Source organism: Haliotis cracherodii, unplaced genomic scaffold, assembly GCF_022045235.1.
Source record: "Haliotis cracherodii isolate W230 unplaced genomic scaffold, xgHalCrac1.p SCAF_8, whole genome shotgun sequence".
NCBI lineage: Eukaryota > Metazoa > Mollusca > Gastropoda > Lepetellida > Haliotidae > Haliotis > Haliotis cracherodii.
Window position 1 is genome coordinate 15777227 of NW_027266341.1, and position 144179 is coordinate 15921405.

The 144179-nt window shown below is 40.5% G+C and overlaps 4 protein-coding genes across 6 annotated transcripts; 2 read left to right on the top strand and 2 right to left on the bottom strand.

Annotated features, from left to right (window-relative positions):
- Nucleotides 1-5412: 5412 nt before the first annotated feature.
- LOC139449436 (leucine-rich repeat-containing protein 59-like) lies at nucleotides 5413-26251 on the bottom strand. Its single transcript, XM_071230829.1, has 7 exons — nucleotides 26085-26251; nucleotides 23430-23489; nucleotides 22527-22790; nucleotides 21175-21247; nucleotides 13438-13590; nucleotides 12635-12694; nucleotides 5413-10430 (listed from the first exon to the last, which is right to left on the bottom strand). Exons 1-7 carry the CDS (start codon nucleotides 26172-26174, stop codon nucleotides 10183-10185), a joined length of 948 nt encoding a protein of 315 aa, XP_071086930.1. The 5' UTR covers nucleotides 26175-26251; the 3' UTR covers nucleotides 5413-10182.
- A 277-nt stretch (nucleotides 26252-26528) lies between these two features.
- LOC139449874 (mitochondrial import inner membrane translocase subunit Tim16-like) lies at nucleotides 26529-31937 on the top strand. 2 transcript variants are annotated; one of them, XM_071231443.1, is made up of 4 exons: nucleotides 26529-26600; nucleotides 27329-27502; nucleotides 29431-29553; nucleotides 30804-31937. In XM_071231443.1, exons 1-4 carry the CDS (start codon nucleotides 26598-26600, stop codon nucleotides 30876-30878), a joined length of 375 nt encoding a protein of 124 aa, XP_071087544.1. In that variant the 5' UTR covers nucleotides 26529-26597; the 3' UTR covers nucleotides 30879-31937. The 2 variants fall into 2 exon arrangements, with proteins under 2 accessions (XP_071087544.1, XP_071087543.1); XM_071231442.1 differs by lacking the exon at nucleotides 26529-26600 and adding an exon at nucleotides 26612-26678.
- A 6270-nt stretch (nucleotides 31938-38207) lies between these two features.
- On the bottom strand, nucleotides 38208-90365 carry LOC139449691 (zinc finger protein GLIS2-like). Of its 2 annotated transcripts, XM_071231192.1 has the most exons (7): nucleotides 90292-90365; nucleotides 63949-64032; nucleotides 46785-46953; nucleotides 44728-45038; nucleotides 43666-43871; nucleotides 41981-42099; nucleotides 38208-40628 (listed from the first exon to the last, which is right to left on the bottom strand). In XM_071231192.1, exons 2-7 carry the CDS (start codon nucleotides 63952-63954, stop codon nucleotides 40003-40005), a joined length of 1437 nt encoding a protein of 478 aa, XP_071087293.1. In that variant the 5' UTR covers nucleotides 63955-64032; nucleotides 90292-90365; the 3' UTR covers nucleotides 38208-40002. The 2 variants fall into 2 exon arrangements, with proteins under 2 accessions (XP_071087293.1, XP_071087294.1); XM_071231193.1 differs by lacking the exons at nucleotides 63949-64032; nucleotides 90292-90365 and adding an exon at nucleotides 63457-63481.
- A 7327-nt stretch (nucleotides 90366-97692) lies between these two features.
- On the top strand, nucleotides 97693-109861 carry LOC139450045 (transcription factor AP-4-like). Its single transcript, XM_071231679.1, has 5 exons — nucleotides 97693-98069; nucleotides 100017-100176; nucleotides 105342-105510; nucleotides 106573-106811; nucleotides 107109-109861. Exons 1-5 carry the CDS (start codon nucleotides 97981-97983, stop codon nucleotides 107520-107522), a joined length of 1071 nt encoding a protein of 356 aa, XP_071087780.1. The 5' UTR covers nucleotides 97693-97980; the 3' UTR covers nucleotides 107523-109861.
- The last annotated feature ends 34318 nt before the right edge of the window (nucleotides 109862-144179 follow it).

Genomic DNA, 144179 nt, shown 5'->3' on the forward strand with positions numbered 1-144179 from the left:
CCTCATGGGTAGTGTGTCTCCTTGTTGTTGAACACAGTGAGACCATGTTTCCTATATATCTGTATGTACAAGACAAGTACACAGTGTCCTCATGGGTGGTGTGTCTCCTTGCTGTTGAACACAGTGAGACCATGTTTCCTATATATCTGTATGTACAAGACAAGTACACACGGTGTCCTCATGGGTAGCATGTCTCCTTGCTGTTGAACACAGTGAGACCATGTTTCCTATATATCTGTATGTACAAGACAGGTACACGATGTCCTCATGGGTAGCGTGTCCCCTTGCTGTTGAACACAGTGAGACCATGTTTCCTATATATCTGTATGTACAAGACAAGTACACAGTGTCCTCATGGGTAGCGTGTCTCTTGCTGTTGAACACAGTGAGACCATGTTTCCTATATATCTGTATGTACAAGACAGGTACACGATGTCCTCATGGGTAGCATGTCTCCTTGCTGTTGAACACAGTGAGACCATGTTTCCTATATATCTGTATGTACAAGACAGGTACACGATGTCCTCATGGGTAGTGTGTCTCCTTGCTGTTGAAAACAGTGAGACCATGTTTCCTATATATCTGTATGTACAAGACAGGTACACGATGTCCTCATGGGTAGCGTGTCTCCTTGCTGTTGAACACAGTGAGACCATGTTTCCTATATATCTGTATGTACAAGACAGGTACACGATGTCCTCATGGGTAGCGTGTCTCCTTGCTGTTGAACACAGTGAGACCATGTTTCCTATATATCTGTATGTACAAGACAAGTACACACGTTGTCCTCATGGGTAGCGTGTCTCCTTGCTGTTGAACACAGTGAGACCATGTTTCCTATATATCTGTATGTACATGACAGGTACACATGGTGTCCTCATGGGAAGCATGTCTCCTTGCTGTTGAACACAGTGAGACCATGTTTCCTATATATCTGTATGTACAAGACAAGTACACACGGTGTCCTCATGGGTAGCGTGTCTCCTTGCTGTTGAACACAGTGAGACCATGTTTCCTATATATCTGTATGTACAAGACAGGTACACGATGTCCTCATGGGTAGCGTGTCTCCTTGCTGTTGAACACAGTGAGACCATGTTTCCTATATATCTGTATGTACAAGACAAGTACACACGGTGTCCTCATGGGTAGCATGTCTCCTTGCTGTTGAACACAGTGAGACCATGTTTCCTATATATCTGTATGTACATGACAGGTACACACGGTGTCCTCATGGGTAGTGTGTCTCCTTGTTGTTGAACACAGTGAGACAATGTTTCCTATATATCTGTGTGTACAAGACAAGTAAACGGTGTCCTCATGGGTAGCATGTCTCCTTGCTGTTGAACACAGTGAGACCATGTTTCCTATATATCTGTATGTACAAGACAAGTACACGGTGTCCTCATGGGTAGCATGTCTCCTCGCTGTTGAACACAGTGAGACCATGTTTCCTATATATCTGTATGTACAAGACAAGTACACAGTGTCCTCATGGGTAGCATGTCTCCTTGCTGTTGAACACAGTGAGACCATGTTTCCTATATATCTGTATGTACAAGACAAGTACACGGTGTCCTCATGGGTAGCATGTCTCCTTGCTGTTGAACACACTGAGACCATGTTTCCTATATATCTGTATGTACAAGACAAGTACACGGTGTCCTCATGGGTAGCATGTCTCCTTGCTGTTGAACACAGTGAGACAATGTTTCCTATATATCTGTATGTACAAGACAAGTACACAGTGTCCTCATGGGTAGCATGTCTCTTTGCTGTTGAACACAGTGAGACCATGTTTCCTATATATCTGTATGTACAAGACAAGTACACAGTGTCCTCATGGGTAGCATGTCTCCTTGCTGTTGAACACAGTGAGACCATGTTTCCTATATATCTGTATGTACATGACAGGTACACATGGTGTCCTCATGGGAAGCGTGTCTCCTTGCTGTTGAACACAGTGAGACCATGTTTCCTATATATCTGTATGTACAAGACAAGTACAAACGGTGTCCTCATGGGAAGCGTGTCTCCTTGTTGTTGAACACATTGAGACCATGTTTCCTATATATCTGTATGTACATGACAGGTACACACGGTGTCCTCATGGGTAGTGTGTCTCCTTGCTGTTGAACACAGTGAGACCATGTTTCCTATATATCTGTATGTACAAGACAAGTACACACGGTGTCCTCATGGGTAGCGTGTCTCCTTGCTGTTGAACACAGTGAGACCATGTTTCCTATATATCTGTATGTACAAGACAAGTACACACAGTGTCCTCATGGGTAGCTGTCTCCTTGCTGTTGAACACAGTGAGACCATGTTTCCTATATATCTGTATGTACAAGACAAGTACACAGTGTCCTCATGGGTAGCGTGTCTCCTTGCTGTTGAACACAGTGAGACCATGTTTCCTATATATCTGTATGTACAAGACAGGTACACACGGTGTCCTCATGGGTAGCGTGTCTCCTTGCTGTTGAACACAGTGAGACCATGTTTCCTATATATCTGTATGTACAAGACAAGTACACGGTGTCCTCATGGGTAGCATGTCTCCTTGCTGTTGAACACAGTGAGACCATGTTTCCTATATATCTGTATGTACAAGACAAGTACACACGGTGTCCTCATGGGTAGCGTGTCTCCTTGCTGTTGAACACAGTGAGACCATGTTTCCTATATATCTGTATGTACAAGACAAGTACACAGTGTCCTCATGGGTAGCTTGTCTCCTTGCTGTTGAACACAGTGAGACCATGTTTCCTATATATCTGTATGTACAAGACAAGTACACAGTGTCCTCATGGGTAGCATGTCTCCTTGCTGTTGAACACAGTGAGACCATGTTTCCTATATATCTGTATGTACAAGACAAGTACACAGTGTCCTCATGGATGGTGTGTCTCCTTGCTGTTGAACACAGTGAGACCATGTTTCCTATATATCTGTATGTACAAGACAAGTACACAGTGTCCTCATGGGTAGCATGTCTCCTTGCTGTTGAACACAGTGAGACCATGTTTCCTATATATCTGTATGTACAAGACAAGTACACAGTGTCCTCATGGGTAGCATGTCTCCTTGCTGTTGAACACAGGGAGACCATGTTTCCTATATATCTGTATGTACAAGACAAGTACACACGATGTCCTCATGGGTAGCGTGTCTCCTTGCTGTTGAACACAGTGAGACCATGTTTCCTATATATCTGTATGTACAAGACAAGTACACAGTGTCCTCACGGGTAGCATGTCTCCTTGCTGTTGAACACAGTGAGACCATGTTTCCTATATATCTGTATGTACAAGACAAGTACACAGTGTCCTCATGGGTGGTGTGTCTCCTTGCTGTTGAACACAGTGAGACCATGTTTCCTATATATCTGTATGTACAAGACAAGTACACACGATGTCCTCATGGGTAGCGTGTCTCCTTGCTGTTGAACACAGTGAGACCATGTTTCCTATATATCTGTATGTACAAGACAAGTACACAGTGTCCTCATGGGTAGCATGTCTCCTTGCTGTTTGGCCTCAACATGCATGATGACAATTTAATTTTTTGAGAACTTTCATATTTACAGGAATAGCCACAGGTAGTAGTCTGTGGAATACTTGACTTGACATTTAGTCATGAAAGCCAGTTTCAGAGAGTCGTCTTTCTAACAGTCGCTTGCAAAACTGAGGGAGTAGGGAGGGGGATATTATGGTTTTGTTGCTACGTTACAATCTACAAATGATTCTGAAATACCATGGGGACTATTTGGGTCATCATACACTCTAGGAATGTAATTGAAAACAATTTCTGAAGAGTACTCGAAAAGAAAACTTGTGGCTAGCTAATTTAAGGACAAGTCATGTGAAACAAGAAATTGATTTTAAGTAGCCTGATATATAGAACATTGTTTTTCAATTAATTAAGCCAAGAGGACAGGTAAGAATATAATGGGGTCATCTTTTTGCCTTACCCTTGTCCATTGTCTGTCAGAGCCATGGGTGGTTCAGTCCACAGAGGCAAAGAGTTGAAGGTCTCAATCTAATGATAGTGGATTTGAATCCCAGATTCACCCTGAATATGATCATTGGTTTGTCAGCACCACACCTCACTAATCTCATGTCAAACAGGGGGCACGGGTGACCCAGTCGTCTTAGGCGACGCAATTCGCTGTGCAGAGTTGCGTCCCATAGGCACCCCAGAAACCTATGAGTGTGGGTTTGAATCCCGGTTTGCCCTGATTATGTTTCTAGGTTTGTTAGCACCATACACGTGCTCGTGGGTTTCACCGAAGTGGTAAACGTCCGAGACCTGCATCACTTTGGGCTTTCCTACCACATTAAGTTGACATGCCGTGTTATAACTGGAATAATGTTAAAAGCGGCGTTAAACCCAACTCACTCACTCACTTCCTCCCACAATAAGGTGATACTGTAAGTAAGAGAATCACTTGCTAGGTACTCGACAGTATCCTCCTGGTAAGCTCTGTGCCACACTCTTTCAACTGTAACATAGTCAATATAACTGTGCGCTGCCTGCTGTATTTGGTTATTATGTTATCTGATTGACTATCCTCATAATAAAGTTGTGTTAATCTGTGTTCAGTTTGTCAACTGTATAGGTGTAGTCTTACACTGCTGCAATCAGATATATTCCAGTTACATGATAATGCATGTGTCGTCTACAATGCGATGAATGAATAAGGGCTATTGGCAAGCTTTAAACTGGTCGAACTCAGCGAGAGGCTTTGTTTGTTTGTTGTGTAACGTCACACTCAGCAATATTCCAGCTATATGACGGCGGTTTGTAAATAATCAAGTCTGGACCAGACAATCCAGAGACTGACATCATGGGCATCGATGTAGCAATTGGGATTTAATGACATGCATGAACCCAGTCAGCGAGCCTGACCACCCGATCCCATTAGTCGCCTCTTATGACAAGCATAGTCGTCTGTTACGACCTATTCTACCCCCGGATGTTCAATGTGTCTCAAAATGCAGACATGAAATGTCCTTTTTCAACAACACATGTTCAGGATCAATTAATCTGGAACCTGGAACGCAGCGTTAACCCCCATTTCTCATGGCAACTGTCTGGGGACCTATATGGGGACCTGCACATACTGAGGTGCATCTTTCTTAACGTAACTAGGGGCGGTCGGGTAGCCTAGTGGTTAAAGCGTTCGCTCGTCACGCCGAAGACCCAGGTTCGATTCCCGACATGGGTACAATGTGTGAAGCCCATTTCTGGTGTTACCCGCCATGATATTTCTGGAATATTGCTAAAATCGGCGTAAAACCGTACTCACTCACTCTTTACGTAACTGTCTAATCAACTGAACGACAAATTCCAGCACAGTCTGACGTTTCCATTCAAAATATCACAAATTTCAAACGTTTCATCTTTATTTTCACATAATTCTTAATTTACGTATACATTGTACTTCTATACAAGTTAACAAATACATAACTGTAACATTCTCACCCTGTAACAAGCTCTGGTGAAATATGTATTGTTAGTTAAGCATGTGTGGCACTAATTACAAGAGGGAACATTTTGGGATACCATATAGGATAATATTATTCCAGATTTATTTCAAGGTAACAAAACATGATATGTGATAAGAATACTGTTGTCAGGACCACTGCTGCAGTATAACACCAGTTCCATGTACACATACCCTGACAACAAATCTGCTATTATATACCACTAAAAAATGTTAAAGAACATACAATTCTCTCAAATTACTTTTGTTAATTCATCACACCATGCCATGCCACTGGCAACTTGAAATCATTTGCTCAACATACACAGACAGTCTTCCATGATGCTAAACAGAGATCTTACCTCATGGGCATTAGAACCACAAACACAGGCAGGACCTTCTCCATGGCAATACTTTCCTATTATGTGTTAATCGGTCATGCCATGTAATACAAAACAATCATGTGTTTTTAAACCTCTTGTGAGCTGTACATTGTTATATGAATGATAACTACGTACACCGACTAGTTTAAATATGAAACCTTGGGATCCACACAAAGTTATCATAGCGCTATGTTTCCATGGCTACAGTATGGGAGTCATAAGCAGGCTCATGATTATTCGTAGATAAAATTAAACCAAGTGGTTTTGAGCTAAATTCAGACAGTAGCAATCAATGCCTAAAATGTAGTTAATTTTGGTGCCCAAAAATAAATACCAGCTTTAATCTATCTTCCATTGGTCCTCTGAAACTCATGATTGGTGAGGACATATTTACTTAATCCTCTACAGAAAAATACATTTTGGACATCAATAGTGAGTGAGTGAGTAGTTTTACGCCGCTTTTAGCAATATTTCAGCAATATCACGGCAGGGGACACCAGAAATGGGCTTCACACATTGTACCCATGTCGGGAATCGAACCCGGGTCTTCGGCGTGACGAGCGAACGCTTTAACCACTAGGCTACCCGACCGCCCCTGGACATCAAAAGAAACACCTTGTTCCAGGGATATGCATTTTCTTAAGCGAGTTGGCTTTAACATAACTTTGAACAGTATTTCAGTTATATCCTGGTATATCAGTGATGCAGTTCTTAGATGCTTACCACTTTGGTGAAACCCAAGAGCAGGGGTTTAATGCTGACAAACCAAGAAACATAACTGGCAAAATTTTACACCCACATTTATAGGTTTCCATTGCGTATAATAGTCACAACACTGCACTGTGCTGTGCTTCAGATACAAGGGGCACAAATGGCCCCCAACACTGAAGAAAAGAGTGTGAGCGAGTATGGTGTTACGCCGCTTTTAGCAATATTCCAGCAATATCACGGCAGGGACACCAGAAATGGGCTTCACACATTGTACCCATGTCGGGAATCGAACCGGGTCTTCAGCTTGACAAGCTTTTAACCACTAGACTACCCGACCACCCCCTGAAAAGAAAAGAGAACAAGAATATGTTTCAAGTCCATGGCAGCAGGCCTAAGTGGAACACATTTTGCTGTCAGGAGAGACGTGTTCTTTAGCATCTCCCTGATTCAAGTGTTTATGAAACAAAGCTTATAACTATAATAATGTACAACCACCTCCACCATCAGCTTGAGAACACCACATCTACATACATTACATACAATACATAAAGGTCTGGGAATGTTCAGGAGGATAACTGCTTGACACATGAACTGACTCTAATATTTTTTCACATTCATGGAAGTATAAACAGGGTGAACGTTGCGAAAATCAGAAGACAGGATTTATAAGTGTGCACCATATTCTACATCATTTGTACATTAATACCTCCATAAACACAAAATAAAATTGCAATCAATTCTTAAACATAAATAAGTTAACGATAATAACTTCACAGACTGCATATTTAATCATTAACACAAAAAATATAGACATTACTAAATCGGTGCCATCAGTGCAATAATGCACCACAGTACTAGGCTTGGCGAGTCAATTATTTGCAAATTGTTTATTTATATACATATCGACATATCTGCAATCGGTGGTCAACCATGTCAAAAATAACCATCAAAGATTAGCAACTATCAAATTACTTTCACCATAAGGCTTGCAATGTTGTCCATACAATAAGTAGTAAACACCGCCATCAAGAGGGTTTCATGTACTGCAGCTGCATGGTAACCATCAACCTTATACCCTCAAATAAATTTCCTTTTCAAAACTTGGTTTTCAGATTTATCAAAGGACCAGGACGTTGACCGTCGGAAGCATTGTTTGCAAAAAAATTCTGACATCCCCAAAGCTTATGCGGCTCTGCTCGCCTTATTCCGCAACAGAAGTTTCAGCTCCAGTGACCACACCACGGGAGTAAGCTTATTAGCAATTCAGGAACACTTCTTCCGTGAAATATCCATGTCATATTTGGCTTCAAACGACCACGGCACTGATATTGTAGTCTAGGTTTTGATTAACATTGGCTTCTAATTCAATCAAGCTGGCAATCAGTATATTGTAACTCATCCTCAAGAAAGACACTAGCTTTCTCATAAATTTCCTACAATTAGAATATTTCCAAAAATAGTTTACTCTGGAAATAATAGTTTACTCTATGCAGGGCTTGGGTTGTCGGCTTCACTGTGTGGAGTTCTATTGTTTTGGTTTGAGAACTGAATCATGCATGTGACATCTGACTCAGAAACTGTTTTAGGCATGATTTAAAAACACCCAGAACCATCGACGTCCTGGCCCTTCAATAGATGCTGGTTGGAATGAAATACACAACAATGCAGTAGAAAGATAGCATGATGTGATGTCTTACAAGTAGGGTTGGCTGGGTAGGTGAGGTGAGGTGAAATGGAGTTTAACGTTGCGTTCAAGATTATTGCACTTACATAGCGACGTGCATGCGTGTCTGTGTGTGTGTGTGTGGCTGCTTGTACTAGTGCTGGACTGATGCCGATTTATAGTGCTAGCCCACTGAGATACCATGTCGCAGTTTAACATGAATGCCCCACTCGGACACATTATACTGACTCCGAGCTGACCAGTCCTTGTTTTTGCCCCTTAATGCCGAGCACAAGACAACGTAACAAGAAGTACCATCTTTTAACGTCTTTTGGTATGACGCGGCCAGGGATCGAACCACCAACCTTCTGCTCTCCGGGCGGACGCTCTACCACTTGACCACGGAGGCGGTCGTTGGTTGGATAGAAGTTATAAATGTAAATACTAAAGTAAATTCTAACTCTTTTGTTGCACTACTTTCTACTTCATAATTCCATTCTAGTTCACTGAAAATGTGGGTAGGCAGATTTGAAAACAGAAATAAACAAAAACACTTATCAACATTGCATAGTAGGAGATTAGAAGACATGACAGCCATAGATGCTCCAGTATATAGCATCGGCACGATTCACTCATACACCATGATACACCAACATCCCAAAGGACTATCACTTCGTAGAACCTGTCAAGATCCGGTTAGAATTGACAACCCATGCTTGTTTTAAGAGGCGACTATGCTTGTTGTAAGAGGCGACTGTGCTTGTTTTAAGAGGCAACTATGCTTGTTTTAAGAGGACCCTTGATCCCCTGTATCCCGAGACTTGTAGGTCAAGGTCAAACACTGGGTACTTGATTGACTAGTAACTCCTATAAATAACATGCTTCGTCAACCTTTGAACCAATTGGTCCTCTACCACTGGATATCCAACAACAAATTAAACTTGTGAGTGGTTTTATAAAGCCCCACCCCAAATCAACATTCTGAGCGCTCTGGGCACTTATTACTGCCTCGCGACAAGCATGCTGCCTCAGTTTATTGGCCCCTAGTACCTGCCCTGATTGTGTCCCCTATTTCCCTACTGTGAATGTACACAGGTGTCATGTATTCTTTCTTTAAAACAAAATTAAACACAACAATATAATGTCTCCCACCTCATATTTTATGAAATTTGGATGAATATCTAATAACATATTGTAACTTTAAAAATAAATTTTTAAGACAATGAAAAGCCAAATGAGATTATTTATAACTGATTGCAAAGATCATGAGAATGAATAAGCTTTAAGCCATAGACACCTTGCAGCTGTCCGACATGGTTAACAAGACCTGGAGCCATCAAACCAATGTTTGACAACACTACACACAGATCCAAACTAGCAATGTCCATCACAGCTCCACCTCCATACAGTCATTGTGACCAGCCAATCCACAATCCGGTTGGCTCTAAGGCTAAAAAAAAATAATAGTCTTGGTTCTCAGGCACCCCCGCATCATCCTAATGTGTACCGCATGTTTTGTTGGTATCCAAAACAGCTCACAGTTACTTCAATCTTATTCACACTGCTTTACTGCACATCTCGTGTTATGGCCACGGCGGCTATAAGAGTTTGTATGCTTGTTTTTGTAGGGAGGCCCTTTCCTAGGTTGATGGTACACAACTGTTTATATAGTTACATACTAGTTTGAACGAGCAGGAAGAAAAAAAACACCGCCCCATTATATTTTAAGAAGTCATTGCCTGAGAACCAATTCTTTTATTTTTTTATGCTAATATGATGGAACATAACAAAACATTAAAAAGTGATGCACATTGTCAACATAATCTCAAGACTTACAATCAGAGCAAACAGATCATATACAATGTGATTATCATTTCATAAATGTGGCACATTTGGTGTAAGAATGCTTTGAATGAATTCTGATGGAATTGCCCTTACATGGACCTGGTCATGAAATCTGTTACAGTGTTGTTACCAAACTGGTTTTCTATAAGTTTTATAACAAAGTCTCTTGAGCATCTATAGTGCTGTTGTGTAAAATTCTTTGCTGGTGTGTAATATGTCTTGCAATACGCCTGAGCCTCATTCTGACGACAAAAGAAGTGTACTCCGACCATGACAGCAAACAACACAACCAGCACAGAGAACAACACCAAACAACATCGTCCTAGACAGCCTCCTTCTGAAACAAAAAGAAACAACAGAAATTATGTAACAGCCTCAATGATGAAGAAGGGTGAGGTGAAATGGGGTTTAACGTCCCGTCCAAGATTATTGCACTTACATAGCGACGTGCATGCGTGTCTGTGTGTGTGTGTGTGGCTGCTTGTACTAGTCCGGACTGATGCCGATTTAAAGTGCTAGCTCACTGAGATACCATGCCGCTGTTTAACATGAATACCCCACTCAGACACAGTATACTGACTCCGAGCCGGCAAGTCCTTGTTTTAGCCCCTTAATGCCGAGCGCCAGACAGGGTAACAACAAGTACCATCTTTTAACGTCTTTCGGATCGAACCCCGGACCTTCCGCTCTCCGGGCGGATGCTCTACCACTAGATTACGGAGGCGGTCTCAGTGATGAAGAAAGAAGACTGATTTTATTGTATTAAATTAAAAGTTGAAAATAATAAATCAAAATCATAAATTGTAAGCAAAAGAATTTATGGATGTCAACTTCTTTATTATGAGGGACACAATGTTTTGGAGTATATACTGACTCCTCCATTCATAATAAAGAAGTTGACATCAATAAATTCTCTTTCTTCTGAGTATCACTTCTAAATGCCTTTCAAAAACGTGTAAGCTGTATATTACACATAACCGACATTTCTATTCTATTGAGAAATACACTCAGAGTTTCGAGTGTCAGTGATTGATTTTGGAATCTAACATATCTATATCTGACATTGAAATCCAGGATATTCTTGGCGAAAAGCTTTGGAGCATGTGAGATCACATGACATCAGTGGACTTATTGTAAATCAGGTGAAGCCAGCCACATGTTGCCAGCCTGTGGCCCATATGCTCATGCCATGGACCTTTCAAGGTTTGTCAGCACCATACCCCTGCTCGTGGGTTTCACCGAAGAGGTAAACGTCTGAGACCTGCATCACTTCGGGCTTTCCTCCCACATAAAGCTGACATGCCGCGATATAAATGGAATACTGTTAAAAGCAGCGTTAAACCCAACTCACTCACTCACTCTCACCATTTCGACGATTGGACATAAAGGGTCTGAGTGGTCTCACACATTCACCAGGGGTATCAAATACAGCAGCAAGTATAGGTCAGTCCATGTTAGCACCGAGGGATTTCATCATTTAGACAGTTGGACATCAAAGGTCTGAGTGTTCTGACTCTTCACCAGGGGTATCAAATAAAGCAGAAAGTATAGGTCTGTCCATGTTAGCACCGAGGGATTTCATCATTTCGACAATTGGACATCAAGGGTCTGAGTGTTCTCACTCCTTCACCAGGGATATCAAATACAGTAACAAGTATAGGTCAGTCCATGTTAGCACCGAGGGATTTCATCATTTCGACAATTGGACATCAAGGGTCTGAGTGTTCTGACTCCTTCACCAGGGGTATCAAATACAGTAACAAGTATAGGTCAGTCCATGTTAGCACCGAGGGATTTCATCATTTCGACAATTGGACATCAAGGGTCTAAGTGGTCTCACTCCTTCACCAGGGGTATCAAATACAGTAGCAAGTATAGGTCAGTCCATGTTAGCACCGAGGGATTTCATCATTTCGACAATTGGACATTAAGGGTCTGAGTGGTCTCACACATTCACCAGGGGTATCAAATACAGCAGCAAGTATAGGTCAGTCCATGTTAGCACCGAGGAATTTCATCATTTTGACAATTGGACATCAAGGGTCTAAGTGGTCTCACTCTTTCACCAGGGGTATCAAATACAGTAGCAAGTATAGGTCAGTCCATGACTGGACACCAGGTGTCTGAGCATTGTGACTGCTCTAACCGATTAAAACCATTACTAAAATTGCAACAATCTAGCCACCCACCTAAATGTTTAAACAATTTTGTATTGCTGAACACAGTCAACATAATCAGGAACTGTGTGCCAAACATAATCTAAGTCGCCAAAAAGCAAGGTGCACATGCAATAGAGAACACATTTCACGCTCTCCACCACCATGAGTTATGAAATGCATGTACATAATTCACATAGGACCAACTGAAGCATGTTTATCAATCACTTAAATATTACTTGCCCACCCCTTATGAACAAACAGCCCTGTTCAAGAAAAGACTACTTTTTTCTTTTCTTCAAACTACAAGCTGTCATATCAAAACTTACTGTTGATGATCATTTCAGATGAAAAAAAGTTTCTATAAATCAGATTGAGTATCTACCTTTTGTTTTCTGCTTCTTGCTTTTCTGGATGCCATTTTCACGGACTTCTGCTTTCACTTCTGAAAGAAAAGATGGAAACACATGACATCATGCCCAGGAAGTGATGCAGACAGCCGACACAAACAATATGGTTGGGTCAAGATGTTTCCTGATACCATGGGTAAGATACGATTTGAATCCTGATGCACTTTACTTATCTCAAAATTTTATATTTGTTTTTTTTTAGCAGGTGAGTCACAACCCTGAATAATTTGTTTTTGTCTTCCAAAGATCAAAGATGGGATATTGGAGGGCAGAAACCTAATCCGGACCAAGGGACGCAACACTGCACAGGGACATTCAGCACATCAGACAACTTGGCCACCTAGCGACCCCCTCCCTCACCTCCCAATACAATATCGATATATTGTCACAGCTCTAGTAGACAGAGTTGTTTATATAGGATTAAAATAAATCCAGTAAGTGCTCTTTATGGGGAAACTGGAGAATAAAAGATATTTTGATAAATATTAAGAAATGAGACGGTTTATCTTAACAAACGTAGGTATGATTCCATTAATACATACCCTGGTGAGTTAATGAGTCATACACTTTCCTGTTTAACACCACACTCAGCAATATTCCAGCCATATGACAGCAGCCTGTACTTAATCAAGCCTGGGCCACATAAACCAGTGATTGACATAATGAACAAGATACCACTGTCAGGGTACAAGGACACGTAATCAACAAAGTCACCAAGCCTGACCACCCAATCCAATCCGCTGCTATGTGTCACCTGTCGCCAGAGAGTTCTACTCACCACACTTCTCTCCTTCCTCTTCCTTCTTCTCTCTCTTCTCCTGGGCTTTCCGTGCCTGCTGCTCTTTCCTCTTTCGTTCCTTTTCCGCCTGTTTTTCCGCTTTCTTCTTCTTCTGTTCTTCCTCTTCCTTCAGCTTCTCTGCAGCTTCCCTTTCTGAATAATTGAGAATTTGTGGAACATGTACAATCTACACCATGAAATATGACAGTCTGCGTTCATCCGAGTCGCTGAAAGGGAAGGGTCCTCAGGCATGTCAGAGCCAATCAGTGATGAAAAAAGTGTCATTTTCAGTGAGTTCATTTTACGCAGGTTTTAGCAACATTCCACCTCACACGGTGGGGGACACCAGAAATGGGCTTCACACATTATACCCTTTGGGGAATCAAATCCAGACCTTTGGAGTGATGAGTGAACGCTTTAACCATGAGGCTACCCCACCACCCCAGTGTCATTTTCATAAAGGGTAGGTCAATTTCAAAAGGCCAGGGAAACAACACCACGTTCTTTTACAGTCAGTCCAAGATGCAGTAATGACAATATAGAGTGTGGGATTCATCATGGGAAAGTTTCATCAAATTCTTTGGTATTTTTGTCAAAGTTTGTCAAAGATTTCCCCATGTTAAACTGTTCAAATACTCAAAAAATGCTTTCTTGAAACACTTTCTTGACAATTTAAGCCTCACCATACATTTTGCATTATTAAAAGCCCATACATGCAATTATAAAATGAACAGTATTTCTCATTTCTATGAACATATCTGATACCTTTCAAATAAAGTTCAAAAGTGTTTGCTCATTGTGGACTTCTCACGTCTTGCTTCAAATTATACAACTATGGTGGCCAAACAACACATGATATCTTGGTGAGTGAATCCCGCTGCTTTCAACACGGTTTCAGGTACATCACACCATGGCTGCCTCATTTGGGAGTGTAACTATTCAGATGTTCAAATGTTCTAGACATCAGTGACCATGGATATCGTACTGACAGTTTTATTTAGTGGTCAAATGTAACAAATGTTTGTTTACTGAGAAAGTGTTATCCCAAATATAACATTTGTTACATTTGACCTCTTTCTAAATGGCATTGTGTGTTCATAGCTTTCGGCCATGGGAGCTGTGCCAATATACTATTGTCAGAGGGGTACACAAAGTATGTGATCTACACTACCAGTTGTCAGACTTTCATTTTTGTGGAAGCCTCGGTGGCTGAGAGGGTTAGATCGCTGACTTTCTGTGCTGGCAATTAGGTGCCTCACTCTGGCAGTGTGGGTTCAAATCATGGACGGACTCAACCCCAAAAAAGTATGACAATCTGTACTTTACTGAGAAAGTGTTCTCCTAAATTTAGTAAAATCTAAATATTTTTTACATTTGTATACTTATCCTGCATTACTCCGTATTGCATTTACTGCTGTCTTTGACAGAGTGACGAACTGTGTGAGATCCAGCTGCTGAAGAAAGTTGTCCCAACCAGCTCAGGAGGCAGCGCCCTCTCACAGTCGGCACGTGACCCGGAAGTCATGACGTCACACAAAAACACATAACTGCTTTAAACATAACATCTGAAACTTCGTGGGGAGGTAGCGTAGCGAAAGGGAGGGCACTTAGACTTCGTAATGCAGGATAAGTATACAAATGTAAAAAATATTTAGATTTTACTAAATTTTTTAACTTATCCTGCATAACTCCGTATTGCATCTTTATCAGACGGCATGGCCGGTGGGCATACCTGCAGATGTGAACCATATTAAACCCTCGTCAAGGTCCGATGAATCCGCACCGCATACAAGTGATGACCGGAACATCTACGACCATTCCTGTCTTCAGGAAACAAGAGTCGATGCAAAAACGAAACGCCCGAATAGGTAACCGAAATACAATGAGGCGTGTTGCCAAAATATATAACTTACCGAAGAGCGAAAGCGAAACGCAGTAGAGCCCTCTAATCTGAGGCGATAAACACCAGAGAGTTCGACGGGCCCCGCTCGGGGAATCGAAGAATCAGCGGCGTCGGCGGCAAAATCTACGACCAATCCCAAGAGCGAATGCGAAACGCAGGAGAGCTCTCTAGGCTGGAGGCAAGGAACACCGGTGAGGTCGACGGGCACCGCTCAGGTATCAGAGAAGCAGCGGCGTTGGCGTCGGCGCCGGTGTCCACATCTACTACCATTCCTGTCGTCAGGAAACGAGAGTTGATGCAAAAAGTAAAACCCGGATAGGTGACAGCAATAGAATGAGTCGGGTAACCCAAAACTAAAACTGACCTAAGAGCGAATGCGGAACGCAAGAGATCCGTCTCGTCTGGGGTGATAAACACCAGAGAGGTCGACGGGCCCCGCTCAAGGTATCGGAGAATCAGTGGCGTCGGAGATAGATGACCTGTTGGGCTACAACCAGGGACCAAAACTGTGAACGCCGGCGACAACTTTCAAGGCTACATCACGGAAGTAGTGGTTGGTGAAGGCGGTGTCCGATCGCCACGAACAGGCTTCCCTGAACGACTGGATGGAACAGTATACCGTGAAGAACCAGTGTAAATACGATCGCCCTGATCTCATTTTATTTCAGGTGATAGCCTTTGGGGGGAGGGTCCAATCCGGCGGCTCATAAGCTTTAAGGATGACCGTCCGGAGCCACAGGGAAACGTATTCCGGCTGACCAACGACTGCGACGTAGGGGAGACCGGCAGAAAAAGGTGTTTCCTAGACTTGCGGCAGTCTTTAGATCGTAGAATAACCTTCAGTGCCCTTACTGGGCATAATGACGCTCATCCTCATCCTCGGCACCCACACTGGACGAGGGGGGAGGGGACAAGGAATGATCTATCAGGCTGTCCTGGGAGTTGAGTCTTTACGCTGACGTCCCAGTACGGTCCATGATGAACGGCGCCCTGGGTACCGCATTCGAACCGGGCACGGGAGACGTCGAGGGCGTGCTGTACATGGACTCGAGCGGCAGTAGTCAAAACCAGTAGAAACACCCGTCTTCTACTTAAGGTCGTAGAAGGAAGACGAGGGGAGTGGTTCGAAGGGCGTTGAAGACCACATTCAGATCCAACGCAGGCGGTCCGAACTTGGCCTTCAGGTCTTCAAGACTGAACGAGCGCAGCCAGGCCCGTAGGTCGGGAATTTTCGTCTTTCTCCGATCGTCCGGGATGGCCAGAACGGAGTAGATGGCGACCAGGTGTGTGGGGGTGGTAAGCCCTTCAACCGACGGGTGCTACGCAAGTACAGAAGGAACTGATCCAGGATCTGCGGTGACGCTGTCATCGGATCCTGGTGTTTGTCAGAACAAAATGCCTGGAACAAGCATCATTTATCGGCATACAGTCCCCCTGTAGATGGACGGTGGGCTGAAGCAATAGCCTTGGTCGCTCAAGCCGAATAGCCCTTGGCTTTCTGCAGGTGTGTCAGGCGTGCAGACGATAACATGCGGGTATGAGGGTGTGGCAACAGACCGTGTGGATGGAGCAGAAGGTTGGACCACACCGGAAGTTCCAGGGGTTGTCTCTGGGTATGTTTCGGAGGTCGATAACCCAACTTCTGGCTGACCAATAAGGCGAGACCAAAGTCAATGGCAGGGGTCGAGTGGCCTGGATCTCTGGAGAACCATGGGAGGGAGAACCGGAGTCGGAAAAGCGTACACGCGTAATCCTTCTCAGGAACGATGGAAGGCTTCGACTGCCACAGCGGTCGTATCCGGCACAGGTGGAATGGAAGACGACAGCTGGCCACATTCAGATATGAGGCAAACAGATCTAGGGTTGGGGTGTCGACCGTTTGACATATTCTGGCCCGAGGCGCCGGAGAGCGTGAGGCGTCGGAGAGCTTGAGGCGCCTGGAACGCCGAAGATGGTGATTCTCGGGGGCGCCGGTCGAGTTTGTAGCGCCGGGAGAGGGGCGAGTACTCTGGGTCCGCAAACACCACACTACGGTGACGTCGTCAGTGGACACGATCAACAGGGCGTGACCGAGAAAGCACTGTCAGCAAGCGACGTCCTGGATAAGCCTTTATCTCGAGGCTGTTGCTGTGCCAATGGTGTTGATCTCTGGATCACAGGTGGTCACAATGTGGGCTGGTGTGGGCCACTAGCCACTGACAAGGTGGCAGGGGTGGTAGTCAGCAACAGGGGTCTGCGATTGCGTACCGTCGGTACGATTCGGAAAAAGGTGTGATCGCCTGCGAGCCAACCTCAAGTAGACGAAGTAAACCAGCTTCACAATCGACCGCCGGGGCATCGACGTAACCGGGTAGTAGGAAGTCGAGGCAATATGGCCATTGCACGAAGTAATGAGATCGTTTTCATCCCTAAAGCGGCGTATAAGTACTCCTGTTCTTATATCGAGGTGACGATGGAGGACGACAACACGATACGAGGCAGGTATGCAACAGGGGTCAGTGGGACGGCCGAGGGACTTTAAGTATCAAATCGACACTGTGTCCGGTAGTCAAGGCGGAAGATAGGAAGGTGTCGTAGTCGAAAAGATCAAACCAGACGAAGGAAGGCGATCTTTTCCATCCCTTGAACGCCTATAGGCGCTATCGTTCTTACAGCGAAGGGTTGATGAAACAAGGTTCCTCGTGACAGCCGTGTTGGTAGAGGAGGTCTATTGTTTCCAACATCCGTGCATGGATGGACTGCGACAGGCGCCTGGTTGAGTGGTAGCACCAAGCGTACAGGTAGACATGGAAACCAATCTGTAGAAATACATGGCACCCCTTGCCATGGTAAGTTGACCTAATTCCGGTCGGAGTTGTTGACAGTCCGAGTACTTGACACGTGACATGTAAATCACACTGCGCAGTAGCCGAGAAAACCGCCTTGGAGTCGGAACTGAGGTGCAAACTCCACACACAGACAATCCTCAATGAACTGCGTGAGAGACGATCAAGTGGTGTACCCGAGTTTTGCGATAAAACACGGAACCCCATGGGCGTCGTGGAAAACCCGGTGAGCGCCGAGGAAGAGTCTCTTTCAGGAACGCTGGCGCTAGGGTAGGGTAGAACAGCGTTGGTGTCGGCGATGTTGACGAAGTAAACTCTTTGTAAGTGGATGTCGTCGTCGAATCTGATACAGACGCTGTTCACATGACGCTCTGTTTCGATGGAAACCCGCAGGTCATCTCTCCGGAATCATAGCGCTTTAAACGACGGGATTATGGATAACGTCTCAGTGGGCAAGTTGAATCAGACCAACTGTCTATTGGTTGAAAAGATTCCACCCAGGAAGTAGAACGATAGTCACGATCCCGAAGACCGACGGGAGAGTAGCGACAGGAGCGGCGACAGTTGTTTCACCATGCTTCTCCGTGTGACGAGTTATGAGACGGCAGCAAGAGAAGAGGGCAGCAAGAGAAGAGGGCAGTGGCGCCGGGGAGGCGATTGCCGATGGTGCCCCTTAAGCCGCAGTAGAAGATCGGATAGTCGGCTCGTTGATCTGAGCTTGATAAAGCTTGTTGATCTGGGCGCCGGAGGTCATCTTAGGCGCCGAATATATCATAGGCGCTTCTTCCGTAACTCTTGAGGCGCCGGAGTAGTCAGAGGCGCCAGAGACATTAGAGGCGTCGAAGATCATGAGATCAAAGACCTTAGAGGCGCCGGGAGCGCCGAAGACATCAGAGGATGCGGAGGCGCCAGATCGCGGAGACATCAGAGGCGCCTGGAATGCACGAGGCGCCGAGACATCAGAGGCGCCGGGAATGCACAAGGCGCCGAGACATCAGAGGCGCCGGGAGCTCTGAGAGCGCCAGAGGCGCCGGGAGCGCCGGAGGCGCCGAGACATCAGAGGCGCCGGAGGCGCCGGGAGCGCACGAGGCGAATGCGCCGGGACATCAGAGGCGCCGGGAGCGCCGGGAGCGCCGGGACATCAGAGGCGCCGAGACATCGGAGGCGCCGGGAGCGCACGAGGCGCCGAGACATCAGAGGCGTCGAGACATCGGAGGCGCCGGGAGCGCACGAGGCGCCGAGAGCGCCGGAGGCGCCGAGACATCAGAGGCGCCGGAGGTGCCGGGAGCGCACGAGGCGCCGAGACATCAGAGGCGCCGGAGGCGCCGGGAGCGCCGGGACATCGGAGGCGCCGGAGGGAGCGCCGGGAGCGCACGAGGCGCCGGGACATCGGAGGCGCCGGGAGCGCCGGGAGCGCCGGGAGCGCAGGGACATCAGAGGCGCCGGAGGCGCCGGGGGCGCCGGAGACATCAGCGTTGATGTGGTGGTGTTGGAGACCGTGAACGGTCGTATTTCGTGCCAGGGGAGGCAGACTCTACGTTGGGAGCGCTGGAGCCGCCGGTGGAGTAGGAGACCGTGAACGGTCGTATGTCGTGCCATGGGAGGCAGACTCTACGTTGGGAGCCGCCGTTGGTGCTGGGAGCACTTGCAAAGCTCCGCTGAGCGCTGCTGCCGTCAACGTAGGTGGGGGTCGACGAGCACGTTGAGCGAGGTGTGTCCTGGATACTCGCATGAGCTGAAGGATCACAGCGACGAATGACTGCAACATCGGCACTGCCTTGTGAAAGTACAGGGCGTCGTACAATCACGGCAGAAAGGGGCGGCCCCGACCAGATTTGTTCCCGCGGCAACAAGTGCAGCGAGGCAGAAAATCTGGAATTTAAGCAAAACATAACTATGTGGCAAAGCCACAAAGTGCGGGAAGCATAATGTGATTCAGAAACTTTGTATTTCAATGAAGTTTATGAGATCAAACAATGACGCTAAAAGGTAGCGAAAAAGCATAGCTTTAAGCAAACACATAACCATGTGGCCAATCACAAAGTATGGGAAGCATGATGTGATTCAGAAACTTTGTATTTCAATGAAGTTTATGAGATCAAACAATGACGCTAAAAGGTAGCGAAAAAGCATAGCTTTAAGCAAACACATAACCATGTGGCCAATCACAAAGTATGGGAAGCATAATGTGATTCAGAAACTTTGTATTTCAATGAAGTTTATGAGATAAAACAATGACGCTAAAAGGTAGCGAAAAAGCATAGCTTTAAGCAAACACATAACCATGTGCAAACACGTAACCATGTGGCAAAACCACAGAGTACGGGAGACATAATGTAACTCAAAAACTTCGTATTATATTGAAGTTTATGAGAAGAAACAATTACGCTGAGAGGTAGTGAAAAGGCAAGGCTTTAAGCACACCAAAACAACATACATAAATGTAATGTATTACCCAAGCCAAAGAGAGAATTCAAAACGCAGAACACGACATTACGTGGCCACGTGGTGAATGGCCAAAATGGCGGGAAAGAAAACAAAATGGCGGGAACAACATTGCGCCCGTAAATTACTGTGACGTGAGCCACAGACGAGCGATAAACGTTACAATTTACGAATGGGAAGACCCTAAGGTCACGGCCCATAACAGGTAACAATGTAGCTGCATATAATGAATGTAGAAACACGCAAAATATAAAAAACAAATAATAAGCTTTAATTTCCACAAGGGATACACAGTACGTCCGTCCGTGGAGGTGACAAAGCAGTTATGTGTTTTTGTGTGACGTCATGACTTCCGGGTCACGTGCCGACTGTGAGAGGGCGCTGCCTCCTGAGCTGGTTGGGACAACTTTCTTCAGCAGCTGGATCTCACACAGTTCGTCACTCTGTCAAAGACAGCAGTAAATGCAATACGGAGTAATGCAGGATAAGTTAAAAAATATAACATTTGTTACAGTGATGTTTTCATTGTCCTAATTTCCTGACAATGTCAAGTAAAATGCTCACCTCTTGCTTCCTTCAACAGTTTTTGTTTCCGCCTCTCGGCCTCCGAGTTGGCTTGTTTTATGTACACCAGAACCTGGAAGGAACATGCGCCATCATACACAAGTTGGAAATGTTTGTCAGACGTGTGAAAGTGACTTCCAGTTGATTGGCTGTCATGAAGTTCCTTCACCATTTACTTATTCCACATGAAGACACAAACTGACATAGCATGAACAGTTCCTAACCAATAAACTTCAAGAAGAACAATTATCATGATGATCAGTATCAGTATCAAGTGGAAATGAGACCCCACCCCCACCCCCTCCCCCACAATTCCATTTTGAATCAACTTAAAACCTTAAACATAACAGAGAAAAGGTGCTCACAATATCATTCAATTTCCATCAAAATATTTAATACTTTCTGGATAAATAAACACTGATTATAAGATTATCATGCTATAATCAACTGATTCACGTGAACCCTAGTGGTCGATGGAATAAGGTTACTCTGTATATAATCAAATTTTCAACAGTCAGAAACATACTTAAAACCACTCAAGTTTGGATAAGGATATTCTCAGTGTATTTGATAGTTTTGGAATGTTATACAAATCAGTATTCACAAATAAAGTTGATACATGAGTCCTGAGGTTTGCTCCTGTAGTGCTTGAATCCAGTGACAAGCTAAATATTTGACCTTTAACATAGTGCTATGGCAAGGAGCCATTAACTTTCATGCTTAATTTCGAACCCTGAAATCATATTCGATATTGACATAAACAGGATAAAACTGACAATTAGCTTCCAAAAATTAACGTAAGAAAACATTTCCACAAGGTCTCTGAGTTACATAGAATGATATCTCTGTATTCCTACCAAAAGATGAGAAGTCACATGAGTGAGTGGGTATGGTTTTACGCCGCTTTTAGCAATATTCCAGCAATATCACGGCGGGGGCACACCAGAAATGGGCTTCACACATTGTACCCATATCGGGAATCGAACCGGGTCTTCAGCTTGACAAGCTTTTAACCACTAGACTACCCGACCACCCCCTGAAAAGAAAAGAGAACAAGAATATGTTTCAAGTCCATGGCAGCAGGCCTAAATGGAACACATTTTGCTGTCAGGAGAGACGCGTTCTTTAGCATCTCCTTGATTCAAGTGTTTATGAAACCCGGGTCTTCGGCATGACGAGCGAACGCTTTAACCACTAAGCTATCCGACCGCCCCAGAAGTGACCTGATGACTACATGATTGAGTTAGTTTGGTTCTACACCGCTTGTAGCAATATTCCAGCAAAATCACGGTGAGGGACACCAGAAATGGGCTTCACACATTGTACCCATGTGGAGAATCAAGACCACCTACATTTTTAGCACACTTGCGACACTGTGTTTCATCCAGACAGTCCCCTGCTACTTGCTTCAAGCCAGGCTCTAAGGGGTTGTCCTTCAGGTCCAGCCACTTGAGCTTCTGGAGGTTGAAGAAGCTGAGTGGAAGGATGGTCAGCTGGTTGCCCAGCAGGTCCAGGTGTTGTAGGTGGGTCAGATTGCCAAATCGCATCGGCAGAGAGGACAGGGTGTTCTTGCTCAGGTCAATCTTGACCAGATGGGTCAGATTGCAGAAGGGATCCTATAATACACACAAACATGATGGAAAAATATAAATATTATAAATAGCCTAGGTATGATAAGTGTTGGAAATTCATGTAATTTTTAGCTTTTTAATCGAACACTGACTGCTTGAGGAAATTTAGAGAATATTTTCTCTGTATGGACATACTGGAATATACTGTTATGCCTGTTATATCACTCACCCCAATATTTTACTCTGCAACATGTTCAGCTCAAAACACCTATACATATTACATTACTTGTAAAATAAATACTGTATTCGACATAATAAGCGCCCAGGGCACTCTCAAAATTAGAAATAAGGGGTTCTTATTAGAATATTATTTTGGTGAAAGAAAACAGAGTTGAAAGATAAATTTCGTGGTTTATGCTGACAGTGACAGCCTGAAATGTTTATGTATGACAGATATAATTTTCGAAAAATTTAACTGCCCATAATTAAGGGCGCATATAAGACACGAGTGCATATTATACGCGAATAAATAAGTCTTGTGTACTTTGAATAATCGGAAGGGGTGCTAATTGGGATTGTTCACTAGCCAATATATTAGCAAATATCCCTTATTAGAGCGGGGCGCGTATTACGTTGAATACGGTAAGCTAACTGGAACAAGTTGACGTGAAGTGTGTTACTCACAGGTAATGATGTCAGAACATTGCAGGATAAATCCAGATGTGTGGCTTTTGGTATGGCACTCTACAATGAAACAATGTCAACTGAGATGAATCACATATACACATAATCACTGTTACATTTAACATCAACAAGTAACGTCGGATAGGAAGCAAGTACACCAGGGGTTAATGCATCTTCCCGAGGCTAGAGAGTCAACTGACTTGAAAAGTCCAGTTTCCAGCCTTGCCGGACTAGGCTGGAATTCTTGGGCTCGATCGTAGCGCCACCAGTGGTTATTACAAGTTATGTCTATTCTAAACCTCTCCTATGGACCAATCAGATTCCTCATCTCATATCACTTGCTTTGTTTCAAACAAAATGTCAGCGCCCAGTCAAGATGATCTGATCGATAATCAAGATCAAGATCAATATTTTGATAAAATGGGTCTTACATCGGGAGTGCATCAAATCACATCAGCACTTTGATTAAAAACATGAAAAGATTTGGAAAATATATGTTGACGCCAAGTTGGCAGTGCACATGCTTTGCAAATCCTGCAATCGACATTGCACGACATTTTACAAACCGGAATTCGATTTCGTTGCGCGTTTTTGATTGGACTATGCATAGACTTGTTAGTCCAGACAAAATGTAACTCCATAATACCAGCCTAGTTTGGCAAGGGTGGAAACTGGACTTAAATTGTCAGTTAACTCTCGTCTAGGGAAGATGGGGTTAATGGTGTGAACAGTATCCCGTGGCATTGGATTATTTATCCAATGTTGAGAAGTACTGCACTTGATCAGGCACATTTTTCCTAACTTCATTTAGCACAATGTGAGTAGAGGATCAAACTCGTGTTACCAGCTTGAAACTTGGTAGTCTAGTAAGTAAAGTAGCCAACACCTTACCATGGAACCAAGGGTAAATAATTAGTGCTTGTTTACCGGGTGACGGAACCCAAGTGTTTATACTTATGTGTATGCATGGTGGCCACTTTTCTTAAGATTCTTCATGAATATTGTGTGGATTAACTTTGGATGAAAATATAACAGTTAAATAAGGTGAGATACCTAACTCTAACTCACAACTAATCAACCCGTGAAGTTGCGGTCTTCAGCAACCCATGCTTGGCATAACGGGGCAACTAATGGATTGGGTGGTCAGACTCGCTGTCTTGGTTGATGCATGTCATCGTATCCCAATTGCGAAGGTCGATGCTCATGATGTCAATCACTGGATTGTCTGGTCCAGACTAGATTATGTATACCTTGAATATTGCTGAGTGCAGCGTTAAACAACAATCAACAACATCATCTGCCTTAGGATAGGAAAGGGGAATCTAATCCCGAGGATCGAGTGTACATGTATATGAATGTGCGTCCATGTATCTGCTGGTACTAGTCAAGACCAATGCCAGTTTTATAGTGCTAGCTCACTGAGATACCACATGGGTACCCAGTTCAGACACAATATACTGACTCTGTCGACTCTCAAAACCCTCTGTCGACTAATGCAAATTTAAGAACAATATTTCAATGCTTGATTGAATACAGGACTCATTTAGTATGTGATGATTACTGATAAGAAAACACATTAACGTTTTTTCTCCATTCAAAATTGGTTAGAAAAGAACCCATTTGTTTGGATGATGATGACCCAACAGATTATGAAATGATTTATAACAGGAAGTGATATATAGCACATATTCAACACGTATCACACCGCACAATAGCAATATCCTGATAATATAGAGTTGCCCACCATTGAGTCACTAGTGGCAGATACTTTGAAAACATATTAAATCTTGCTAAAGAAATTCATCAACGATCAATCCTAATTGATGTGTGATAAAGATTGAACAAATAACAGGAAACATTTTGCATACAACATATTTAAGAGGTTAGTAAGCGTACGCCATTATGTTCCATTATAAATTAACTACCATGATGATTTAGCATTACTGCATACTATACTACAGTACATGCAGTAAACTACAGTAAACTGTTTTGGGGTCCCGTCCATTTGCTGTTTACATGCTCACAATGCTGTATATATGCATATAACGAACTACGGCGACTGTACGGTTATAACAAATTTAATTAGTGGTTCCTTAGAATTTGTTATAACCATAGTTTACTATACACAAATCGGTCCTATCATTAATAAAAAAATGAGGTGCCGTTTTCACTCTGCGTTTTCACATCCCCGGATTGAAGGGGTATGTGAGAACAGTGAACATTTTGAAAGGAAAGCCATACTGAAAATAAGCAGCACTCAGTTAACTGCAGTCTTGCCTAGTTTCTTATGGCTTCATTTGTTGGCACAGCATGTGTAGCACATACACTCTCAATCAGTTATATCATCAAACTGCAAACTTTTAACTGCCAATCACTGATCATATAACTGAATTAATGCTGACTGTTGAGTAATAAGCAAAATGCACCACGTTCACCCTCAATATAAATGAGTTATTTGAGAACTAACCTAAATCATCTGCAACATGGAAATGTACATACAAAGACAGAATAAGTCATAGAAGAGAATGGTACCCGGTTATTGATCAAATGTCAATACTTATGATCAGTGTGATCAAGCTGGTTGAAAATGAACACAGCTTAATTCCAATTAGTGGTTTCACTTTAAACGATCAGAGAAGTGTCAGTATTACCTACCAATTCTTTTACTGGGACCACCGACAGATTATTCAGACTAAGGTCCAGTTCATTTCCATCCAGATTTTCTCTTATATTGTCTTTCGGCATGGTGAATATTTGGTGCGGCCTTGGATTTCACCAGCAGTGTGTCAGACTTTTTGCCGTGTTGATAACGTGACACGCAAAACCGGAAGTTCACACGCCAATAAAGCGCCGGTGTAAATTTTGGAAAGTTGTTGAAAGAAGTAATACCGGTATGTTATCAGGTAATGTATCTAATATGTAATTCGGGCTTAATTATTATACCACCGAGGAATGAATATATATTTATCCCATGTTTATCCAATATTTTAAACTCATCATGGTGCCGATGAGCAAACTCGTTCGAAACTTCACACAAGCGACTCCTCTTTTCAGGAGGACTTTCAGTGTAAGGACTTTACCGTAATGTAGTGCGGGGGTGAGGGAATATCTGTATTTCCGGTGTCAATAGAGGACATGTGCAAGGTCTGGCAGTATTGCAGCAGATAAATGGTTAGTATATCCGGGAATCCAACGGTTAGGGAATAAGTTTTGGGTCAGCGTGTCGGAGATATGAGCACAACAGTTGCAGTGAGTAAAACTGCTCATGAGTTCAATGTCGAGTTCAAACCCAGCAGTGTTCCAGAAACATACAATCGGCATTAAAACAGACGTTGTCGCAGCTTGAAATTTTCCGGAAAATCAATACATATCATGTTTTCGGTAACACTGCAGTATCCCGGGCGCAGCCAGATAGTACTACCGGTAATGGCTCTCGGTTCTCTGATCTTCGATCCTCGAGATCAGTTGGGTAACGGTAGGTTGTCCGGGGTGTAAGTGCATTCGTAACCAAACAAATTCGTAGGCAGGGAGCGTTCGTAGGAACTCCCAACTCGTAGAGAAAACAAATACAATAGAGAAATAGATCTGAATAATGATTTATTACATAAAAATGTTACGTGAAAAATGTATTTCAAGTCTCAAATTTTAAATGAAAATAAATAGGGTTGGGAATTGGACCCAAAAGTGTATTTCGATATATTGCAATATTTCAAAAACATATTGACATGTATCAACCAAGTCAGCGTGCCTGCCCACCTAATCCTGTTAGTCGCCTCTTACGGCAAACATAGTCACCTTTTACAGCAAGCATGGGTTGCTGAAGACCTATTCTACCCCAGATATTCACGAGCCTGTTCTACATGTACTAACACTGCTCACTCATGCTTCTGTTGTTCAAGGCCAAGTATCTAGCACAGATCCTGGTCGCTGGGACACAGGTTGTCGGTCGAGCATTTGCACGGGCATTGAGGCAGGAATATGCAGCAAGCCAACAGGCAGCCCAGAAGGCAGGGGGTGGGAAACAGGGAGCACGGAGAGCTGCTGCAGACACAGCCACGGGAATGTCATTACAGGTATAATGTCGTTACAGGTGTGATGTTATGACAGGTATAATGTCGTTACAGGTGTGATGTTATTACAGGTATAACGTTGTTACAAGTGTGATGTCACAGATGTAATGTTATTGCAGGTGTAATGTCATAACAGGTGTAATGTTGTTGCAGGTGTGATGTTGTTGCAGGTGTGATGTCGTTGCAGGTATAATGTCACAACAGGTTTAATGTTGTTGCATGTGTGATGTCGTTAGAGGTGTAATTATGTTGCTGGTGTGATGTCGTAATGTTGTTGCAGGTGTGATGTCGTTGCAGGTGTAATGTCATAACAGGTGTAATGTTGTTGCAGGTTTGATGTCATGCAGGTGTAATGTCATAACAGATGTAATGTTGTTGTAGGTGTAATGTCATAACAGGTGTAATGTTGTTGCAGGTGTAATGTCATAACAGGTGTAATGTTGTTGCAGGTGTGATGTCATTACAGATGTATTGTTGTTGCAGGTGTAATGTCATAACAGATGTAATGTTGTTGCAGGTGTAATGTCATAACAGGTGTAATGTTGTTGCAGGTGTGATGTCATTACAGATGTAATGTTGTTGTAGGTGTAATGTCATAACAGATGTAATGTTGTTGCAGGTGTAATGTCATAACAGGTGTAATGTTGCAGGTGTAATGTCATAACAGGTGTAATGTTGTTGCAGGTGTAATGTCATTACAGATGTATTGTTGTTGCAGGTGTAATGTCATAACAGGTGTAATGTTGTTGCAGGTGTGAGGTCATGCAGGTGGAATCATGTTGCCATGATACACTTTAATGATGCTGCAACAACACCTATCCCTAATCTACACGACTTTCATTATTAACCTGATTTAGGTCACATCAGTTCTCATCTTGTTTGTGAATGTACCCACAGTGCTATGCAAATATAGTAGTCTACTTCTTATAATGCCAAAGATGTTTCTGCTTCAAATGACCTCGGTATCACAGAATCACCGAGCACAAATTGTGTTAGTGATGTACAGATTGTGTCGCATGGCACACCTGAGAGTGACTATTAGGGCTGAAACGATATCCCGGGACACCGATGCATCGCAATTCACTCCACATAATACGGTCCACAATTTGTGAGGTGCTGTATCTTGATTTTTCACAATACGTTTTCTTAATAAACTTTAATCACAGATACGTAGGGACTATATAATTTTTGCTACACACATTTACATCTTCGAAAATACAGCAGCTTTGCTAGCTTTGTATGTCAATAGCAGTTCAAGCTTTCTGATTGGCTGAGCGGTCACTAACTCAAACATGTCGGAAAAAGCAGATGCTCGTCCTTTGCTAGAGAAACCACCAGGGACAAACATTTATGCATGTCATACGTAATTTAAATGTTACGCAAAGCCTTCTTGGTAAATAGATATGGCGAGTTTTATTATGGGGTGTCGTTATGCTATTCGCCTGTCAAATGGGTTCGACATCAGATGCACTTGAATGGACACCTCTGTCGAATGGGTTCGACGTTAGCGTGCAGAGCTTTAAACCCAGCCAACTCTTTCACTCATGTTAAACCTACCTTACTCGTTCATTCACTCATATTAAACCTAGAGGGCACAGATGGCCCAGTCGTCTATGGTACAGCGATTTGCTGTGCAGAGTTGCATCCCTTGGGCACGCCAGAAACCTATGATTGTGGGTTCGAATCCCGGTTCATCCTGATTATGTTTCTAGGTTTGTCTGCCCCATACCCGTGCTCGTGGTGGTAAACTGAGACCTGCATCACTTCAGGTTTTCACTTTTCACTTTCATCCCACATTAAGCTGACACGCCATGATATAACTGGAATACTGTTAAAAGCGGCATTAAACCAAACTCACTCAATCACTCACTCACTCACTCATGTTAACCCTACCTTACACATTCACTCACACACTCACTTGAATATTGCAGGAGGCGAAGCAAATACTGCACGTGTCGGAAATCACAGACCCCAAGTTGATACAGAGTAAATACGACCACTTGTTTGCGGTTAACGAAAAGGCCAAGGGCGGCTCATTCTACCTACAGTCTAAGGTATTGTGTTCAGAATCCAACAACAGACTGTAGTCAATAGTTTAAAGTACCTGCACAGAAGCTTGCAGCAGGATAGATTCTCCTGAGAAGCATATTAAATGTGTAGTTCATTAATTACATGCTTGTTTCCCTAGGTGGTCAGATTCAGTGACTTGGTGATTGTATGTCATCATACCCTGAAGTCATGTTTCCTCATAATATCGTGAATATCCGGGGTAGAATTGGTCTTCAGCAACCCAAGCTTGCCATAAAAGGCGACTATGCTAGTCGTAAGAGGCGACTAACAGGATCAGGTGGTCAGGTTCGCCGACTTGGTTGATGCATGTCATCGATCCCGAATGCGTGGATTGATGCTCATGATATTAATCACTGGATTTTCTGGTCCAGACTCGATTATTTACAGACCGTCGTGATATAGCTGGAATATTGCTGAGTGTGGTGTAAAACAACAAACCAATCAAAACAATCATAATATCGATCACTGGATTGTCTGGTCCAGAATTGATTTTTTTTCTTTCACCAACCACCTATATGTAGCTTGAATATTGCTGAATGCGGTGTTAAAAAACAAATGAGTAAAACATGCATGGCTCGGATGAGATGGCCTGTGTGGCATTATGCCCTGATCGTTGTTCGTGTTTTCACAAACAGGTGCTATTCTCCCCCTGGATTTTTTATAGAAAACATTTTTCCTTGTGAAAGTTAACTTGAATAAAAAATGAATACCGTATTCGACTTAATAAGCGCCCAGGGCGCTCTCAAAATTAGAAATAGGGGGCTCTTATTAGAATATTATTTTGGTGAAAAAAAAACAGAGTTAAAAGATAAATTTCGTGGTTTATGCTGACAGCCTGATATGTTTATATACGACAGATATATTTTTCCAGAATGTATTTGCCCATAATTAAGGGTGCATATAACACATGAGTGCGTATTATACGCGAATAAATAAGTCTTGTGTACATTGATCAATCGGAAGGGGTGCTAATTGGGTTTGTTCATTAGCCAATATATTAGCAAATATCGCCGTGGGCGCTTATTAGAGTGGGGCGCTTATTACGTCGAATACGGTAATCTTATTTCCTCCCCCCTGTCCAAAAAAGTTACCTATGGCCTTGCACTCACCCACTCACTCCCCTAATTATTTATTGTTGACAGTATTGCTGGAATATTAAAAACTGCAAGCATAGCACAGTTAAACAATATTCACTGATCCACTCGCCAGTGTAACAAGCTTGTGTCACCTTCAGGTCGTGCGAGCAAAGGAGAGAATTGACATGGAGATCAGCAAGCCTGAACCTAAGAACAAGAAGGAAGAGACATGACATCACAGTCCTCTAGACAGTGTGTGTGTTGTGTGGATGATCAGGATACACCATCAGCGCCAAATCTATACCAGCTGCGGACCAACCAACCATCTCTGGTTACCATGACGACAGTGTTTCCTAGATTTGTTCAATATGTTTGATTTGGAAATTTTGGAGATGGCATCAAGATAACGTTATCATTAGGACGAATTGTAATGTCTTGCACAGTTACCGTGGTTACTTGATGAACAAGAAATCCTTCTATTGTTCATCCTTCTTGTGATACCCTCAGAGTCACAGATTCAAGAAGCTGAAGTCCTCTCAGAGAGATCATTTAGGTGTCATGGTCCAAATTTGTGCAACCACTTTCGAGGTTAATTTCACTGTCAGTGAAGTTCCAGTCTGGTGTGCTTAGTGTTTATTTGATTACGTGCCTGGCATTTGTTACTAACGAAAGACAGAATTTCTATATGCATCCCTAAGATGCCCTGTACACAAAGCTTGGCACCATGGATGACCTTACAAGGAAAGAGTGAAGATGGTAAAGAGTTTATCCCATGCAACCTCCACAGGAAAGAGCTGCAGGACAAACATCTGGGTTGTAAACTTTGTTAGAGTAGCTAGAAATAGTTCAACAGTCACTACCAGAGAACCAAATATGTACTCACCACAAAAGAACTGTGAACCATAGAAACATACAGAGGAGTTCCCACAGCATACCTGTATGTTAGTTAGTGTCTAATCAATCTCTTGAATACGAGTAATTCTTCATGTATTAACATACGTGTAGGGTATTCACATTTCTTTTGTCGATAAGTATATTTTTAGCCCACTTATAATACTGCTCCTGGTTGTTATTTATAATATATTTTCAAGAATGATCAATATTGAAAGATGAATACCAGAAGCTTTATTATTTTAAAATGAGAAGCAATGTCGATCCCACCTGTCTTTTCCTGAATCCAGTTCACAGTGTTCCTTGTCTTCGGTGTGTGTGTAAATATGTACAGGTTGTGAGTATGTTGAGTGTTCATGTTGATTGTAATGGACAGACATCTCTCGTCAGAGGAATAAACAGTCAATGATGTCATCAATGATTTGTCATGGCTGCTGACTGTATAAAAGTATGAAGACTTTGTCCCAGGCAGCACCACTCACGAAGTGAGTGAGTGAGTTGGGTTTAACGCCGCTTTTAACATTATTCCAGTTATATCACGGCGTGTCAGCTTAATGTGGGAGTAAAGCCCGAAGTGATGCAGGTCTCAGACGTTTACCACTTTGGTGAAACCCACGAGCACAGGTATGGTGCATAACATAATTGGGGCGAACCGGGATTCCAATTTACAATCATAGGTTTCTGGCGTGCCCAAGGGACGCAACTCTGCACAGCAAATCAAGGCGCCTTAGACGACAGGGCCACCCATCCCACCCACCACTCAGGAAAACGGATGCAGGACAGATATCTGGTTTTTATTTTTGTCTGTGTCAGGATTCTCATTTTTAGTTAACCATTGTATCATATTCTCATTTTATTATGACAAATACCATGTACCCTTTTGTCAGCATAGCTTCGTTTTGAAAGTGGCATATCCACCTCCATCATGAATTTATTACGTAGCTTGAAATCAACAACCAATCAAAATGCCTCTTCTGAGAAGTTTGTGTTAAATCTACTTTCAAGATTTTGGCCTCTTAAATGCAAGTCCTCAATATATTTAATTGATGTAGAAAATTGTAATAAATGCATAGCTGGAAAAGAAGTTTTCCCTGAGGCTTAAAAAAAATAATAGAATTGACATTTGAAAATATAGTCCGGTCGGTGTTTTTTTTGTGCTTGTTCAAAATAGTTTGTAACCAAACAAACAAAGTTGTGTACCATCAACCTGGGAAAGGGCCTCCCTACATAAACAAGCATACAAACTCCTATTGCCACCATTACTATAACACAAGATGCACAGTAAAGCATTGCACAAGTCGGGGATAGTAATTGTGTGCTACACTGTATGGCATTGTTTTAAGTGCAGGTATTAGGATTTTTTTTTTTTTTTTTTTTTTAAAATGAAAGTAAAAATGAAACATGTGGCAGACCTTATGATGATGCGGGCAGTGCCTGAGAAACAAGACTATTATTGTTTTGACCAAACAAAAAGCGAGTGTTTCTATTTCGCCACCTTTAGTAATATTCCAGCAATGTCACGGCACACCACAAAGAGAGTCAGATGACAACTGACTTATTGAGTTTGACATCGCCTTTAGTTTTCATCACGAAAAAACAATATAATTTGATTGGAATGCTACTTGGAAGTCACATTATTCGAACCAGACGATAAGTGAAGCCATGGTCCAGGGTATGTTATTGAGTGAGTGAGTTGGGTTTAACAACCGCTTTTAACAGTATTCCAGTTATATCACGGTGTGTCAGCTTAATGTGGGAGGAAAGCCCAAAGTGATGCAGGTTTCAGATGTTTACCACTTCGGTGAAACCCACGAGCACGGGTATGGTGCTGACAAACCTAGACGAACCCACAATCATAGGTTTCCGGCGTGCCCAAGGGACGCAACTCTGCACAGCGAATCACAGTCCTTAGCGGACTGGGCCACCTGTGCAACCCCAGGGTATGTAATATGCAATAAGGAGACAACACCCTGGATAATGGAGGATGATTCTGGGAATGAAGTAACAACCAACACGACTGAGATCAACAAATATTTATTTTCAACAACATTCATTCAACAACCAACACTCTCCATCACAACAACTCCCGATGTATCAGTGCACTTCATACAACATATTTCATCACCCATATATATAAACAAATATATTCTGACACATGATTATATATGAATATTATCAACACTCTGATTTGATACAAAGGAAACAATGCCATTTTGTAATCTATTCCGTGTAAATTGTCTAGAAACAGATGCAAGACTATTAACTATATGATCTCGAAACACTTTATCAAGAACACTTGGTCATATCAATGACATACACTCCAACTAGGAGTTCACAACTGTCATCTGATGGTGGACCACCTTATTTTGCCTTACCCTCACTACAAACTATCACATTAAGATGGCGATACTGCATACAGTGATACCCTGATAATCTGGAATCCTCTCTTTCCAGGCAATTCCTGTTGGGAACTACAACTGAGGTCAAATTAATTTTAGTTTGTCATTTGATGTTGCACTCCACAGTACTGCAGCTATATGACGCAACCTGTAAATAATCGTGTCTAGACCAGAAAATCCAGTGATTGTATATTATCAGCAATGTCCCCGAAGTCATCAAGTCTGACCACCTGATCCAGTACATCACCTTGTACGTACAAGACACAGAGGTTGGTGGGGACCTACTCTACCCTAGACTCTCCATGGGGAGAAATTACATATTCATGCATGGTTCGTTACTCCAGGAGACACAGAGATTGACAGTGTCCAGACTGAAAGGGCCAGACAAGTATTTGGTATTTGACAAGAATGTGAGAATCTTGTTGATTCTGGCGGGGACCTAATCTACCCTTGACTCCCCATGAGGAGAAATCATTACATATTCATGCATAGTTCGTTACTCCAGGGGTCACAGAGATTGGCGGGGACCTACTCTACCCTTGACTCCCCATGGGGAGAAATCATTACATATCCATGCATGTTTCGTTACTCCAGGAGACACAGAGATTGACAGTGTCCAGACTGAAAGGGCCAGACAAGTATTTGGTATTTGACAAGAATGTGAGAATCTTGTTGAATATGCCCACATATCAACGCCTATCTGGAATGGTAAGAACATCTTAAAAGAAGCAGTCACTCATTTTTCTGTTAATAATAATGTACCTGGTAAGTTTATGTGATGTTTGATAAACAGCAAATCTTGATGAAACATCTTAATGCATCATGAGTGAGTGAGTGAGTATGGTTTTACGCCGCTTTTAGCAATATTCCAGCAATATCACGGCCGGGGGACACCAGAAATGGGCTTCACACATTGTACCCATGTCGGGAATTGAACCCGGGTCTTTGGCGTGACAAGCGAACACTTTAACCACTAGGCTACCCGACCACCCCAAATGCATCATGAATAAGATGATATTGTTCAATTTCTTTTGTTCAACATATATTGTTTATACCCGAATTTCCAAATTTCCCATGGTATGATCTTATTCTTATATTCTTGTAATAATTGTTTATACACACAAAACAAACAACTGGCCATAGCACTTAAATGCAATGTCATATTCATATTTCATAAACCTAAATTAAATTCTGATTTGGCATGAGTTATATGGTAGGCATAATAATCCATTCCTATTGATAATATTAAATGTGCAGAAAACAACCCTAAAATGTAAACAAATGAGTACAAAGTTGTCATAGTTGATACCCCTTGTGATACACTGCATTACTGCATGGAAACGTTTGATGTAGGGGTTCAGGAGAAAACGAAAGAAACAATTGCATCATCGTATCAACATTGAATAGTTTGACCCAAGATTGGAGCAATACTTCAGTTAGGTAGAAATTTTTGTACCTTGGATGAATATTCTTATGCTCAACCTTTTTCCATCCTTAAAAAAGAGAAGATACCCATTTTTTTCATTTACTATACATGTAGTTATCGTGAATAACAATAAGTCAAAAGAAAAAATCTGATGTTCTATATCTTCTTTTGAATTGTATATTTCAACAAGCTCTCATTCTTAGGAAATGATTTTTGAAACATTGGTGCAAACAGACCAACTTTAATTCCTCTATCAAACAATGTTCTGTGGCAGAAAGTTCATATAGTGTCAGGGAGCAGCAATGTATTCTTGCAGGAGAGGTCTCTTCGAGTGGATGTGTCCGAGAACTAAACCATTTTTTAACCAACCTTCACAATATTCATTTGACATGATACTGATCAATGCAATTCTTTTTAATGAAAGATCATCGAAAAATCCGATGAATCTGCGCCAAAAAATATTTACTTGCTGTTGATCTGATTTATATGCCCATGTTCATTTTGGAAATCCTTAATATACTACTAAAAATAAGTGAGGGATCCTCTGATTCTTTCAAATTACTATACAGTCAAGTCTCGTTAATCCAACACTTGTTAATCCGACAATCGGCTTTATCTGACACAAATGATGGGAACCGTTTTAATCAGTGCTATTTAAACCCGTTAATCTGACCGTCTCGCACTCCGACTCTGACACACCTAATTTGCAACGAATTGCTGAAATCACTCATTAATCAGTCCATGGTCATCTGCCCGCGAGTACACAGCCCCATGTTTTGATGCGAGACGAGTCCGCGAGTAGCTGCATATTTCAATGGCTGCAGAGATAAACTTGCTTAACACAGTGGTAGTTTTGTGTTAAACTTTAGTGGTTGCATGATTAGAAAACATATTCCGCTGACAATGAAACACAACAATATGAACATTTCATTTTTCATTTTCCTACGTGTTCGTATCATTATCTATCGTGTAGTTGTCCAATTTTCGATCATGAGCGTTTATACTACCTTATTTCGTTTGTCCAACATTCTCGTTAATCCGACATAATCATGTGCAACCAACAATGTCGGATTAACGGGACTTGACTATATTTACTATTGTCATGCGAAAGTGTGATGTGGTCCCCCACTTGTTTTAGTAGTATAGTTATGGGTCACCTTGGGTATTTCATATTTTGAAGTGATGCGGGCTCAGCATCCATATAGCCATATAGTGTCATAGTCAGCAAATTTACCCTTTCAGTACAAACCAAAAGTCAAAAGGAACTGGGTGCCATTGTACAAAAAGATCTTAACGCTAAGGTGATCATAACTCCCATACCCCAACATAGACTTATGACAGTCGTAGTGCTAAGATCATTTATGTACAACAGCACCCTGGTTTGAAGGTGTGGTGCTGACAAACCTAGCAACACAATGGGGGCAATACAAGATTCAAGCCCATGAGCATAGGTTTCTGGCACGCCCAAGGGACGCAACTCTGGACAGCGAATTGCAGCACCTTAGAAGACTGGGTCGTGCATGTTTAATTCTACTGAGACATCCACGAAATGATATGAGTGATTGACCTCAAGTACTTTCGTTCCTTCACTGCTGAAGATCAAACAGAATGACAGCCTACATGAGCTAAAAAATTATGCTTGATGGTTGAGGTAAACTTATAACGGTTATCCTAAAACAAGATCAGTTTCAAAACCTACAGACACTAATCTAATTCCCTGAGAAAGTCATCAATCCAATATTTGTTAGTATGAAAGAAAAGGTAAATAACTTTATTATATACAACTTGTAACTGAAGAATTCTAAACACAAGACTTGCCCAATTCACATGAACAGACGGAATTTCGGTAAATGTGCAAAATCAAACTTCCAAATACATTCGCAGGTCCCGCAAGGGAAGGGCGGATTGCAGGGGTGCGAAACCCGCAAACTTTTGACAACTTACCAATCATGTGCACGTACATCACAAAATCAATGAATCAATGGGAGACATGTTTTCAACAAAAACAATTTTACTTGGCTTACAAACAGAAATAATTACTGTCTCCCAAATGAATTATTTGCATTCTTCTTGTATGTATTATAGGAAGACAAATGACACCAGGCAAAGACAGTCAGCAACCAGTCTACAATACATGGCCATATATATGTCCATACAAACCGGGATAATTTGTAACATGCATCACATTCTTTGCCGTCGTGAATTAATTTTAAAAAGGTTATTGTCAGTAGACAAAATAATTTCACAATCACAATATGCAAAAACACAATTTAGAAAACAATGCAAATCTCAGCATGAACATTTAATTTAGATCCTTCTCTGGCTTGAGTAATTACATGTCTAGCATCACCTTGACTCTAAGTTCCAGCCACCTGTACAGGTGAGTAGATCAAGGGGACCAGTCACTTACTGCACATGGGAGTAGATCCCATCCCACCCCACCCATGTAAGAAATGACTGGTCCCAAATGTGTAATTTCTTTGATGAGACTGGGGTTGCATACCTCTGTAGCACAACCAATTTGTTTTCAGGGAAATATTGGCAATATTAGATGATAAAGTTCATAATAAAAGGTATATGCAAACATTAAAAAATGATTTAAGTAGAAAAGGCAAAGCTTGGGGCCAAAAAATTATAAATTGAACAGTTAAAGAGCTTTAGAATTACATGAGCTTCTTGTGAGAACGTTTTCAGAACATATGCACACATGAAATTTCAACTACAAAATCTTCCATAATAGCTACAGTGGTAGTGCACACCAATATAGCAACCTTACATCACCCCCGACCCGCCCCCGACGCCCACCCACCCACCCACCCAATATATATATTCTTAATTCAAGCAGGATGTTTTTCACAAAACAACAAAATAAGAACACAAGATCGTAATAAAACAATATTAAATGTTAACATATCAGTTGCCTATGCAAACAGCTAACAGAGTGCCAGTCATTGAAGTAAACTGAACATGTACCTCCATCAAATGCTGTAAGCTTTGATATTGACATCCAATCTTTTCTCTGGTAAATCTCACAAATGACTTGATTAAAATCTGCATGTCACTATTTGTGGGAATTAATGTTGTTAACTCCTTTACATATATGAAGCATTTCAGTTTCACTGCTTAATGAGTGATATCTTGAGTTGTTTAACTTAACTACAAACATATTCAGTTCAAACTCTCCTCCAATCTCATTAAAATCAGATCTTTGTTCTCGCTACACTAAACAAAGATCTGAGGACATCCCATTACGGGTCACGTCAGACCGACCTTGCGCGAACTTTGACCGACCAATGGAATGACCAATCAGAAGGCAGCTTTCTCGTGCTTTATGGCACTAATTTCAAATTGGCAACTACGCTTCGAAACATATTTTGACAAATTCTCGATTACAAATTTGAAACCTGAACAAAAGAACATTCTGGAATGGCTAATAGATGGTCTAGATTTATGGATACAGTCGTTAAACCCGTAACTATTGTTCAGAGTTAAAGTTTTCGAGGCTGCATGATCAGAAATCACATTCCGACTGTCACTTTCATAATCTGGTAAGCGATGTTCTGATTGGTCGGATGAAAGGTCGTTCTGACGTGACCCGTAATGGGATGTCCTCAGATCTTTGTTTAGCGGTAGCGAGAACTGAGGTCTGATTTTAATGAGATTGAACTCTCCTCACAAAGATATATGTATCAGATATAACAAATAAAACAGAGCACTAATCTTCACAACCATCCTTACACTGATGGGTTATTCCAGTTTCAATGCTTAATGAGCATTGATCTTGAGTTGTGTAACTTAAGTATACATATATTCAGTTCAAACAATCCTCACAAAGATCAATGAGAGTCAGGTACAATAAATTAAACATAGCACTGTCTCACAACAACGAATGATTGTTCCCATACACAGTATCTCTTCTGTTAGGAATATGTAGCAGTACCACAGCAAATGTTATATCAGGTCGCCATGTAGAGACACCAGAACATTACTGTCTCAGCTCCGATGGGTGCCTTCCAAGTAAATAATTGAGCAATTTCACTTTTAAACAACAAATGCTTTGTTTGCTTGACTAATTCAACCTGGGAATTGTTCAAGGTTAATTTGAACATTTTTTCTATAATACTGGATTTTCTGCTGCATTTGGTGATCACGTGACAAAGACATGCTAAAGGACAAAATGGCTACTGTCAAACTCTTCATCGAGAATATCAATGACATCTTGATATGAAGTCTACATCCCTTCAATTACTCAATTGTGTGTCTCCAGGATGGCCTTTCTGTGCTTCCTTGGAAGTGTGACAAAAACTGACAGATGAAAAAACTAAAGTGATTAAAAAAAGAGATAAAGGCATGTAGCAACTTTTAAAAAAGAAAACAAATTGCACTGGAAACTAAAATTTGTATAAAAAATCTCTCAGGTGTCTTGCTGATACACTCAGGACCTGAGACTGTTCCTACTTCTTAGAATAATATTGAATTTTGCGCTCTATTTTTATTTTTACATGAAAAAAACACACAAGGTGATACAAATGTACTCCTTCATACTTGCTTAAATATCAACATGTGACACAACTGAATATTCTGGGTAAAAATAAATATTTTATATCATACTGAATCAGGGCCAAGCATTGCCCTTGTATGTCAGTCAACCTGGACATAGTCCGTGAAGTGCGCTGTTTCATCTTCTTTGGCTGGATGAGGTAATGGACTTCGTGACAGGTCCAGGGGACCATCTTGGCATCTTGGAGAAGGTAAGGTAGTCTTTATGTCAATGGGACTATCAGTTTTTTCAGAACGGATGGATCGTGAGTCTGATATAATTATTCCTGAATGATTTGCAGGTAAGCTGATGCTGGGGGATATGTGAGAAGAGGTTACGACGGGCGGTGAGAAAAGTGAATGAAGCGATGACACGGGGAAAATGTTGGATGACAGAGGAAGGAAGTGTGAGGGAAGATTTCCTAGCAATTCATTGGAAGGCGTAAGATTGATGAGATTGTTGACTGTAATCGGAGGAGTAGGCACTGGGGAAGGGGGAGAACTGTGTCGTAACTTTGGCGTCACCGATCCATGGCCACGGAAATAGTGTCCAATTGTCCGCACGTGTTTCCTCAAGGAGCTTGGATCAGTGTAGCGCTTGTGACATCCTGGCATCTTACACATGTATGGCTTCTCCTCCTGGTGCGTGCGCACATGCTTGAAGCGGTCGCTGGAGTTGGAGTATGCTTTGTGACAGCCCTGGACCGGACACACATATGGCTTCTCTCCTGAAAACAGAAATCAAAGCTTTTGTTTGTTGTTTAACACCACACACAGAAATATTCAGGTGCCTGTAAATAATCTGTCTGAGCCAGAGCAACGATGACACAGTGTCAACCAAGTCACCAAGCCTGACCACCTTATCTATCAAGTTGCCTAATACGACCAGCCAAGGTAAAGACCCAATTGCGTGGACTGATGCTCATGATATTAATCTTTGGATTGTCTGTTCCAGAGTTGATTACTTACAGACCGCTGTCATATAGCTGGAACATTGCTGAGTGCGTTGTTAAACAACAAACCAACCAACTATTCTAACCTGAATTCAATCTTCTTGATACAGCATTATACATTTAGAATCTAGCTATCTTAGTGACCAGTCGGCCAGCCGCTCTGCGCAGACATAATAACGTCATAATTCATAATGTTACACCACTTAATTCATTTACTTGTGAATAGGGCTGACCCTCAGAGTGAACTGAGGATTTCAAATTGAACATCACAGCTTGGCTAAGGGAGGCAACTCTGCCCACACAAGTCCAGTTCTTCTGACCTGAGTTTAACCTTGAATTTATTGCATGATATTGCCATGAATGTTTTCTAGCGATTGTCAAGGGAAATACCTCGCCCAGCAAGTAATCCAAGCTCCATCCCATGGAGTGACACCTTCGTTTCGTCCATTACAAGAATCTTCAAAACCTTACCTCAAATGCCAAATGTAGTGACATTTATTTTTTTGTGAATGCCGTTCTGATTAATTAACGGTTGACGACTGAATTACTATTTCCAAGATAAGTAATGTCATTCTATTCCAACAGGACTAGTGAAAATAATATAAAATAGGTCTGTGCATTGGCAAAAACTTTGCAACGCAATATATAGCGTCATATTGAGAATTTAAGTATTTGACAGTGATTGACAGTGATTATACATGCAGATTCTATTTTCTACATACTGAAGTAATTATAACTCTGTATGGTCAGTTGCCACCATTTTGAAGTCATGGATACAGGGGAGATAACAATGTGTGAGGAAAATCACTTCCGCATTTTTGCCATTTTGTCAATCAATTTCAGACGGAAACATCATTTATGAATGAATTTATGAAGACTGTAGGTTAAACTATACAAATATAAGGATATAAGGAGACTTGTTATATTTGTTTTACCCAAAATAGTAGAAAACTATTTTCAAAGAAAAATTATCGCAATATATATCTTTTGAAAAGCGTATAAGAAGTACACAAACTACAAACTATCTTACTGTTTTAGGTCCTTGAAGTTGATTGTCTATAATCATAAGATATGAGGAGAAATTAGTTGTCCTCAACTTGATGTGGCTTGAATGAGGCGTACATTACCTGTGTGAGATCTGTTGTGAATCTTGAGGTTTTCCAGCCGTGAGAAGCACTTGCCACACAGACCACATCGGTGAGGCTTCTCGTTGGTGTGTGTCCGTATGTGGATCAGCATCTTGTATCTATCAACAGAACCACATCTCATGTATAACGCATCTCATGTATAACGCATCTCATGTATAACGCATCTCATATATAACGCATCTCATGTATAACGCATCACATGTATAACGCATCTCATGTATAACGCATCTCATGTATAACGCATCTCATGTACAAAGGCATTTATGTTTTGGTAAATTCAACCCAGCCATATCAAGATAGTTGGTAGGGCAAGTTTTCATATGGACACAAATTATGAGATGGCTTTTTTTTGGTGTGTGTGTGTTTGTTTGTTTGTTTGTTTGTTTGTTGTTCAACACCACAGTCAGCAATATTCCAGACAGCAGTCTTTAAATAATTGAGTCTGGACCAGACAATCCATCAATCTACGAAATTGGGATATGATGACATGCAGAAAGCCTGACCAACCAATCCCCTTAGTCGCCTCTTACGATAAGCATGGGTTGCTGAAGAGCAATTCTAACCCGGATCTTCACGGGTGTATAACATGGCAAAATAATTTTTGTCAGACCTTTGGGGTTGGATGCCCCAAAATAAGGGCTTTCATTAGTGTTGCCTCAACTTCAAACTTGAGCCTGTCAACTTTAAGCACCTTTCGTAGCTTGCGACTTACATAATTGAATTACTTGGTTCTGTCTGCTTCAACACCAGGTGCACTGTCACATCTGGTGTCAAGCATTACTAGGACCTAGACTGTCTACCAACTGAGCTAGTGCCCGGTTACATTTCATAAAGTGACCACAAAATTAATGTGTACTTAAATTCCTTTACTCAATGCACTGATTAAGCACTACATATATTACCATATTCATTTTGTTTGTTGTTTAATGCGACACTCAGCGTTATTCAAGTTTTGTGACAGCGGTCTGTAAATAATCGAGTCTGGACCAGATGATCCAGTGGTTGATATCATGCAATTGGGATACTATGACATGCATCATTTGTTTGTTTGTTGTTTATGCCGTATTCAGCAATATTTAAGACATATGATGGCAGTCTGTAAATCATCTAGTCTGGACCAGACAATCCAGTGATTGACATCATCAGCATCGATCTACACAATAGGGATACGATGACAACAAAGTCAGCGAGCCTGACCACCTGATCCTGTTAGTCGCCACTTACGACAAGCATAGTCGCCTTTTACAGCAAGCATTGGTTGCTATGGACCTATTCTACACCGGATCTTCACGGGTCGACATGCATCAACCAAGTCAGCGAGCCTGACCACCCGATCTGGTTGCCTCTTACAACAAGCAGAGTCATCTTTAAAGGTAAGCATGGGTTGCTGAAGACCTACTCTACCTTGGACCTTCACAGGTCTACCCTTATCAACAGATGTGTAGGCAGTCAGCAATATACTAGCTTTATCAGTAAATCATCAAGTCAGAGCCAGGCCAAACAGAGGTTAATATCAAGGTTTACTAAGTCTATCTGTTACTAAGTCTATATGACGGTCACAACCCATCCGGAAAACATCCAGTGACCTCCCAACCCCCATTTTGGTCCCCTCTCTTACAGCAAGCATCAGATCCCCACAGGGACAGTGCTGCTGATAGACCCACCTTGCGTTGAAGCCCTTCCCCTGCCTGGGACATCCCGTCCATTTACACTGGTAGTCAATGTCGGGCCGCTCCACCTTCACATGTTGGTCATTGACATGATTGACCAGGTCATCCAGAGCGGAGAACCGGCGCTCACACTGCATCCATCTACACTCCCACTCAGCTCCATCTGGTGGCGACGTCGGCTCCTTGTCAAGGGGAGATAACTGCAATTGAAGTAACACAATGTCTTATCAAACTGTTGAGTGTTCATGATACTAGGTTTACTAACTGTAATACCATATAGTTATCTCATGCTTCTGACATTTAAACAACAAATAAATCAAATTACAAGTATCTATGATTAAAAACAGGATCCCAAACATTTCAAAATAATCTTTAATATTGGAGCCATTGTGATCAACCAATAATCCACAATGGCAGCAATTGTGACCACATATCCCCTTCGATGGTCAATTCACCTACTCAAGACTCAGGTTTAGAATTGGTCTTCAGCAACCCTTGCTTGTCTTAAGAGGCAACTAACGGGATCAGGTGGTCAGGCTCGCTGACTTGGTTGATGCATAACATTGTATCCCAATAGCAGTTCAATGCTCCTGATGTCAAGGACTGAATTGTCTGGTCCAGACTCGATTATTAACAGACGACTGTCATACATCTGGCATATTGCTGAATGCGGCGTTAAACAACAAAAAACTTCATTCCCAGAATCGTGCATCCTCGATTATCCATGGTGTTGTCTCCTTGCATTCATTTATTGTTTGGTTCATATGACTTGGCTTCCAAATAGCATTCCAATCAAGTTATATTGTTTTTTTATGATGAAAACTAACTGCATCATCTGGTCCAGACTCGATTTATTTACAGACCTCCGTCATACAGCTGGAATATTGTCCAGACTCGATTTATTTAAAGACCACCGTCATACAACTGGAATATTGTCCAGACTCGATTTATTTACAGACCACCGTCATACAGCTGGAATATTGCCAAGTATGGTGTTAAAAAATCAAAGAAATTTACAAACAAACCAAGCCAAACCAAAACAAACAATTCACCTACCTTCATTGACTTGACAGTCGGGAGGTCAGCCAGGGGTGGGAGGGGGACACTTGGATGACCCATCACAGATGTCATCATGACTGGCTCATTAATATTCATAGGTGGCATGGCCATTGGCATGGCGCAGGATGTGATGATTCCAGGCTGCAGTGCATCCTGGGAGATGATGACACTGTGTTGTGTGCATGCCCCGCAGTAGACAGGAAGTGAGGGTGGAAGATCTTTGGTTGTGAGACAGAGCGGCAGGTGCGGGGAAGACAGGTGGTGGAAGTGCCCAGGAGGTGGAGCCACTCCAGCCTGACCAATTATGTCTGAAAATGTAACATGTAAGGCAAAATCTTTTTTGACATAGTTTGTATCAAACATACACTACAAAAAGAAGTTAAAGAACATCCGATCCTTTCATATTTCAAAAGATTAACTGCGGTAAAATGAGTGGGTGAGTATGGTTTTACGCCGCTTTTAGCAATATTCCAGCATTGTCACGGTTGGGAACAACAGAAATGGGCTTCACACATTGTATCCATGTCGGGAATCGAACCCGGGTATTTGGCATGACGAGCTAACGCTTTAACCACTAGGCTACCGACCACCCCTTACAGTAAAATAAAAGAATCAGGTGTTCTGTCACTTTTGAGTAAAATAGTACACTGAAAACTTGTTAAATTGAAGTCCTGGGGACCATCATCCTTGTTATTCCAGGGTCTAGCATCTCCATAACTACCCTGGTTTATTCTGAGATCGATTTGGAAAACAATGCTAACAGTAGCTGAAAAATATAACTGTAAGCAAGAAATTCTGTGCCTTGTTTTGATAAGAAATAGAGATGGAGCTGAAGCCAAGATGGTGAATGATGCAAGGGTACTTCAATCATAATCAGTCTCATTAAAATGAGATCTTTCTCTCTGATACAAATATCTCTCTGATACACACATCTCTCTGTATGAAGCATGGGCGGATACAGAAGGGGGGGGGGGGGGGGCGTGGGGGTGCGCATCCCCCCTTTTTATTTCGAAAAAAATCTTTATTTCTGTATAAATTACCACCAAAGACAATAAATAGATCTTAATGGTACCACCCCACCCCCCCCTTTTCAAAAAAGCTGTATCCACCCATGTGAAGATATGACACCTCCATTCCATAAGGAATCGCCCAGGCAAATTCAAGGCTTTTAAGTTCTAGGTACGAATGAGCAAAGCATTCAATCAAGCATCTCTAAACAAAAACTACACTCACTTTGGTCTTAACAAAGCTTATAAACCTCAATTGATGTCATGCTATTGTTCTCCAGGGATATATTCCCGGGATTTTATATAATATACCCAGGATTTTATATGATATTCCAGGCATATTTGCTATATAATTTGTTATAATATCCCTGGTATTTTATATAATATAACCAAATTTTATCAATACAACTTCCGTTCAGAATGTAACATATGAATGTTTGTTGCTACCAATTTGTTTTGCATTTGAACACAACGTAATGAAATGTAAAATCAAATGACAAAATGTTTTCTTTATATTCTTATAGTACCACTAGGCTACAGAGGTGCTGTCAATCACAATGCTTTTAAGAATGTCTTTTTCAAGTACCTCACACCTGCAACCGATATTTTATGCCCGTTTCCTAAGGTTCATGGAGAGTATGTTTGAAACACAAAAATGTTGACATACATCCTTTCTTTTTTCAGTTTATGTATTGGAGAAAACACGCTCACGAGGTTTTGGTAGACAGAGCATGCCCTGGGGAGAGGGAAAAACCAAGGGGGCGAAGCCCGTGCGGTTTTTCCAGACCCCCTGGGCATGCTCTGTCTACCAAAACTGAGGGAAACTGTTTTTCCATGCTTATAACCAAAAAAAGAAACTTAAAACAACATTTATCAATATTTTTATGTTTCGAACATACTTTCCATGAACCTTAGGAAACGCGCATAAAATATCTGTGGGCGTTCCTCCCACATTAAGCTGACACGCCGAGATATAACTGGAAAACTCTTAAAAGCGGCGTTAAACCAAACTCACTCACTCCTTTCTAGTTCTCCTTGCGAACTTACTTGATTTGTTGCCCAAGGAGTGGTCCTCCCCCTCTGCCACCTCTCCCCGAGCTCGTCCTCCTCCATTCCTGACTGGATGCGGACTGTGAGTGGAGTAGCCTGGATTATCTCCCTCCATTGAGGCCTCATCCTTCACAAGCACCGAATGTCCAGACACACTCAGCTGAATCTGCAGCAAGCAAGAAGGGTTGATTGGAGACTAAGTCACATGTTCACACTAAGCTTGACTAGACCCTGATAGACCAAACCCCTGCTTGATCAGACCCTGATAGATCAAACCCCTGCTTGATCAGACCCTGATAGATCAAACCCCTGCTTGATCAGACCCTGATAGACCAAACCCCTGCTTGATCAGACCCTGATATATCAAACCCCTGCTTGATCAGACCCTGATAGACCAAACCCCTGCTTGATCAGACCCTGATATATCAAACCCCTGCTTGATCAGACCCTGATAGACCAAACCCCTGCTTGATCAGACCCTGATATATCAAACCCCTGCTTGATCAGACCAAGATAGACCAAACCCCTGCTTGTCGAGACGATGATTGACCAAACCTCTACTTGATCAGACCCTGATAGACCAAACCCCTGCTTGATCAGACCCTGATAGATCAAACCCCTGCTTGATCAGACCCTGATAGATCAAACCCCTGCTTGATCAGACCCTGATAGATCAAACCCCTGCTTGATCAGACCCTGATAGATCAAACCCCTGCTTGATCAGACCCTGATAGACCAAATCCCTGCTTGACCAGACCCTGATAGATCAAACCCCTGTTTGATCAGACCCTGATAGATTAAACCCCTGCTGGATCAGACCCTGATAGACCAAACCTCTACTTGATCAGACCCTTATAGACCAAACCCCTGCTTGATCAGACCCTGATAGACCAAACCCCTGCTGGATCAGACCCTGATAGAAATCCTTAATCATATTGTTGACCATGGTTTCAGTCACGGGTCTATCTGGTCCTGATTATTTACAGACTGCTCTGATGTGGCTGGATGAGTGAGTGAGAGTATGGTTTTACATCGCTTTTAGCAATATTCCAGCAATATCACAGCGGGGGACACCAGAAATGGGCTTCACACATTGTACCCATGTCGGGAATCAAAACCGGGTCTTCGGCGTGACGAGCAAACGCTATAACCACTAGGCTACCCGACCACCCCCTGTGGCTGGATGACATGGAAGTTTAGATGTAGTTTGTTTGATTCTTGTTTAATGCCGCACTCAGCAATTTTCCAGCTATATGACGGCGGTCTGTAAATAATCGAGTCTGGACCAGACAATCCAGTGATTGACAACATTAGCATCGATCCACGCCATTGGGATACGATGACATGCATCAACCAAGTCAGCGAGTCTGACCACCCAATCTCGTTGGTTACGATAAGCATGGCTGGCTGCAGACCTATTCTAAGCTGGATGTTGAGGTGTGAAATGAGAAATGAGATTGTGTAAATAATGTGACTTAAATACAAATATTAGCAGGACAGTCTAAGAAGAAATACTTTAAATCACTCTGCATTTATGTACTGTACTGTCTTTATCGCACAATATCTGTACTCTCAAAAAATATTTCAATGTACATATATCATTAGAAGTACTATATAAAATTGTACAATACAGTCAATCACAATGATATCATGCTTCAGTATAGTGCACACTTTTTTTTCCAAAAAACACAGCTGTGTAGAAGGGGGTGCGCATTATACACAAATTAATGAGTTTTGATGTTTTTTCCCCCATGGAAAGACATTACAGTGAGCACGTAACACCGGAAATACCATGTCAACAAATCCATACTGAAGTTCGCAAATTATTCATGTTATTACACTGTCTGACTATAAAAAGTGTTCTTTGTATATCTGGATTTATGTTTGTAACTTATTTCATTAATTTTATTCAAAATTCCTTTTAATGTTCTTTTAATTAATTTCGGTGAAATCGTGTGTGAAGCTATCAGAAGATCGCACAACTCACCGTTATTAACAGCAACCACAGTCAGATTACCGCTAATGACGCCTTGAAACAAACTTTAGTTGACAGAGAATGGATACATATATCATAAATGCCCTACTTTGATTTGTTAAAAGTCATATTTGTTTTTGTTGGACGATTCTATGTCAACACGTAATTCTCGCGATCATGTGCATGGGAGCCTTGAAGGTGACTGGTCAGACTGGTTCCATGTAAAAAATAATACCCGGGAATAGCGATCAGCTGCTTCGCTTAGGGTTATTATTATTTTAAATATGTTTAGTAAAAGCTGCATCTAAATTAACAAGATATTGGAATATATTATTCCCGATAAAATAATAGTTTCAGATACAACTTTTGTCGATCCTTGCATTAAAATCCTGTAAAGTTATATCATTGGGTGTGTCTTGACCGAATCACTTGTAGATTCCAAGAAAACGTGTGTACAGCTGATTGCTGTGTCCGGCTTAGTTTACGAGAAAATACACAAGGTAATCTTAATCCCTGGATATAAAACAATGCCTAGCTGAACAAAAAATACAATTTAAACGGTAAATAAACATGTCTGGTCATTTTTTATCTCAAATTTCGAATTTGTACTGACGAAATTTCTCATCACTCGTTCGTTTGCCGGACTTCGCTGAAAGGGTACGGAGTAAATTTTTTCTGCGCATAACATTCAAACTTCTTTTTTTCCAAAATATTGAACCCGCTGGAGGGGGGTTCGGTTTATACATGGGTGCGCATTATACATGGGTGCGCAAGAAAATACAGTAATACTACTATATATAGGATAGAAACAAGTCTATAGTTACTTCCCTTCTGTTATAGAAACAGATCAGTCGTTATTCTCTATAATTTAAAAAAATGGTTGTTTTAAAGTTTTATGATAAAATATTCATATTCAGAGCGAAATTAAAGGACTTGATTTTTCAACATGTTAGCTTTTAAAAAAAAGTTCAGCCATACAGTTCAGAGATACATTGAGTGACTGGGTGACTGGGTGAGTGAGTGAGTGAGTCAACGAGTGACTGGGTGGGTGGGTGGGTGTTACTAAGTAACCATCTACAGAAAACTCTGTAAAGACACTACTCTTAACCTGTGTCAAATAGTCAACAAAATGCATCAAGATGTAGGCAATCTGAGTCTCTATTCTCAATAATGTATGAACCTGATCATGTACATATGGTGGTATTGTCCTATTCCATGGTATGGTGTTATATCAAGTATCTCATAGGCTGTATGTGGCCTGATGGTATAGTATCAACATATTTACCTGTCCATAGGCTGTGCATGGTACAATATAGACACTTCTCCCTATAGAACTGCATGGTTGATTAGTGACCCTGTGGTGGTCGGGGTCAGTTTACACACTGGCTGGCCCAATCAGGGAATCTCACTGTTGTAGTCAGTCCCAACACACGACTTACTGCACTGAGTTGCCTCCAAGCAGGTGACAGGTCACTCTACCATGTAGACAAGGCACTTCAGTCAGTTCTAACTGGCAAATCACTGCTAAGGTCTCGTCATGTGCTGTCGACCCATGAAGATCTTGGGTAGAATATGTCTTCGGCAACCCATTCTTGCCGTAAAAGGCGATTATGCTTGTCCTAAGAGGCGACTAACGTGATCGGGTTTGCCAGACCTACCCCACCCTAGCCAGATCTACCCCACCCTAGCCAGACCTTCCCCACCTTTGCTAGACCTACCCCAGCTTCGCCAGACCCTCACCTTCACCAGACTTAACCAAACCCTAGCCAGACCTTTACCACCTTTGCCAGACCTGCCCCACCCTAGCTAGACCTTCACCGTCCTCGCCAGACCTTCCCTACCCTAGCTGGACCTTCCCCTACTGACCCTAGCCAGACCTTACTCACTGGTTTGATGTATATACTTACACCCTTCTCAAGCTGGAATCTAGTATGGTACACATATATGATATGTTGTGACAAGCAGCAGATTAACATGAACAACAATAGCACACAGATAATTGGTAACATATAGCACACACATAATTCGACAAAGCCAGACGTACAGTAAGGATTAAGGAGTTGTCCCAAGCTTGATTGGGAATTAAATAACAGTGTCTATTGGTTGATAAGATCTTCATAGGCAGAGGGGATGTAATACCCTTGATCTCTGTTGATCAAAGGTATGTGGTAGCAAATTTCCATGACTTCGGAGAGTATTCTCTAAGTGAGGTCCTGATGTTTGGATTTGAGAATGTGGACTTTGTCAAACTGAAGGGCTGTGAGAGGACTGATTTGTGTTTGCTTTGGATGTTGAAGTTTTATATTCGTTGATGAGGATATCTACTGGGTAGGAGGTTTCACCATTATATGGTCACCACAGTCACAATTAGTCTTATAGATCACTCCTTTTGGGTGCTGCCTGTTGGAAGGTGGTTATGGCCATATGCTAGGAAGATGGTTCTAAGGGATGAGTGAGTGAGTGAGTCTGGTTTAACGCCGCTTTTAACAGTATTCCAGTCATATCACAGCATGTCAGCTTAATGTGGGAGGAAAGCCCGAAGTGATGCAGGTCTCAGACGTTTACCACTTCGGAGAAACCCACGAGCACGGGTGTGGTGCTGACAAACCTAGAAACATAATCGGGGCGAACCAGGATTCGAACCCACAATCATAGGTTTCTGGCGTGCCTAAGGGACGCAACTCTGCACAGCCAATCGTGGCGCCTTAGACGACTGGGCCACCCGTGCCAACCTCTAAGGGATGAGGAAAAGTTATAGCCTGCTTGGTACTGAAGTAGTTTGCTGATTTGAAGTGTAGTCTTCCATCTGTTTAACCAATTTAGAGAAATAAACGATTCAGGAGCAGGGGACCCCTGGCAGCATTTTGCCAATAGACTGAAGGTGACATCTGCATATCACCCAGTAGGTCACCCGAGGTGGTCCTATCTCTTCACAGTTTGATGGAAGCAGGTGAAGAATGCCAAACGGTGCTGTATTTTGAAACTAGGTCAGGAGATGACATTCATGACGTCTTTCACACACTTATATGTCTCCACACTCTTCACACCTTTCTGAGGCTAAAACTATACCACACTGACAGCGGTAGAAACTAACACCTAGTGAGTAAGAGAGTAAGTTGGGTTCAACGCCCCTTTGAACAGTCTTCTAGTCATATCACGGCTTGTTAGCTTAATGTGTGAGGACAACCCGAAATGATGCAGGTCTCTGAAATTTACCACTTTGGTGAAATCCACGAGCATGGGTATGGTACTGACACACCTAGAAACAATCGAGTCAAACCAGGATTCGAATTGTCCGTAGGTTTCTAACGTGCCCAAGGGACGCAACTCCGCACAGCATATTGAGGCGCCATAGACCACTGGGCCAACCGTGCCCATATAAAGAAATTTACTGAATAAACATTCTTCAACAAAGTCATCCATTAACATTTCATGCGATAAACATAAAGTCTGTAAATCGTCAAAGGTTTTATTGTGAGAAATGGAAATAGTGAACTGATTTTGGACAAATTAACCGTATCAAGAAACAATTTACTCCTAAATATGATTTTTTGTCAGCATGCTCCTCACAACAAGTTGCGGTGGGCGTTGAGAAGAGTGTTGAGGAAACATCCCAATGGCCATGTTTGGTGTGGTTCTTCCCCAACCCTAGCCACACCTTCCCCACCAAAGAGACTTTCACTACCTTCGCCAGGCCTTCCCCACCATAGCCAGACCTTGCCCATCTGAGAGACTTTCACTACCCTCGCCAGGCCTTCCCCACCCTAGCCAGACCTTCCCCACCCTAGCTTGACCTTTCCCACCCCAGCCTGACCTTCCCCACTTTTGCCAGACCTGCCCCACCCTCGCCAGAACTTCCCCACCCTCGCCAGACCTTCCCCACCTTCGCCAGACCTTCCCCGACCTTCACTAGACCTACCCCGTCCTCACGAGATCTTCCCCACCCTAGCTAGACCTTCCCCACCATAGCTAGACCTTCCCCTACTGACCCTAGCCAGACCTTACTCACTGGTTTGATGTATATACTTACACCCTTCTCAAGCTGGAATCAAGTATGGTACACATATATGATATGTTGTGACAAGCAGCAGATTAACATGAACAACAATAGCACACAGATAATTGGTAACATTGCACACACATAATTCGACAAAGCCAGATGTACAGTAAGGATTAAGGAGTTGTCCCAAGCTTGATTGGGAATTAAATAACAGAGTCTATTGGTTGATAAGATCTTCATAGGCAGAGGGGATGTAATATATATTTTTATATATGTATTTTTATATTCAGTGATGAGGATATCTACTGGGTGGGAGGTAGGTGAGGTGGTCCTTTCTCTTCACAGTTTGATGGCTACTCAGCAGGAGAAGAATGCCAAACGGTGCTGTATTTTGAAACTAGGTCACGAGATGCCATTCATGACGTCTTTCACACACTTAAATGTATAGACACTCTTCACACCTTTCTGAGGCTAAAACTTTACTACACTGACAGCGGTAGAAACTAACACTTTTAGTCAACTAGTCCTCATAATGATAACATAGAGCAAAACCTTTTGAAATGGCATTTAATTCCTACTAGTCCTTATGATACCTTAACTATTTGGCAGTTTGGCAAGGACTACAGGACTAGAGCCAATTACTAAAGCTGCATTGAAGCACTGTTCTCAGCTATAGGAATCCTGTTTCTGTCAACTTAAAGCACATTACATACTGTTTTTGTCAATTATTCAACAATGACAATTGGAACTTCCAATTCTATTCAAATTGCTAAACATCAAACAATAGTTCTCATCGTTTATAAATCTAAGAATCCTACCTCTATAATATCAGAGCAATAATTTTCATTTCGGCTAAACTCACCCAATAAAAAATCTTTACATTATTCAACAGATGTCTCCTTCACTGTTAGTAAACTAATGAACAGTTGCATGGGAAGCAATATCAAAACTGCATAGGTGCAAGACAGGAATACATCACTTTTTACCAATTATTCAGCAACTAAATGACTTATATATGGGGAGGTGGAAAGGATTAGTGGGACGGAGGTAGTATTCTTGGAATTATACACAATGATAACTATTGTCATATGTGACCAACTCTTGTTACTCCATGACTCGTGCCCCTCTCAAGGCCATTTTTGCGGCTGGGTTCTGTCTAAGTGCAAATGGGCATAGCTAAAATAGAATACTAAACAAGCTTGTGTGCAATACCAATTTTATGAAATGAGTTAATATTTCTAGTATCTGACTCGTTTGTCTGATACCAGTGTGAGTGAGTGAGTATGGTTTTACGCCGCTTTTAGCAATATTCCAGCAATATCACGGCGGGGGACACCAGAAATGGGCTTCACACTTTGTACCCATGTCGGGAATCGAACCCGGGTCTTCGGCGTGACGAGCGAACGCTTTAACCACTAGGCTACCTGACCGCCCCTCTGACACCAGAACTATTGACGAGTTTCATAAAATTGGTAATACACAGGATTGCGTTTAATATTTTATTTATTACTTGCTATTGAAAACTTTTAAATTTTGTTACTGTTGTGTGTGATTAGGCAGACATCTATGCAATCCACAGCATAATTCAATGGAATTTAACAGAATAGTTTAAACACTTCAAAAGCTGACAGAAATTAATTTTATACCACACACCTTTAGAATTCAGGGATCCATTCAACAAAGCTCTTGTAGTACTAAGGTTATTGTAACTCTGATCGCCTTGTCGAATGGGGGCCCAGCACCATAAACTGTACAATCACGTCACAATACCCAATGACGGCCTTTGTGGAATTTTGATGCAAGAACCACCAGCTTAACATTGTTATGTGACATCAGTCTAACAACAGGGTTGCTGGGGTTATCAAGCATACTTAGATCCTCTCAGTGATCTATCATCTCTACATGCAATGTCGTTGATTAAGCCCAGGGATGTTGGGAGTTTTCAATACTTGTTAGTGAAACTTGTTCCTACATTACGTAAGCTTGCGCTTTGAGCAACGTGTAATTTTCATTTAACATGTGACGTCTTCACGGGCGAGTTAATAAAATGAAATGTCCCCTCGTGGGACTACTTCCAACATGGCTGCCAATGTAACATCCATCAAAACAAATAGTACATATATATTGCAGATGCTATTATTAAAACACATCATGACGTTTTTCTCACTTTAAATTGAGATTTTTGACCCAAGTACTTGAACATGCATTATGATTGGTATTTCACACAAAACTTTCATCGATAGAGGGACAAGTCTTCTTGCAGGTTATGGAAAGGGGCGAGTGGTGACGAGTGAACTACTGTTGGATAAGTCCTTTGAACACCCTACCTCTACTTCCTAGCCGGAATACACCCGAGGGAATGGTGTTGGTATCGTAGACAGTAAGGAGGCTGTCAGACACGTACATGTTTCGGTTCTACGTCACTTCCTAGGCATAGGCTCTGACACCAATCTTGGAGACTGTCCAGACACGTATAACAGAAGATCACTCACAGATCTTAATACAGGGATTCCATTGAGTTACCGTAACATTGTCAGTTGACAAAGATCCAAAAACTAACTTTTCTCTCAAGGTCGTGTGTCTAAGGCCCGAATCTCATGAACTCTGCAATGATCAAGTGTAGGTGTGGATAATTGTGAATGCTGATAAGTGTATTAAAGAGTGGTTCCTTCTACTGTCGTCCTGGTTATTTCCTTGAAAAAGTCTTTTGAGTACATAGTGAGTTGGGTTTGATGCAGTATTCCACTTACATCATGACGTGTCGGGTTGATATAGGGGGAAGGGTCTATAAGGTGCAGGCCTTAGACATAAATTTACCACTTCAGTCAAACCAATTAACACAGGTAATGGACACATGGGGATGAAGGTTAAAATATTTGCTAAGCAGGCCAAAAAATTGTATTTAATTTTTATATGAGGACAAGGTGAAAAGTCATTTGGTGGTGTCATCACCAATATTGCTGAACACATTCAGTCATGATCACAGAATCTAAATTACGATCAGATCAATTATAAAGAATTATGTTGAACAAATTGGCAGAAACATTTGGTGCATGAATCAATCCATTGCACAAAGCACAGGTCTCACTGAGGCAGATTCCTCAGAGTAGGTCAATAAAGGAAACAATGCAACCATGCTCTCCTGACTGGGTAAATCTGGGATACAAACTCAAAACCAGTGCATACAATCTGACAGCCAAGGGAGGTAACTCTGCAACAGTCAACATCAGCACCATGGCCTAAAGATTACACACTGTAAAATAGTGTAAACTTTCCTGGACATGTAGTTTGGACTTACAAAGCCATACTGCCATAAACCACTGACAGCTGAATCTCAAGATGAATATTAGTAACATAAATCTTACTTCAAAAAATTAAAAATAGAAGAAAATATGTCAACACCTACCATTGTGTTGTCCATGTGGAAAAGGTAATGTAGAACCTTCTCCAGCCACTCAGCAATGATGCACCTGAAGCTCAGTGTGGTTATTATATACACTGTGACACGTCATAAGAAACAGTGAATTGTGATCAACAACCACTGCTTGAGGTACAACATGGCATCATGTGTTTATCACAGTGTTTTTCAGTAATCTGTTATTGTTTCGAAGATTCTTGAAAAAAACAACTCCCATTCTATTCAGCAGACGAAAACATGAGGATAACTGGAGAGAATGAGTGAGTGAGTTTAGCTAAGGCTGCTTGGAACAGTATTCCAGTTCTATCAAAGCGTGGCAGCCTTATGCTGGAGGAAAGCCTAAATTGATGCATGTCTTTTACCACTTCAGTAAAACCCAAGAGCATGTGTATGGTGCCGACAGACCTAGAAACATAATCAGGGGGACCCAGTGGAATACTTACAACCAGGTAGAAAAAGGCTCCAGTACTACTAAGTAGAATAGGGCTCCAGTACTACCGGGTAAAACAGGACTCCAGTACTACCAGGTAGAATAGGACTCCAGTACCACCAGGTAGAATAGGACTCCAGTACAACCAGGTAGAATAGGACTCCAGTACTACCAGGTAGAATAGGACTCCACTACCACCAGGTAGAATAGGACGCCACTACCACCAGGTAGAATAGGACTCCAGTACTACTGAGTAGAATAGGACTCCAGTACTACCAGGTAGAATAGGACTCCAGTACTACCAGGTAGAATAGGACTCCAGTACTACCAGGTAGAATAGGACTCCAGTACTACCAGGTAGAATAGGACTCCAGTACTACCAGGTAGAATAGGACTCCAGTACTACCAGGTGGAATAGGACTCCAGTATTACCAGGCAGAATAGGACGCCACGACCACCAGGTAGAATATCACTCATTACTTACTGCTTTTACTGTATTTACCTTATTCAAAGTAATAAGCGCCCAGGGCGCTCTCAAAAATAGAAATAGGGGGCTCTTATTAGAATATTATTTTGAGTTGAAAGATCGTAAATTTCGTAGTTTTTGCTAACAGCCTGAAGTGTTTACATACGACAGATATATTTTTCAAGAATTTAATTGCCCATAATTAAGGGTAATATAACCCACGAGTGCGTATTACACACGAATAAATAAGTCTTGTGTACATTGATCAATCGGAAGGGGTGCTGATTGGGATTGTTCACTAGCCAATATATTAGCAAATATCACCGTGGGCGCTTATTAGAGCGGGGCGCTTAATACGTCGAATACAGTATTTAAAAAAGGAGTCATCAGAAGATGACAAATCCTGCAGGTCCCCACAAATTTGAAAGAACAAATCATCTGACTGTTTATATAGCAACAGAGAGTCAAAAGTCAAATGTGTTGCCATGGAAACGGAAAAAAAATATAAATTCTCAAAATCCCTAAATAGCAAAAGGCACCAGTTGGCAACCTGGTCTTTGTTTGTGCAAAGGTTCATGAAAGAATACCTATTAGTTTTAGACAAAAACATATTACAGATGGACAGAGAGATGAATGGATAGGCTGATGGACAAGCTGATGACCATATCTCCCCGTATTACATACTGGAGGGATAGGTGTCAACACCCAGTTGTTCTTGAGTTTAGATGGAGGGGAATGAGATGGACTAAACATTGTATCTGTTTTCATTCACATGTTAATATTATCAAGAATAATCATGAACAATAATTTGAAATACCCCCTTCTTTCTGTATAATGTACATTTTCTTGGAAAAGACGAGGATGAATGAAATAGCACTGATAATTCTTTATAAGCGTCCATACTTTTTGATTTCATACATAACCACTCACTAAAAGCTGTTTCTATTGTCAAATACTAATTATCCATTTTGAAAATGAACATTTGAATTCCTTCTACATTATTTTAAGTCTTAAACATTCATACTAAACATGACTTTATTATAAAAAAATGACATCAAATGTCATCAAACATTTCTACGAGGAAGAAAACAGGTTAACCCTGCTGAAATAAGACATGACCTCCAAAATTCCACTACCTACCTGCCCTCGCATGCTGGTCCCTACACCAAACTTAAGATGTGGAGACAGTACTCAAACTGTCGTCAACCAAAGTTGGGCTCAAATGTCTCCTTCAACAAGTGCTTTCTTTACCCCCTGTCAATCACCTAACACCCCTTTAAAGAGGATAATAACACCTTCCACACTACCATAACAAACAGAACCGGCCATTTCATTTACTACAACAGGGGTCAAAAGATTACAATTTATCCGTGCGATCAGTTCGTCTTTTACTTAGATGTTTAACCCCCCTCAAAAGCATAATTGTTCACGCAATAAGACAATCCACACCACTGTGCCAATTTGTACACAGCAAATTGATACTCGTCATGCGACATATCGTAGTACACTTCGCTTGTGTTGCTCTCCGAGCCACTTCATCATAGTGCCGTGATAATCCGCGTGTTGGACATATTAAATCCTTTGTTAACCAACAATATACCATGAGATAAGATCTTGTACCGCTTATCCTCAATCAGCGACCAGAATCGTTGGGCCACTATTGATACGCGATCACAGGGGTGCGATATGTTCTGAGGGGGCCTCCGTGCAGGACTGCCCGCACAGCGGTGCCAACAGGCCCCCTACTAGGGACCTCAAAGGAAACCCCATGCAAGTTTCTAACACATATTGTACAAACATTATCAGTCATAAGACACATGACATCTGGGATATTTATAGGAATTAAAACCTCACGTGAAAACACATTTTGGCATTTACAGGTTTAATCCTATCTCATACAATGACACATATCTATCTTACAGAGCTCGGTTCACAGTTTAATCTTTTGAAATGAGTTTGTCGTATTGTTTGTTGGCTGTATATTACGTTTTGTAATCTCTTTCATGGGTGAGTGCCCATTCCTGGTAATCGTGTAACAGCAAACTGTTCAGACTCATTGTTCATGTCATAGGCCCACTACGACAGCTCATTTGGTATCTCTTTGGATACTAGCTTTCTTTAAAGCAATGGAACTCCTGACAAACATAACAAACATATCTGGATGAGGAATCTGACTCAGGGGGATCAACTGTGAACTATCAATATGAGATAAAATCTTTCATAAAATATATTAAAAACAAGTATTTTGAAAAAAAGATTTCTAAACGCAATATTTGCGACAAAAAACGTTGAAACCCTACACGTAACCTGGAAACTACCAAGAGTTAATGAGCAGAGTTGTTATCACATGACGTGACGTCGTAGTCGAGAGTTGACCTGCAGAAAATCACTGTTTCTGTATAGTTTGGAAGAGTGCTTGCGCTTGCCTACTCATCTTGTAAAATAAAATCTATCATTATAACATGGGCTACCATATAGTAGAGAGAAATGCAAACGACGAATGAAAGAAATTTATTTAACAAGAAGTAAATGAACTAAACTTCACAATAACACGCTCAAAATACCTCAATCATCATAATTTTTCTCAAATCACACCAACTTCACACTTATCTAACCTAAAATTGTTCCTTGTCAAACAATAACATATCCCAGACTTAGACAGAAATTGACTGAAATAATCATCAGTGGTGGATCTAGAGGCGAGATTCAGGGGGTTAAACCACCCCAACCCCTCCTCCTTTTGAAATCCACAACCTGCTTCCCTTCCCAAAGAGGGTAGAAAAAGGTTGTTTGAGAAAAACTGGATCCTCCTGTTTATCATTAATCGATAATAAACTTATGTCAAATATATGACACATATACTTTTTTCACATTGACATTTATTGTAAATCCATTACCGACATAAATATGTGTACTTGATGACAAATGAAGGAATCGAAAAAGGATACCTGTGATCAACTGCTTGCCTATGATCACATTTAGTACTAGTGATTTAAAGTTTTTATTGCAGGTATATCATCTTATGTTCACAATTAGGGCTTCAATGGGTCCAAATATATGGACTCGAGTACCTGAGGGGTAAGACTCGGCTCGTGCTCGAGTACCCTAGGGGTAAGACTCGGATCGTGCTCGAGTACCCGAGGGGTAAGACTCGGCTCGTGCTCAAGTACCCGAGGGGTAAGATTCAGCTCGTGCTTGAGTACCCGCAATTATACATATATTCAATAAAACTGGCAATTATCCTATGGTATACAAAATGAAAGAGTCACAATGACATCATAGATCACAAAGAAAACCAATGTTATCGTGTATCAAATAAAATACCTTTGAAATTTGTATACTGATTCGCTTGCTTGTGCTTGCGACAGTTTAACAGTTTCGTAAAACATCCCTTTTAAACAAGAAATAAAGTACTTTTTTAAACCAGGAAATATCCATATGAAATGGTTGTATATAAGTGTATTGTTTCAAAAAGAAAAGCTATTGACACTTATATTTGATTTAATTGATTTCTCATGAAAGAGAAAGTTACATAAAGACACGTTTCTATTAACTATTGAAAGTCGACCAAATTAGAGTTATCTCCCTTGGCGGAGTAGTCCAGTACTTGAAACTGGACTCAAGTGCCATTAAACTCATCTCGTCCGAGTACTCGGGTACTCTTCGAAGCCCTATTCACAATTTCACCTACTTCTGTTGTGTCGTTGCACGTGTTTGCGAAAGTTACATAATCATCTCGTTGTGATGTCATCACTGCTTCCTCAATTACGTCACTGTCTCCGCTCATCACTTTCATACAGCGCTCCCATTTAAACCTGCAGCTTTGGTCGTTTAGCGACATTTCTGTCATTTGGGCCTCAGCATTAATTATCTATTATCAAATATGTTGGGTGACCCAAGTCTCAACATAGCTAAATTCGATGCTCATGATATTAATCACTGGATTGTCTGGTCCAGACTTGATTATTTACAGACCGCCGTCATATAGCTGGAATATTGCTGAGTGCGGCGTAAAACAACAAACCAACCAACATAGCTAAATTTGGCCTGGCATGGTCATGCCATTTAGGCCTTTAATAGTATTTATTCCATTTCTAAATTGCTGAAGCCCTTTTGAACCTCCACACCCTCAGCCATTACATCCACTGGTGCATCTTTGTCATTCATCCAACATAGCCGTAATATCATGCAATAACAGGTTATATTAATTTATCTTAATGTGGTTTGTTGTTTAAAGCCGCACTCAGCAATATTCCAGATATATGACGGCGGTCTGTAAATAATCGAGTCTGGACCAGACAATCCAGTGATTGGCATCATGAGCATCGATCCACGCACCTGGGATACGATGACATGCATCAACCAAGTCAGAAAGCCTGACCACCTGATCCCGTAAGCCCCCTCTTACGACAAGCATAGTCACCTTTTACGGCAAGCATGGGTTGCTGAAGACCTATTCTATCCCGGATCTTCACGGGTCTGTATGAATGTAACAATGATGATAATGGGGACCAAAGTGAATAGAAAGAAAAAACATCAGAAAATGGGTATTTTCATGTCCTGTTGTTACAATGTTTCCGAAAGTTTCCAAATAAGACACCTGAAAACAGAATGCTTCATTAGTGCAGTGATATTTTTCACGATTCCATGTGTGTGGGCAGCTACGGACCTGTCAACACCATCAGGTGGTGTGTGACAGACAATGTGTATCGCAACCCTTGTTTGCCATAGCAACAAGGGGAGATAACCTCAAACAGTTTCTGTATGCTTGATTTGCTTGCTTTTTTCAGGAGTTTTTTATTTTCTTGTGAACATGATATAGGAGGAGGTGGGATAATGGGCTTTTTTGACTCATCTGATAACTTCCATAATGATTTGTAAAGGTTTCGTTCAGATTCAAATCAAAAGGACAAATCACAATCTCCTCAGACAATGTTTACACATCTAAGTTCAGGTTGTATTTGTCATCCACTGTTTTGACTGTGTGAGCAAGTATGTGTGAAATAACACTTACTGCAGGTGATGTTCACGGAAACAACTTCTGCACAAGCTGTTACGTTCCGGCATGCAGACCTTGTCAGTTTGTCAAAGTGTTTCATCAAAACAAATTGTGTACCAGTATATCCCATGATGAAGTAAACAAGATACGGCTGCCATCAATATCACGTTTTGTTTTGTTGTTTAACACCACACTCAGCAGTATTCCAGCTATATGACGGCGGTCAGTAAGTAACCGAGTCTGGACAGAAGGGGTGGGCGCTTATTGGGGCCAATTCAGAGTCAAATTGGCGTAAATTTATCAGTAAGCCTTACCGTATTTTCTTGAGAATAGTGCGCACTTTTTTTCTCCCAAAAACACAGCTGTGTAGAAGGGGGTGCGCATTATACATGAATTAATGAGTTTTGATGTTTTTTCCCCCATGGAAAACTGTGAGCACGTAACACCGGAAATACCACAGGGCCACGGATAGCCATACTATACTGACTGTACTGATTACATTAAAAAAATTAATTTTTATGTAATCAGTACAGTCAGTATAGTATGGCTATCCGTGGCCCTGTGGGAAATACCATGTTAACAAATCCATACTGAAGTTCGCAAATTATTCATGTAATTACACTGTCTGGCTATAAAAAGTGTTCTTTGTATATCTGGACTTTTGTTTGTAACTTATTTCATTAATTTTATTCAAAATTCCTTTTAATATTGTTTTAATTAATTTCGGAAGATCGCACAACTCACCATTATTAACAGATTACCGCTATTGACGCCTTGAAACGAACTTAAGTTGACAGAGAATGGATACATATATCATAAATGCCATACTTTGATTCGTTAAAAGTCGTTTTTGTTTTTGTTGGATGATTCTATGTCAACACGTAGTTCTCGCGATCACGCGATCACGTGCACAGGAGCATCAACGGTTACTGGTCAGACTGGTTCCATGTAAAAAATAGTACCCGGCAATAGCGCTCAGCTGCTTCGCTTAGGGTTATTATTATTTTAAATATGTTTAGTAAAAGCTGCATCTAAATTAACAAGATATTAAAATATATTATTCCTGATAAAAAAATAGTTTCAGATACAACTTTTGCCGATCCTTGCATTTGAAATCCTGTAAAGTTATATCATTGGGTGTGTCTTGACCGAATCACTGGTAGATTCCAAGAAAACGTGTGTACAGCTGATTGCTTTGTCTGGCTTAGTTTACGAGAAAATACACAAGGTAATCTTAATCCCTGGATATAAAACAATGCCTAGCTGAACAAAAAATACAATTTAAACGGTAAATCAACATGTCTGGTCATTTTTTTATCTCAAATTTCGAATTTGTACTGACGAAGTTTCTCGGCTAATCTACGGCCATGCTAGTACTTACGATCATGACAAGGCCCAGAGAGCAGCCATGCTAGTACATACGATCATGACAAGGCCCAGAGAGCGGCCATGCTAGTACTTACAATCATGACAAGGCCCAGAGAGCGCCCATGCTAGTACATACAATCATGACAAGGCCCAGAAAGCGGCCATGCTAGTACTTACGATCATGACAAGGCCCAGGGAGCGGCCATGCTAGTACATACAATCATGACAAGGCCCAGAGTGCGGCCATGCTAGTACTTACGATCATGACAAGGCCCAGAGAACGACCATGCTAGTACTTACGATCATGACAAGTCCCAGAGAGCGGCCATGCTAGTACTTACGATCGTGACAAGGCCCAGAGAGCGACCATGCTAGTACTTACGATCATGACAAGGCCCAGAGAGCGGCCATGCTAGTACATACGATCATGACAAGGCCCAGAGAGCGGCCATGCTAGTACATACGATCATGACAAGGCCCAGAGAGCGACCATGCTAGTACTTACGATCATGACAAGGCCCAGAGAGCAGCCATGCAGGCATCGGGCTGCTGATGATATTCCATGTTGCTACATGCTTAGTTGACAGAGCTGAAACAAACCAATCTGGTGTGAGATTTCATGACCACCAACATATTCACCTTCTGCTAGTCAGCATTAAAGAACAAGAGTCATCAGAAGATGACAAATCCCCCCGGCCCCCACAAATTTGAAAGAACAAATTATCCAACTGTTACTTTAAGTCCCACTTGATGAGAGAATTTCTACCTAATCTGTATGTCCATATACAAGAGTAGTTATTGAGCTATCAAAACAATACTATGGAATCGGAATTCAGAACTTTGTATTTCTATGTCAGGTACACACCACTATGAACAGAGTCAAAGTCAAACTTGATGCCACAGAAACGAAGAAAACATAAATTCCAACATACCTCAGTAGCAAATGGCACCATTTGGCAACCTGGCCTTTGTGTGTGCTCAGTTTCAAGAAAGAGTACCTAATAGTTTTAGAGATATGGTCCAGACAAATACACTACCATGAACAGAATCAAAGTCAAACTTATTGCCATGGAAACAGGAAAAATTAAGATTTTTTAAATTTCTAAATACCAGACGACACTTCAGGTGTTGATTAATAAATGTACCAATTTGGGATGACAAATAATGGAATAGTGCTCCAGAGACGACACCTACCCACACCCTTTTGTTACCACAGAAATCAACAAAAATACAAACGCCTAAAATCAGCAAATGGCAAAGGGCACCCCTTCAGGATCTGTTTGATATATCTGCCAAGTTTTGTTGCAAGATATTGAACAGATTATGAGTTGTCCTCCTGGAACAAAATCCCTCCAAACCTTAGAGACTATAAAGTTCAAACTATTTCCATGGAAATCAAGAAAAACACCCCAAATCTGTAAATAGCAAAAGGCACCACTTCACAGTCTGTTTGATATATCTGGCAAGTTTTGTTGAGAAATATTGAACGGTTTTCAAGTCACGCTCCAGAAACAAAATGATTATGGGCAGGCAGACGGGCAGATGGGCAGACAGGCAGATGGGCAGACGGGCAGACGGGCAGATGGGCGGACGGTCGGGCGGACGGACAGACAGGTGAGGTGTCAACTAGGGGGTTATAAAAGTTGGTATATTTATACTGACTGACATTCTCATGATGAGTTTGAAACGAAAACGCCATGCTTACGATGCCAAATTCAAACTGTGAGTGTTCGCTCTAGCCGATATATTTTCTCACGGGTTCATAATTCTATATACACCGATTCACAAAATGGCACTTCGTTGTTGATGGCAACATATAACGATGATTATGAGACAAAAAAAACCTAGAGAAACAGCTTCCCACATTATGAAAGTGGATGACTGGTTTGTTAAATCTTTATTAGAAATAACAATGACTTTTTCAAAATAATTACAACGTTTTTCATCTCTTGTCTTGCAGTGCGAATTTGCAGTGATTTTGGCCTTTCACTTCCTGTTTCGGCTTATATGCGGGTCATATAATTTTCTTTCTTATTTCAATGGTCAAGTTAACACCTCGGCTTATCTACAGGGTTGGCTTATCCGCGGTCATATACGGTATATCCCTCCGCATTATATTCCAGGGAGGTAAAAAAGAAGTTCCATTATGAACACTACGGCTCTGTTATCTTGGATGGAAATGGTTCAAGGCTAAAACTGGCTGCATTTGTTGTTGTAATGTATCTAATAATAACTACAGCTTAGTCACTCTTTGTTTCTGACAGCATTTCTTTCCTGAACAAAGTATCAGATTCGTTAACATTAAAGTATTATGACTCTGGAAATCATGTACAGTCAACTACGGTTATAACGAACTCGCTTATAATGAACTGACGGATATAACGAACTTACTTTTTGGTCCCAACTATTTGCTGTAGTTATGCTGTATATATGCTTATAACGAACTACGGTTATAACGAACTAAAATTAGACGTCCCTTTGAGTTCGTTATAACCGAGGTTTACTGTAAACAAAATATCCTCAGGCAGGATTTTATGTCTGGGTTTGCATTGTTGAAGGGGACAGGATTTCTTGATCTGTTTTTGAAAATGAAGACTTTTCAGATTAATTTGTGTCAAAGCCATAAAGGACTGTTTTACAAACTTAAAAAAGTTAAAAATTGATTAACTGTTTCAAGTAACAGCAGTCATACTGTGGGATTGAACTCAACTGGACTTGGCGCATCAGTGATGATTCTGAACACTTATAACAGGCACGACACTACAGAGTTATTTCCCTTTGACTGCTGATGCTGGCAATCCAACTCAATGACTTGTACGCACACACTGGCAACACCATCCTGACTTACAAAGGGAAATCTGTCTATAAAATCACAAAACTTACATCAGCAGCTTCATTAGTGTTTTGTGATCTGCACCAGACATACATTTGTGAAACATGTTTCTAAAGTGATCGCTGACAAAAGTATGGCTAATAGGACAAAATTAACTAAGCAAATGGTTGAAATGTGGCATCTCATTAAACCAATCTCTGATACGACAGCAGTCTGCATCAAGCTCTGAGAGCATCTTCATAGGTAGTGTCAGGTGAACCCTGAGTGAAAACTTTGAAAATGAAGGAAGTGTGATGAAGGAAGTGTGAGTTCTTGAGTCAATCTGATGTCAGCTTTCTAAAATGATTCATCTTCATTTTTTACTGCCTCTATTCAGAAAATGTCAATGTAAGCAAAAGACATCCCGGACAAGAAACATGCTCTTAAAAAGTATGCCCTTCTCTGAGTAAAAACCTTGACACTCAGAAAGGACAGACTTCATGAAATACCCATGACCAGATGATAGAGCAGCAGAATTATTTTGCTTTCATTTCCCCAAATATATTTGTTTTCAAGATACTGAATGCTCCACTCACTCATACTGAGAATTAAGAAGCCTGGAAACTGTTGGGCTGATCAGAAAACTCACCTGACGCGACCTCACAGGGAGGAGCCCTCAGACCAGCACACAGAGGCAGAGAGGTATTGTATCAGAGTGGAAAACCTGATTTTAACAAACATGAAATACTCATATCCCCAATATGACAAGTCCGGTTGTGTGCAAGGCATTAGCCCTCTGGAAACCAGCACTATAACCATTTTCAGTCCACGTCCAAGTCGTTGCTATGGAAACTTGAAAAATAGATTTTACTGAGTGAGTGAGTTGGGTTTGACGCCGCTTTTAACAGTATTCCAGTCATATCACAGCGTTAAAAAAAAAAATAAAAAATTTTTAAAGACATCCCAAACTATCAAAAGGCACCAGCTTACCAGTAGACTTATCTAAGTGCCAAGTTTGGTGATGAAAGGAGCACTGAGGCCATTTTCAGTCTCAGTCAAAGTTGTTGCAATAGAAACTCGAAAATGATTTTTCAAAATTCAAAACTATCAACCTATATGTGCCATGTATGGTTAAGATATCTGTCATGGCTCCGGAAACAAAACCTGACGGACGAACAGCACCCATTCCTATTTCCCCCTAAGACATCGTGGCAGGGGATAATAAAATAGAAAACTATGTTACTTGGGCGTTTCTTTGAAAGACAAGTAGTAACCATACTTTTTTCATTAAAAAGTCATTATAAAACTCATGTTAACAAGTCAAGTCAGTTGTGTACAAATCTATTTTTCATTAAAAAGTCATTCTAAAACTCATGTTTACAAGACAAGTCAGTTGTGTACAAATCTATTTTTCATTAAAAAAGTCATTCTAAAACTCATGTTAACAAGACAAGTCAGTTGTGTACAAATCTATTTTTCATTAAAAAGTCATTCTAAAACTCATGTTAACAAGACAAGTCAGTTGTGTACAAGTTCCTCTCGAGATATGCGACACGTAAGGATATCAGATGTGTTCATTTAAGCATGACACAACCCATTTCTCACAGAAAAAACACAATCTGAAGACAAGCTAATGTTAATAGCCACTGCACACAGACTGAATGACCGACTAAATTTAGACCAAAACACAACACCAGAATAGCTCTGACATTTCTAAATGTCACACACTTCATAATGGTACCGAGGAATCTCAGAAATGGGGATTATGTCCACATTTCAATAGATTACCTAAAGCTCTGTAGTAACCATTTAAAGAATGTCAACTGGTAGAGTCCTCGCAGATTAGCTGGAACGAAGAGTATGTCAAAGTCGGTGTTTTGACCCCAATGTTAAAAGTATTGCCCTTACTGTTTGTAAATGTTATCAGCTTAAAGACAGCACACTTGATGTAACGGGACGTGTGTAACACGATGGGTAACATTCCAGGAAGCCACTGCCTCCATAGGAAGGAAGTGGTTACAACATAAACAGTCAATAGGACGACAGTTTCTATTTATTCACGTGAACATTCCTGAAATGCAATCTCCTGGATTAATAGGCAAAAAATGTTGAGAACTCAAAAGATAAATAAAACTTGACATTATTATAATGTAAATAATTACATAAGTCTTCTTGTAAACACATGCAACTAATAATAAGTTTTCATGCAAACACATTATGTTGTTGTGATTTCATTTACTTCACGTACTGTATGGTATCAGGGATAAAAGTGTACATTTTCTACCAATTTGTCAAGGGATGTAGCTAAGTTTCCAGTCCATGGTAAATGTAACAGAGATCTATGAAACATGAATTAAGCACTTCCATTTTTGGTGATCACAATTTTAGTGCCATGTTTTAACTGTTCAAAAGTAAAAAGAAACAGTGTTGACGCATATGTTTACACTTTTGTATTCCTAAAATAGCCATTGAATGTTTAGAAAATATGACTTAGAACCAAAACGACAGCATAATACTTTTTTCATTCCAAACATGGTATTTAATAAAAGTGTCTTAGCCAATACAGGGCTCGATTTAGCTACTCCAAACATGCACCAATGCAACTTATTATCGAAAATTAAAACCTAATATCTATGTCTACTTGCATGTCCAAAAACTTGCTTAGCTTTATTTACCATACTATATCACTAATTGTTGTGTCATGTGTAATTCACGACACATTGACACATGACTGAGTCACCAGATGTCTGAGATTTTACCTATTTAGACTAGTTTATGCATCCATGTTTCAACTATGACAAATATGTGACCTGGTGCAAAGACCTGGTTTAGTTTGGTGCAACTAGCTTTTCATGTCTACACCAAGGGCAGATCCAGCATTTTTGAAAGGAGGGGTCAAAAATATCAAAATCCTCCCTCAGTAAATTTTTACTGACAGTTCCATAAATCGAGGCCTGCCATATTCAAAATATATTTTCGTGAATGGTTATTATGTACCACCAAGGCTGACTGTTTGAGGTCTTTAAAACAATTCTGTATTCCCAGCTCTTAAAAATATATACTGTACATAATATTAATGCATTCATGATGTTAAGTTGAAAAATGTGAGTGACACTTGCTCACAAATCACTTGATGTATTTTTGAAGGGAGATATTCCATGGACTTTAATGTCATGTCCGTATCATTGCACATACTGGAAACAATGGTACTTATTCAATAAGAAAGCAAACGATGTTCATTGAAAGAGGCGACTAAATGGATCAGGTGGTAAGGCTTGGTGTCTTGGTAATTTGCAAGTTATCTGATCCGAATTGAGTGAGTCGATGCTCATGATGTCAATCACTGGATTGTCTGAACCAGACTGGATTATTTGCAGACCACTGTCATATAGCTGATATATTTGAACAAAAAACAAACAAAACATAACAAACATCCCAATAGACAATGTTTGTCTGTTGTTTAACGCTGGACTCAGCAATATTTCAGCTATATGACAGAGGTCTGTAAATAATCAAGTTTTGGGCAGACAATCCAGTGATTGATATCATTAGATCACATGCAAATAACCTGATCCATTTAGTCGCCTCTTACAATAAACATCCCCACAGGTGCTTTGTTAGGTAATAAGTACCATAATAACTTTTGGATGCAATCAATTGCATGATTAGTTGGTTGGTTTGTTGTTTAACGCCGCACTCAGCAATATTCCAGCTACATGACGGCGGTCTGTAAAATAATCGAGTCTGGTCCAGACAATCCAGTGATTGACATCAAGAGCATCGATCCACGCAATTGGGTCGATGATATGTATCAACCAAGTCAGCGAGCCTGACCACCCAATCCTGTTAGTCGCCTTTTACGACAAGTATAGTCGCCTTTTACGACAAGCATGGGTTGCTGAAGACCTATTCTACCCCTGAATCTTCACGAGTCCACTTGCATGAACCACGTCAGCAAGCCTGACCACCCAATCCTGATAGTCACCTATTACGACAAGCATGGGTTGAAAATCTATTCTCAACCCGGATCTTCACGTGTGATAAACAAATGTCATTTTGGGCTGGACAAAATATTTATCACTGGGTACTGCATTAATTCTCGTTTACACAACTGGATCAAACAGGTGTGGCAGTTGCTAACAGTGTATGACAGCTGAGTGTTTTACTTCCGGGTAGGCAATATTGGGGTCATGTAGAGTAATGAAATGATGTAGTGTACTGTGCGTTTAGATAACTACTCTAGAGCCTGGACTGAATCAGTGATCATGTGGACAGTGGTCATGATTGACGGGTGCAATAACTGACACCCGTTACTACTCTTGATGCGCTGTAGGTACAATGAATATTACTGTGAGTCCTGAGGGTATATATTTTAGTCTACATCCATTTTCTACATGCGTACTGGATGCAGGTAAAACCTGGACAGTAGGGCTGGGACGAGTCCAACTTGACTGCCCGGGTACCCCCCTCCCTATTACCCGACCCTACCCGGGTACCCACTGTAGGTCTCAGGAGATGTCTCAAAATGTCCAATTGGGAACTCTTTTAGCTTAGCCCTGGCAAAATGTATTTAGATACATGTATTAAACAATCTGGTCATTCATACACTGAAGCTGAAATAAGTTATATCTTTATTCAACCATATGAAAAATCAGAAGGAATGGGAACACAGTGAGAAAGAAATGCGAACATTATGACTTGTGTTACCATAGAGTTCTAGATATTTTTGTAATTAAACAATATATCACGTGACTAACCACAGGTCCAGGTCGTCCTGTGGGTACCCGGGTCCTACTCAGTACCCACCCGGCCCGGGTACCCGAGTTACCCGTCTCAGCCCTACTGGACAGGGTCTTTGCTCCTGGAAACCTTGTCAAAATAATCGTAAAAATAAAGGCAAGCCACTGTACATCCATGTCGTGAAAATGTCCTGTACCAGCAAACTTTGCTTAATGAATATATCACATCGATTCTCAAAAGATCATTCAACACTTTTATCCTTACCATCTTCATCAGCTGGCCTTTGCTGATCAATTAGCATTTCCTGTCAGTGATTTCATTGAAGTTAGATCACTGTCAAGCAGATGTGAAACAAGTGAGAGAGAAAATCCAATATTTAACAATTGTTTATGCTCTATACAACTGCTTCCATGGTCTAATGGATGGAGGTCCAATCTCATTAAAATCAGATCTGGTCTAATGGATGGAGGTCCAATCTCATTAAAATCAGATCTTAGTTCACGCTACCGCTAAACAAAGATCTGAGGACATCCCATTACGGGTCATGTCAGAACGACCTTTCGCAAATTGACTGACAAGAAATCTACATTAGCCAATCAAAAGGCAGCTTTCTTGAGCTTTACGACACTAGTTTCAAACTGGCGACTACGCTTCGAAACATATTTTGACATATTCTCGATTAAAAAATTTAAAACCGATAAGAACATTCAGGGAATGGCTTATAGATGGCCTAGATTGTATGGATATAATCATAAAACCTGTAACTGTCATTCAGAATACCCCGTGTTAAATATTTCGTGGTTGCATGATTAGAAAACACATTCCGACTGTCACTTCCATGATCTGGTAAACGACACTCTGATTGGTTGGATGAAAGGTCGTTCTGACGTGACCCTTTATGGGATGTCCTCAGATCTTTGTTTGGCGATAACGAGAACTAAGATCTGATTTTAATGAGATTGATGGAGGTCTAGGGTTCAATCCCATACCATACCATACCATATTTTTTTTTACCATACCATACCATACCACACCATACCATAATTAAAGATGGTACTTGTTGTTACCATGCCTGGTGCTGAGCATTAAGGGGCTATAACAATGGACTGGTCAGCTCAGAGTCTGTATACTGTGTCTGTGTGGGGTATCCATGTTAAACTGTGGCATGGTATCTCAGAGGGCTGACGCTTATAACATACATACACACATGAGCTATATATAAGCACACTAATCCTGAACGCGACATTAACCCCATTTCACCCTACATAATACTCTTCACTACATCACAGTATGCAATATTCCTTTTACATTGCAAAGAATATATCTAATGAGAGTCTTTACATTTAATCGAATACATTTCTTGTCGCATTTTGGACAAAGGATCAATACTCACATGAACTTAATGAGCCATACAGCAGTGTGAAATGGTCTAGAGTAGATTTGTATTTTACACACAGCAATATAATAATATAGGAACTTAGTAACATAATAATAGGGAGACCCAAAGCTTCACAAATTGTTCCTCTTCAGGGATTATGAACAAGAAGATAGGCAAATAATGACAGGAGACGGTTTGTCTGCAGGGTAAGGTGATTTAGTGATCATAAAGTGGAGATATATGATTGAGAGATAGCCCTACCACTTCCTAAATCTCACCTTCACCCACACCCTGTGTAATAACAAGCCACCTTGTTGACCAATACTCTCAACTGCCCACTGTCTCAGGGACTGTGTCAAAATAATTTCTCCCCTTTACAAGCCCGGGTCCGAGTTACAGTTGGTCCCTAACAACCCATGCTGGTTACAATAAGTCCCTAGCAACTTTTGCTGGTTACAACATGTCCCTAGCAACCTATGCTGCTTACAATAAATCCCTCAGCAACCTATGCTGGTTACAATAGATACCTAGCAACCTATGCTGGTTTCAATAGTTCCCTAGCAACTGATGCTGGTTACAATAAGTACCTAGCAACCTATGCTGCTTACAACATGTCCCTAGCTACCTATACTGGTTACAATAGGTCCCTAGCAACTGATGCTGGTTACAATAGTTTCCTAGCAACCTATGTTGGTTATAATAGTTCCCTAGCACCATGCTAGTTACTATCATTCGTCACCACTCGCCCCTTTCCGTAACCTGCAAGAAGACTCATCCCACTATTGATGAATGTTATGTGCAAAATACGACAAACCAATCTGAATGTCCGTATGATTTCAAGTTCTACGTCAAAGAATCCCTCAGAAATATTTTTTTTTATTTTACATATGTCTTGCATCTATAAATATACCCAAGACACAGTTAAATGTGTTCAGTCATACTGTATAATTCTGCACGTCCCAATGTGCTTTAAATTGCATCTGAAATATCTATAATATAAGGGGAAATATATGTGAACCATTACGCAACGAGTTGACAATTGTTTTTAAGTATGCCTTTTTGCGCTAAGACCAAACCTGGTCCCAAAAATGGCCATGAGAAGGGCATGAGTCGCTTTTCGGCTTGTCCCGGAATAACAACAGTTGGTCACGAATGGGTTATATAAGTCCCTAGCAACCTATGCTGGTTACAATAATTCCCTGGCAACCTATGCTGGTTACAATAAGTCCCTCGCCATCTTGGCTGGTTACAATAGGTCCCTAGCAACCTATGCTGGTTACAATAAGTCCCAGTCAACCTATACTGGTATGAAAAGGTCCTCAGCCACCTATGCTGGTTACAATAGTTCCTTAGCAACCTCTCCTGGTTACAATAAGTCCCTAGCAACCTACGCTGGTTACAATAGGTCCCTAGCAACCTATGCTGGTTACAATAAGTCCCAAGCAACCTATACTGGTTACAATAGGTCCCTTGCAACCTATGCTGGTTACAATAGGTCTCTTGCAACCTATGCTGGTTACAATAGGTCCCTTGCAACCTATGCTGGTTACAATATGTCCCTAACCACCTATGCTGGTTACAATAGGTCCCTAGCAACCTATGCTGGTTACAATAAGTCCCTAGCAACCTAGACTGGTTACAATAGGTCCCTAGCAACCTATGCTGGTTACAATAGGTCCCTTGCAACCTATGCTGGTTACAATATGTCCCTAACCACCTATGCTGGTTACAATAGGTCCCTAGCAACCTATGCTGGTTACAATAAGTCCCTAGCAACCTAGACTGGTTACAATAGGTCCCTTGCAACCTATGCTGGTTACAACATGTCCCTAACCACCTATGCTGGTTACAATAGGTCCCTAGCAATCTATGCTGGTTACAATAAGTCCCTAGCAACCTACGCTGGTTACAATATGTCCCTAGCCATCTATGTTGGTTGTAAGACTTACTGCTCAGAAGTGTTAAGATTTAGTGGCTGATGGCATGTCATTGTATCCTAATGCTGTATATTGGTTTTACACCGTTAGCAGTATTCAAGCAATATCATGACGGAGGAAACTGGAAAATGGGCTTCGGCATGACAACACTTTAACCACAAGGCTACCCACCGCCCTTCGACAAAAAAACAACTCCAACCTCTTAATCTTTTGGTTCAAGTATTGGCATGCATTACTCTTTTGAACATTTCAAATGTTATTATATTTCAACAACAAGATCAATAACATGAGCAATTGGATGGTGTTCATGGCAGTTAAACTGTTGCATACTGTGACACCAACACTTTATATTTCTGACCCTCAGCCCCTGGTAACAAACATAAATATTAACATATTAACTGCCAACTCTGAATCCTGGTACATATACATCCATAATGTCTGACATGTCCCTCTGGATGAAACATAGACCAAGTTAGTTTTGAGATGCCCCCTGAAGCAGGAGCCAGCATGGGTAGCACAAGTAGCAATATACCAGGCCTCCACCCTGCTAAATGAGCATGAATAAGTATGTATTCCTATATATTTACTTCACAGCTAGACATTCAATGAAGTCAATTACCTCTTCTCTTCAAGGGTTTTCACAGAAGGGTCATATTCTCGTTAAGTCTACAAATACCTAGTTCTCAGTGGGCGACAAAGTGACCAGTATGTTCTTTCATACTTTCTCACTGAGAGAAGTTTATTGGAAAATAAGTCTAACATTAGAAATACTTTTATATCATCATCCATATTTTACGTATTCTAGGCATGTTGCAATCTTTCACAAAGACTGCTTTTATCTAGAGTGAGTGAGTGAGAGAGAGTGAGTGAACATTTTAACCACTATACTACCCCACCACCCTTTATCTAGATGGAAATTGAAAGTGTTAGTGAGTGAATGTTTTTGCCACAGTCAACAATATTCCAGCAATGTCACACAAATGACCAGACAAACAATGGACTGAAAGCACCAGCAGTTCTCCAAGCAGTCAGGAATATGCTTAAACACAATCACCCATGAGGATCCGGGGTAGAATACGTCTTCAGCAACGCATACTTGTCACAAGAGGTGATTAAATGCTTGTCGTAAGAGGCAACTAACAGGATCAGGTGGTCAGGCTCGCTGACTTGGTTGATACATGTCATCGCCTTCCAATGGCGTGGATCGATGCTCATGATGTCAATCATTGTATTGTCTGGTCCAGACTTTATTATTTACAGACCGCCGTCATATAGCTGGATTATTACTGTGTGTGGAGTTAAACAACAAACGAACAAAACATGAAACACAATCATGCTGAACTCTTACGACAAGCTCGCATTGATGGGAACCCATTCTGACCCAACTTTGAGATGCTAACCCCAATTTCAGGAAATTAGAACATCTGGGATAACGGTGGTCTTACATTAGTCATCTAAAATTAAATAGTAATTGTCATAAGCATAGTAAGTGTCACTGAATAATTGTGTGCAATGCATTGCCTGAGCTGTAGACATCTGTATACTTGACAAGCTAAACCTTTGTGCCAATGCCTGTGACAATGTACTTACATCATCCATTCAAATGGAAGAAAAAGATTTTTTGTTTCTTTTTATGGAAACATTAATGTAAAAAAAATAATTTTGTTATCTTTTCAAACACCACGGAACCTCTTGCAATTGTTTCATAAAGCAATATTCCACCACATCCATTTTTGATAATATATATAATATACCTGTATTGTAGTAGAAACAAGGCCTTCAGTGTGATGAACGAACGCTTGAACTGCTAGGCTACCCCACAGCATGATGCATCATTATCCATTGTATACAGTACTGGGGCTGGGACGGGTAACTCGAGTACTCAGGACGGGTGGGACCCAAGTAGGACCCGGGTACCCACAGAACTACCTGGACCCGATGTTAGTCATGTGATATATTGTTTCATAATAAAAAGTCACTTGTCACACACAAGTCACTTATATTCGCATTTCTTTCCAACAATGCACACATTCCTTTTGACTTGTACATGTGTGAGTAAAGATAAAGCATTTTGTTGACAACTCTTGGGTTTCGGGTAATAGGGGACGGGTAATAGGGGTTCGGGTACCCAGGTGGTAAATTTGGACTCGTCCCAGCCCTATACAGTACACAGATATATAGCTGCCAGTACATTAAAATCACTATTCTTGTAAGTCCATTATCACATTCACAGTAAAATATTATAGTGAACATTCATCATTCAGTATCAAAGAAACAAAATTTTACAATGAAATAACCGTTTATTTTAAATAATTAACCAGAAATTAATATTACTGTCTTTAAGTGTGTGAGTTCTGCAAAAAAGAACCACACTTACAAATATTCACACAAATGTATCACAAATAAACATTCCCTTAAATTACAAATATTTAGAACCGTTCACTCAGGCAAATCAAAATGTACATTACGTGATAACTAAATGTCAAGGCAGTCAACACATGTAAGATCGTAACCACTTATCTTCCCATAAAAACATATCATGTGTGAAATATAATACTGGACATTTAAATATCATCGAACAACAGTGTTCAACCTATAATCACTGACCCCTATAGCTGTGACGACTATCTGATGAACTGCAAAATGTCATTCAAGTACAATCATATCATTCAAACGTAAAGCGTCTTTTGTTTATTCGCGTCTGTTCACTGCCTCCTGAAACACAGCGAGTGAAACACACCCCGCTTCAAAGACTACCTTGAATGGGCAGCCCCGGTTATTTCTTCCTATATACATGTGTGTGCTTAGAGATCCGATTTTTTTCAACAAAGGTGTCTGGTTTTGGTCGTAAACCCGGACCACCTGCGCAGACGTAATGTAAGTTCAGTAGTCTGTTAACGGACAAGCTATTGGATTGTAATCAGAAACATGTACATGATAATTTGATAAACGTGAGGGGGACATGTTGCCTACATGATAAGGGGGTCTACCATTCCTGAAAGAAAGCAACTCGGCCAGACACAGATGAAGACTGTAGCTAGAATCTCTAGCAAGTAATTATTATCATGTTTTACACGTCTGCAATATTCAAGCTACAGTAGTCAACGTATTAAGAGCCCTGCTCCCATAAGCACACCCTAACTTCCAGACCAATCTGTAAGTAATTTTTTTGAGTGCTCCCTACAAAGTAATGTATATGACAGTCCTTATATACTTGTGTATGTTACCAATCTCATTACCGCTAAGCAAAGATCTGAGGACATCCCATTACGGGTCACGTCAGAATGACCTTTCGCGAATTTTGACCGACCAATGAAATGACTGTCAAGAAATCGTCATTGGCCAATCAGAAGGCAGCTTTCTTGAGCTTTACGACACTAGTTTAAACTTGCGACTACGCTTCGAAACATATTTGGAAGTATTCTCGATTAAAAATAATAAAACTGATCAGAAGAATATTCTGGAATGCCTTGTAAATGGCATAGATTATATGAATATAATCATAAAACCTGTAACTGTCGTACGGAATACCCCGTGTTAAATATATCGTGGTTGCATGATTAGAAAACACATTCTGACTGTCACTTTCATGATCTGGTAAGCAACGTTCTGATTTGTTGGATGAAAGGTCGCTCTGACGTGACCCCTAATGGGATGTCCTCAGATCTTTGTTTAGGGATAGCAAGAACTAAGATCTGATTTTAATGAGATGTTATGTTACTGACTCTATATAGAAATCAGCTTTGTAGAAGGGGTTATAACTGACCAGTGACTATTATCAAAAAGGTTTAGTTTCACTGACATTTGAAAGTTTGTTCACTACCATTTGATCACTGAAAACAAATTTAACTTTTTCTGTATGTCTTTAATAAGTGGTCCCATTTGTCAATTGCCCACTCACTCATTACGGCCAATACAGTAAATCACAGCAGGCTGTAAACAAGAGTTTACAAGATTACAATTCCCCTCAGTCCCCACGAATTCCAAAGAACAAATCATCTGACTGTTACTTTGAGTCCAATTTTGATGAGAGAACTTCTACATCTATATCTATTTCTCATCTGTCTGTTCGTCTACAAGAGTAGCTGTTGAGCTATCAAAATACCTTGGAGCTGGGGTTCGGAACTTTGTATTTCTATGTCAGATATACACACCACTATGAACAGAGTCAAAGTCAAACTTGGAAACAATGGGTTTTTTTTTAAATTCCTAAATAGCAGAAGACACCACTTCAACCCTCGAGTCATACATGTACCAAGTTTGTATGAAAAGTGTTGAATAGTTTTTTAGTTCTGCTCTGGTAATGACACCTATCTCTGTTTCAGCTAAGTCTAACTTGTTTCCATGGAAAGAGGGAAAAATCAAATCTTGAAAAATTCCTAAATAAGAAAAGGCACCACTTCACACCCTTGGTTAAAAGATGTACCAGGTTTGGATGAAAAGTCTTTCCCAATTTTCAAGTTGTGCTCTGGACAGGACGCCTGCCCCTCCCTTTTGAAGTCCAAATTGTTTCCATGGAAATCAAGAAAAATAAAAATGCCAAAAAAATTGTAAATAGTAAAAGGCACCACGTCAGAACCTGTTTGAGATATATATATATAATTTTTGTTGAATGAGTGAGTGAGTATTTTTTACACCACTTTTAGCAATATTCCAGCAATATCATGACAGGGACTCCAAAAATGGGCGTCACACATTTCACCCATGTGGGAATCAAACCAGGGTCTTCAGCGTGACAAGCGAAGACTTTAACCACAAGGCTACATATCCTTATAAGGATGTCTGCTGGTACGTTGTGTTCACTGCGCTACTCAAGCTGTTGCCTTTCAAGTTCTGTAATAGCATGTGCTTTATGTTAAACTTTTGCCAAAGTGAGCGATGCAGACATGAATCACAGACTAAACATCAAATCATCAAAGAAAGGATGTGATATATCTAACGATACATGAATTAATTCCCCTTTTATGACAGTCTTGCTGTTGGAAAAAGTGAATGAGGCTAGCGCTGCAACGGTCTTTAAACTTTGACTTTACTGCATTGTAACCTTTGGTGATGCCATGGCACTGGACCTGTGAAGATCCTGGGTAGAATAGGTCTTCAGCAACCCATGCTTGCAGTAAAAGGTGATTGCTTGTCATAAGAGGCGACTAATGGGATCGGATGGTCAGGCTTACTGATTTGGATGATACATGTCAACGATCCCAATTAAGTGGATCGATGCTCATGATATTAATCACTGGATTTATCACAGTCATAAAGCTGGAATATTGCTGAGTGCGGTGTTAAACAACAAACCAACCAACCAACCATTGCATTGTATGATGTCATCAAAGGAATGTCAATGCATGTTAGAAATTGAAGGAAATAAATATATATATATATGCTCACCTTTTTATTAATTTGATAAAAAAAACACCACTAAAATATTATGTATGATGTATTCTCATAAATAAACATTTCATCCGTAACATTTTATTGATATGTGTTAAAATTCTTTGAAATGTTAAATATTGTTAATTATATTTTAAGCAAAACTGTAAAGAGAATAAGTGATTCCCTCTTTTATAACAAAATATGTAATTGGCAGGGTAGTCAGCTAAAAAGAATGCAAACTAACCTCTTTTTGAAAACCAGAAAATTTGATTAAGTCATTAAGGCCTAGCCTAACTGTACCAAGCTCAAAAGAATGCACACTAAATTCTTTATCTAAATTAGAAAATTTGATTAAGTCATCTTGATATTAAAATACCTACCACAGAAAAATGTGAAATCCTTTGAATACCATGGTAATCATACTAGTTGGTTGGTTGGTTGGTTGGTTTGCTGTTTAACACCACACTCAGCATTATTCCAGCTATATGACGGCGGTCTGTAAATAATCAAGTCTGGACCAGACAATACAGTGATTGATATCATGAGCATCGATCCACGCAATTGGGATCGATGAAATACATCAACCAAATCAGCGAGCCTGATCACCCGATCCCGTCAGTCGCCTCTTACGACAAACATAGTCGCCTTATTCATACTAGTGGTCATCCTAAGGTCTAAAAAACCTCTTAAGTGATGTCTCAAAATCAGGGGGTACAGGGGACTTAGTGCCCGTGGGGATGTGAGATGAGGAACCAAACCATAGCTGTGAAGCAAACCAGGAGTGACTAATCTCCCCACCAGTCATGTCCAGTGAATCAGTAACCTTCATAACTCTCAATCCGAGGAGTAACTTCCAAAGCAACACTTAACAGCTAAAATAACATTGCAAATCACAGTTGAGAAAGGGTTTGGGAGTTCTACCGATTTAAACAGTTTTTCATTAATATCAAGGCATGTTAGCTTAATGTGACGCAGGTGGGAAAATCCATGTATGAGATTATAATATGTATGCATCTGAGGTGAGCTGATCCTGGTACAACAAAGGGATGCAACTCTGCACAGTATATTCCAGCACCACAGATGACAGGGCCACCCTGGTTAACCGGACAACCTCCAAGTCATGAATAACGAGGAATATGCACAAAAGATCAAATATTAAGAACTGCCAAAACAAATCATGTAAACAGAAAAAAATATGTCAAACTCTGCAAAATCTTGATTCAGTTGTGAATATGTCATGATTAAAATTGCACAAGTGGGCTGCACTAACAAATTCCCAACCAAAAAAAAACATGTAGGAACCATCATTAAAATCTACAAAGATCAGATAGAAGCGACATAAGCAACAGACGCGATTCATTAACACTGAAATGGCTATTTATCAAGACAGTCTTGTCTGGCGAACACAGATTTAACCAGCTGCAGTCCTGAATCTATCAAAATGCACCAGAAGGAAGCTGAGGAGCGATTCCCCTGACATCATTTATGGCGCATATATGTTAAAAATATTCATGAAAGATAAGCTCCCAAGCTCCAGCGGCTGACTGCACTGGGTGGCCCGGAAATGGCAGAAACTAACTGCCTGGACAAAAAATCAGAAAACCTAGCTCACGTTTATCATTGATGATTCAAGCTTATAAAGTTGCGTGAAGCAGATGCATGATGGGTAGAGTCAGACCAGGTGGCACATTTTCGGAATAGTCCGACTGGGTGTTTCAGGAAGTTTCAAGATATAACTTATCTCAATTTCTCAAGTCCCCCAAGGAAAACATAAGCGAGTTTAAACTTTATCAGGTTTTTTCACGGAAGGAATTTCATCAAGTTCAGACAAACTGTTTATCTTTTGATGTGCTGGGTCGCTGCACAAAAAGCATATTCTTCAACCTCCAAGTTGCTGCAATGGAGCATCCAAACTGATATTTCTGTTGGATAATCTTGACGTGCGGAGACAAAGAGCCTCTAAAACGACAATGGCATCTTCTATCAACATTTCTTACAAGTCGCCAAGAAACCAGACCCGAACAGGAACAGCTGTTATATATTTTTGTACAGGCTACAGTTCCTGACTGACACAGAAGCATGCTGGGATTGAGTGCTTTCAAAAACTATTTAATCAGTGTTCCATTCACATACAGTAATAAGTTTTCACAAGTTACATACACTTTTTTTTAAATATCAATGGATGCAAACATTTCCAAATTGAAATGTGGACACTCATTTATTACTGTGGAACAGTGCTTTGACACAACTCTGTCATGCTTACAAAATAGCAATGCTTACTCACCGACACAAATCATTCTCTGCATTACTGGCTGGCACTGGTATAACACTGATCTATCATAAATTCCCAGTACATTTTGACTTGCTTCGAACAAATACACATGAAAAATTTTTTTAAATAGTTTTGAAACACTGCAAAAATACCCTATGTATCCATTTCAACTTGTGTGCATGCATTTCTATACAGATCTTTTTTACAGGCATCACAGATCTCAAATAGGTCCACCCTAAAGTTGTGAATAATTCATAAACAAGACGTTATGCCTTGCTTATAGGTAACTTGATTGTTTGTTTGTTTGTTTGTTTGGTGTTTATAGGCACACTCAGCAATCTTCCAGCTATATGACCACAGTCTGTAAATAATCAAGTCTGGAACACACAATCCAGTGATTGACAACGTAATTGGGATACGAAGACGTGTATCTACTAAGTCAGCGTGCCTGGCCACTCAATCCCATTAGTCGTCTTTTACTTCAAGCATAGTCACCTGTTACAGCAAGCAGGGGTTGCTGAAGACTGTTCTACCCAGGGTCTTCACAGGTCACTTATTGTTAACTAGACATGTAGATCAATGTTGTGAGTTCATGTGGCATGCTACACACTTGGGGCAACACACAGACTCATACAAATTAGAAGTTACCTGAAACAGAATTATTCTAAAATATGTTAACTCATTTGACCCAAGGGATTAAAAACATAATGAATACCCAGAGAAAACTATCAATACCCAATATGAATGATAATTTGTGAGTAAATACTCAATGGCTCAAAACACTACCTGGAGCCCTGAACAAGGAGCTCATCTTATTGTTCACAGAAGATCTGGGCAGAGAATGGGTCTTCAGCAACCCATGCTTGCCGTAAAAGGCGACTATGCTTGTCATAAGAGGGGACTAACGGGACCGGGTGGTCAGGCTTGCGTGGATTGATGCTCATGATATCAATTACTAAATTGTCTCATCCAAACTTAATATTTACAGACCACTGTAAGAAAGCTCGAAAAGTGACCAGTTATACAACCAACAAACACAACATTACATATGGTAGCATCCCCAAATGTCCTGATTCACACAGTAATACTCCCAAATGTCCCTATTTTGGATAGTAGCACTTCCTACATGTCCTCCAGTTGAGGAGAGTACCAACCCTAAATGTTCCCCTGTTGAGGAGAATATCACTCCTAAATGTCCCCCTGGTGAGGAGAGTACCACTCCTAAATGTCCCCCTTGTGAGGAGAGTACCACCCCTAAATGTCTGCCTGTTGACAATACCACTCGTAAATGTTCCCCTGTTGAGAGTACCACAACCAAATGTTCCCCTGTCAAAGAAAGTACCACCCCTAAATGACCCTCTTGTGAGGAGAGTACCACCCCAAAATGTGCCCCTGTTGAGAGTACCACCCCTAAATAACCCCCTGTTGAGAGTACCACCCCCAAATGTCCCCACTGAAGGAAGTACCACCCCAAATGTCTCCTTGTTGAGGAGAGCACCATCACCATATGTCCTACTGTTGCGAAGAATACCAAATGTTCCTTCGATGAGGAGAGTACCACCCTAAATGTTTCCCCCTTGAGAGAACCACACCCATATGTCCCTCTGTTGGAAATACCATCCCTAAAAGTTCTCTATCTGTTGCCAGTAGCACTCCCAAAATATGTGTGAGAGAATACATTGATTCACCACTGAAATGACATGTACCATACATACCAGCAAGTGCCTTGATCCATGAGAGAAAATCCAAGAATAAAAATATTGTATCCCTCCCATGTACTCAGTGTAAAGAATCAATGATGACATTCAAAACTTGCTTGCCCTAACCAACAACTACTCCCATAAATAATTAACGTCAGAAAACAAATGTCAACGATCACATGGCCAAATTAATCAAAGTTTAAATTCATCTTCCCTTCTCCTTTCCTACAGCACAAGGCCCTGAACATGAATAAAGGTTCCAGTCAACCTGTCCAGCTCGCCCAGCCAGAGACCCCCTGCAGAGATTTACCTGTAACAGGTACCCCCCACAAAGCTAACTCACCTGTATACAGTAATCAGCTCGTCAATTTGTTGCTGGACTCCTACAGGAGGCCCTGGGGGTCAGTCAAGGAGGGGAAAAGCCGACATTGGCTATTGATCTCATCTGAGTGGGGGGTCAGGTATTAATCGGGATTGGAAGTGATTAACACATCAACTAACACGCTTATCTCACTGCTCGTATACTATACATTATATACCATGCCAGTCTGACCCGTTGTATACTATACATTCATATACCATACATTCTATACTATACATTCATATACCATGTCTATCTCACCAGCTGTATATTATACATTCATATACCATGTCTATCACACCTGCTGTATACTATACATTCATATACCATGTCTATCTGACACGTTGTATACTATCCATTCATATACCATGCCTGTCTGACTCTGTATACTATACATTCATATACCATGTCTATCTCACCGGATGTATACTATACATTCATATACCATGTCTATCTCACTGGCTGTATACTATACATTCATATACCATGTCTATCTCACCGGCTGTATACTATACATTCATATACCATGTCTATCTCACCAGTTGTATACTATACATTCATATACCATGTCTATCTCACCGGTTGTATACTATACATTCATATACCATGTCTATATCACCGGTTCTATACTATACATTCATATACCATGCCTGTCTGACCCGTTGTATACTATACATTCATATACCATGTCTATCTCACCGGCTGTATACTATACATTCATATACCATGTCTATCTCACCGGTTCTATATTATACATTCATATACCATGCCTGTCTGACCCGTTGTATACTATACATCCATATACCATGTCTATCTCACCGGCTGTATACTATACATTCATATACCATGTCTATCTCACCGGTTCTATATTATACATTCATATACCATGCCTGTCTGACCCGTTGTATACCATACATCCATATACCATGTCTATCTCACCAGTTGTATACTGTACATTCATATACCATGTCTATCTCACTGGCTGTATACTGTACATTCATATACCATGCCTTTGTCACCATTTGTATACTGTACATTCATATACCATGTCTATCTCACTGGCTGTGCAGTATACATGACATACTATGCCTCTCTCTTACAAGTGGAGTGGTAAGTGTAACCTAGTGATTCAAGCATTGCCTCACTCACTCAAACAAGTTGTATATAACATTTCTATTCCATGCCTCTCTTCATCTCTTGATGAGGTGATGCTTCGACAATACACTTTCAACAACTATTTAACAATTTCAAACACTGTACCAAAAACACATATTGTAGATTTGTGAAATCGGTGACCTCTATTTATACATTAAAATCCTGATGTATCAGATGAGTAGACAAGATACCATTATTGTATGTACTTCTAAATAAGTGCAAATATCAAAAGAAATTGAAAATAATGAGTTGAATAGACAATACTGGTATTACTAGACCTACAGACATTTTACTTGTCCATTATATGTGTTAAATATTTTACGATGTTTTTCGACATGGTGTACTGATATGGGAAAAAAAATACTTGTAATTCAGATAGCATGCCCTTTTAATAGGAAACCGATACAGACATCAAACCTGCTTTAAAGACGTTCCATGTGTGACAAATAGTAGTGGCATGATATACTGATGAATCAGTGGATCGCAAGTTTTTACTTCTCGATACAAGTATCAATCACAGTCACACCTGAAGTAACAATTCTTAACTTAAATGTTTGCTTTAATAACTGTTTACCAAACACTAATTAGAAGTGCCAATTTACTAGTGAAAACGTCAACATTTTCATCCATTGCGTCATACTTCACGCTGCCATCTGTGAATCATCAGTGTGCCAGGTATTTGGCCACCCTGTCAATGATTTGGTTGGTTGGTTGGTTTGTTGTTTTACGCCTCACTCAGCAATATTCCAGCTATATGACGGCGGTCTGTAAATAATCGAGTCTGGACCAGACAATCCAGTGATTAATATCATGAGCATCGATCCACGCAATTGGGATCGATGTCATGCATCAATCAAGTCAGCGAGCCTGACCACCCGATCCTGTTAGTTGCCTTTTATGGCAAGCATGGGTTGCTGATGATCTATTCTACCCCGGATATTCACGGGTCACCCTGTCAATGAAAATGATGGCTTATGGGCCACAGATAAGTGTGTGCATGCAGGGGTATGATACGTATCAGATCGTCAGCAAGGTATCGTGATATGAATCGAAACTCACAGTTGGTGTATCGTCCTAGCCCCAGTGATGAATAAGTGAGTTAGGTTTTTCTAGACAGAACATAGTGTGTGATGGTAATAGGCTTCACATGAAACCACAATTAGCCAATGTTTCATGTGGGTAGTGTCACATTATCATTATACAGTTTGCTTGTTTGGTTGTTGTTTAACATTGCACTCAGCAATATTCCAGCATTATGACGGATGTCTGAAAATAATCGAGTCTGGACCAGACAATCCAATGACTTACATCATGAGAATCGATCTACGTAATTGGGATGCGATGTCATGCATCACCCAAGTCACAGAGCCTGACCACCCGATCCTATTAGTCCCCCCTTACAGTAAACATGGGTTGCTGAAGACCAGTTCTAATCTGGTGTCATTATCCAGCAGACAGTACAACTTCGAGAGTCATACAGGTTTAACATGATAAAAGTAACTATTAACTTCAAGATTTGGCTAGATTCTGTATTTCCTGACTAAACGTTGTGTTACCGTCAGACACAGGGCATCTAAGGTCACACATTTTTTCATTTTTCAGATTGACCAATTGCACTGATGAACAACATGGAGATCACATATATGTGATTATATATGATTTTTTAAATTCAGTTTGCTCACCAATTCCGCTGACTTGTGAATAATTAAACACAAAAATATTCATAATCTGTTTGCGAACAGTCAAGAATTTTTAATTTCTGGGATAATTAAAACCAAACACTAAACTATGGAGCTGTTAAAAAAAGTTTTATATTTTCATTTCGACCTTCCCAATTAATTAGTCGCAAAAGTTGTAAACCAAATTAAAAGTGTTTGGCCTGATCATTCATAATTATTTTCATTGCAGATTGTTGAAGTTAGAACGCTTGTTTTGCACAGCACATACACCAACTAGAAGCACGCTTGGTGACTGCATGCTGCTTGATGAGGTTGTACCAGGTTGGGCTCAGTGCTAAAACCTTGGTATTAAAGGTGAGGGGAACGTCGCATCCAAACTTATTGCACTTATATAGCGATTTGCATGCACGTGCATGTACGTGTTTGTGGCTGCTTGTACTAGTCCGGACTGATGCCCATTTTTAGTGCTGGCACACTGAGATACCATGCCGCAGTTTAACATGAATACCCCACTCAGACATAGTAATCTGACTCCGAGCCGACCAGTCCTTGTTTTAGGTCCTTAATGGTGAGCGCCAGACAGTACCATCTTTTAACGTCTTTTGGTATGACGCAGTTGGGGATCGAACCCCGGACCTTCCGCTCTCTGGGAGGACGCTCTACCACTAGGCCACTAGTAATCAGTGCCCAGGGCACTCTCAAAATTAGAATTAGGGGGCTCTTATTAGAATATTATTTTGGTGGAAAAAACAGAGTTGAAAGATAAATTTTGTGGTTTATGCTGACGGTCTGAACTGTTTATATACGACAGATATATTTTTCCAGAATTTAATTGCCCATAATTAAGGATGCATATAACACACGAGTGCGTATTATACACGAATACATAAGTCTTGTGTACATTGATCAATCGGAAGGGATGCTAATTGGGATATATTAGTAAATATCGCCAGGGGCGCTTATTACGGTAGTTCTCTAACTGCTGCCTGTACACTATAAAACTTTGATTGGGATACTTTTATCTTTCAATGATACACCAAACAGATTCTCATAATATACTCACGGCCAAAAAAAATGTGAACCATAGAAATATATAAAGAAGTATGTACGTAAAGAGTGAGTGAGTGAGTATGGTTTTACGCCGCTTTAAGCAATATTCCAGCAATATCACGGCAGAGGACACCAGAAATGGGCTTCACACATTGTACCCATGTCGGGAATTGCACCAAGGTCTTCGGCATGATGAGCGAACGCATTAACCACAGGGTACTCAACCGCCCAGGAACGTTAAGAGGAGATGTTTCCAGCATGTACCTCTTAATGACAAAACTATAAATCAGTCAAGTGTTTGTCTTTATACTTATCACAATATGCTGCATGTGATTTCAAAACTTAACACACCTATCCTACTCGAGACAAATGGTGCATCTCAAATCATGGATCCATGACATCACATGTGATGCTTTTATGACCATCGGTTCACACAACATAACAGTACGTTCGTTTGTGCATCGAGTGAGTGAGTGAACGAGTATGGTTTTACGCCGCTTTTAGCAATATTCCAGCAATATCACGGCAGGGGACACCAGAAATGGGCTTCATACATTGTATCCATGTCGGGATTCGAACCCAGGTTTGTGCATCGAGCCAATGTAACATCTTGACTAGGGAGTAATTCTTCATATATTAACCAAAATGTATGGTATTCGCATTTCTTTTCTCCGTGAGTATATGTCAAGTGTATATTTAAATAGAATGACATAGCTGGGGATCCCTATCAAAAGTTAAGTATATATATTATATTGTGTACCCATGGCAACCTTACTAACAAAGCAAGTTTAGCATTAGGATGCAAAATGCACGTGCTTTTTCTGAATGTTTGTCTTATACAGGCATGTTGGCTGATCTTTAAACAGAGCTCCAGATAAGCTGTCTATCTGCGTAAAATATGCATCACAAATGCAGAAATACGCAGTAAAATAAAATCCAAGCGCATCAACTACGCAACGAACATTACACATCCGCTACAAAAATACAACTTGTGTGTATCATCAAAATATTGTGAAGTAACCCTACATATTCGATTAGCAAATCAGCAACTTATTTTGAAATTATAAACGGGCATTCCGTCAACCTTGCCAAACTCCACAATGACAGATACATCATGATCATTTGCCATCACAATTTCTTGTGGAAGTATTGTGGTATTTCTGAGTCCTATAAAGCTTTCGAACCCACACGACACCAGTTTGCAAGGACTAGATGAATAGTGTTTTTAAATATTTAACTTAAATACCCACATGTGTAAAAACTAGTGGGTAACAGAAATTTGAATATCCAGATAGAATTACTGATACCCAGTGATTTTAAAATGCATGGGTAAAATACCCACAACACCAAAAGCTTATCTGGAGCTCTGTTTAAAGGAGTCAAGCTTCAACCATTGTGATGACTAGACATTAGAACACATGCTTCAACTGACGATGCTCCTCTTGGTCGGCATGACGTAGTTTATAGTTTAACCTTTAGTCATATTCAGACTGATTTCCTGAAGGAAATACTACTATTTTCGTGTAGTTTTCTGCCTTCAACTGTTTTGTCTGTAAATATGTAATTTTTGGGATATTAAAAGGTGAATAGAAAACTTTAGCATTAATGTTCATTCCACTGCGAAACACGTGATGACATCACCAGTACTTTGATCCCTTGCCTTGTTGCATGCAATGTCTTAAATACATCTATAGATACTTTACTTGTATAATGACTTGTCTCCCTATCTTATATCTTTTCGAACAAAAGTTAATATTTTTACTGTTTTGATTGAACATTTTAAACATTCTCTAAGGACTGACAATCTCTAATATCCCAGGTGCTTGCCAGTACCTTTCCAAATATATTTTATTGAAGTTGAATAATAATAATAATAAAAATAATATATAATAATAATTATTAATAATAATAATAATACAAATAATAATGATAATACAGAACGCTTGCCTAATTGTCATGTCATCATAACGACAGTCAGTTTAACATTGTGCGTAAGACCATACAAAAATGATAAACAATGTTGAGTGATTTAAAAGTTAAATAAACAGGCCATAAGCAACAGGGGGTTTAACTACGATAGATTTTCAAAGAATGTGTGCTGGCTTGCTAACAACAGCTTTATGCCAGCTCACGACCGCGGCAATGAAAGCACAACTCTCACAAGCCCCTTGACAGAACGACCCCACGTTGTCCAAGTCATTACACAACCTCCGGCCGACAGTCCAATGTTCCATATTTATGAATGAACACCACACGCAGTTGTGGGAAAACGCGAAAGTATTTATGACCGAAGTGACTGCGTTAAAACGGGGTGCATGTGTTAAAACGGAGTTGAATTGTTTGGTTTGAAAGGGTAACAACGAAACTCTAAGCCAAGTCGAGTAAATATACCTGTGTAGGCGAGAATGTCGACTTGTTACTTGGATTTGGTTGTGTTTCGAAAGGTGGCCATCGATGTTTTCGCTTACTCGCACATGCTCAGACCCCCTGCATGCCAAACAATACGTCATCAAATTCCGCTGGTCACATGACACTTTTTCCACGCGGGAAGTTTTGAATGGATTTTGTTCAGCAGGTGCCCGTTGTGTGTGCATCGCGTAGTAAAAAAGTACTTGACGAATTTTCTTCAAATTTCAAATAGGAGCATGTTGATAGCATCGGCCACACCAGCATAACTGCCAATCGTAATCATAAAAAAATGTTAATTATGTCGTTAGTTTTGCTGGAAGTATAATAACCCAAATTAGCGCTCTGTACATATGGTATTATTTAGACCAATATTTAGTCCCAGAAATAAAATGGAGAATCTCACCCGAGTGTCTTTTGATATCAAATATATCAACACGAGTAGAAAAAAGTTTAAAGCTCAGAGACTTTTTGTCAGTTCGGAATTGGTAATAAATAGTGTCTTGTAGGGCTGGGACGGGTAACTCAGGTACCCGGTACCCACAGGACTACCCGGACCCGTGGTTAGTCATGTGATATATTGTTTAATGACAAAAAATTATTTAGAAATCTATGGTTGCACTACAAGTCACTATTGTTCCCATTTCTTTCTGACTATGCACCCATTCCTTCTGATTTTTCATATGGTTGAATAAAGATGTAACTTAGGTCAACTTCAGTGTATGCGTGACCAGATTGTTTAATACATATCTCTAAATACGTTTAGTCAGGGCTATGGTAAAATAATTCCCAATCGGACATTCTGTACTTATCTTTTGAGACCTACGGTGGTTACCCGAGTAGGGTCGGGTAATAGGGGGGTAGGTACCCGGGTAGTAAATTTGGACACGTCCCAGCCTCAGTGTCTTGGGTGTAAAAGCTAAGCTAACCAGCTTCTGTGGCAGAGGTCATTAGAGATGTTGTTTGAGTGTGACGTCACAATTACCTGTAAAGCACTGTAATACACAATTCTTTTCAGCCATATCTCCTCGGAGATACCGCTTGATCTCACCCAGGCAATATCTCCCGAGGAAAGCCAGTGTTGGGTGATAAATCATCTTAGTTAAATATTTGAATCTAAAAATATATATATGAAATATGATCCAAATGGAGCAAAGAGCACTGCTTATTTCCTAGAGCTGACTTGCCAAATCATTCTAGACTTGAGTTGGATTTATTTTTTATTTATTCACTCGTGTCTGAGAGACAGACTAGACCCTATTTAAAGGGATCGGAATTAATTTATAGTTGTAACTGTCTGAATCAAGTATTTGACGTATAGGTATTATCCTATTTCCCGTGAAAGGAGTTAATATTTCTAAATACGTTGGAATTATTGGAGATAATTTTATATATAGATGTTTGAACGTTTTTATACTCTTGAAATAGAAACACATTCACATGTAAACGAGACTGATGAAACATGTAGGGTTTTGCATTGAGGTGAGGTGAGGTGAGGTGAGGTGAGGTGAGGTGAGGTGAGGTGAGGTGAGGTGAAATTGGGTTTAACGTCCCGTCCAAGATTATTGCACTTATATAACGACGTGTGTGTGTGTGTGTGTGTGTGTGTGGCTGCTTGTACTAGTCCGGACTGATGCCGATTTATAGTGCTAGCCCACTGAGATACCATGCCGCAGTTTAACATGAATACCCCACTGAGACACAGTATACTGACTCCGAGCCGCCATAGGCTCACGTATAATGACGGCTTGTGATTTCACAGAGATACTTTTCAACTGTTAGCAATGACTTATATTCCTTATACATTGATAATTTACGTATTTCAGACAGGGTAACAACATGTACCATCTTTAACGTCTTTTGGTATGACGCGGCCGGTTATCGAACCCCGGACCTTCCGCTCTCCGGGTGGACGCTCTACCACTAGACCACGGAGGCGGTCCTGTTTTGCATTGAAGAGTATAAGCTAGTTAAGAGAAACAATACCGCTGATGACTTCATTGTTACTGACATAAAAAAACAGAGAATAGAAAAAAACTTCTTTGTTTCATATGAGCATGTAAAGATGTTTTGTAATGACCTGATCTTTATCATTAAGCTACAACCTAATATCAATGTTATTTCACTGACTTTCGCTCTATTACTGGGAATTAATATCGGCTTCATCTTCTTGAATAATATTATTTTATCCGCTAAAAGATATATTTAGATTTCTTGGATTAAAAACAATAAACATTACTTTGATGTATTCTAAAGAAAAATCAACGATATTGTTCAAGTGGAACATTTTATTGCCAGGAAAAACAGATGCTTTCCAAAGTTTGAGAAAAATGACCAAGGCATTTACTGACATTCGAAATTTTAATAAGAAATAGTTTCAAGGTATGTGTATGTAAACTGAGCGGCAAAAGAATGTATACCGAGTTTGTTTTTCATGTAATTGAAAATTGAATGACTCATTCCATGACTAATTCCACCATTCAACAGTTTGTAAAACGTATTCTGTGGCTGGATAATTTTGTGTTCAAAAATTGGTTCAATGAAAATAGGTAAACGAAATGAATCATTAATCACATGCCATATACCAGGACAAATGTAAGCTGTACACCTGTAGACGGAGACAGTCTGACTCGTGTATAAAGCAAGGCAAATGTAAGCTGTGCACCTGTAGACGGAGACAGTCTGACACGTGTATATAGCAGGACAAATGTAAGTTGTACACCTGTAGACGAGGACAGTCTGACACGTGTATATAGCAGGACAAATGTAAGCTGTACACCTGTAGACGGAGACAGTCTGACACATGTATATAGCAGGACAAATGTAAGTTGTACACCTGTAGCCGGAGACAGTCTGACACGTGTATGAAGCAAGGCAAATGTAAGCTGTACACCTGTAGACGGAGACAGTCTGACTCGTGTATAAAGCAAGGCAAATGTAATCTGCACACCTGTAGACGGAGACAGTCTGACACATGTATAAAGCAGGACAAATGTAAGCTGTACCTCTGAAGACGGAGACAGTCTGACACGTGTATATAGCAGGACAAATGTAATCTGTACACCTGAAGACGGAGACAGTCTGACACGTGTATATAGCAGGACAAATGTAAGTTGTACACCTGAAGACGGAGACAATCTGACACGTGTATATAGCAGGACAAATGTAAGTTGTACACCTGAAGACGGAGACAGTCTGACACGTGTATATAGCAGGACAAATGTAAGTTGTACACCTGTAGACGGAGACAATCTGACACGGGTATATAGCAGGACAAATGTAATCTGTACACCTCAAGACGTAGACAATCTGACACGTGTATATAGCAGGACAAATATAAGCTGTACACCTGTAGACGAGGACAGTCTGACACGTGTATATAGCAGGACAAATGTAATCTGTACACCTGTAGACGAGGACAGTCTGACACGTGTATAAAGCAGGACAAATGTAAGTTGTACACCTGAAGACGGAGACAGTCTGACACGTGTATACAGCAGGACAAATGTAAGCTGTACACCTGTAGACGAAGACAGTCTGACTCGTGTATAAAGCAAGGCAAATGTAAGCTGTGCACCTGTAGACGGAGACAGTCTGACACGTGTATATAGCAGGACAAATGTAAGCTGTACACCTGTAGACGGAGACAGTCTGACACGTGTATACAGCTGGACAAATGTAAGCTGTACACCTGTAGACGAAGACAGTCTGACACGTGTATAAAGCAAGGCAAATGTAAGCTGTGCACCTGTAGACGGAGACAGTCTGACACGTGTATGAAGCAAGGCAAATGTAAGTTGTACACCTGTAGACGGAGACAGTCTGACACGTGTATGAAGCAAGGCACATGTAAGCTGTACACCTGTAGACGGAGACAGTCTGACTCGTGTATAAAGCAGGACAAATGTAAGCTATACACCTGTAGACGGAGACAGTCTGACACGTGTATATAGCAGGACAAATGTAAGCTGTACACCTGTAGACGGAGACAATCTGACACGTGTATATAGCAGGACAAATGTAAGCTGTACCGCTGTACACCTGTAGACGGAGACAGTCTGAAACGTGTATATAGCAGGACAAATGTAAGCTGTACCGCTGTACACATGAAGACGGAGACAGTCTGACACGTGTATATAGCAGGACAAATGTAATCTGTACACCTGAAGACGGAGACAGTCTGACACGTGTATATAGCAGGACAAATGTAAGCTGTACACCTGTAGACGGAGACAATCTGACACGTGTATATAGCAGGACAAATGTAATCTGCACACCTCAAGACGGAGACAATCTGACACGTGTATATATAGCAGGACAAATGTAATCTGTACACCTGAAGACGGAGACAGTCTGACACGTGTATATAGCAGGACAAATGTAATCTGTACACCTGAAGACGGAGACAGTCTGACACGTGTATATAGCAGGGCAAATGTAATCTGTACACCTGAAGACGGAGACAGTCTGACACGTGTATATAGCAGGGCAAATGTAATCTGTACACCTGAAGACGGAGACAGTCTGACACGTGTATATAGCAGGGCAAATGTAATCTGTACACATGTCCTTGTTTATCTGAATATTAGCAGCGAACCTCGTAACAGTTCCGACCTCGTTTGTTCGAAAACCCCTCCTTCGGACGATCACCGTGTAATAAATAATGTATAAAGCTAGTGAAACGCCGTTAATCTTAACGATATATACAGTTTCTAGTGAAAACATAGGATTTAACGAATCTGGTTTAACTATTGAGTTATCAATACTTAAAGAAGAACCAACGAAATGCGATGAATTACGGTTGGTTGGTTGGATGGTTTGTTGTTAAACGCCGCACTCAGAAATATTCCAGCTATAATTATGACGGCGGTCTGTAAATAATCGAATCTGAACCAGACAATCCAGTGATTGACAACATGAGCATCGATTCACGCCTTGGTATCGATGACATGCATCAACCAAGTCAGCGAGCATGACCACCCTATCCCGTTAGACGCCTCTTACGACAAGCATAGTCGCCTTTTACAGCAAGCATGGGTTGCTGGTGACCTATTCTACCCGGTTCTTCACGGGTCGATGAATTACGGATTATTTGTCCCGAGTGAATGCAATTTGACAGCATTCATTCAAGAGGGACAGAGAATCTATAATTCCGAGTCTTGGGGAGGTAATTCTATAATGTTACTCATTAAAAAAGTATGAAATGACAATCTTTCAGAGATACTTATTCTATTGTTCAGATGACGTAATGTAATCAATTTGTGATATCATGAACAATGGATGACGTCATAAGGTATTTGCTCAACAATGAAGCACTGTGACGTCATTTGATTTCAACTGACCAATCATCATTGAGAATCATTAAATTGCACACGTGCAAGTGTCGGAAAATTATTATTCTACCCATCATTCATCCTTATGGGCAATATGGAGTTATAAAATATATGTCCTTTGCATTTCTATAGCTGGGGTCCGGATTAACGAGGTTTCATTGTACTTTACTCTTCTGAAAGTAGAACAGTGTGGATCAAATCTCCTACAAATGGCTTTAAATTCTACAGTGTCACAGATTAATACCCACGCCGTCCACACATTACACTACTATAAATATTTCAGTGGTGATTTAACAAGAGCTCTTTCAAGAACACAAGCCTATATAAACACAAATGCACAGCTGATACTAAAAAAAATGCAGTATTAAAAATAAGGGTATGGCGATAAGAAAACCCGGTTATGCCCACAGTCGGTATGTGCGGGGGCGGGCGACCACATAGCGACTGTTTTATTCCCTTTGAATACTGGGAGGAGAGGATATCAGTGAGTATATGTGGCTCGGGATACGCTGTTATAGTCGTTTGAAAGAACAGATTAGATTGCATGGTTCATCAGCCGGGGTATGGGCACTATTAGATATTTGAGGTACATTTTGTCATCGGCATATGTAAGTTTTATAGGCCTGGAAAAAAAACCTCGAAAAAACCCAAACAAACGTGTTTTCATTCATTGTTTCGGTGTTAATCTTTTTACAAAGTATTTATTTCGCAAAAGTGCGTGATTTATTAAAACTGATGACCAGAAATAGAGACTTCATGGCCAACAATACGAGTGATTAATGCAAGAAAGACAGAAAGCTGTATAGTTCATAGTAAAAAAAATAAAAAAAATAATTTAATTCCAAGGTCAAAATATATGCCAGTTCAATAGTCGGGACTCAATACCTATATCTTTCGGAAGATAATTGAAACAAAAAAATCTATGATTATGGATCGATGCCTTCGTGCAAAAAACAACAACATTTAAATAATTACCGATTTCTGAATCAATCCTTTTTCAATGCCAGAAAATATGTTTCCTTGATATTTGAGGGGATGTAAATGGGTCTTTATCTAACAACAAACATAGATATAGCTGTCAATAAAATATAACTCAGTGTATAGGGATATAGTCTCTAGAAATGACGAGGTCTTTACACAGTCATAATTTTTATGCCTAGTCGTGTAGAACGGATTTACAAAACTGTTTCCTTATTACGTATGAAATTTTATTTTTTTATCATATAGCGATATTTTTTAAACCTTAATTCAAGTCAACAAACAAACCAGGAAACAAACAAATAAATAATTTTCTATGAGAAAACAAAACACTGTCTTATATATATATCGTCCTTTTTGTTTCAGGCAAAATGGTCCGCAAAATCTGAGGCAAGCTTTGTTGATTTAACGACAGCCTAGGGTCTCTGTTCCTGGTCGTTGTTAATGAGGTTAAAAACATGCACCGAATCGTCGCTCATTTATTAAAACAGAAGTTAAACAGTGCGGGCAATAAACCAATTCACATTATTCCTCGAAGCGCCGCTAAAATGCTTTTAGTTGTGCATACGCGATAATGTTCCTCGTAGTGGATTACATAAAATCTTCAGATTGATGCGTGTTAGAGCCAGCAGTTTCTTATTGATCATTTCTACACCAATCAAAAGAGCGGAGCTAGTCAGCTGACTATCACGCTTTTTTTAGTAGCGACGTATATGGCAATGTCATAGACTGTCTGCATTCCAGACATAGTAAATCACTACGAAGAATATTTCGTAAACCGCTTCGGATTTTACACTCTACAACGTTGGTTTTGCAGTAACAGTTACATGCAAAGTCTGAAATGTAAGTAGTTTATATAGTTCCATAATTTTCTACAAAATATACTGAAGCACAATATACCGTTTGGGTGCAACTTTAAGAAATATGCTTCCGCAATTTTAAATTCTCCCTAGTAGTCGGTTGGCAGCCTGCCAGCAGCTGTTGATTTGTTTATTTTTACTTTCCCGCGCCTTGCCAACGGCCGTTTCACGGAGCTGCATGCGCATGAGAATATAGTCCCACCATGTTTTAATTTTGAACAATTCGGTAGATGCTTTGCTGCCTCATCACCACTGCTAAGAAGCTTTAGAAGATAGATGCACATCATATGATGTAATTTTCCATTGTTTAAATATTACAGCTTTTGCCAGACGGACCCCCCCCAGTGGACCATATCTGTTTGGTGTGAATCGGCCAGCCCAGCTGTTTCCCGCCAATTATTACTCATTCTGCTAGCGTATCGCAGGGTTCTACTGTCTTACAACCGTAAATATTCTCGTATTTTGAGGATATTTCTGAGTGATTCTTGTTTCTTGTGGCAAAGATGGCACTTTATTCACGGAGTAACGATAGGAGAAGGATTATGGAAGAAATTCGACTGCGAGAGATGGATATTGCAGCCGCAATCGGAAAGTAAGTTGTAGTATTTGCCTTACACATGGTTTACGTTATAAACATTGGCGTACGCACGCATGCCGCGATCTTGTTTTGAAGTTCTTCGTCCTCCTAAGGTCGTTTATGATGTACAAAGTATATGATAAGATTCTTAGTGACTGTTTTCATCATAATTTACAACATTTGCCATCTTGTTAAGTCTGATTTTGCGAGAATGGCGATGTAAAGAGAGCACTACGCGACAACCACATGATGGCCATTACAAACAAAGGCCCATTCACCAAGCCGCACGGCGCGCTTTACTCGGTAGCGTGGTCGACAATGTTTTTAAACTTGCCATGTTTTGCTTTATATTGCTTTTATTTGACCACAACATGGATCTACTATAACATAGTTGTATGTATTTTTGTGGTGTAGTTTTGCAAGATGGCACGTTGTGTGGTGTGATCAGCTGATTAGCCTGATGTTTGGTTCTGTTGACATGTGGCTTGCGCGGCCTGTTCGGCGGCCATGTGTAAGCGCCGATCAGCTGAGCGGCACATTTTCACTCGTTATTGTGAAAAAAGCAACCGCTAAACGTAGGCTCTCATTTTCGATTTCGGTTTTCTTATTTGTTTTCGAAATGATATTTGTTTATATCTCGGTACGTTTCTTGGGCTATCGTTTATTTAGTTTGAATATTTGACTACCATGTGATGAGTAAGCAAGGCGTGCTGCGTCACATCAGCTGATTTCTGGAATGGGCTGAACTGACATGAGATTCAGTTTGCATCCCGCATTTCGTTTTTAAATTTATTTTTATTTCGTCAGACCAAATCACTTGTGGTTTTAATCAGAAATATAGATGATCTATATATTTAATTTTCCACTTTATTTTTTTTTCTTGGAAATGTATTCGTCTGTCTAATCTACACCTAGGCCACGATCTACCTTATTCAGTTTGGTATTTGATTTACAGTTTAGATCGTTTTATTTTATGAATGTGCTTGGAATAAGACACCTCTTTTCGGCATAAATAATATTCATAAAAAAATGTCTGCGCACATTATTTTCTTTATTCGAACCTTTTTTCGACAATAGGTTTAATTTGGACTCAAATCAATTTAAATCTAAAGTCAATATATTTTGTTCAACGAACAATGTCCCGATAACGTGGTCGTCATTAGCTAGCAATATTAATAAGGCGGGTCTGTAGTCACGAGGTTTCTTTGGCTCTCGGCCAAATATTGTAGTCGGGACATACTTTATACGTTTATTGCGCAAATCACCACTTTCGTACATCGGACAATAGTGTTATACTTCCTCAAAGTTAAAATAAACAATGTCACAAGAAATGTATGCGATACGTGTCTTAAAATCCCCATAACATTAAAGGAAATTTCGTCCGGGCAAAACCATGAAGACCATGCCTTCTCTTGGCGTGGTGCCAGAATTTGTTAGCGACTTGTTGGCAGGCTGCCAAGCGACATTTCGTGTCTGGCTAGACCAGAAGATCAATAATACAACATCGATCGATGTGGTCGCTCTCAAATGGGATTATTCCATTCATTTACAGCGAGAGTAAAAGTGGAATGTTTTTATTAAAACTGTTATTTTTGAAAGATAAACACCCCTTCTGGCATTTCAACTTGAATGGACTGATCACCTTCAGACCAATATTCATAGAATAGAAATTAATGTAGATCTACACCTACTACGCGATTATTCGTATTTTATCTGTCGAATACCGAAATTAAAAAAACAAGATGGACAAAATACAACAGGTTTTAGGAATTATGAACCGTATTGTAAAATTCAATTTCTAACTGTTGAGTCTACTTTAGGTCTACTATAAAATTCACTTTTAATTTATTGAATTGCAGTGTTTGTGTTTTAAATGACAGTGTGCAAAATATTTCATTCCTTTTCAATGTGTTTGTCCGTATGTGATTACGTTTCGTTCACATATAAACATTTGTTTTCTAGGCAAAGAGAATGTTCCCCAAAGGGACACTTAGAAAATGAGAAGAGAGTCCGCCGAGAAATAGCAAACAGCAATGAACGTCGCCGAATGCAGAGCATCAATGCCGGTTTTCAGTCCCTGAAAACTCTCATTCCCCATCACAATGGTGAAAAACTCAGCAAGGTGAATATTGCCACGTTTTCATTCGCAAAAACTCACATTCCACTGCGAACGCTCAATCAGGATTTACCGTTTCATTTATAATAGTACACATGGGACTATTCCATATATTGAAAAAAAGGTTAAAAAATTAAATCTCTTGTTAACATTTAACAACAGCAAATCCAAGTTTTCTATTAATCCAGAAACCACATTAACCGGTTTTATTGTAAACAATCGACAAGTCAGTGTTGTTGTTTGACATTAGAAATTGTCAAGGTGCCTTGTTAGTGGGTTAGTCTGTAAAGATTCCAGCAAAGCGACTGAGGACGCCCTTGCCATGTAAGGCAGACAGCAGCCAATGAACATGTGAAACACAACCCACTCCCTCGCACGCTACACTAGCTTGCGCCAGCCGCAGACAGGCGGAGTGAGTGGGTACATGCACATGGCATATAGGTCATTGCCACCAAGAGTTCACTCCCCTTGCTCTGTCTGCGGTTCTCTGCAAAGTCTTTCAGATTTCTATATTTCTTTTACTCGTTTAGAAACATGTCATTAATTATTATTTTGCATATTATTTGAGTAGCAATTTTGTGTTTCTTTTTTTTTCAAATTATAAAAAAAGCAATGATTGTTGAAAATATAAGTTATGGCAGTGGATATTTCTTATTCACAGGTTAGTATTTAGTCGATTCAGAAAATATGTTCTCTTTTAGGGTTATTCATTATGGATTTATCTTGACCTGCCCAGAGGCCGATATTTGGTCACAAGTCTGCAGCAAATGTCATTAAAATTGCAATTAAAAGTTTCCCAATTTATGTTAAATATATTTATGGCTTTGTAAAAATAACCTGTATTTCACTGATAACAGCATGAGGTTGTAAAGCAGTTATATGTTATTGTATTGAAAGCAGCCTCAAAAGACAATGTTAAAATGGGCTGACCTCTGAAACAATGAAAAGACTTTTAAAATCCCAATTTTAAACAAATGTATATTTTCCCAAATTGCCTGCCAGGGACACTTAGTTTAAAATCCTGGTTAAATGCTTGATATACCGGGGTGTGTCAATCACTGTATTGTCTGGGCCGGCCTCAATTATTTCCACTCAGCCATTAAATTACTTAAATATTGTTGAGTGGGCCGTTAAACAAACAAAAAATGTTATATATCATATTAACATTTCAAAGTTACTGATCATGCTGATGTGTTCTATTCTCACAGTAATATTTTTTATGAAATTTGAACAGGAAGTTTGAGTTACAAACTGATTTCTGTTTCCATTGACCCAGTCACAATACCCTTTTTTACTTATATCATGCCTTGGAAATCTTATTTACCATTTTATTTGTCCAAAAACTGTGAATGGTTTACAAATATGTGACATACTTTCTAACAAAATACTGAAAGGTTTCATTCTTAGTCTCAGTACTATCCCATTAAGAAAACCTCTTTTCATACTCCTTCACTGTATTTAATGGCCCACTGACATTTCAACTGGGACTAGGATCGTGTATTGAGATATGCTGAAGCGCTATGAATGGCATGGACAGAACACAAAACCTAGATATCACCACTCCCACATTCCATATGAGCCTCGGCTCCTTGCACTGCCATTTGAATCTTGTAACTTCCTGTGTTGCCAAGGTCACGGGATCAAGTCCCCTCGTGACTTCGAATTTTACACTGTCATCCTTTAACACGGTTATGTTATCATTAGGTATTAGTTAGATATTACTAAATAGTTGGTAAATAAGTCAATCACATAGACATGAATATGATTGAATTTAACATTTTGTTAACACATGTCATTTTTTAGTCTTGTAATTTTTTAGGTTTTATTTTGTGATGTTTTATATTATTAAATAGATGATAAACATACTATTCTCAAAGAGTAAACTTTTATAGAAATTCAAATTGGGATATCAAAATTCTAAGAACGATTAAGTAGATGGTAGAGCTTGCAGAGAAATTGAAGAATGTATACTGGTATGGCTATCAGATGAATCAGAAATGATACAATCATTTCTACATTCCTGACAGTCTCCTATCAGAGTTATTTCCAATTTCACCTCCACTGTGGAACTCGTATCAGTGTCATAAATTATCACAATGAATAAGGCTGTAAGTATGCAGTAATTGTGACAAGGTCAACTCAATATCATACGTAAATATCACCAAGTGACCTCTGGCAATATAAGCATGTGTTACAGCTGGATCAGATGGTCAGAGAAAGTAGTCCGGCTGATTGGATATAGTCTGATAGGTCCAGGTGCTATTTTGGTTGACTGAGTCATCTGACTACTTGCCAAAGTCTGACGGCCACTGTGAGATCTGATAGGTTTATCACTGCCTAGGAATGTAAACATATCACAGTGTTTGGTTCATTCTGTCCAGATAGACACAGGCTTGTTAGATACATTCCTATATAATTGAACAGTGTTATGCTAATTATGCATTGAGAATTTGTGAATATGCCTGAAATTTAAATTCATTGAGGTTAGATCAATTAATCACTATTATTTATTATGAATTAATGTTTGAACTAAAAAATGTACTGTTAAATGACTTTAGGATGGGTTACCATGGTTTATTTGTATTGTGAAAAACAGTATTAGACAATAGTTCAAACGTTGGATTTAACGTTCAAATTTACACAAATCCAGTCGTTACAAAAAACTTTTTGAGTCTACTGGTCCACAATATTTCAGATGATCATTAGATTTTAGTGTTATATGATGGTATATGGACTAATTTTAGCTGTAATTGCTTGACAGAAGATATTTGACTTATCTCTAATACTTGTGGCTAATATGGCTGCTAGCCCCACACAATTAATTTTCCCAGCTAATTACATTAGCATGTGTATGAGAAGGTGGCGACAATGTCTTTATCCAACAATCTGGAGCTTTGAAAAAACTCCAATTGTTCCTGATTGTGTTTATTTGGGTCAGTAGTAGCAAGTCGTTGACGGGAATGTGTCTGTGTTCCCCCAGCACACACAAGCTGTATTTGGCAACAGTCTCTAGAACATCCTCCACACTAGCCGCTGCCTGTACACTCACACTATCACCTCTTGCGCAACATGTAACTCCTCGATCAGGCTAGATTTGATTCAGCCCTGGTGATAAAAGTATGTGTGAACTAACTCCTTGTTTGCACAATGTCTTGTGACCCTAGGAGTGGCTTGCAGTGATAAGGGATTGCTAGCCAGACATGTGTGGACCAAGCTTGAGTTTGGACTGCGCAGGTGGAATAGTATTTAAATGGGTCAGACTGTGTAGTAAATAGTACCAAAACCAGATGTGTGTCAATATTTGTCATCGATCATCTGTATTCGGACTATGGAGTTTCAAATATGTTTCATCAATTGTTTTTAAATGTAGTATGCTCCAATATGTTTCATAAATTGTTTTTAAATATGACATTGCATAAATAACAAAATAGTGTATATATTAGCTTGGTCTCGTCGCTATATGGCTGAAATAATGCCGATGCGACGTTAAATTTTAACTCACACACACACACACACACACACATTTATTCTAGATTTAGTATTATTTGACAGAGATAACATCAACAATTAACAGTGTCAATTAAACACACATGTTATTGGCCATGTTGTGTTTTAATGTAGGGTGCTTTGTGAGACTGTAATATTGTCAGGTCAAATTGTTTTTGTACAAACCAGTACAAGATATTCATCTTAGTAACTGAATTAGATGATTTGAAACTAATCTTAGGGACACATTGGATAACTATCAAATCAAAGCCCCAAAAGACCTAAACTACATGAGCAAAAAAATGCTAGTTTACCTTTTGAATCGTTTTCAGTTGATTTACATTTGTGTACTTACATATGGCTCACTTGGCAGTAGACCAAAATACATCTTCAAGGTTCATACAGATTTGTAAAGCCCTTGGATTTTAAGGTCCTTCTTGATATATTTTAGCCTTGATTTTTAGCATCAACCCTGAAAAGCCTTGACAATCTCAAAAATGGCTTGAAAAACCTTTAATTTGTACAAAATCATGTCTACTTGTTCATGAAAGTATGATGATTCAAGACAGACATAATTTCTTTTTATTTGTTGGTTGTGAAAACATATTTTGTTGGAAAATTTGTGATGTTCATACTGGTTTTTAGGTCTTGGGATTAATGTAAAGTGTGCTGGATTGAAAAAACCCAAACATATTGACTGACTAAGGCTGATGACCCAGCTAAAAAGCCTTGAAAATGACATTTGATAGCCTTGAATTGTGCTTGTAGGGTTCCATATTTGTATTACCGTATTCGACGTAATAAGCACCCAGGGCGCTCTCAAAATTGGAAATGGGGGGCTCTTATTAGAATATTATTTTGGTGAGAAAAAAACAGAGTTGAAAGATAAATTTCGTGGTTTATGCTGACAGCCTGAAATGTTTATGTACGACAGATATATTTTTCCAGAATTTAATTGCCCATGATTAAGGGTGCATATAACACACAAGTGCGTATTATGCGCGAAAAAATAAGTCTTGTGTACATTGATAAATCGGAAGGGGTGCCAATTGGTATTGTTCACTAGCCAATATATTATAAGTAGCAAATATCGCCGTGGGCGCTTATTAGAGCGGGGCGCTTATTACGTCGAATGCGGTAACCATGATCTCACAATACCTTGACTCCGACCAGACTGATCTGTACCTCAGTTCTTTTTTGTTGTTGTAACTTTTGAGACAGCTAGACCATGAAGCTTAACACAGTAGGTCCTTATATTACTGAATACTCTTATACATTTATTAGCAGATTTACCCGTTTGTCATTAATATGTAATTGTTGAACTCAACACTGACTGAACTTACAAAGAAGTTTCAAAAATCCTCTATACAGTGTCTTAAAATGCCTTTCAGGTACAAGGATAGGCCGGTTTGTCGAACCAATCATAATGCCATTCATTGTAAATAGTCGACATGCCATCGACTTTTATATGATAATGAAGTCGGAGTGTGGGAACAGTCTCGAGCTGGCAGGTCCATTCATGCACAGCCTGTGGTGTTGAAAGCTACTAGTGAACTGAACGACCCTACAGTGTATGCTTCACTGCATCCACAACTTGTTCCCCTATCCATAGGTGGTATTTAGGTCAGACGCATACTTGACAGTTATTTATAGTAGCTGGTTAAACATGGTTGGTTTTTTTCCAGGCTGCAATCCTTCAACAAACTTCAGAGCATATCAGCAGTCTGGAGACGGAGAAGACCAAGCTCCTGGCCCAGAATGCTCATTTGAAGAAAATCCTCCTTGAAGTTTCCAATGAAAGGGATGAGTACTTCAATGAATCTCCACCTCCAAAAAGAAAGAAAAGAGATACAGGTATATAATTGGCAAAAAAATAAAAGTGCAACTTTCATTAACACACACACCCATAAAAAAACATCCATCAGACATCCAGGCATACAATGAGTATTTTTCAGAAGCACATTTTTTCATGTACAGTTATGTAGAGGAATAATGAATACCATTAGAATTGACAATTGAATTCATAGGATCTCCTGTGCTTCAGTCGAGCCAGTCATTGACCCCAGAAAGAAACTAATGACCCTCCATTATGGAGCTATATGGGGCCCCCCCTGGCCCTTTATCTTTTATTCCTGGCTCATCAAGTAATGAAATCAATCTGGAGATATGGATGTTATTTGATGTGTCCTCTTAGTGGAATGTGAAGACAGGACATTGAGATACTTCATAGTGGTGATGTGCACCTGAGGCCTGTGAATGAAAAGAGGGTCCAAACATGTTGTGCTAATGGTTGTTCCAGACTAGTAACATTCAGGAAGGACTAGGGACATTTCCTCGTTGGCTATCACTTTTACCATTCATTAATGGCAGCTCTGTAGCAGATCATTTTTGTGGACTAGTGAAAATAAAAATGCATGTCTAACTCGGATTCTTACTGTCAAAAGTATACATTTTTTCCCAGTTTTTAACTTACCTGAAGACATCTTTGACAGATAGATATGTTTTTAGTGCTTGATATTTCCCTAGTCGTGCTGGAATAGTTCCATTATTTGTGTATGCCACATTCAATAAACAATTGGACCCATGAAGATTGGGGTTCACCAACCTATGTTTGCTGTAAAGGCAAATATGCTTGTCATAAGATGCGACTGTTGGGGTTGATGCATGTCATCGTATCACAATTTGTACATAGATGCTCATGGTGTCAAACACTTGATTGTCTGGGCCAGACTCGATTATTTACAGACCACCGTCATATAGCTGGAATATTGCGGAGTGCGGTGTTACACAACAAACAATAAACACTTGACATCCTCTTCCCTGTGTGTATTCCTACTCGGATCTGTCTATGTAGTAATGTATATGAATGATTGTATAAATGTTATAAAGCTACAATGAGGTTCCCTAATCTTTCAGAATCGTCTGATGAAGGAATAAGTTTAGGGAGTTCCATAGACAGCAGCAGCGAAGAATCAAATGAGGAACTACAAAGGGAGATAATTGAACTGCGTCGACAGTTGGACCGAGAACGGTGGTTACGTATGATGTATGAAGAGCGACTTCGATCAGTTGAGAGCCAGATCTACCCTGACCGCATCCGTCACATTGCAGCCCATGTGCAAGCCTCTATTCACATACAGAACGAAAAGGCTTTGGTAAGCATCTATAAGCAGTGACATCTGTCTCATCGTCATCACCCAAAATATAGATTTTTCTTTTTCTTAATTTATTCATTTCAATATTTTAAGAAAGTCAATTAAAATAAAAAAAATTCTGTAATATGACTACAACCTGTTCACAAAATACAACCAGTTGGTACAATAATCACCTGTATATGCATAAGTTTTTATGTTTCTTGATCCTGCTTTCCTGTATACATATTAGGGCTATGTTCTATTGGATTTCTATTATCATTTCTGTGTATTTATTTTACTTATTCTTCCTTTCCCCAGAAGCAAGCCAATGTCACAGAAGTGTCTGAGGATAATGAGAAAGTAGACATCAAAGAGGAGGATCCCAAAGCTGCCTTGGAATCATCAATGTCACGGAAAAACTTGGAGACAATTGTGGAAGCTATTCGCCATTTGGAAGGTGACAGGATTCTTTTTGATGAGCGGAAAGCAGACGAGAAACAGCCAATTCCAAACAGTGAAGAAAGTGATGAGAAGGAAAGTTGTATGAGTGACCAAGAGGATACTAAATCAGACATTTCAGGTCGGGATTCCCCACTGAGATATACACAGCATCAGTTACCGAGTGCGGTTCGGTCAAATTTCAGTGATAAGTACCCCATTGCGACAGACTTGCTGCATCGGCCTCTTCAGGCTCAATACTACAGACCAGGTGTGATTGTACACAAGTTATGAGACTAGCTTGGGCTGTTTAAGACTCTGTACATACCCAGCATTGCATCATCATAATCATCATCATCATCATCGACTTCATTTTCCTGTACATTATTCGCTTCATTATGACAAAAGTGCTATTTCATTGTTCACTAATAGTCATTTTGTCCCCATTTATCATAAGCATTGGATCACATGTCATGCATTTCATTGCTTCATTGCGCATTCTTTGCGACCATTTTGTCAGGCATTTTCATTGAATCACAGAGTTAATATATTTATATTTATGGAAGCTTCATTTTTGATACATTGTTTGTTTTGTATTGTTACTGTATTGCAAAACATTAGGTCATTGTCAAATCTTGCGTTTCTCTTGCATCTTTGGTCGCCATGACGACATTTCAAACATAGATTCTGTTGAACATTCCAACTGTGAGACAGCTTTGAACCAAAAATATGACATCAAGCCTGGTGTAACTGTTACAGTATTGTCATAAGTAATCATTCAATTTTCATACAAGTAAAAGAAAACACAGTATGCTAACTTATATGTATGCATAACGTCATCAATCTGAAGACTGAAAATTCAACCCTGGCATTTAAAAATTTGTCAACACACATTAAAGGTAAAGACAGTATCAAAATGTTGACAAATAGTGTTCAACAAGTTCTCATTTGAACTTGTTCCCTTCTGTGTATAAATGTATATAGGAAGTTTCAATTACAGTGTTCCTGGGAATTGTCTTGAATTGATGTTATTGTAGTTTCACCTACTGCTTCATCTTCTCTATGGTATTTCTATACATACATTACGTAATGAATATGGGTGAACATGTTTTTTCTAACAAATAAAATCTTGTTTCACCGATGTTCAATCTGTTAAATAACATCTTGTTAACATAAATTGAGAAACATTTCTGACTTTAAACTTTTCTTTAATTTTCAATCCAAAATGCACATTCTGATATTTTAACTAATGTATTGTGATGCTATTTTCTGGTTTGGCTAAGTTTGTGTATGGGTTAAACAGGTCAATTCCCAGGTAACAGTATGTATATAGTTAAGTCTGTTGTTAAGTATTGTCCCATGTGCTGTGTGTTGATCTAGCAGTAGCACTGGATATCTTCTTGTTACATATTTTAACGTAATTACAATGCACACAACAATGCAATGGTGGTAATTGTTGCCCGGGTAACCGCATTGACCAATGACGGTTTTCCTGGTGGCACTATTGACCAATCAGATTCAATGTTTGATTTTGTTTTCTGACCGTTTCATGTATTCTGCAACCCTTTGTCTGGACACAGCACTAAGCTTGGATTGTAGCACGGTTGGCTGTTGAAGGGTTAATTCTCACCCAATGGATACCAAAAGCATTAACATATAATATCGCCTCTTACCTGATTATGTCATCAATTCAAAGGAATTTTTTTAGTTCTGCAACAAAACTTAAGATTAAATGAGGCGTTTATTTCTAAGGCTACATGTATTCTTTCTTTTCATATCTCAAAATATTTTTCCTTCATTGAATATGCCATTATTAAAAATTTAGTATAATGTTTGAGAAAATTTCTATGGGAGGGGATTCGTGAAGGTCTTCTCACCTTTTACATGAATTCAGTATCATATTCAGTGGGTGACGTATTGACAGTGCCAATATTATACAAATCTAAGAATTGTAAAGTATCTCTTAGCTTGTAGATTTTCTGAAGATGCAGGAATCTCGTGGCTTGTTATCTATGCAACAAATACTGTGTACTTTCTCAATGTTGTTGTTGTCTTTGGCCAGCACAGGTTAGGATCTGTTGAATTTCACAATGTTCCACAATGTCAAACTGTTGTTACGATGTTTAAGATCATCCAATATTGAGTCGTTTCAATAATTCATTTTTCACACTTTATTGCCAGATATGAAATATTTGGCTTATTTACATTTAAGACATTTCGAGGTTTATTTTATTTGTTTGTATTCAGTTCTGCTTCTGTAAGGAATTCACAGTTACATTTTGTTAAGGGTTGATTATTAGTTATGATATTGGTTAAGTTGATTGAATTTTATTACGTTTTTTTAAGTTTAGACTGTTAAAAGCAAATTTTGATGGAAAATACAAGTTATTTTTTTTATGAAACTTGGTAGGCATGTTGTGTATGACATTAGGCAGAGCGGTGCCTAGCTTGCAGCTGTGATGTTTTTCTGACCGCGTGATTCTTGCATCTTTAGATATGGTAGTCCTAGCCTCCTCCCCCGTGGAGGTGTAGCGCGTCCGTCTGGCCAACCTCACCGGTCCGATGCACAGGCGGGCAATGTAGCATGTGGATGTATCGTCTGCTTCATGATAAAGTGGTCAATATTAAAATGTGTGAAAGAAAATATATCTGTTTGTCTTGTTTACCTACAATCATCAAAAATGGAATAGTTGTATGTATATTTGACACAACCCTAGTCTGGGACTAGTGAAAAGGATTTGTTTGTTTAGCTCACTGTTTAACACCTGTGTCCTATATGACAGTGTAAATAATTGAGTCTGGACCAGAAATCCAGTGATTGACATCATGAACAGAGCGCAGAAAAGACTGAATAGGATTGGGTGTTTCTCCCATGATGTTATGTAAAATAGTCTGAAATGGATCGCGGACTGCCTAGATTTAACTGATGCTGTCTATTCTGGTTACATATTGAGCCGTCATGTCTAAATATGACAAAAGGACTGTTCAGAGCAGCATCAAGCACAACTCACTTGTCTGATCAGATAGTGAGTGATTAAGGTGACATGGAGATACAAACTAATCTGGAACATGAGTAAATATGCTCACAATATATGGAGATCATGTGATCAGCATAATATGAAACTGTCAAAACATGGAGATATTGTGGTCAACATTAATATAAAATTCGCAAATCATGGAAATATTGTGACCAGCATAAGTATGATCTTTGCAAAATATGAAATTTTGTGGTCAGCATAAATATGAATCTCACAACATGGAAATATTGTCATCAGCATTAATATCACATTTGCAAAACATGAAAATATCAATTATGAAGTAATATGAAACTAAGATATTGTGATCATAAATATGAAACTTGCAAAAAGTGAAATATTGTCATCAGCATAAGTATGAAACTCGCAAACCATGGAGATATTGTGATCAGCATAAATATAAAACGCACAAAACGTGAAAAAAACTGATTATCCGAAACATACAAACAAATAAATTATTCGTACATTCCTACCAAACCTATCTGCTGTCCGTTCCAAGTCTACTTCCGACGTGGTATCAGAAGCGTGGACACACGCGGTGTCTGTGTAACAAAGACCACTAGTATTTGCTGAGTAGTATACATCATAAACGTTTTTGTTTTTTTACAGTTTCAACCTTGCAATAGCTCTGTCAATATGTCACAGCCTAGCACCCTTTAAATACTACGCATCACACACATGTCCAATGGAGCATATCAAACAAGTCTTACCAGAGACCACAGACCAAAAGAAGTATACTATGTCCTTATTGGTAAGAGTGAGTGAGTGAGTGAGTGAGTATGGTTTTACGCCGCTTTTAGCAATATTCCAGCAATATCACGGCGGGGGGACACCAGAAATGGTTATTGGTAAGACAGAAAGATCAATTTTATTCAGTATAGTGGGTGTTTGACTTAATCGAACTTCGACAGAAATCGAAGGATTTAATATATGATCATTAATAATATCTTTCTTAAAAATCGTAACTCATATATATTATTGACATGCATCAACCGAGTCAGCGAGCCACTACCCGTTTCATTTAGCGCCTCTTGCAAACATAAATTGCTAGGGACCTATATTCTTACCCGCACAGAGCTCCCTATATCCTGTGGTCGCATCAACAAAGCGTCCTACTAAACAATCTTATTGCTGAGATACAGATGTCAAACTTCAGCACACATACATGTGGGACGGAACCCTCGTCAAGATTGGATTAAGTGTCATTTGTGTATTTATGAACCTGACTACTGTAGTGACTGCTAGACTAGATTAACAGATTCAGTACGCAGACGCTAAGTGTTGAGTCAATAAATGATGCCGACCAAGCATGTCCGGTGAAGACGGGTGCCACTGGTGGGGCAATATACGCTCACCTTTTCGCGAACACCTGGTATCGTAACTATTTGATAGTGATTCATAAACACATGCTCATGATATAGTCGGAATCGTACAATCGACTCTGCTTTATGCAGAGATTTCTATTGGATATGGAAAGGTCAGACCTCAGTAGGGCTTTAATTCGTGGGGGTTAGAAGTGGTCCTCAGCAACCTATGCGTGTCGTAGGCGCCTATATTGCTCGGGTGGTCAGCCTCGGTCACTTGATTTATAAAAAGTCAGCGTGCCCCGACGGCGCGTGACGTTGTTCATACTATCAATCACTGATTTGTCTGACCCAGATTCGATTATTGACATACGGCCGTCAAATTGCTGGAATAATGCTAATTCGTAATTAAACAACAAACGAAAATAAAAAGAATTAAAAAAAAAATAACGTATAGGTCTTGGAGTATCAAAGATTATTCAGTGAGAAAAGAATCCAGCAAAGGATAAAAACTGACTTTTTTAGAATTTGGAATATTCTGTCAGAAATTCCAAACCATTTATAGGGAGAGCCTGAGCCATCCCTTTTGTTATCTGAACACACAGATACACTTTGAGGAATGTGACGGGTCGAATGATATCCCAAGCGCTGATTCAGGGAAGTGGCGCTATGAGAACACGGGAACTCGTTATTGGTCAGGAAATATAATATGTACCCCTATTTGTAAGCAGAGAAATAGGAGGTACATATTTCATTTACTGACCAATAACGAGTTCATGTGTGTGAGAATAACAACATATGTTTGTGAACGGCAAGGTTGAACCAATTCATCTCGGTGGAATTCCCGATAGTGCACAATTAGACATGTTTAGTATCAGCTGCCACCGACAGGTGGCCCATCGGGATATTCCTGTTGAATAAGACAGGTCGTAATAGTACAACTTGGGGGTTGTCAGTCTTTCTTTGGCTACAGGCTTGGGCGCTAACTGCAGTTGATAGCTGGACACATCATCCTCAGCCAATTACAGCAGCAATCTGATTGGTCCAAATAGCCATGGGTTTTAAGCAAGCATCAATTAACATATTTTACGTAAGAATGTAGTTGGGAAATTTAACATACACTCGTGTTACGTTATTTGCTGCCGGCTTTCTGACTTGACGTAGATTTGACACGGCGATACTCCATGCGTTCAAGTTGGTATTTGTGTCGTTTTGTCATTCTTGGAGCGTGGTGTTCTACATCCCGCCCACGATAACCATAATAGCTCGTCTGGCAATGCGAAGCAGCAGTTGTTTACCAGACGACTTCCGGTATGGGCCATTCATGAAAAAATGGTCATTCCGTAACAGGTGCGCGTCACGCCATCATTGCATACATTGTGATATATGTCATATATTACCGTTATAGCCAGGCTGAGAGCACAGTTCCTATTATGTGGATAGCAGTAAGTAGTTTGACTGTGACGCGTAAACGAAATTAAACCGGTGATGAAAACCCATCGACCATTATAATTAATTAGTTTGTTTTTTTCCCACGCGATCGGGGAATAGGGACAAGGCGGAAACGGCCCATGCCAAAATGGTTCCGTAGAGAAGACAGATTTTATAGTAACTAATCAATATAGTTTACTGTTACGTGTGAATTCAGATTAAGCTAGTTCATGGCATGGCGAGTTGACCGCCACTATCTGTACCGATCTTTTACATCAAACATGTCAATCCGCGTGAGTGCGTGTGTGTGTGCGTATGTGTGTTTTGATTTGGCATTCACTTCATAACCATCGACATTCGTGTGATTACGAAAATTATGCCCCCAGTGAAAATAATGTCAATTGGTGAATGCCATATTTTTCGTAAGTACCAATTGGGTTATCCTACAAATTAAACCCGTTAAGACCCGGTCTTCAGCAAACCATGCTTGCCGTAAAAGGCGACTATGCTTGTATAAAAAAGGCTACTATCGGGATCGGGTGGTCAGGCTCACTGACATTGTTGATGCATGTCATCGTATCCCAATTGCGTGGATCGATGCGGTGCTTATAATGTCAATTAATGGACTGTCTGGTCCAGACTCGATTATTTACAGACCACCGTCATATAGCTGGAATATTGCGGAGTGCGGTGTTAAACCAAAAAATACACAATTCTAGTGGTATATACCCTTGACCTATTCCTTACTATAGCTTCGTGTTGTGTTCGGTTCGTGCCAAAGCTAAGTTGATCGTAACTCTCATATTTTAACATTTTTTACGACACTCATAGCGCTACGATCGCTTTGTGAAATGAGCTCCATGCTACATATAACAGAATGGAGATAAAATACTCTAGGTAATCGAGGATGAGTACCCATGCGCCACCCTGGCCTGTAATATCGCTTCTTGAACTACCGATAACTGGACACACATTCGATTAATAATGGCTTGGACAAGCGTTCACAATATTACAAAATCAATCCCTCCTTTGACTAATCAAGACATGAAAACAATTGGATTATCATAAGGACTTTGAGTTAAAAAGCGTTAAATAAATCAAAGACCCTTCCTTGGATAGTAATCAAGCAAAGAAATTAACACACACTGATTCATCACGGCTTTGAGTTAACAAGCGTTCACTGTATTAAAAAAGTATTAATCCTTTCTTTGGTAGGTAGACTAACATCTAGTCTCTGAAAAGAATATTTTACAGAAAAAACTGTTGTTAAATTATAGTTATAAAATATACTAAAAAGGACCCCAGAAACGTTCTTCATATTGCTTTAATCTAGACTTGCCAAACATCATAGACTTACAAGGGCTATAATGGATATATTTGTTTGGGGGTCTGTATGACAGACTAATTGATAGTAATCAAGTACCGACTTTAGCATATTTATTGATGTAAAACAGTCTTTGTAAGGCCAAATCTGGACCTATAACGAGTAAAGTCAATGTACAATTTAGCTCACTATTTTCCAGATATGATTTGAAATGTCTGATCATTATCATGATACTTGATATTTGTATGCCGCCGCTTAAACATTCAACCTTCTTGGTTTCCATTACTAGAAAATAAAAGCGAAAATAAATAAAAATATGCATACTGAATTAACAGAGAGTCACCTTCACCACAATATGTACGAGTATTTGAAACGCCCCCTCCCATTGATAAAAGTTATTCTCGTTATGAAACAGGAAGCAAACCTAATTTCAAAATCCAATTTTCCAGATGAATTTCTGCACACAAAAATTAAATGTCAGTGTGTAATCACTGGGCCAATCGGTGACCCTAATTCCAAGGTAGTGAACAATTTAATATCTAAATGTTTGTGCAAACGTACCCAGTATTTGCCCTGTGGTTATTGCAGAGCGACCACGTCATGTCATTTCAGTTTTAATTTGAATCTATTTAAAGTTATATTATTAACTCTTTGTAAATGTATCTGCGCTTATCATAATTCTCACTACGTTATTGAATGTTCAGAAAATAATATAAATAGGTTTAATTCATAATTGGACATAGTCAAAGGTGGCGGGAGTCACAACTCTTGAGTGTGTGAGAGTTGTTTTATACCACCTTTAGCAATACTCCAGCACTATCACGGAGGGGAACACCAGAAATGGGCTTCACAAACTCTATCCATAATTTATCCCGGGCTTTTGCTTTAACCTCTAGGCTACCCTTAAACATTAACAAATAAATTAACAAATAAGGGATTAACCCTTATGTCAACGAAATCTTTCAAAAATCAATTTCATCCAAAAAGATATTTCCCTAAAAGGCCAAGTTAACGTCAATGAAAATTGTGCAGATTATCTGTTTATATCTTCATTTATTTATAACCATTTCCGTCAAATATATTTGTATACGTTGTTTACTTCACCAATCTTTGTAAATAAGTGTTTGTTTGGATTTCACATCGTAAGATTTGTTTTTGTTTGTTTGTTGTTTAACGCCGCACTCACCAATATTCCAGCGATATGACGGTGGTTTGTACGTGATCAGACCAGGAACACAATCCAGTGATTGACATCATGAGCATCAATCTAGCATTGGATACGATGACAGGCATCAACCAATCAGCAACCCTGAACACAAGGTCCCGTTAGTTGCCTCTCACATCAAAAATGGGCTGATGAAGATCAATTCTAACCCGGATCTTCACAGGTTCATCGTAAGACAATTCAGGCTATTTTCTATCACCAATCGGGGCGGTGGGGTAGCCTAGTGGTTAAAGCGTTCTCTCGTCACGCAAAAGACCTGGGTTCGATTCCCCACATGGGTACAATGTGCAAAGCCCATTTCTGGTGTCCCCCGCCGTGATATTGCTAAAAGCGACGTAAAACCATACTCACTCACAAAGCATTATGAATCAAATCTGTTTTTAAAAAATAAAATTGAATGCAATCATAAGCGTTTTTAGACCATTTTGTATTTATATAGTACGTTCTGGCCCCAGTATTGACTACACATAAAAAATACAAATTAAACCAAATATTAAATAAGAATCATGCCAATATCAGTTATAAACATTGATTCCATTGCCGGAATATATTATCATGATTATTATATATTTGGTTATATTTAACTACTTTCTACATGCCTTGGATGATAAAGAGCTCTGAAACAATCATATAGATAGCATTAAATATCCTTGCCAGAGGAAGTCTCGGTGCGCGAGACGCCAGCGCCCGTCTGTCGCCTCTGTTATGTAATCTGTAACATATCCTGAAGTAAGTTAACGCGCGCGTGTGTCCCGTGAGGATCTCTCATGTATATCAGTTGTTCTTTGCAATTTCCTCCCGAAATTTCCATTTTTAAGCTACCAGGTGGCCAAGACTGCGTCACGTGACCGACGTCCGACTGGAAATCTTGTCAGAAAACATCCTGATCTGAAAGTTGCGTTTGTGAGATGCGAACCAAAAACTTGTCCATTTCTATGTTTGCAGCGTATTATTGTTGCCTGCACGAACATGTTGGAACGGGTTCACCATCGACCTTGACGTACGGAAGTTGTTGTGAGGACATCACGTGGACCTCATTCACACCAGGGGGCATTGGTGGCCATGTTTAGACTGTGTGGTAGCTGTGCAGAGTTGCGTCACTTGGACAAGCCAGAAACCTATGATCGTGGGTTCGAATCCTGGTTTGACACGATTATGTTTCAAGGTCAGCACCATACCCGTGCTCGTGGTTTCATCAAAGTGGTAAACAGATGTGACATGCATCACTTCGGGGTTTCCTCCCACATCCTGCCACATCCTGCCAAACTGTGATAACTGGAATACCGTCTACAGCCGAGTTAAACCCAACTCACTGGCACCAAATTAATGGACTGGGTTGTTGGTTGGTTGGTTTGTTGTTTAACGCCGCACTCAGCAATATTCCAGCTATATGACGGCGGTCTGTTAATAATCGAGTCAGGACTAGACAATCCAGTGATTAATATCACGAGCATCGAACCACGCAATTGGGATTGATGACATGCATCAACCAAATCAGCAAGCCTGACCACCCGATCCCGTTCGTCGCCTTTCACGACAAGCCTAGTCACCTTTTACAGCAAGCATGGGTTGCTGAAGACCTATTCTACCCCGGAATCTTCACGGGTCCAAAGGAACACAATTAAGACTCGAACCGGTCATTGGTCGTGCCTGTTAAGAACGAGCGCCTTAACTAACAGACCTTCGGGTAAACAAAATCTTATATACTGTTTCTACCATGAAGCAAACGTGCTTCATGTTTCTCGTTCAGACCATTTTTGTCTTGCAATACCGCAATCTATAAACACTCTTTCAAACGCAGCCTTTATTGGGTCACGTGACTGTGGCATACCTCAGCGTCTACATCATCCCGTCCTCTCGCTCCTGGCGGCATATCTCGCGAGACTAGCATTCCTTGCAGCTCTGCTGAGTGTGTTCTCCAAATTGAGATCACACAGTTTTTACTGACTTTCATGTAAAACACAACTCAAAAGTGCGCGGACTATTTGCGACCTTCTGTTTAATATTACCTTTTGCGAGGCTGTGTTATGCAAATGGCAAACTCGACTCACGCCGTTGAATACACATAGGACTTTGATGCACACTATTAAGACTATAAATAAACTATTGTTTTTAGGCAAGTAGAGCATTCTTTAACACGCTGGTTCAAAGGAGTAAAGAACAAATTTTGTTTGAAACAATGAAAATTGTGTAACAAATTAATCACCATTAAACTGTGTCATTCTAATCGTGGATCAATAAATTTTAATGAGTATGGCACCGACATCACTGGACCGCGGGCAATATACCACTGACCAACATACTGACTTGAATTATAAATATTAACATTCACCGGCGCATATCTTGACCAGAGCCCCGCTAACGGTCACGGCTGGCCGGTGGTCAGGGGCGCCGCAATTCTTTGGACAGAGTTGTGTTCCCTAGTCGTGCCAGGATCCGATCGTCGGAGTTCTATTCCCGCTCTGAATATGATCCTTTATTATTGGCATTCAGAACTGATTGTTTAAATTACTTTTCGAGATACAGAAGTCAGATATGCTGATTTGAATGATTCACTTGAAGTACGAATTTAGTAGCTTCGTCGCTGATTAGATGATCAGAAAGTTAATCAGGCCCCCCCAAAAGGGGTTAATCTGAAAAGATCTTTTTTTTTAATGAAATTGCTGACTCACATCTATGGTTTGTTTTTCTCCGATAGATAGGAGAATGTCGGCATCTGAAGGCAGCCAACATATACTGGGTGGCGGCACTGTGTCCAGATCCTACCCAGGGGGCTAGTGAACCCCGACCTTATGAGCAGCGCGGAATAATGAATCAACCTCGCAATACTGTATTACCGTAGATGGTCTTGTAAATCCAAACACTGTTACATCATGGACAACAAAAGGTCACATCTTACCAGTAGCTGTTCTGTAGCCCAGTGGCATTTCACGCCGAAATCCTGAGTTCGATACTCATGTGTTAGGGTGCCAACACCCCCACCCCCACATACATGACTTTAGGTGAGGTGAAATTGGGTTTAACGTCGCGTCCAAAATTATTGCACCTATATATAGCGACGTGCATGTACGTGTGTGTGTGTGTTTGTGTGGCTGCTTGTACTAGTCCGGACTGATGCCGATTTATAGTGCTAGCTCACTGAGATACCGTGCCGCAGTTTAACATGAATACCCCACTCAGACACAGTATACTGACTCCGAGCCGACCAGTCCTTGTTTTAGTCCCTTAATGCCGAGCGCCAGACAGGGTAACAACAAGTACCATCTTTTAACGTCTTTTGGTATGACGCCTGTCACGCTGAAGGTCTGGGTTCGATTCCCAAAAAGGTACAATGTGCGAAGCTGATTTCTGGTGTGCCCCGCCGTAATGTTGCTGGGCTATTGCTAAATGCGGCGTAAAACAATATTCACTCACTGATGTTTGGATCACTGACCTTAATCCTGGCTCCCTCCGACTTTTGTAATAGTTCTGACCCCAGAGGGATCCCGGGCGAGATCCTGAGTATCTCCAATGTTTGTCGACATGTGGACATCGGGTTGGCAGGCTCGGCGACTTTGTGGATTGCGTGGATTGCGTGACCCGAAAGCGTCTATCACTGCTCGCGCTTTCAGTCACTGGTTTGTCTGGTCCTGACTTGGTTATTTACGCGACATTGCGGACTTCATCCTCTATGTTCCAGAGTATGATAGCTCAATTGTAATGTGATAAATACCCTGGACGCATTCCCCGCAATAGTTTCGTTTTGAGTCGGGTTCGAATGACAGGACGCTAAATATAGCCGTCCAACCAAACACACTGTTCTTTCCTGACTAAAATGAGAGGCGATATTGCCAATGCTCCAATAAAACTGATAACGTCTAATATCACCAGTAATTCCCTTCCCTAATCCAATACTCAAGAAACGTTTTAAGCGAGGGCGTCTTCTGATTTGATTCGAATATATATATCGAGGGATGGCTTGTGTGAGACCGTAATACCTCAATATTATATTAACTCGGATAGTTTCTTGGTTAAGATTTGACGACACCTTCAAGTCAGCGGCGAGGTTTCTAAATTCTCGGTGAGTGTGAACGAAGCATGCAGACCAGCATATCTCGTATATCTTTGTACAGCGCGAAAACGGATGTATCGTTAACTTCCGACGGCAAAAAAGTAAAGCCCCGCCAATATCATATTGTGGGTATGTTCTATCCTGTGTCGGGGGGTGGGGGGTGGGGGGAACCAGAAATTGGCTTCACACATTGTACCCATGTGGAGAGAATCGAACCCGGGCCTTCCGGATGACGAGCGAACGATTTAACCACCAGGCTTATCTATACACAAAGAAAAATGTTAAGCACACCCTAATATATTTCTTTATTGTTTGGGTCCAATATTTGTAACAGTCACGAAAGATATATTTACGGGCAGAATTTTATTTTTCTTGAGATAATGTAATCAGTCTTGCGTGACGAAAGCTCACGTGCCATGCATGGTATGCCCATGCAGCATGCTACCCTCGAGTATCTCTAAAAGCAGTATATACAAACGTTAAAATTGCTTTCTAAAGCTCGGTTTTAAACAGTTATTCCATGACATTGTGTGACCAGGGCACGAAGGCGATCATCAAACGCCACAAGATGGCAAATAATCGGCATGCATAACGCAGGAATGTCTTGTAATGCCATTGGTCTGAATTTGGGGTATCATCATACTGTCGTAAGCCGTCCAGTCGAGAAACATGCTCACTCCGGTGATGTGCAGGACAGCCCCGTATCCAGAAGACATCCTGTGACGACACATCGCGAAGACAGGGACTTACTTCGTCTCAAACGCCGAGAACCCTTTTTAACAACCACTCGTCTGAAACAGCTGTGGTTGTCCAATCGTCGTTTCAGCACCAGAACCGTTAGGAACCGGCTGAAAGCAGCAGGACTGAGGGCTAGACGAGTCATAAAGCGTCCGTTGTTGATAGATCAACCACAAAGCTGCTCGTTTAGCATGGTGTATTGAGCGACAGAACTGGAATCTGAGAACTTGGAGACGGATCCATTGGTCAGACGAAAGTCGCTTTCTGCTCCAGGCACTGGAACACGGCCTACACCCCCAGGAACATTTAACCGACTGTTGCATACGGCGGGGGCTCGGTAATGGTTTGGGGTGTATCTCTCATGATTGCAGGTTGGATTTGGTCACCATAAGGGGCAACTTAACAGGGGATCAGTACATCCAGGACGTTTTGAGGCCAGTAGTCGTTCCTCATTTTGACAACCACCCTCTTGCTACTCGACCTCAGTACATGGATGACAATGCCAGGCCTCATCGTTCGCGGATTACATGAGGGCCAATGCAATAACGACTCTTCCCTGGCCAGCATTAAGCCAAGATTTGAACCCCCTTGAATATGTTTGGGATATTCTGGGGCGGCGCATACAGACACGAGATCCTCCTGTACAAGACTTGCGCCAATTGGAAGCAGCATTGCATCAGGAGTGGTTGTTGTTGACCCATCAACAGATCCAATGTCTGACTGGAGGCATGAGACGTAGGGTGGAATGCGTCATCCGGGCACGTGGCGGTTATACTGATCTGTTTCACGTGGCATGTCAAGCTGAGACTTTAAGGAACAATTTCACATTGAACATCAAACGTAACTCGTTTACTTAATCCTGCAGCTCCATATTTTTCTAGGTATTGTCGAAGGTCAAAAACAGTACCTGTGTTACCATGATGTTTTTGTCAGTAAATTTCAATCACAACTCACCAATATCTTCTTTATTTGTTGTCAAATCAATCTCATTACCACCAAACAAAGATCTGAGAACATCCCATTAGGGGTCACGTCAGAACGACCTTTCAGAGCGTCGCTTACCAGATCGTGAAAGTGACATTCGGAATGTGAATTCTAATAACGCAACCTCGAAAACACGGGGTATTCCGAATGATAGTTACGGGTTATACGACCGAATCCATACAATGTAGACCATCTATTAGCCATTCCAGAATGTTCTTTTGTTCAGCTTTCAAATTTGTTATCGGGAATTTGTCAAAATATATTTCGAAGCGTAGTCGCCAATTTGAAATCAGTGCCGTAAAGCACGAGAAAGCTGCCTTCTGATTGGCTAATGTCGACTTCTTGTCAGTCCTTCTATCGGTCGTTCAAAGTTACGCAAGGTCGGTCTGAAGTGACCGGTAATGGGATGTCCTCAGATTTTTTTGGCGGTAGCGAGAACTAAGATATGATTTTAATGAGATTGTTGTCAAATGTTTGTTCTATCCGATAGCCCAGCTCCTGTGGTCAGTCATCCAATGCCATGATTTATGCAATTTGTCATTGTTCAGAAATAGGGGTGTGCTTAACTTTTTTCTTTGTGTATATATCAAAAGTGAGAAAGCAAGTGAGTGAGAAGGGTTTTCCTACAATCAGCGCCATGCCACGTATATATACGACCAGTACTCCATGTTGAGTCATATCCAGATAGAACAACCTCCACAGTGAGTTCTATAGTAGTCGGAGTAAGATCTCACACAAAGACAGCCGGCATAAACAACTGGCAGTTGGAGGTCTCTCCACCATTGTGTCAACTCTTTTAGTGGCATTGTAACCATAGTAATGAGACAGTCTGCAGTAGCCAAACCATTTAACAATGAGTTAAACACTTGTGTTTATTCGTGTCATAATATAGTTATTTCAAGTGGTATATGATCATGTGTTAGGAAGTTGTATGAGTATAAAGAAGTGCGTTACTTGCCCACATGTTGGGAAACCAGAGTGTTTGCTGAAACCCGGAAGAACTGTCTAGAAGCTGAACATCGGATTAGATATTGTATTTCAAGATTGGATTGAATAATATTTCCTCTTTCTATATGTGACCCAGAATTTTGATATTTAAGTTAAAGTGTACTTATGGACTCAAACGTGATTTGGTGAAAATGTTGTTTAACTACGGTTGCCCAGTACAGTACACTACGGTTATAACGAACTCAAAGGGACTTCTAATTTTAGTTCGTTATAACCGTAATTCGTTATAAGCATATATACAGCATAACTACATCATATAGCTGTATATATCGGGACTAAAAGTTAGTTCGTTTTATCCGTTAGTTCGTTATAAGCGTGTTCGTTATAACCGTAGTTTAGTGTATTCTACTGTGCCGCAAGTCACAGTGCATCTCTTGGCGTGCCAGAAACATGATTGTGGGTTCGAATCCCGGTTCGCCTTAATTATGCTTTGTCAACGCCATACCCATGCTCTTGGTTTTACCAAAGCGGTTAACATGAACGTTTTTCCCATATCAAGCTTACCCGCCATGGCGTAACTGTGTTCACGGCGGTGTTTAACCCAACTAACTCACTCATCATAAATACGGCGATAACATGGGCCCATTCACTCATTGAATATGACGTGTAGCTGCATCAGTGAACTGCGCGTGTTCTATTTACGATCGAAATAAAAGAACCCACGTGACACGTATGTATTATTAACCCACAACTCTTCTTGTGTGCGAACGGTGCCCTAGCGGTTGAATACCAATTAACATTTCCAGACAAGTAATTAACTGAGTCTGTTCTCAACTGCAATACACCTCCCGTAAGATGAATAACAGATAACATTCAATTCCCATACACACACAAAAGCATCTCTTTCAATAAGTGACATAAAAATAGTCAACACGCATATGTGTATATTATATACTGCATGTGCGACAACGTATTATGTCATTGACCTTTTGTGACAGTTATCTTTGTTCGTACGTTAACAGTTAGCTTTGTTTGCATGTATGTTAGGCTACCGGGTAGGAGGAATGAGTCATGGCGGATGTTTTATAAAACAGGTATTGATTGTGGCATTATTTATTTCATTTTTAGCCCTGCGCTCATTGAAGCCCTTCTCTGAGTGGGTGAATGTTTAATTTGTTCCACCTGCCGCCTTTCTACATACATAATGAATCAGTTGTCAGGCATAAAGCATCCAGGTGCATTGTGGGAGCGATTGCAGTGCCACCTAGGACAATGGGTTGCATGTTAAGGCCGTAGTGTTCGACTTGGTTAAATATTCAATTACATTCGGATAATTAATTATGCCGGTTTCTTATGATTGTAATGAGAGATTTTGTTTTTAAGATTTAGCTAATTTTGAACGCAGTAGTTTTAGTTTCACAAGGATATGTTGCAACAATATTATATATACAGTAAAACCTAGTTAATTCACAACGGGAATATATTTGTATATATAAGGATTAATTGCTTCCCTGTGGAAAATCAACATATATGCGATAGTGCTGAAAGAAGTTTTTTAACCATACACACGGAATACCCGTGCAGCTGACCTCAAGGGGACACAACTCAACGGAAAATCACGGTACTGTTCGACATGCACGAATAAGTGGTTCTGTTGTTGTTAGGCTCAGCTTGTGCCTTTCAGATCTGTATATACCATTTAATGACAGGAGTTCAGTCATCATAAAGTCCCATTTCACTCAAATACAAACGTCAAAGACCTTCACTATTTCATAAGCTTCCAGTCCATAATAAACACGGAAAGAAACGGTGTTAAAGGGAGACTACGCTCCTCGGTACGCCGGCCTTTTTCTGCCTAGACGTTGTTGGTTGGGTTGGTTCGTTTGTCGTTTAACGCCGCACTCAGCAATATTCCAGCTATATGACAGCGGTCTGCAAATAATCGAGTCTGGACCAGACAATCCAGTGATTAATATCATGAGCATCGATCCACGCATTTGGGATCGATGACATGTATCAACCAAGTCAGCGAGCCTGACCATCCGATCCCGTTAGTCGCCTTTTACGACAAGCATAGTCACCTTTTACCGCAAGCATGGGTTGCTGAAGACCTATTCTATCCCGGAATCTTCACGGGTCCCTAGACGTTGTAATTAATATGTGTAACGTACACAATGTCTCTGTGTAATTACGGTCACGATCAACTGCTTAATCGGCATACATAATAAAATGTGACCAAGCAGGCCAAGAAACTCTTATTTGAGGGATGTAAATATAATTTCTTGGGACATCCAATTAGTTGAGTCGAATGTCCCTTTAACTCAATCTTCATTACGCATCGGGATAGTCTTACGCTTATAGTCTCTGATAACGTATAAGTTTGATGCAAACAAACAACTTCATTTAATTTGAAAAGGAGGCTCGGTGAGGACGGAGTTCTCACCCTGCGGACAATCTAGACTTGTTTCATTCAGAGCTAAACAAAGAACTTGAAAAGGAGCCTCAGTGAGCTTGGAGATGATCATGTAAAAATCTAGACTTGCTTCATTTAGGGCTATTGCATTCAGGGTCTCTCAGACAGACACACGTACACCGCGTGGTGTCCTTAGTCGCGATGCTAGCCTGTCTCCAAGTTCCTGGGCCATATTATTTCCCATTCTACCCAGTCCTTATTGTAATCCTACAGCTCTAAATAAAGCAAGTCTAGATTTTTCACAGGTTCCTTGCAAATTTCACCAAGGCCCCTGTTTCAATTTAAATGGGTTTTTTGTTTCTATCAAAATTATATATTTTCAGAGACCAAGCGTTAGTCTAGGTGTACATTATCATGTAGAATCTGGTGGTGTCCCGCTCGTGTTTACGTCTAAGGTTGTAGTTTGATGGGATGAGGAAGACACGACGACAGAACAAGGAAGTGGGAAGCCTTCCGACCTGCAATATCTCAATACAGATAGCAGCCACCTCGTTATAACATGCACCCACCGACACCTCGTTATATTGCGAGGCTTAAGCGAGGTCCTGTTCGCTCAACGTGCTACAATTTCAGTGAGTATCTGTCTGTGATGTATAGACAATGTATTTTGGGTGGTTGGAATTTTTAGGAACAAGAGTGAATTTTGTCGGCAGAAATCCAGCATTACCGCCGTGGCATTGACCCCTAGATCAAGTGATTGATAGCATGAGCAACGATCAACGCCTTACGATGACACACAATCGAAAAGGTCAGGTATTGTGAACACCCGATCCTCATTTTAGGGTCAATGGATAATGGGATAGATTATGTTTATTCAGTAATTTGTAACAGCAACGAAAACATTTCTGAGAATGTGTTTATTATTTTCTTTTCAGCCAATACAAAGACATCAAATCACGCCCAAGAAATGATATGCCCGTCCAGTATAACGTCCACTGAGAGCTACAGAGAGCCAAACACACACACACACACCTTTCTCTGGAACCGGAAATGAATCAATGTCAATGTCGGATCTCTAAACCATTTCTCCACACAGCGACAGAATGTACATGTTCATGTTTAGTTTAATGGCAGCAACGCTGCAGGGAGTTTTACACCGTAAAGGAAGTTGGGTGTTTATACAGTTGGAAAGCGGAAGTTATTGTAGTGAAGTTATTGTTTTACTATCATTGATTTAGAGTGTGTTTACACTCTAGAGTACTTCACTAATTGGTATGCACGTGTTTTGACTAAAACAAACAGGTGTTGTTTTGACTGAGGAAATACACTAATGCGTGTTAGGGGCGAACAGTTTGGAGTGCCTTCGCCCGCAAACGCTCAGCAGACGGTTTCACCAAGCATGTGCTTACAACAGATGCTCTGACTCCACAAAAACAGAAACGGCTTTTTGTAGAAAAAAGTATTAAACATTTGTAAGTCGCATTTGAGATTCCTGGAATTCCTTCACAGACACATATCCGTGTCTGTGTCCAACATCATAGAAGTAAACTGTGTTTTCAGCTGTGTGGCAGGTGGGTGTGCGATGTCAGGTGTATTACAGATAACGTTGATTCGACCCCCAGGTCTACTTAAATAGAGAAAGGCAAAATGGCCCAAACATCATAACTTGATATCATTTATGAAAGATTATTGTAGATCACACACACACACACACACACACACACACACACACACACACACACACACACACACACACACACACACACACACACACACATATATATATATATATATATATATATATATATATATATATATATATAAACACATACGCGCGGACATACACACACATAAACACATACGCGCGGACACGCACACACGCACCCATACGCGCGGACACACACATATAAACACATACGCGCGGACACACACAGACACACACGCAGACATACGCGCGGACACACACATATGCACACATACACACACACACATATATATATATATATATATAACACATACGCGCGGACATACACACATAAACACATGCGCGCGGACACACACACACATGCACCCATACGCGCGGACACACACATATGCACACGCGCACACATACACACACTCACACATCAATACGCGCGGACACACACACACACACACGCGGAGTATAGTGCTGGGGGTAGGAGTAGGGGGGGGGGGAGATGATTTTATGTGCATGACGTGCAGCACGTGCTTCCTTCCTTGTATCAGCTGCTCAATCACGTGACCCAGTGTTATGGCTATTGATTTATTAGTCATTGTTTTGGCTTCCGGCTTCCTGAATTATGTCATATACACATGCTGTCTGACCTCAACTATTGGCCTACTGAGAGTGTCCGCCATTTCAGCCCCACCCGCATTTGTTTTAAAAAAACGCGGTTAAACAAAGTACTGTTATTATCCTCAATAAGTTTGAATTTTCGTTATTAGTAAGCGTGTAATTTAGACCATCGCATCAATGTATTGATGCTGTTGACACCTGACCTAATTTCAAGATTTTTTTTTTATAGTCTCGTGTTTCCTTACATACAACAGCTTATTTTGTGTTATTTCCTTGTTTGCATATCACCCCATAACCCCAAAGGCCGATTGGTCTTTTTTGCGACCAATCAAATTTCATGACAACTCCCCAGGATTTTGCAGTTTCTCCCTGAAATTTGTGAATGACTTTTCACCAGCTACAATCACGTGATCTCGCGGATACTCAATTCTGATTGGCTATCAACCTTCTCCGTTATATTTCATTGATAAGTATATTTGTTATATAACATCGTCAAAGTGTTCATCTGTTGACCAGGATGCGATATCACCAATGACGGTATCAGATGACACTTATAGGATACAGAAATGTTTATGGTTTTGAAGATATGCTTTTGTTTGTTTGCCGGGTTTGAACTTTTGTGTAAATCCATCATTTTAAGGCCATATTTGGGAAAGTGATGTATAGCCAATATTTTAATATGCCAATTGCAGCATGGATTTCATATTATGTTGAAAGAAAAGGAAGGACTGAATGCAACCATAATCCGCATATCCGTATTCTCGTGTTTCGGCACAACCTTCGGAATCAACGGTCTTTTGAAATTACGGAAGTAGATTATATTACAGTCTTCATAACGTGTACCTAAAACAATTATTCTAAAGCCGTCGCAGAGTCACGTCAAAATATAACGAAATATTAACAACAAAATCAAAGACATTTTTACACAGATATAGTTAAGCCATCGATAATCCCAACCCCTCTATTCCGGACACCTCGCCTTTCGGACAATTACTGTTTGAAGTCGTATTTCGTCTTTTAGACGCGGGGTTTCCAATGCACGCCGGTCTCTAATATTATAACTGTAGCAGGTGATACGCTCTTTCAAACAAAATAGAAGCCCGGCCTCTGTTAGACGTTAGACGGATGACCGTTACCTGCAAATGTACCTTTGGTGTAACAAGACTTTTGGTTTCGGTAGTGAGTTGCCACTATGCCAGCATTAAACAGAACAGACGTAAGGCCTCTAATTGTCGCCGGGTTAAAGGTTGCTCGAAATTAATAGACGACCAATAGGGTAAACACGGTACAAACCTTTTATGATATGTTTGATTTTAAATTGGAAATTTCTTAAGTTAGCGACATTATATTAACATAATTGAACTCTACTGGCGCTTAGTTTACACTAAAAGAATATTTCTGCATGGTTTTATTATCTAAAATATAATTTGATAAAAAAATATATAACTTACTTTCGCATAATACACAACTGTTGATGGATGTCTTAGACATCTTATCTGGGTATCTTATCTTTGAAAATAAATAAATGTGGTTTTTAGAACGAATGTACATTGCAAACATCGTTGGGGGCAAGTGGTTTCAAATTAATTTTCATTCTTGCCGAAGTCATCAATTTATTTTTAGATAAAATTTACCAGCCACAGATTACTTTCTGCTAACTGGTGCATGAATGTGTGATGGTTAAATAAACACATTAAATTTAACAACAATTCTTTTCAAAACAAACTCGGTATATTTTCTTTTGCCCTCAGTTTATCTATATAAATGAAATGGAGATATATTTCCTTTAAGATGAAGCTTATATTTCGAACCAAAGGAATATGTATTGTTTTAAAAAATACATTTTGTTAGTATCAACTGTGTTAGGTTGTTGTCACAAACTCATTGTTCAAACTCGAAATCAAAATCAAACATTACACTAATTAAATTGAATTAAATGTCGTATATTAATATTTTAATAACACTTGCAAACAATTTAAGTACGATTACTCTCGTACATTGTCTACTCTCATACATTGTCACAAGTTCAATAACCTTTGCATTCAGTCTACGCTGTATCCTTCGGCCGCTGTCATACAGCTGGAACATACGGAAGCCTTTGAGGGCCATTTGTATTTTTCTTTTCCCCTTAAACTTTCAAGATACTAATTTGAAATTTCAAGTTATAATCTTAAAATTTCAACTTATTATCTTGAAATTTCAAGATCATTATCTTAAAATTTCAACTTAGTATGTTTCTTGCAATTTCAACTTAGTATCTTGAAATTTTTAACAAAACAACTTGAAATTTCAAGAAAAAAAGAAAGAAACAAATGGCCCTAATGGCTTCAGTGGGAGCACTTGTGAACGTGGCATTAAACAACAAACAAACACCAACAAAAACTTTAGAAAGCTTTTGCTGGTAAACAGCTGGACATTTCTAGTGAAAATGGAGAAGCCGAATGTAGGCGCATGTCCCACAGATACTGTTAAACCATTTATGATGTGTAACACAGCGCTTGAATGCGGTAGCAGTTTGCTGATATTGATTGAGTGAGTGAGTGAGTATGGTTTTACGCCGCTTTTAGCAATATTCCAGCAATATCACGGCGGGGAACACCAGAAATGGGTTTCAAACATTGTACCCATATCAGGAATCGAACCCGGGGCTTCGGCGTGACGAGCGAACGATTTAACCACTAGGCTACCCGACCGCCCCTGCTGGTATTGAAAGCACCAATATAATGCCAGTTACCGAAGACTGCTCTTCAGATTAAAGGCAGGTTAATATACATGCAGCTCTTGACCTACACGGACTTGGGGTGTTCGGTGTCGTGAAAGGGCCTTTTACCTTCAAGTTATTAGTGTGGGTGAGTGAGTGTTTAAACAAACATCTCGATAAACAAACTGCACGTTCCGTTTACAGTAGATTAATATAGCTGTAGTAATTGCAGAGAGCGTGAGTTTAAGGCCTCTTTGAACAGTAGTTCCGTTATATCTTACACAGAGTGCATAGTGCAGTAATTCATGTATATCGTGCACGATGAAGGTATCAGATTCTTACATCGCCACAACATGGTGGAGTCAGCAAGTGAGTATAGCTTTACGCCGCTTTACGCCGCTTTACGCCGCTTTACGCCGATTTACGTTATGTACCAGCAACATCACGGCAGGGGACACCAGAAATGGGCTTCACACATTGTACCAGCGGTGGCACTCGTCACAAACACATGGAAAGGCAAGTCAATTGTTCACATGGAACACACTGAACTGATCACAGTAACGTGCTATCTCACCAAGTTGCTATCCTACCGTACATATGAAAATACTGTTCTGTTTTAGTATATAACGAAGCACAAGTGATATCGTGTACGTTCACCCGTGAAGATCCGCGTTAGAATCAGTGTTCAGTTACCAATTCTTGCCGTAAAAGGCCACTATGCTTGTCGTAAGAGTCGACTAACGGGATGGGTGGTCAGGCTCGCTGACTTGGTTGATGCATGTCATCGAATCCCAATTGCGTGGATCGATGCTCATGATGTCAATCACTGGATTGCCTGGTGACACTAATGCGGAGTAAAACACAACTCACCCACTCACCAGGCGAGACAGGGACAGGTTACGAGTGAGTGACTATAGTTTTACGCCGCTTTTAGCAATATTCCAGCAATATCACGGCGGGGAACACCAGAAATGAGCTTCACACAATGCGACCATGTGGGGAATCGAACCCGGGCCTTCGGCGAGACGAGCGAACATTTTAACCACTAGGCCACCCGATTGCCCTGACTGGTTACGAACTCTCTCCACAGCCAATGTTGTCTGCGTTGACGTAAGCAACGAAAACGACGCGCATACATGATAGCATGTGAAGGGGCGGATAAAATCGCCTGCAGCATCTCACAAGCGCGGTAATCAATATCTACAGGCATGCATCTGTTTTACCTGCCACTGATCGACATACTAACCTACCTACTTGCAACCCGGGGCATTCACGTGACCGGAAGTGTTACTATATTGCACGTGCTTATGAACGAGAAATGTTCGTGCCACGAGCAGTTACTTCAACGCGTGCATTTACCTGGAATCACTATGGTTTCATATTACGAACTGCACGTGCTGCTACTTAAATCTGTCACTTAAATACGCGAGCACGTGCTCTAAATTACCTGGAACCTCCGTAAGAATCGAAGGTGCGATGCTTCACAGAAGGCTCTCTGACTAACTATGGCCATGCACGCGCACAGGTAAAACAACGCTAATACTGTACACGTGTCCGCATTAGAATAATCCGATTCCCTTCTCAAATCTTGAATACATGTACATTTTATATCTGGGACAGCAGAGTAAAAGACACACGCGTGACAAGAGGCACGCGGGGTCGCCCAGATTAAGATATCTGCGAGAAACGATGCACGTGCAATTAGATTGACTACCACTGATGTCCCGACTCAGGTGCGTCACCCGGAATATTTCAGCTACGGATTAATTCGACAACAACATTCCCACTGTCATCTCTTATCCCGAGGATTTTTTTTAATGTTATCGTAAATCACATCACACTGATTTGCCAGAAGCAAAGGACTAGTGCTGTAGCGTTCAGGTTTCCGTGACGTGACTGGAGAATGAAAAATATCTATTGCATTGATGTGCTTTGAATGTATTAGGATGATTTCATTTCACCTGCTTCTAATATGAAGTGTTCTTAATAAATCAATGACAATGACAGTGATACCTGTAAACAAATACCGCAACTATTCTTAAATTTGTGTGTAAATGTGTGTCACTTTCATTTAGACACAGTAGACTAATAGCTTTATATTCGGTTCAGTAAATTAAATTTTGTTTGCGGAGCAATTTCAAATCAATCTGAAAGTCGATTTCCTTGTATCGTAATGCTACTAGACCCGTGACGATCCAGTTGGAGAATAGGTCTGTAGAAATCCATTCTTGCCGAAAGAGACGACTAGTGAGTGAGTGAGTGAGTGAGTCGGGTTTAACGCTGCTTTTAACAGTATTCCAGTTATATCGCGGCCTGTCAGCTTAAAGTGGGAGGAAAGCCCGAAGTGATGCAAGTCTCAGACGTTTACCACTTCGGTGAAACCCAGGAGCACGGGTATGGTGCTGACAAACCTAGAAACATAATCTGGGCGAACCGGGATTCGAACCCACAATCATAGGTTTCTGGCGTGCCCAAGGGACGCAACTCTGCACAGCGAATCGCGGCGCCTTAGACGACTATGCTTGTAAGAGGCGGCAAACGGGATCGGGTACAGTCAGGCTGGCTGACTTGGTTGATGCATGTCATCTTATTCCACTTGCGTGGATCGATGCTCATGACGTCAATCAAAGGATTATCTGGTCCAGACTTATTTCCGTCATATAGCTGGAATATTGCTGAGTGCGGCGTTAAACAACAAACAAACATAGGTACAGATAGGTACAACCGCACCCAACCAGATACTCTTTGTTTTGTTTGTTTGTTGTTTAACGCCGCACCCTCCCGATACTCGACCTGTCAGTATGACACGTGGCCTGTCAGCGGATCAGGCTCACATATTCCAGGTGTGGGTGAAATCTACACGGCTGTATCTACACGTATGTTGTGTTTACCTGTGTTTACATACACGTGTAGTGTTAATCACATGGGTGACCCTCATTGTCTTGGGTTTCACCGAACGTCTGAGACCTGCATTACTTCGGGCTTTCCTCCCACATTAAGCTGACACGCCGCGATATAACTGGAATGCTCACTCGAGCACCGACTTGTACAGTGCAGCCGTCAAGAGTATATTTACCATTATCTGACCTATCTGCATATTCCTGTCAAAGTCGGAGCAGGTTATTAAAACTCAATCTATGACAAAGAAGAGAACCAAAACGCTTTGCATCAATAAGTAAGGTACCCGTGAAGATCCGGGGTAGAATAGGTCTTCAGCAACCCATGCTTGCCATTAAAGCCCACTATGCTTGTAAAAGGCTACTAACGGGATCGGCTGGTCAGGCTCGCTGATTTGGTTGATGCATGTCATCATATCCCAATTTCGAAGATCGATGCTCATAATGTCAGTCACTCGTTGTCAGGTCCACACTCGATTATTTACAGATCGCCCCCATATAGCTGGAATAGTGCTGAGTGTGGCGTTAAACAACAAACAAGCAAACAATCAAACAACGAGTAAGGAATGAGTGATTGTTGTTTTGCGCTGCAGATAGTTGTTTTCCATCTAGGTTACGACAGCTGTACATTATCAATTGTGAGCCAGCGACATCAGTAGAAACATGAGCACAATCAGATATCCGGGGAACACTTAATACCTGTGGTAAATGGGTTTCTCCCAGTATTTTCTGGAATTAGTTTTTTTTAAACCAATACCAGATTATGGAGCTAAGCACAGAACATGAATCCCAGCACAGACCATGGAACCTAGCACAGAACATGGAACCTTGCACAGAACATAGAGCATAGCACAGAGCATGGAACCTAGCACAGAACATGGAACTTTGCACAGAGCATGGATCCTAGCACAGAACATGGAGCTTTGCACAGAACATGGAACTTTGCACAGAGCATGGATCCTAGCACAGAACATGGAACCTTGCACAGAACATGGAACCTTGCACAGAACATGGAGCTTTGCACAGAGCATGGATCCTAGCACAGAACATGGAACTTTGCACAGAACAAGGATGCTAACACAGATCATGGAACTTTGGACAGAACATGGAACCTTGCACAGAACATGGAACCTTGCACAGAACATGGAGCTTTGCACAGAGCATGGATCCTAGCACAGAACATGGAACTTTGCACAGAGCATGGATCCTAGCACAGATCATGGAACTTTGCACAGAACATGGAACCTTGCACAGAACATGGAGCATAGCAGCACAGAACATGGAACCTTGCACAGAACATGGAACTTTGCACAGAGCTTGGATCCTGGCACAGATAATGGAACTTTGCACAGAACATGAAGCAAAGCACAGATCATGAAACTTTGCAAAGAACATGGAACCTTGCACAGAACATTGAGCCTAGCACAGAACATGGAGCCTAGCACAGAACATGGAGCCTAGCACAGAACATGGAACTTTGCACAGAACAGGGAGCATAGCAAGGAACATAGCTCCTAGCACAGAACAGTGAGCCTAGCACAGAACATGGAGCCTAGCACAGATCATCGAGCCTAGCACAGAACATGGAGCTAGCACAGATCATCGAGCCTAGCACAGATCATGGAGACTAGCACAGAACATGGAGCCTAGCACAGATCATCGAGCCTAGCACAGATCATCGAGCCTAGCACAGATCATGGAGACTAGCACAGAACATGGAACTTTGCACAGAACATGGAGCCTAGCACAGATCATCGAGCCTAGCACAGATCATCGAGCCTAGCACAGATCATGGAGACTAGCACAGAACATGGAACTTTGCACAGAACATGGAGCCTAGCACAGATCATGGAGACTAGCACAGATCACTGAACCTCCGACTGAACCACCTCTGAGTGATGGCGTCTGTGACAGCTAGACCATTGAACCTATAGCACCAGACCATCGAGCGAAGACTCCCAGCACATTTCGCTACAGTATTCCGCACTTCGTTTAACCTGTGTGTCCTGATAATTCAATGTCAAAATGTGCATGATAGTTCCTATGAATAATTTTAGATAAATGCTACAGACATGGTCATTCATCATGTGATTCGAAGCACAACACCAGATTATATCTTTAAAACGCAAACACGAGGACGGTAGCATACTTTGGATTTGAAAGCAAAATCAGATAAGTATATGTATGTAAACAGGTGTGTTTGCACCACGGGCAGATTGTAGGTTGTTTGTTAACATGAACTCCATATGAATAATGCACAAGTTTAATATCAGGTGTGACCCAGGTACGTCCCCCATACCACTTCTGTACCCCTCATTCCACGCAGGTAACATAGCCGACGGCGGTGTGCATGAGGGAGGCATTTAAGGATGATGATGATGATGATGATGATGATGATGATAATGGTGGTGGTGATGATGATGGTGGCGGTGGTGGCGGTGATGGTGATGGAGATGATGGTGATGATAATAATGATAAGTGAAGTGATAATCTCTGATCAGAGAGAGAGAGAGACGACTGTGTTATTAATCTTTCAGGTACATCAGGTCTGCCTGTGCAATTTGTGCAATGGGTTACGACCACTGAACCATGCCGCGGTCGATAATGTCAGCATGGCTCCACGCAGACACAGAACAGGCCTCTTCTCAACGTCATCGGGGCGCTCTGACACAATCAACATTCTCATAGGTCACCGATTCAATAGCGGCGGCCCAGCTGGTTATACATTCAAGTATTTTTAAACTGAGATGTCTTAATCAACGGGCCTCCAATTCACTCACCAGTTGCGCTACCACGGAGTCTGGAAACACTGAACCCGCCATCCCCACGGGTACACGATTGTGTAAATACCTCAATAATTCAAATGTTTTCATATAAGAGAAAGTAAATGATGCGTTCATGGTTTAAATTGATCGCAATTAAAAGGCAACAATCTGTGGTTTCATGCATGTTTGGATAGACAAGAAACATGTAAATTATTGATGAGGTGGCGGTTATTGTCTTTTATATACATGAAGGGGATTTTCATTTAAAGTTTCACCTCTCGTTAGTAATGTGTGTCCGTGTTTCCACGCATGTGTTGTCGTTTTTTGCGTGCATGAATGTTCGGTCAGTAAAAATGCTTGTTAATTATTCATGGGGTTATTGATGTGTGTTTTACCGAAGGGTTAACCTCTTCGCCCTTACGAGTTTGACATAATGAGCTGTCAGATCAAACCGCCTACAGCGTCTCTGACCATAGCGACAAACGTGACACCAAAAATTACATACAGGACAATATGGAAAGTGATTTTTCGATTGATTGATTCCAAAACGTTGTCAATGTCTCTAAGGGCCTGTAACCTTCGATGATGGATTGTTGAACCATGTCAGTGTTATACATTATTTCCCCGATTAAGCGAATCTGTTGTGAGGATTGTTTGAAATAATACAGCTGTCCACTTCACTTACGAGTGATGAGTCGATGTATTGAAAGATGATGCATCGCCGATACACAGAGGCAATATTGTAGAACGGTAATTGATCCCAGAAGATTCGATTTGAGAAAGCTTTGTGTTGTATTCATAATAATAACCCCTTTCTCAAACAGAGATGATCTTGCAGAATATATTTCGGTCAAAATAATACGCAGGAATACAACCGATACAATATTGTTTGATGGCGTGAGTAAATCGTTACACGACGAAGGGTTTGACATCACACAAATTATAAAGACTTAAGGCCAAGGGAGACCATGGCAAGGCCACCCTCTAACATTGTCTTCCAAATGCCGAGGTAAATATCAACAGTCTGACCACCCGATCCGTTACGTCGCCTCTTGACCCGTGAAGATCCGGGATAGAACAGGTGTTCAGCAACCTATGCTTGCTGTAAAAGCCGACTATGCTTGTCGTAAGAGGCGACGAACGGGATTGGGTGGTCAGACTCGCTGACTTGGTTGATGCATGTCATCGTATCCCAATTGCGAGGATCGATGCTCATGATGCCAATCACTGGATTGTCTGGTCCAGACTCGGTTATTTACTGACCGCCGTCATATAGCTGGAATATTGCTGAGTGTGGCGTTAAACAACAAACAAACAAACAAAGAACGGGAAAGGAATAAGTGAATGTTGTTTTGCGCTACAGATAGTTGTTTTCCATCTATGTTACAACAGCTGTGCGGCGTTAAACACCGAACAAACAAAATACTACGTGGAATAATGATGGTGTCAGGCAGACGCCACACACAAATTTATGGTATGGTTACGAATCTCAAATACGTTACAATTTGTAGCTCGCAAGGCGCTGTCTGTCAATGAATGTATTTTAAGACTCTTGGGGTTATTGAGGACAGGATGCTCAACTGTCGTTGCACGACTTTTTTAGGAAATGGACATCAATCGACGGGGCATCACCCGTGGTATCGTCCGCCCATATAAGCTGTAGTGACGTCATGCACGTGCAAGATTCCGTCTTGGCGGGAGTGGGAGGAAGCAAAGCAGACGGCTAAAATGTTACATTTCCCCTCCACGCTCTGCCCGCGAAACTTTGCCATTCTAACTTGATTTTTTGGCCCGCGTCCACAACATTCGCTTCCGGACTGCCGTGTTTTGACGAGGACGGGCAAGCCACGTGGTTGAAAGCTGGGGCCGTACCACGTCGTATACAGGGCAGTCGGTCTGTGTGAGCGGAAGCAGGCCCCAAACTGACCACAACAATTCGTATGGCGTCCACCTGTTCAGGTCATGGTGTTAATGCCCTTGTCCGCGGTTTGGACTGACCATGAGCGGTTACATCCCTTTGATTGATTAAATCGTCTTCATTAATGACAGAATTATACAGGTGTTAAGTCAGTGCCGTGAATATACTGGTCAAATAAATTGCATATGTTGTCTCCCATTTAAAACAACGCGGTCCAGACTTGCCGCTAATTCAGATCATAAGTAATTCGTCTATGAGAAAATGAATTGACACCAATTGACACCAATATCTCTAAATATTCCCAGCGGTTGGGGATTTTCTAAATAAATGCTTGATAAATTGAAAGCTTTATCTATTTTAGTTTCAAAGGTCGAGTCGTGAGAATGAACGGCGGAAGAACACACGCCGTCTGGAGCACGTGAGCGTGACGGTGTTTCCCGTGTGAATCCATCCGCGCTGACAGAACGCTGGTCGAGAATCTCGGATATCGAGTGGTGCTGAGTGGGTATTTGTCACCTGTCCCGCACCACAGATTAAAGGTGTGTTGTCTGGCTGCGTTATCAGAGTGCTGCTCGGCGGCTACTGTTGTAGTACGTTTTCCACACTTTACCTTCGTGGAATTGTAGACACGCCCTGTGATTAAACATGTCAATGCTTTTGTTTGGGGAAAATAACTAGACTAACACCTAGCCAATGAAAACATTTCTTTAAAATAATAAAAACAATTCTTCGAAAGAACCTTTCCTCTTCTGCTGTTTTCATTTGTGGAATCAAGGAAACTAGACTTGGTTAGTTTGACCTAGACTTGCCAAGGCTTTTAGTATATTTTGCCACGTAGCGGGAGACAGTAAATAAAACCGGGAAACAAGTACCACAGCCAGCAATTTGGTGTATAGTTTATTTCCACCTTATACATTCTACAACCTGTTGATAGGACCCCCACCCCCACATTTCACAGTCATGGTACGTTATCGCAGAATCTTTTTCACAAAATGAACTGAATTTAAAATGTTTGAAAAGAAATATTATAGACATAATGTTTCACTCTACAGACATATGTTCTTTCAGACCGAGGGTATTGGTATACCTATCGACACGTTAGTACGTGGGTTCATTCCCTGTAGCAGGGTTTCGAATCCCACATTCGACCTGATTATGATACTGACAATCAAGTGAATGACATCCTTGACACTGATACACGCAATTGGGGTACGATGACAAGCATTCACCAATTCAGCGAGCCTGACCACCCGATCCATTATTTTGTCGGTTCCCACGAAAGGTTTGCGTGTCATTTTGCCTGTGCTCGTGGATTTCATGCACCCAAGAAGGTGAAGGTCAAAGGGGGATTTAACGTCTTGTTCAAGGTCATTGCTCTTATACAGATACATGCACATGGGGACCCGCACATCTCTCTCTAAATAATGATCCTTATTCTATGTAGTCGATTTTATAACCGGAATACACTTTAATATTAGTATTAATATGTAAATAGAATAAATTATACTCATATATCATTTGACGACAATGACAGACAGGATAAGATAATATTTATTGCAGAAACGTTCCATTTCTGGACAGATGCAATTTTAAAAGACAAAACATTTTTTTACATAATTCATATATACATTACATCTGCAGCAACTGATGATATTGATAATGGTGTGTATTCAATGGTACAATATGTGATTTTTTGCTTTACATACAAACTTAAAATTCTGGTATAAAATAGTAATCCCATTTTGCCACGTAGCGGGGGACAGTAAATAAAACCGGGAAACAAGTACCACAGCCAGCAATTTGGTGTATAGTTTATTTCCACCCTATACATTCTACAACCTGTTGATAGGACCCCCACCCCCACACAACCCGCGTGTTTTACATTCATGACCCCGTCAGGGCTCTCATCGTCACCCACTGTGCGAGCCTCGGACACGTCGACGCTATTGTCACCCCCTGCCCTCACCCTCACCCCCCTCCCCTAGATAACGACAGTAGACATTGTTAGAGTCGCGACAGTATCGAATTATCATTGGGGGTCACCCTCCCTCGCATGACCTGCATATGACCTGTACGGAGCCCCTTACTTGTGAAGAACCTGCTACTGTCCGCTCATATCACATTTCCCCCAAAGATGACGGATTCCCATGATTAGCTTTGTTTGAAGAGACTGCCTGATTCACCTGTGAATATTTAGGTTTCACGTGACATCGTTGTATATTTCATGAGGGGAGTTAGAGGTTAGGAAAGGTATGGAAATGGCGAAATTGACCGATAAAGTTTATCCACATTGTTCTCCAGTCTCGCCAATGTTGCTGAAATTGTCATCATGGGTTTTGCGGATTGGCCGGTGTCCCATTCATCAGTATCAGCTGTTTCTAATGACGTATGTCCAAAACAATAACAATAAATATCTCAGACACGACAAGGCCCCAAATAGATGTAATGCAATTTATTGAGGTTAATTCTTAAAAAATATATAAATTGCCATGGGCAACAGTGCCATTTCCCTTAATAAATGATGTACGTCAGTGGTTCGCGGCGAGTCTCATTAGAAATATATCTTTGATCTATCTGTTGTTTTTAAGCACATATGTTGTAGATTCAGGAATCATATATTGTTAATAATTATATTAAATAGTGAATTTATTTTCTACAGCTTCAGATAAGGTATTGTGTGGACTGATTAATCTTTAAGTTTTATTGAAAAAATCTAAAAATATGTTCGGGATTATGAATAGTATTTATTTGTATAAAATTGTGTGCTCAGTCTTCGCTACAAAAACATTCCCAACAATATTCATGATCACTAACTTTTTTTTTCTCAGAATATTGCAGTCGTTCTTGCCTCAAAACCCATTCATTCCGTTATTTTCTATCTATATTACCGAGGTTCACATAACTTATATATCGTTCCGTCATGTTTTCGGTAAAAAACTACTTTCAATTCAAAACGATTTGACCGACAGAAAAGGTCTTTAACTGCCTCTGTTGATTTTTGTGTGATAATAGCCATGGAAAGTTCGTTACCAACCATTCTGCATCGATGGATGTTTGGATAACAATAACAAAATTAATTGACCATTGTTCCTCATTTTATTGAAAATATACAGACATAAGGTACCTATAAAAACAATAAATTCTTTGATAGTTCCCATTTGCCCCTCTATTAATGTGCCTCTGTTGCCATGACAATAGCGATGAACGCTGGACGGGCTGTATCACGGGCGCCGGACATAGGTGGCAATGCAATTTTAATCATAGTCATCTGTAAATAATATCATATAGTTTTAATTTCAGTCTCATTAATGTTTGTATAAGGACATGTCGAGCTGCAATGGCCAGTCCAATGTCCGACCAGGTCAGTGAACTCCTGTACGAAGCTCCAGTTCCTAAATACCCTAATGAATTGCTATTGGTATTTGATCTCATTACTACGTGACCAAGTATTGACCAGCTATTAATCATCGCTTGATCGTGTAATTGATATGTATGCGTCATTATGAAGGTCTTGGGTTTGTTGACAACTATTCAATTAGGTGAAGGGATGCGTGGATGCAACCGTAAAGTGTTGTTACCCACATTGTGAAATATAGGGCTATCAAGACGAGGACACCGACCATTTTGCAGAGTAGAACCCAGGTAGTGTGCTTGACTGGCGAACGCGCTAACCTCTACACAAAAAGTTTATTTGTTGGGTTTTTGTTTTGCTTTTAACGCCGCACTCAGCAATATTGCAGCTAAATGACGGCTATATGGTCGAGGATGGGCCAGACAATCCAGTAAATGACATCATGAGCATCGATACACGCAATTGGGATACGATTACCTGCATCAACCATGTCAGCGAGTCTGACTACCCGATCCCTAGACTAACATTTAGTCTCTGAAATCTTATATAACACAATATCCTTCTTGACTCTAAAGAAAAAAAAAATTCCCTATGCTGATTTTGTGGAATAGAGCTATCTTGAGCTGGCTAGACTTGCTTTTGTATGCATTTCTAGATTATGTTTTTTTTATAAAATAAATATATTCCACGGTCATGGAGCAGGACTACCCGATCCCGTTAGTCGCCTCTTACGAGAAGCACTGTCGCTTTTTACGGTAAGCAGTCTTTGGGTATCGCTCGGTTGTTTCCTTTAATAACACTAGAGGCAAGCATACGTTCCACAAAGAGATACACCTCTTTATGCACTGCCTATTTCTATCCTGTTTGATTACAGCTAGAGTTTCGGAGTAGCTATTCAGATGACCTCTAATGAATCATCTATTTCATTTCACTAAGCCACGCCCTTGACTACAGACATATATGAGCCTATATCACCCAACCAGACCTAGTACCGATACTCTCGAAAATACAACCATGCCAGTGTCGCATGTATAGTGTCATCGATGTTGTAAGTTTTCTCCTCCTTCCACCTATGTCATTTTACGTTACAGTTGCCGGTGTGCACAATTTGCGGACGTCAGCTACGGAAACGCAAAATCTTATTTAAGTCAATTTTTTATAAATAAATACGTCAACAATAATTTCACAGACTGCTTATTTAATCAATATCACATAAACCTGTAGACAACGATAGGAAAATCGGTGACATCGTACAGCACAATAATGCAATTCAAGTTCCGCCCATTCTATTTTCAGACAACCAGGAAACAGTAGTCCTTTAGTGGAAATATAAACGCTAAAATAATTTCTTGGTTAGCCAATCAAATGCTACGAATTCCCTTGCAATTTGTTTCTATTGACATAACTTCATTTCTGTAATACAAATATAGATATAGCCAATCTCATTAAAATTAGATCTTAGTTCTCGTTACCGCTAAACAAAGATCTGAGGACATCCCATTACGGGTCACGTCAGACCGACCTCGCGCGAACTTTGACCGACCAATGGAATGACCAATCAAAAGGCAGCTTTCTCGTGCTTTACGGCTCCAATTTCAAATTGGCGACTACGCTTCGAAACATATTTTGATATATTCTCGATTACAAATTTGAAATCTGAACAAAAAAACATTCTACCATGGCTAATAGATGGTCTAGATTGTATGGATTCAGTCGTTAAACAAGTGACTATCGTTCGGAATACCCCGTGTTAAAGTTTTCGAGGTTGTATGATTAGAAATCACATTCCGACTGTCAATTTCATGATCTGGTAAGCGACGCTCTGATTGATCGGATGAAATGTCGTTCTGACGTGACCCCGGATGGCTCGCAGACGCTCATTTTCGGAAAGGCGTGTCAATTCGTAATGTTGAATAATTACGTAATTTAAAAAAAATAATTAGTGGTTGTTGTCAGTACGATGCTAAAGAATGCATATGGAATCCCGTTAACGCACTTGTTTTTATACCCATTCGTGGGTAGTGAAATGCATGGGGCTTGCATAAAAGTCAACTTTTGCATGGAATGCATGCTTTTCTGTAGTAGTAGTTGCGTTTTCGTGACTTGATTCCATACATGTACTACAATACTGAAAACCAAACTTTACTTGTTTGAAAAATACACTAAAATATTGGTGTCACGGGAACTTTTGTTGTTGAGTATGCATATTATTTCCTTTTTTTTATATCTTAAACATGAGGTCAGTGGCGTATGATATTGCCAATGAAAACACGGAAGTTCGGAATTCATGAATATGCAAATGAAGAAGTAGTGATGCTGAACGTTTCCCATGTGTATATATCACAGGTGGGTTTCTCGCAGTTTAATGTTGGCATTATTTCAACATAATTTATTCATTTCAATGTTATGGATGAAAATGCTAAGTATTTATGGTAAATAAATGGACAAATATTATTTAAACATGTTATTTATCTACAAAACTCTTCATCTGTGAAATGCTTTATGGTCATCCTTAACGATAACATGGTTATATGCCTTCGGCTCCGTTTTGTGGCACAAATAAAACATTACGCCCCATGCTGAGTACTCAAGTTTGCCCACTCGGATAAAACAGTATCAAATCAATATACGTCTGATACCTAAACTTAAAGTTCCATACCAAGCCCCAATAGTTTAAAATGACCTGTTAAACATTTAAAGTCTTAATAAATACGTTTGTGTAGCAGTAATCAGGGCAATTATAAATTAATCGTTTACAAGCACTCCGCATTTTCGACCACGTAACGTAGTATGAGGCTCTTAAGCTGTGCTTAAACTATCATATACACGTACATGTGTGTATTGTCAGTTTTCAGGGAATTTGTAAACTATTTGATTCCTGTAAATAAAAAATAAAATAATAAACACAATAAATGGTAATTTGTGTACATATTTTATTAACAATTATGCCCCCAATACCGAAAATTATTTTACTGGTGAAATTGACATATCCCGGTTTTTAACCAATGTGATGTTTATATTTATAAACTCCCGGGCAAAAAGAGTATATACTTCAAATTGTATTTGACAAAAATATTACAAACGTTGTCAAAGCGTTACCAGGCTGAAAACAGTTACACGGCTACATCCGTATCAAATACATCACAATCGAGTAACCATTTCTTCTTTGTTTCATTTTTAGCCACGATCAAACATGGTGTATACTTTTTTTTGCCCGGTAGTGTAGTATTAATTTCATTATACAGACAATATAAACTGTCCTAAAATGTGTATATAAATTACACAACATACTAATCCCAAAGAGCTAAGCCCAACATACAAAATCTGATCTGTATGGGCTTATGGGGCGAAGTGTACATTATCCCCACACACGTCCCCCGTCACGCAAAACTCACCCCCACCGGCATTGATAGCGATCACGTACAATCAGAGCTGAGCACCGCGTTGTTATGTCTCGATAGGCTCTTACACACCGCGTGTAACCGTGCGAGCCCTACATATGTTCTGGGACGCACCATTCAATAATCCCATGAAAGATTTCATGGTCA

Excerpts from the sequence above, each read along its gene's own strand:
- LOC139449436 (XM_071230829.1), bottom strand. The coding sequence starts at position 26,174 with ATGCCGAAAGACAATATAAGAGAAAATCTGGATGGAAATGAACTGGAC. Across the intron at positions 23,490-26,084 it reads TGGTCCCAGTAAAAGAATTG|AGTGCCATACCAAAAGCCAC; the intron begins GTAGGTAATACT and ends GTTTCATTGTAG. Across the intron at positions 21,248-22,526 it reads GTCGCAAGTGTGCTAAAAAT|GTTCTGGTGTACATAAAACA; the intron begins GTAGGTGGTCTT and ends TGTTCCTTCCAG.
- LOC139450045 (XM_071231679.1), top strand. The coding sequence starts at position 97,981 with ATGGCACTTTATTCACGGAGTAACGATAGGAGAAGGATTATGGAAGAA. Across the intron at positions 100,177-105,341 it reads ATGGTGAAAAACTCAGCAAG|GCTGCAATCCTTCAACAAAC; the intron begins GTGAATATTGCC and ends GTTTTTTTCCAG. Across the intron at positions 105,511-106,572 it reads AAGAAAGAAAAGAGATACAG|AATCGTCTGATGAAGGAATA; the intron begins GTATATAATTGG and ends CTAATCTTTCAG.
- LOC139449874 (XM_071231442.1), top strand. Across the intron at positions 27,503-29,430 it reads CCACGGGAATGTCATTACAG|GAGGCGAAGCAAATACTGCA; the intron begins GTATAATGTCGT and ends TGAATATTGCAG. Across the intron at positions 29,554-30,803 it reads CATTCTACCTACAGTCTAAG|GTCGTGCGAGCAAAGGAGAG; the intron begins GTATTGTGTTCA and ends TGTCACCTTCAG.
- LOC139449691 (XM_071231192.1), bottom strand. Across the intron at positions 43,872-44,727 it reads CGACTGTCAAGTCAATGAAG|TTATCTCCCCTTGACAAGGA; the intron begins GTAGGTGAATTG and ends CTTCAATTGCAG. Across the intron at positions 40,629-41,980 it reads TCACAACAGATCTCACACAG|GAGAGAAGCCATATGTGTGT; the intron begins GTAATGTACGCC and ends TTCTGTTTTCAG.